The following is a 144,179-nucleotide window of genomic DNA, read 5'->3' on the forward strand; positions in this document are numbered from 1 at the left end:
CGAATGGTACTGGCCGAATTCGGTCAGATGTACCATTCGATCAATAGCATTCGATCAAATTGGGTAGTACTGAAAAAAACACAGGTACTGTGAAATCTGCTCTAGAAAAACACATTTTGTAAATGTTTCGCTCATGTGTGGTATTTGCAGGATAGTCGTCCAAAAAGGGTGACACAAGCAAAAGGAAAGGGCCCCAGAAAAAGAAGGGGAAACATGTAATGCAGGACTCATCTGCGTCTGACACATCCACAGACAGTAGCGAGGATGAAGAAACAGAGCACCTGTAGGCTTGGATAAAGAAGAAGGGGAAAAAAGGGGGGACACAATTGGCAACGCGGCCAGGGAGGAAAAGCAGAAGAACTCAAAGAACAGCAAAGAGGGTGTGAGGAATAGGGCATCCAGGAAGGGAACACAGCACTAGGAGAAACACAAGCAGCCAATAAGCAGATGGGGGCGCAGGGCGAGATTGGCAAAGCAGGTAAACCCTAACAAATAGCAGTTTGTGAAGCAGAGGAGCTGGCAGCGTAGCATGCCATCCATGGCAGAAGGTGGGGGGGATGGGCGGCACAAGGACCGCCCGCAATTTGCTGGGGATTTAAGAAAGGGGCAAATAGCTGAGGGAAAGATTGTAAATTCAGGAATCAGTGTGGGAGATGTAGCGGGGACTATAGCAGTGCCAAATGCACCAAGACAGCCACATTCAGCTCAAAGCAGAGCAAAGGCAAGAGAGCATGAGGGCGGGGTCACAATGGGAGGGTCACCAAAAGGTTGGAAAAGATGGGGAAGTGGCTAAAGGCCTTCCCAGACAAAGAAACAGCCACATTTTTAAGAGAAGGGTTTTCAGAGAGTTTCAACATCCCTTTTAGTGGTCTGGGTTCACAAAATATATCACAGAACCTGAAACCAGCAAAAGAAAATCCTCAGCTGTTGCAAGAGAAAATACAGAAGGAGATAGAGTTGGGCAGAATGGAAGGGCCATTTGACAAAACACAGTTTCAAGAATTCATCTGTTCACCCCTGGGTTTGGTACCTAGAAAAGAAAAAGGGGATTTTAGATTAATACACCACTTATCATACGCGATGGGGAGATCAGTCAACAATGGCATCTCACCTCCGGAAGCAGCAGTGTCATACACAGACTTCCAGGTGGCAGTAGGATTAGTGAGGGGAGCGGGAGAAGGGGCATGGTTGGCAAAAGCAGATATACAATCAGTCTTCCGGGTCCTGCCGGTGCACAAGGCATCACACTGACTAGACTTGTTTAGGTGAATAGCCGAACTACTTGCAATTATCATGTTTACTCATAAGTGTATTTATTGTGGGTCCAATTGCTATTGTAATATATGTAATATATGTCTGTTAAATCTACTACCTCTGTCTGCTTTTATGTACCTTCACCCCACCCAAGAATCTGTAACATGAGGCTGTAATTTCACCTGTAACCTGTAAGAAATGCGCCCAGATGCCTCTGGGCAGGGTGCGCAATATAAATAAACAAAATACAAATACAAATACACCCATGCCTATGTTTTCAGTTAGAGGGACGCTACTGCTTGACAAATGCCTGCACATGGGATGAGAAATTTCATGTTCTTACTTTGGGAAACTAAGCTTTTTTATTCAATGGGCACACATCAGATTGATGCCGGAAGCACGGGTAATGCATTACCTGGATGATTTTTTATTTGTGGGCCACAGCATTCAGACAATTGCAAAAAAAAGGAAAAAAAAGAACAATTCACAGAGCTCACAAAAGAATGGGGCATCCCGCTAGCTGAGGAAAAAACTGTAGGACCGGAACAGGCAATACAGCTCTTAGGTATAGAAATCGATTCCAAAGAAGGTGTTTGCCGGATCCTGAGGGACACAATAACAGAGTTAGTCACCACCATCAAGGGTCTAGAAGGTAAAGATAAGGCAACAGTGAGGGAACTTCAGTTCCTAGCAGGGAAGTTGAATTTCGTAGGGAGGGTAATACCACAAGGAAGGGTATTTCAAAAGAGCATAGAACTCTGGACAAGGGAGGGGGGCAGACAGAGGCACCACAGGTTCAGGCTGGGTGCAGGGATCAAGAAGGACCCAACAAGATGGGAGGAGTTTCTAAGAACTTTCAATTGTACGGTTATCTGGCGTACACCTATCAACCAAGAGGATGAAAGAATATTATACACGGATGCAGCAGGAGCGAGCGGTTTTGGTACAGAGCTAGCGGTTTTGGTGCAATACTGGGGATTAAATGGTGCGCAGAGAAATTACCAGAGAGTTGGCAGAGCATGGGGTGCACCAGGAACATTACACTGCTGGATCTTTTACGTACATGGGTAGAAGTATGTGCCTGACGCAAGGAGCTGCAGAGTAAAGAGGTGGTGGTGTGGTCCGATAACATGGCAGTTGTTCAGGTGATGAACAAAGGGAGCGCATCATGCCCATTGGTGTTGGAAATACTAAGAGCCATAACTTTGAAAGCATTAAAATATTACATGGTGTTACGAGCCCGGCATATCACCGGCAAAGTGAATGATGTCGTTGACGCCCTGTCTCATTCACAGTGGGGGCTTTCAGGCATCTAAGACGAGATGCGGAGCAATGAAGGACGGCCACACCAGAGGAGGCAACCAGCAAAAAAAGGAGACCACAGCCCAAATTATGGCATTTCGAAAAGAGGAACCGCAGGAGCTGGCAAAGGAAAGCCAGAGAGAGGTCCCGGAAAAATTAAGAGGGAACATGGCAAGAACGCATTGGCACAAAAGACGGGTAAGCAATATGAAAAGCACCTGCAAATAGTGAAAGAGATTGTGGGGAAAAGAAACAAGGTACACATAACAGCCAGCGATATTGGCAATTTTTTGGAATGGGCATTTGCTCAGGGGAAGAGAAAATGTTGGGCAGCAGCACACTTAGCAACAGTGGCATAAGAAATGGGCCATTGATAAAATATGCAATAAAAGGATGGGCCATGCTCAAAGGGAACAGGTCAGAAATAAGGAGGCCACTGAACTTTGGTAAGTTGATTTGTTTATTGGAAGCGCTCAAGGGAACACACACCAATAGCTATGAGACAGCGTTGTTCAGGGCAGAATTTGCCTTGGCCTACTTTGAGGCTTTTAGAATAGGAGAGCAGGAAGCACGGAACAATCGTGCAAAGAGACCACTCCCTTTGTGCATGTCCTTGATGTAGGGGCCATACTTTATGGACCCACTTCCCTTTCATGCCTGCTCCTCCAAACTGGGTCAGCAGGCGGGGTGGCGGGCAGAGGGGTTCGGCCCCTCCCCTTATCATTCTTTGGGGCCGCGCCACGTGTTTCCATTGTTCTGCTCTTCCCAACTTCCCTAAAATGTTCCTGTGTTGTTTGCGAATGATGCAAAATGTCGGTGACAGAATTCGTTCATATTGTCCAGTACGATTAGTAGGCTCTGTCCATCCCCTTATCTAGTTTAGTCAAATTTAACTTTCCTCCCGTCGTTTTGATTTACTATTCCAGCAGCATGTGATTAGGTCACGTGACCAATGAAGACCCTTTAAGAACTTGGTGACATTCAAGCATTGATTAGACTTTCTTTCTACTCGTGCCTGTCTGGATTTCTGTGGGGAGTTGTGGGAAATCATCTGCCGCTCTTTGTGATGGATCTTATGGCAGGCAATGCTCCTTTTTGGTTTGGCCAGTAACGGGCATCTCCCCTCAGTTCACAAAAGACACTATGCAGTATTGCTCTTGGGTCGGTGACACGCTTAGTTACACACCATGACGGCACAGCTCATGATGTGGTGCAGAGTGCAGAGCGGCACGGGCATGGTGCACACATGGAGGAATGAGCTGGGGACAGACGGAGCAAGTCTCATCTCCCCACAGCTCCGGGATATATTACATTCCATGGGTCGGCGAATGAAGAGATAAAAATAAAGAACCAATTATATAACTCCAGAAAGCGTCTTCCAGTCATTTAAAAAGCCCACAAACAACTTTACAATGGCAACGAGAATGGAATGGAGAAAAACAGTGCAACCTTCCTCCAGAGCCGACACCCGAGTAGAAACTAAGAGGGAGAAGAAACGGAAACCAAGCTGTTAGAGCCAGGCTCGGCTTGGGGGAGCGGTGGCGCAGCAATAAAGAGGCCGACACGGAGCTCTGCATAAATGTGTCCTCTTTATTCAACACATAACTCAAACTTCCCTTTCCCTGCCCCTCCCCATGTCACTTCCCCTTCTCCCTCACTTCCCTTCTTCCTCCCGGGCCCCGTTGCCTTGGAGACGTCAACTTGACATCTCCCCCCTTTTTAAACAGTTACCAGATCGTTCGCAACAGGCGGCGGTCTGATAGGCCTCTAGTCCATTTCCTCAATCCATTGGCGAGGTCTGTTCCGGGCCCTCTGCGGGCGTGCCTGACTCCGCCCTGGCGATGATCCACTCTCAAAATTTTCTTTCCCTACGTCCGGCTCTGATTCATCAGAGTTCCTCTGATCTCCTTGGTAGGGATCATCTGATTCGTAATCCAAGTGTGCCTGTACTCTCCCACTCAGACGCCTGGCTCCCGTCTGTGGAAGTTCTATGAAATGGGACGAGTTCCTCGCGACAGATCCCTCCGACCCTTGGGCGGAGACCATGGATCCATTCTTCTGAGTGACAAGTAGGGGTTCTTCGCAAAATGCTGACGTGTGCTTGTGTGTCAGTGGTTGCCGGACCACCACCACATCTCCTACCCCTATTTGAGATGTCTGTGCCCGCCTGCGGGTGTCTGCATACTCCTTCATTCGGGCTTTGGCTGCTTTGTCCCGCTCCCGCACCTCCGGGTCCAGAGCAGGAGCCAGGCTGATCACTTCGGCCCGTGGAATGCGCGTTTGTGTGTTCCTTCCGAACATCAGTTCAGCCAGGGTCTTCCCAGTGGTCCTATGGGGTGTCCCCCGATAGTCTCTCATTAGTTGGTTTCATACCTGTTCGTATGGCTGTCCCGTTAGCCGGGCGATCTGTAGGGCTCGCTTAAGGTTTGCCATAAATCGCTCAATCATCCCATTGGCTTGGGGCCACAGGGGAGTGATCTTCCTGTGATGGAATCCGAGGTATTCTGCGAATTGGGCAAACTGATGCCCACAAAACGGGGGTCCATTGTACATCTTAAGCACCTTAGGTACTCCATAGGCCAAGAACATGTGGTCCAGAGCGGGGATGACATGATGGGCTGCGGTCGATGATATTAGCCGAACATCACGATACCGTGAGTATTCGTCCATCACGGCCAAGAAGTATTTGCCTCCTTCGATAGGTCCAAAGAAGTCAGCCGCGACTGCCTCCCAAATTCTCTGCGGGAGCTCTGACATGACCAGTGGTTCTGGGTGACGATTGGGTGTGATGAGGCAGCATGTAGGGCACGCTTTCAGCGCTGCCTCTACCAAGATGTTCATGTGGGGAAAGCATACCTTTTGGCGGAGCATGCATTTGCTGGATACCATGCCCCTATGGGTCTCGTGGGCTAGCTCGATGACTTTTGCTCTCATGGCTTCAGGGATTACCAGCTTGCAGTCTTTGAGGAGCAGGTGATCTTCCGACACTGCAAGCTTGTCTCTCACTTGTAACAGCCATTCCACCTCCTCTCGCACCTTGCCTCTCGCAGCACTCCCCCTCTCCTTTGCCCTTCACTACAGTCCAGACTCCAGTCCTTCGCTAATGATACGACATGCCAGGTCACTTTCGGTCTCTCTGGCGAGCGCCTCCATGTTGACTCCCTCTGGTGTGGACTGGTGGATGAGACATCTCAGGTACCTGTCGGCCACTGACGGTTCGGGTATACTCTCCTCCCGTGGTCTCCAATACAGGAAATCTGCCGGGTTTTCGCCTTTTCCCGGCCTGTGTATGATATCGAATGCATAGTCCTGTAATCTCAAACCCCATCGGGCGACTTGCAGAGGCATCTTGGCTTGGGGATTACCGTACAGGAATAGTAGGGCCTGGTGGTCTGTGACAACCTGAAACAGCTTTCCATACAGAAACAGGTGGAAATGCTTGCACGCCCATATGACGGCGAGCCCTTCCTTCTCTGCTTGAGAGTACGCCTGTTTGGTGGTGGACAGGAGGCGGCTGGCCTAGGGCACTATGTGTTTCTGAGAGGGGTCCTTTGGGTCGAGTTGCACCAGGATGGCTCCCAAACCCACTGGACTGGCGTCAACCCTTAGCTCGGTCTTCCTGCTGGGGTCGTAGTACGACATGTTTTCCGCTTTCGCGACCCTCTCTCTTATTAGTTGGAATGCCTTTTGACACTCGCTGGTCCACTCGAATTTCACATCCTGGTGAGTTAGCTGCCTCAGTGGCTCGCTGACCGACGCGAAGTCCCGGATGTATCGATTGCAATAACTGGGCAGGCCCAGAAAGGATCGAAGTTCTGACACATTGGTTGGGGCGGAGGTGTCATTTAGCACCGCTACCTTATCCGGGTCAGGAGTCATTCCTGACTCTGAGAAGATGTGCCTGAAGAACTTTAGTGTGCTTTTGCGGAATTCACACTTGTCTCTGTTCAAAGTGAGATTGGCATCGTGCAGGGCCTTGCATACTTTCATCAGGGTCTCATCTTGCATGTTCACGTCTGTTCCGAATACCAGTATGTCGTCCGAATAGTTGAGGCAGTTTGGGATGTGCTTAATGATGTTTTGGACCTCTGCCTGGAATGTTTCTGCTGCCGATGACACCCCAAAACTCAGTATTTTGTACCTGAAGAGGCCGACGTGAGTGACAAAGGTTGTTATGTTCCTGCTCTCGGGGTGTAGTACTAGCTGGTGGTACCCCTTTTGCAGGTCGAGTTTGGAAAAGACCTTCGCCCCGTTCAGTAGGTGAATCATGTCCGTGATGCGGGGCACGGGGTATCTCTCCCTTCGGATGGCTTGATTCGGGCGTCGCATATCTACGCACAGTCGTATGGCCTCAGATCCCTTTTTGGGGCAGGGACAATTGGGGATATCCACGTGGTAGGCCCTGTGGCCCTTTCAATAATATCTTGTTCCAGTAGTTTCTGGAGCTCATCCTTGACTTTCTTGTGAATGTTGACCGTGATCCTGCGGTATGGTTGTGCTACTAGGCATATGGAGTTGGCCACATGGAGCTTGATTTGCCTATTTTTGAGTTTGCCAATTCCTTTGAATATTTTGGGGTATAGATTGTTTATCATTTCGACCGGGTCTATGTATTTGTGGAACATTATGTTGTATAGAATATGTATCAAGCCCATGTCGGAGCCCGCCTTAAAGCTTAGGACGCAGCCTCTGTCTGTCTCTGTAGCCAGAACGTGTATCGGTATCCTCATTTCATGTCCTTTATAGCGACAGAGCCCGCTAAATTGTCCCAGACATTTTAGGGGTGTCTTGGCCCCGTAAGCATATATATCAACGGTTGCTGGATGTAGCTTGGGTTTCTGAGGGAGGTTGGTGTAGATTTTCTCACTTACCACATTGACCGTGGCTCCAGTGTCTATGAGAAACTCTGTTGGTCTCTCTTGCAGTTTGATGATAAGTGTCGGGCTGTGCGCTGTCGCCATGGGGTTGCCCAGAGCGTATACGTATGCCTTTCTCTTCTGGTCACTCCCTGATGAGCTGGGGTCAGAGTCTGTGGGGGATTGTTCCACCAGGTAGCGTACGTGGTGTCTTTATCTGGGCTCGGGTCTTGCGTGCATTACGAACCTTCTTCTTTCTCTCCTCTTCTGCCGGTCCTCTCCAGAGTTTCTGTCTCTCTGGTCACCTGTGGGTTGATTCTGGGTTGTTGGGGTACTTGGGTACTGGGATGTTATTTGACGGCCCCTGTACCGCACTCTCAGGCGAGAAGGGTTGTCTTTGGGTCGGTCTCTCTCTCTCGGGCCCGAACTGCCTACACACGGCTTTAAAGTGTCCTTCTTCACCACAAGAGGTGCAGTGTTGTCCGACTGCGGGGCATGTTCCTTCGTGCGGGTACTCGAACCCACGTTTGTAACAGAAAAGCTCTTCCGTTTTCTTCTCTAGTTGCAGTCTGTTTAGGTTTTCTCCTGCGTTGGTGTTGCCAAAGCTCTCCACTTGGGAGTCAATGGCCCTTTCAACTCTTGCTAGTGCTAGAATTTCCTCCAGCGTGCAGGATTTTTGAAGTAGCTTCCTGTGGAATGCTTGAGATTCGCATCCTGAGATGATCTGTGACCTCAGGGCTTCGGTGTTTGAGTAGTTTGCGAAGTCGCAGTGCTTTAGCTTTGTGCGTAATCGCATCACATATGCGTCCATGGTTTCCCCTTTTGCCTGTTTAGTGCTGTGAAATAAGTGTCTTTTATAATCTACATTGGTATGCTGTGCAAAGTATGCTGCTAGCGCGTCTTTGAGGTCCTGGATCGAGTCTATGGAGTCCGGGGGCATTTCGTCGATTATGTCACATGTGGCTGATCCAACTGGCAATTTTAGGAGGCTTACTTGCCTGGCCTCAGCGACTGGCTCTGTGGCTCCATATACAGGTCAATGTCCCCGATCCACCTGGGACCCATGTTGCTAGTGTCGGTTACGTCGAATGCTCCCGGCATCCGGGCTGCCATTGTGTCTGGTAGTTGATATGGTACGTGATCTGATGTTGGTGCCACTGGTGCAAGTGGCCCATTTCCTTGAGCTTGTGCTCCTTGACCATCATCTTGGCCCAACATTTTGCTTGGTGGGGTGGTCGCTTACTGGATGTGTATGTTACTGATTGCTCCCTCTTCTTGATGGCCGCCGCTTGAGCACGAGCACGATCCGTTGGTTTGTTGAATGCCTGTATGAGGGTCCTCTGTGCTTTCTCCCCCCTTGCAGGGAGTGGCTCCACCTCTCACCAACGTTGGATGGCCGCCAGACGTGGCACGAGCACCATCAGATTGTCCACAGCCCCTTCTGGGGCTTTCACAGCAGGGTGTGCTGAATCCCTTCGTCTTGGGCACGTGTGTGTGTGTGTCCAGTGACAAGGGTTTCTCCTTGCTTGCAGTGCGCACGTGCCGTGCAGCTCTCTCTCACTGTGTGGGCCTGGAACCGCAAGGTGCTCTCCCTTTCGTGGGAACACGTGCGCCGTATGATAATACGCCGGGCTCTGTGAGGGAGGGGGGCTCGCTCCTTCGTGAAGGGCACATGTTATTGTGCCTAAGGTCGCTGCTGCGGGCTGGGGTTCCGTGGCTCTTCCTCGCGGGTGATCACCACCGTGACCCGGGCTGCGTGCTATGAGATGCCCCAGTTGGGCGGGCCCACTTTTCTGAGCGCTCCACTCCTCCTTCGCATGGTCACTCTTGGCGGACTGCATCGCTCTCCTACGAGAGTTGCTCCGCCTGCTCTGCCGCACTCGTCGCCATTGTTAGAGCCGGGCTCGGCTTGGAGGAGCAGTGGCGCAGCAATAAAGAGGCCGACACGGAGCTCTGAATAAACGTGTCCTCTTTATTCAACATATAACTCGAACTTCCCTTTCCCCTCCCCACGTCACTTCCCCTTCTCTCTCACTTCCCTTCTTCCTCCCGCCCCCCCCCCTTGCCTTGGAGATGTCAACATGACACAAGCTAGTCCTCGACTGGAAAACATGCAAAGAGTCACGGCACCACCAGCGTTTCTTCAAACTCCAGATGAGCCACTATTTCCATGGACCAAATGGAAGTCCCAGTTTCACACGTATCTAGAGACAATAGAGAGGATTGAATGTGCCCCTGACTGTAAATCTGCACTCCTAAGAAACGCATCGGGCACCAGAGGCCAAAGATGCTTGCACAAGCCGAAGTAGCAAAAAAAACAGATGGTTCAGTACATGAAGATGCTTATCAAGATCTGCTGGCTAAGTTATTATCCAGGGAAGGGAACATTCCAAGTATAGTCCTTAAGTGTCGGAAATGTTACATGAGACTGCAATTGACATCAGAGTCAATAGATGACATTGTCACTGCACTTAAAGACCTCAGGAGTATGTTTTCATTTGGGAACATGGACGATCAACTCATTAGGGATCAGCTCATAGAGCACTGTCGAGACGTGAAGGCCCAAGAAGCATGATAGATTAGTAGGGAGCCTACTGTAGAGCAAGCAATCACCATTGCCAAGACAGATGAATGATCACTTCGCTCCATTAAACCAGTTAGCAAAAGTGACAGTCAAAGAAGAGGCCTGTACATTTAGGAGAAGACCATATAAGCACTGTTGAAATGCCCTGCAGCAAGAAGATGAAATTAAAGGATTTGAGAATGTTTCATGTGTGCGAACCCCAACCACATAGCCAGTGACAGGTTATGCCGAGCCACAGGAAAGGAATGTGCAGAGTCCACAAAATAGGCTATTTTGCCACAATATGAAATGCAAGGTGAAGGCTCACAGTAGCAGCTGTGTAGGATGTCTCGGACGATGATGAACCCAATGACCAATGTGGACAATTGGTTCTATGAGTTGGTGGAAAGGTGAATACGCAAGAAACCATTCTGCGATACAAGAATAGACAAAGCCACCACCAATGTGCTAGCTGATTCCGGCTTTGACTATACAGTCGTACCCAAAGAAACCTACTTCAAACTATTTCTTCGACACAGAGGATGCCTCTACACACATAAACGCAGGAGCCTTTGCATGTCACAAAGTCGAATTAATAGTATATAGGATACATGAGCACAGTCTCCTTTAATGAACGCACTGCCATGATCAAAGTATTTATATCTGAAAGTGGTCCAGCTGTGCTTGTTTGGTATAACCAGAGACTCCTGGAAGTCAGATTAGATCCATGTTCTCCTGAGCAAGTGTTCATGGTCCAATGCTGATCCGGTGCAAGCTTATTCAACACTCAGCAATACATATTTTGGGAAGAACTCACTCAGAACACTAAAACAGTATGTAGACAGGTTTGTCTTAAGCACTGCAGCCGTGCCCATGAAACATAAATTAAGACCGGTTCCTTTGACAGAACACAAGGAATTCAAGCAATTACTTGACAATCTTCTCAAGCAGGGCCTCATAGAACCGGTAGAGGCCACAGAATGGCTAAGTCCAACTGTGCTCGTGAAGAGGCAAGGAAGCTTAAAAATGCAAATGTGTGTCGATCTTCGCAGCTTAAACATAAACATTGCATCAGACTCACACCCCTTGACGAACATTTCAGAAGCTGAATATCTACGGTACACAATTTCAGCTGAAGGAATCCACGCCAAAGTATTGTTAGTGGGGGCTATCATGAAAGCTCCCAAATGGACCACGAAGGAGCAGCTACGCTCGTTCATGGGTTTGTCGAAGTGCTATATGTAATTTCCGGAAGCGCTCTTTGCCAAGATTGGACCACTCAAATCCATAACAAAAAAAATGCACCTTATGAGTGGATGCATGTGTGCCAAAATGCCTTTGACATGATAAAAGCAAGTGTCCTCAGTGCTTTCACATTGGGTCTATTTGTACCAGCAAACAAACAATCATTACAACTGATGTCAGCGCCTATGGTCTAGAGCCCCCATGATGAAACAGAGAAACAGAGAAAGGTGGGCATTCAGTGCTAGCCTTCTAATCCAGACCACTTACAGATTCCAAACAAAATGACTCTGTCATTGAGATGGAGACTTCTTGCATGAGCATGGGCAAAGGAGTATTTCAAGAACTATATATTGGGAAGGTCATTCATGCTCTGCATGAACTACAAACCCCTCATCCATCTATTGGCGCCCGGAGGGACACCCAAAGATACAATGAGGCAAAGCCTTAGCGATTCATATACACCGTTGAATAGGTTCCAGGCTGGCAAATTTCACAAGTTGACTGCCCGTCCAGGCTTCTCATTCCCCACAAGCCTGGTGACGAATGGGACGAGAGTGACTGCATCGTAGGATCGGTTGAAGATGTAGAAGAGCACAATATGCACAGTATCTCAATGAGTCACTGTCTCCAGCCTACCAAAGAGATAGTACTCTTCAGCCATTTTCAGAGTTCACAAACTCAGGATGGCTATCTGAAAAGAATCTTCCACTTCACTTACAGCCTTGTAGCAAAATACAAACAGAAATTACTGAAGAGTAAGGACTAATATATGCAGAATGGACAAACTGTTTACACTGGCAACTCTCACTAACACCTTATTGTCCTTGGCTTACGAAGGACATTTAGGCTGTACATTGTCCAAATGTAGGTTGAGAGAATGATATTGGTGGCCAGGTATGGACAGTGAAATGGAGAGGTACCTTGCCTCTTGCTCAGTGTGCCAAGAAGGTGAAAAGCACCTCACAACTCGTGCTCCGGTCATGGAATCTGTTGAATGGACAGGAGGATCCTGGCAAAATATAGGCATAGACTTCATTGGCCCACTGGATCAAATGCCTACAGAACAGAAGTATGCATTGTTATTGGTCGAATTCACTTCCAAATGGATCGAGTTCATTTTCATGCAAGAGTTAACGACTGCGATAACCATACAAGCTATTACAAAAATGTTCAGGAGACAAGGATGTCCGGAAGAATTGATCTCAGACAAAATACTTCAATTTATCTTGGGTGCACTGGTGAACTTCTTGAAACCAAACACCATAAAACACATCCCTCTAACCCTTTGTCACCCAAGGAGAAATAGAGAAGTAGAAAGAGCAAATGGTATAATCAAAGAAGCAATCAGCAGGCTCAAGATTGTGGTACCAACAGCAACAATGCAGTTCAGAGAATAATATCAGCTCACATAGGAGCAACAAATTCAACCTCTCAGGTCACCCATTTCCAATTAATGAGGACAAAAAGAAAACACAAAACTCAACACAGCTTTGACACTTCCTGAGAAAAACATTCAAACAATAAACATGTAAAACATTATTGATTATGTGACAAACACTCACCAATGCCAAAGGGAAACCTTCAATAGACGAAGTGCAGCAGCATCAAGAGAAAGCAACTTTGTTGACATAGTAAAAAAAAAAGGATGTCTGAGAAGGACACAAACACGTCTTCAAAATGCAGTAGACACTTAAATGTCACTAGTGTGCATGGTGGCACCATAACGATTGAAGGTGTCAAGAAATGGAACATGACCAGGGTAGCGATATATCTGGAAGCAAAGGAGTTGAACCTGAAAATAGGAACTCACAACCAAGAATTTACAGCAATTCTCAACCTGAATGTAGTGGGGGATCATACCATGCACCTGATAGGGAGACAGGTGTAGGCGGGCAGACAATATACCTATTATATACCTCTATTGAATACGTGTCCTGCCTCATACCTGTTTCCAAACCCCCCTTACTTGGGTGCAAGATCACGCTGGTGAGCCCCGCTGTGACATGGGGAAGGGAGGAAAAGTCAAACATTAGGGCAGGATTTTACCCCAAAAAGACACTAGGTAAATAACACACAAAAGTAGGAACTTATCTTTTTTTAAACGAGGCCCAGTAACCTATAGTCACCATTGATTTTAAATCCTTACGCAATTGGTTTTCCTCTAAGTTATTGCTTTATTGTAAGAATGGAAGCCTAATGTTTGGGAAACAAGAACTAGTGATTGGGATTTAGGGAATACATCACTAATCAGGTTTTTCATAAAATGTCAATAATTGTCCACAGTACACATTTCTATAGGAGAGGTGACTTTGCTTCTACTGAAACAAGTTGGCATAGCTGCATAGTCATAAGTCATATGCATAGTCATAAGTGTGATATTAATAGCGTGATATTAATAGCAGACCAACATATTCTATTGCCAGCTTGATATGCAATCATGCTGCCCATCATCACCAGGCTGACAATCATCAATAGACATATATGTCTAAAAACTGTACCTTCAATGAAAATAAAGAACTCACATGTTTAAAGCCTCAGCAATACTGTGTGAGAATCTTCAATGAACAAGGGTCCAAATACCTACCGTGCAAGGTAACCAGGACATTCAATTTGAAATGTCCCTTTAAGAGGCATTGGGTTTGCCTTTTCCAACCTGTGACCTTGCAGAAACAAACAGAGTCTAAGAGAAATATAAAAGGAGTTTAGCACAGGAGTGTTCAATATCTAGAACCCAGTTGTTTCACCTTATGCCCATAATAGAGCTCTGTAGCTTTGACCTTGACTTATCAATAAAACAAACCAAAAATAAGGCATGGTAGCTGTCAAAGTTTTCTAAAACGTTCATGTTAGAAAATAAACAAACAAACTTAAACAAAAAAATTATCTAAAATTGACTTTGCATTCCCAGTGGCCAATGTGTATTTGGCCAGGGTATCATTCAACATTTTTCCAATAAGTTTTATCAAACCCCAAGCTGACAGAATGTCAGTTCACACAATGCCCTGCATATTAGTCTTGATCTTAGGAAAGGCACAAGGCGAAACAGAAAGGGAGTTTAAAAGGACACCAATCTCACCAACGTTATTAAAACAGGCCCGATTAAAGCCTAATTATGTGATAACATTATATTTGTAACCCAGATTAAACCAGTGTTTTAGGACTCTGGTTACAACAGCTAATATATAAGTTAATCAAACTGATATAGGTGGACTATAAACATTAATGATCAGCCAGTGTTCTTTATAGAGACAGAGCTTCCAATACAGCTTACTACATTGAATTTCATTTCCCTTCTAGTGGATTTCCTCAGCAATCAATGGCAGTCATTTGTTAACCAAAAAAAGAAGCCCACACTAGGGTCGGTCTTTCAAACCACTAAAATCGTTTGAAAATACATAAAAAAAGATTCTTAATGATGATTGAAACCTGACCTCGTGAAGTGCAATTAGGTGATGAGTGCATAAAAACTTCATTAACTTGTTGTTGAGAAAACTATTAAACCCATGAGTCTTCCAAGTCAAGAGTTTGAAACCTTTTACATTGCTATCAAAAACTTGACTTGGATCCAGCTCGTAAAGCTGTGGGCAACCATGACCATTGCTAATCCCGGAATGGAATATTTAGAACACATTTATCAGGTCGAACCGTTCTAGTGTATTGGCCTTGTGCGCCTAATGTTTTACTGTTCGTTTTTCCCAACCAGAATAATACATCGAGCCAGGGTTAGACGGCAGATTCTGAGGCAGATGCAGCTGTTTAATGGAGAAATACCACCATTAAAAAATATTCCCCACAAATAGTAAATGGGCATTGAGTATAACTAGTATAACTATAGGTAATCATTTCTTCAAAACCTCCAATAGAGTGATCATTTGAAGGTTGATACGCTCAATTCACAGGCTGAGGCACTAGAAATACGGTAATTGACAAAATAGAAACCTCAGCCGGTCTAAATCAACATCAATCTCCGGTAAACCTTGGGGGAGAGAACTTTCCTTTGAGAATGCAACACTTTTTACAGGTGCCTTTTCAGACTTGGTACCATGACCTACTGCTTTAACAAAGTCAGAGTTAGACACCATGCATTGACGGATGTCATTCGCTTCATTGAGGTGGATCTTGTTTCTTTTCCCGTTGTCTCTAGTTGTAGTAAAATGTTCCACCAAAGCATGTCAAGAGGTGTATTTAGGAACAAGAGTGAAAGAGGCCATTTCACTAATAATGTATCCTTTACGCTTTCTCTTCAGGTGACCTGATTGTTAAGACATATGGTGGTGTGATTTCATAGAAATTGGTCATAGTCTGAACCTTGCTCTTTTCTTTCAAGATTGAGCCACCACTTGCGTTAACATAAAAGGTTCAACGTCGGGGAAATATATGATTTCAACAAGATAGCTTGCAAAAGGGCCAGAGAGTACTAGATTTATGGCATTTAGAGGACAAACATTATTTGGTTCTGCTGAAATTATGCTGAAATTATGCTCTCTAGATCAAAATGTGAGCTCGAATACAAGTGGAACAGTGAATTCGGTGTTTGAGAGGGGCGCCTTTTTTTACATTTTACATCCAGGTATATTGTAGTCAGCGCATAAATTACAAATGTATTAGTGCAAACATCCGCTAGTAAGACATTGTAACTTTAATTAAAGTATGCAGAACGAAGTGCAAAGCGGCAAAAGAAGGAGGAGCTGGCTTCAAAAAAGTGAATGGTCACAATCCTCGAGCACTATTAGACACATTCATGCCAGAGTTATTGGAATCGTCAAGTACGTTGACGACTAATCGAGTAGAAAACGTTGCGCTCTCAGGAAAATTAGACATTGCCTCCTGCCATGAACTCAGACAAGAATTGATAAATGGAGAACTAAGCATTTTCTTTGGAATATCCTGTACAGCGGCTAGACGTGGTGATAAGGAAAGCGAATGCTTTTTAGACCCAGGAGATTTGACAAGTGAGGTCTGTCTGGGGAAGTATGCAGCAATCTTCTCTAGATTTGGGGTTGTTGCTTTGGGTAGAGGAGGGGCATCTTGGATAGAATCAGTTAGCTGTGAAGTTAAAATTATCGAGGATGAATCTCCAAATATTATTACGTTGACTTGTGGAGTCGAGTCCCTGATTATTGTACTGTGCACGTTGTATCCTACTGTATTCATAGTGGTTTGGCCAAGACAGAGACCCTGCGAATATACCAGTCTAATTGGCCAAGCAATAATTCCCTAACAGTTCTGCTGCTCCAGTCTTGGTTCAGTGGTTTGCCAACAATGCCAAGACTGCCAGATTACAGACAATTAGCTCGACATTTTATGCTGAACCCCAGGCGTTCTGACGTTCCGACATTCCGACATCACTTATTTCGACATATCTTCTTAATGTTTTCTCAGGCTCTGTGCTACAGTCAAATAGTTTTCTTAGTTTTGAGTATTTATGTATGCATGTATGCATATATAAGCAGTTATAGAGAGCACTTCTATGCCACAAAAGAGAGCTCATGGCGATTGAGGTTGTTGCAGAGATAGCAGTTGAAATGTAGAAAGTGCCTTTATAATGCTGACAGGAACATTTCAAGGTTTCTCCTGAAAATCAAGTGTTTTTTAATAGAGCTCAGGGGGACAGGGAGGGGGCTTCAAATCTGTGCCACCTGAACACCCAATGTTCTGTCACCTGGTCTTCAAGCAAGATCAGAAAAATAATTATTGGCGGGGACAGTAGCACCAAATCTAGTCTAATCTAAACCCGACTGCCATGCCTCTTGAAAGTCTTGTGAGCAATACAGAGCACCTTAAATAGGATTATTTTATCTAACAGGAGCCAGTGTTGACTCATCAGAGCCAGAGAGATATGGGCGCTTCTATTGATGCCTTTCACCAGCCTAACTACAGCTTGCCTGATGTAGGTTTTAAGGTGCCCCAATAAAATAGCATGTCATTGGTCCAGCATGGAAGAAACAAAGGCACTGAACAAAGTAACACAGTGGGGGAAAAGGAAAAAGAAAGAGGACTATCCTCAACAGCCATAGCAGGAAGAAGAAGGTCTGAGTTTCTGTTATAATCTAGGAAGAAATAGCAAATTGAAAATGAAGAACTCGAGATTTCTAGCTGGTGTGGAAAGTTTAGGAAGAGGGCCAAGAGACTCATGCCTGGCAGCATCTTTCAAACTTTCTTTTACTCTTTCTCTCTCATCCAAATCTCCCTTCGCACTGCTCTCTAGTCACCACCACCACTTTATTAGGTTTGCCCCCTCAAAGGTCTGGGAGGGTGCATAGAGTAAGGGTGCTCTGTGCTATGACTAAGAGCAAGCTCTTTAAGGCTATGCCCTTGTAATACACCATGACACACAAGCAATAAGCGGGAGACGCCAGTACATGCAGAGATCCCATTACTATAAGACGTTTGGCGCTTCTTACCCGAATCAACAGCTACATCAAATTATAATTTAATTATTCTTTTATAACGCGCTTAATACCAGAGATTGGTTTCTAAGTGTGGGATCAGGATTCAAACCTGTGTAGCGCTGCATTGTCTTGCATCCAAGACGAACGCATTGCCCCTGAGCCCCTCACCAATACATCATCTGATAAGCACGATCTGCACCATGCTTAAGCCCCAGTTCCACCAGTGACTTAACAACTGGAGATGAGAAGTGGGATGTCAAATTCGCAGCTCACCCACACGATAATCAACCTGCATCAGTCTGTGACCAGCGATGCGAGCTGTCACGCGTCTTTCTCCTGCTGCCACACCTGCACCACAGGTGGGTGTAGTCTTGCTGTGCTGCCAATCTGCACACTATTGCTCATTCTGGATTAGTGTCGGCTCCACCGGGCCATGGTTTGTCAAGCGCTTCTGCTTATTCAAAATATCATGAATATAAGGAAAGGTAACATTTATTGTACACCATATATGTAAGGCCTACCAGACAAAGCATACTGTTTTGGCCACAAGCAAACTCAGATTTATGCCAGCTCGAGACATTCACATACATCTATTGGACCACAGACAAATACCAAAATGCTGACTCATTTAAAGATACACATGCATCATGGCTGATGATGCAGGTGCCATCCAGCGACCCACATCAACAGCTCTCCGACATGCCACTTTATCACCCCGCTTAGAATTTGATGTCCTGGAAACACCATGAAGCCAAGGACTCAGATGAGCACACAGGGTTGAGTGTCTTGACATGGACTTTTGAGCCACCAGAGAAGATGATTATGTTGCCAAAAATTTCACTCTCCTCTACATGGCTGATCCAGCTTTCACTGCATTTTTAAGATGCTTGAACCTGCTGATGACTCATATCAGGATGCCAAAGTCATCCGCGAGAACTAGCTCACTGCGATGGTTAACCATGACTACGAGAGGTTCTTGCTTAGAGATGCCACACAGATGGAAGATGAGACTTTGGAGGCATTTCATGCACGTCTACGTGAATTAGCATTTACTTGCAATCTACTCAACAAAGAAGGTGAGGTGCGATCTCAAGTATTGCCAGGCTTTTTTGAGTTAAGACTGATAAAACAAATTCTACAGGTACCTCGTATACTAGAGTTGGGAACATCACATGAACTTGATGAGGCCAGAACCACCAGAACGAACTCCACCTTACAAACAGTGAACATTGAAGATGATTGTGTCATTTTGGGAACACGCACCAGACCTCAGACAACTACTAAGAAAATTGAAAAACCTCCTAATGTCGATGGATTTGGCACATGCTCTGGCAACACTCTCCCTTAGCTGAGGCAAATGTAATGTAGGTGGTCGCTGTGGCTGCTTCAATCACTTTGTGGACGCTTGACACCAAATACACTGCTTGATGTGTTGATTTACACATCAAAGCAGTGTTTTTGGTGTCAAGGGTCGCTACCTGTACAGAAACCACCACTGATACAATCCACCTATAGGAGCTCTGAGCCTGGGGAAAACGTGAGTATAGACTTCTTCTCCACAAGCACGGGCCATCATTTCCTTGTAGTTATCGACCAATGGTCAAGAAACCCTGAAGTTGAGTTTGTCCTGAACACTTCTGCCTGAGAAGTCATACCATTCGTGGAGGAAATGTTTTAAACAAATGGGCCTCGATACGTGATCCAGTCTGATAATGGCTCATCCTTCCAATGGTGCAAGCTTCACCAATTTCTGGAGGACCTGGGCATTTCTCACTATAAGATCACCCCGTTGTGGTCTGGCAGCAATGGTGTTGTCGATAGATTTGTGCACACCCCACTCACAATAGAGAAAGTTTTCGCTTGAGAAAGCAACAAGAGTCAATTACCTTTGCAGGTGGCCTAATCACACAAACGAAAGCATGTGCCAGAAAGCTGACATTGAAATACGATCCCACTCAGTGGGGAGTAGTTCGCTTCAATGGGTCCAGGGAGACTTTAACCAACGGACAGGGTTGGACTAGCAGCATCGGCCCATCGGCCACTGGCCGATGACCTTTGGGACCTGGGGGCCAGTTTTGACCTGAGGTGGGCCGGTTTTTTATTTATTAAGTGTTTGTTTATTTTGTCAGGCGGCGCTGCGCTCTGTGCGCATGGTGCATCATGTCCCGTGCCGTGCCTCGCCTCGGGGGCCGGGCCGAAAAGTAAACAAATACAACAATTTAAATTGAAAATGAAACTGACACGCTGACGCTGTCAGCCTGTCACGCATGCCTCGCCCTCGCACTCTCTGGGGACAGGGGGCCTGGGGCCGCCAACCCAGCCAGGGGGAAGCCTCCCTCAGCCAGTGGCTCAGCCTGGAGCTGCCGCCGGTCCTCCTGACCTGGAGGGTGGAGCGAGCATATGCATCAAAGCAAGGTAACAACACACACGTTGTTGTTACCTTGCTTTGATGATGATTTGCAATGCATGATGCATGAGTCCTCCTGACCCTGGGGCTGGGCTGGGAGCTGGGCCTGGGGCCTGGGTTCGGCCCCCGGCACTTCGGCACAGCAGGCAGCCAGGCAGTGACAGACACATACATTAACATTTCACACTCACATACATCAGTTGCTTCACTTCAGCTTTGCAGGAAGTAGCAACAAATTAGTTGCACTTCTTGCAAAGTCTAAACAGCAACTTGTGCCTGGGGCCTGGCGGCCGCCGCAGAACAAGGCGGGGGCCAATGAAAATTCTTCTGCAGAGCGGCAGCGCCCGAGTCGACAGACTCTGTGCCGCCAGGTCCAACGACATCGTCACACCTCGTGACGTGATGATTGAGGATATTTGCAGGGCCTCTCTGACCCTGGGCATGATTTTGGCAGCCACACCAGTGCACCACACCACGGCGCATAGCACAGCGGGCACATACGAGAGACGACTCTAGAGACAGAGAAAGTCTGAGCCAGCTGAGCACGTCTGCAGTCGCTCACCAGTGACCAGTCCAGTGGTGGACCACCACCACAACTCGCGGTAGGGAGCCAGCCCATGTCTAGTGCCCACTAGTGCCCTGCCCACAGCCACTGAGACCAGTAGGGCTGCAGCCGGGCAGGCGAGTCGGAGGAAGCCGGCCACCAGGGCCACCAGGCCAGTCCACAGCCTGCCAGCGATTCGAACTGTGCACTGCAGAATCAGGTAAGGACAGGACTTCAAGTTCATATCTTCGTTTTACATCGGTTAGGTTAGGTAGGTTCTTGCGCGCTGGCCTTCATTCGATTCTGCCCCAAATTCCTCTCAGTGCCTGCCTTCTACCTCATGCCATGCGGCTCTAGTCCTCTCCCAGTTCTATTCCAATTCTGCTCTCTTGAGCCTAGATTTGCCCATGCCGCTTTCTGTACAGTACTAGTCTCGTACTCCCCCAAAACTGCCCCTTCATGCCCGTGGCTTCGTTGGTCCAGCATGCACACAGGCTGCGCGGCTGCAAGTTGTGCCCAAAGAAAATTACACACGAATCACAAACTAGGTAGTCTCGGGAGGTCTGCCAACAAGGGAGGGCGTGCAGCAGCATGCACTCGATGCCTTCAATGGAATGGTTTGAAACATGCAAATGTGCACATTGCTGGAAATGGCCAAAATGTACTATGGGACCCCCCCCCCCCTTCACAGCGATGCAGTGGGGCTGAGGGCGAAGCCCAACACTAGGGTGAGCAGCACCTGATCTCTGCAAGCAGATGGGGCCGGCCTCTCAGGGATCTCGATGTTTACCCAGTTCTCGGATTTAGGGGGTCCGAGTGGGTTCATTGGCGCAGGTTGGTAGTGGTACCAGAGCTGGCATGAATGGGCTGCATTCCCTGCATGGCACTCCGAGTGCAGTGCCACTCCTAGGAGCTGTGATGTGCTGCGGCACGACTGTCAAGTAAGGTAATGGTTCGTGGGGGCGGGCTCGTGTTTGGTGACAGTTTCATGTGCACATTTCCAACTCTTGGATAGCTGCTTAGGGGCCCGGGGGGCAATGTGCTCGCCTTGAAAGCAAGACGAGTCCCACATGGAGCAACACAGGTTCGATTCGATCCCCCGGGTCCGCGGTTTAACTTTACCCTTCATGTCATAGCCTGCGGGGGCGGCGGCGGGCCTGAAAGAAGCAGGTTGGGTCCTCGCCTCGGGTCCATGTCGACCACAGCACAGGGCTGCCTTGATACTATAGGCACAGGGTGGGCGGGGCTGTGTGTGTGTGTTTTATTGCCTTAACATAGGACTTCGTTCGTATGCGTTTTACATTGCGGTTACGGTTCTGCCCCAATATATCGCGCGCTGTCCCCTTCATTCTATTCTGCCCCAGTGCCTATGCGGCTCTCCCTCGGTTCTATTCCTCCAATTCTGCTCTTAGTTAGAGGGAGCCTAGATAATATTTGCCCATGCATGGCGCTTTCTGTACTCTCCAAACTGCCCCTTCGTGGCTTCGTGTCCCCTTCATTCTATTCTGCCCCAGTGCCCGGTTCTACCTCATGCGGCTCTCCCTCAGCTCTATTCCTCCAATTCTGCTCTTAGTTAGGGGGAGCCTAGATTATATTTGCCCATGCATGCCGCTTTCTGTACTCCCCAAACTGCCCCTTCGTGGCTTCTTCCCAACACAGGCTGCTGCAAGTTGTGCCCAAAGAAAATCACACACAAACTAGGTCTTGGGAGGATAGCTTAGGGGGGCAACGTGCTCGCCTTGAAAGCAAGATGACATGGAACAACACGGGTTTGATCCCCAGGTCCACGGTTTACGGTCCCTTCAGCGCATCTCTAAAAGGCACACAGATCTGTAAGTTAACAAAGTGTTCCTGCCCAATTAGAAAGATCCAGAAACCATATGGTCTGCCATAAGAGAAGATGGATGGCCTTCCAAAATCCAAACTGCACTAACAGCCTTGTGCTGCATGACCGACCAACTAGAAACGTTACTTTTATACTGCACACAACTGACTATATATGTTTCGAGTGCTGCAGTGCATTATTCCCCACTGGGCACACAACTGACGTTTATCCAGATCTGATCCCATGTACAGCAATGTCATCACGTGTGGACCAATGGCAATATAGATGAAATATAAGCAGCCCCCAGAAACATAGTGTCAGGTTGTTGTGAGTGTGATGTTTTGTGAATCTAGCTGTGCCAGAAACCTGAGGCTGCACTATAGGTTACCTCCGTTGCCAGACTTCTCAATTTTTGCATATATGCCGCTCACCTACTATTTTTGAATACTTTAGCATTGCCTCACTGCTATGCAAAGGCTACATAACATTCACCCTGGCTGGCCGACTCCTCCGTTGCCAATCTTCGCTTTGAGTCCCTCTCACATTTCACCACAACCTCAATGTACAAAACTGTCAGCACATCTTCCTGTTGCATTACCCCATCCCAACTCCACATCAAACATTGGGTAGTGTTGGTAAGTGTAGAGCTGAACCAGCAGATTTACTAGGAAACGGAGTGGCAGACCCACTTAAACTACTGAAAGGATCCCCTAAAACGCACATACCTTTTTTGATATCGTGTCTGATGAAGTTAAGTAACATGGGTGAACATAGTTATTCAAGAATGACCCCGGTATGCCCTAATGGGGACGATTAGACATTTAATCCCTAACAAGGAAGAGCACCTAGTCAAGGATTAAATGGTGAATTCCACACGGTACCTTGGGGAAATTGAATTGTCCAACCAAACAGTGAATCAAGTGTCATAGCCTGCGGGGGCGGGCCTGAAAGAAGCAGATCTTCGGGCCCACACAGCACAGGGGCTGCCTTGATAGGAGGCACCAGGGAGCCTGCGGTTTTATATTTTATTATCCTGCTGTGTGTGTGTTTTATTGCCTTACATCCCCCAACCTATCCATAACCTCTCCCTAAACCTGAATCCGGCTTCCCTACCCTCCTCCTATCCAACCATCGTCACCCTAACCCTCATTCCCTGCTGGGGTTGCAGTGCCCTGTATAAGCATTGACTTGCAGCAGGTCCCAAAACCACACTGGGGGTGGTTGGTTCATGCCACTCCTGCGCCTCAGAGCTGTGGACGGACCCTGTCACAGAACTGTATGCAAAGTAATGTTATTTTATGAGTTGTGTTGTAATGTAACAGACACATGAACCCTCCATACATAGCATTTTCTGTAAAGCCGTGAATTGACGCGATTCACGGATGATGATGGTTTGAGGGCCACTTTTTTTAAGGCACGGGTGGGCCACTTTTTTGAGGCGAGGGGTGGGCCACTTTTTTGAGGCGAGGGATGGGCCACTTTATTTTTGGTGTCCGGGCCTATTTCTTGTCCCAGTCCGACCCTGCCAACGGAAGACAACAGCTGACCCAAAATGTGAGGTTTTCAGGAAGATCTATACTGCCAAAGATAATTCCTGTCCTGTGAATAATGAATCCAGGCTCACTCCTGCTGCATGTCCCGATGAACATCGCCTTGAGATCCCCACAAGTAGTTATGATAGTCTGGTCCATGATCATAATGGAGAAGCTGAATTTAATTTCCGTACCAGTTCTGAAATCACCACTGATACATCAGTCTTCCAACGGCAAGAGAAAGAGCTACCAAGACCAGGCCAAAGCATCTTGAAGATTACATTGCGTACCAGTGAAAGTCCAGACGTCATGTCGTCAGTACGATATTGAGTTTATAGTAATACAAACCGTCTTCCTTAAATATGTTGTTTGTTAGTGTTCATAGTTTGTGTGAGATGCTATAATTAAGAGCAAGCCTTTTAGGGCTTGACCCTTTTAAACAAGTCATGACGTCCAAGCAATAAAAGAGGGACGCCGGATGCATGCGTTCAGGCCATGCGGGGACCCCATAACTATAAGACGTGTGCCGCCTCTTTCTCGAATCAACGGCTATGCCATCTGACATGCGCACCATCTGAATTACGTGATCGGCACCACGCCTAAACTGGGGCTCTGCCGGTGACTTAACACTCTGCTCACCATGTAGGAGTGTTCTGATTTTACTCAGGATTCAATCAAAATAACTCAGTTCCTATAACAGTGAAAATACTAACATTAAAAGTAATAGAAACTCCCAATAACTTCCCAAAACAGTGCAAAAATCACATTTACATATCTTCTAGCAAGTAATCACAAATGATTGTTACGATTGGAGTAGACTCTGTGGATATGGGGAGCCTTCACACCCTGTGGAAAAAATAAAAAAGCAGAAAAACATTGACTATTTCTTTACTTTTACTTTTGTTTCATTGAACTGAACATTTGTTCTGTTACCCTTAGAATTCTCTTATTTTCGATTCTGTATTTATTATAGTTTCATTTAAAAAAAAAAATCTGATGCTTTGCAGAAGAGGACCGTGCACTCCTTTTGCATTGAGCCCCAATGGGAATGAGGAGGTCGGATGCACCGGCACCATTTCTGAATGGTGCGGTGCACCTGACATGCTCTGCTCACAGGCACCCGCGAGCAGAACTCATAGTTTGTCGGTCCGGTAACAACGGTGCCGGTAGCTACCGGCACCGTTGTTACCGGACCGGCAAACTTGTAATGAGGCCCAAGCTCTTGATCCTATTTGCATCACTCAGCAAACGTGTGCACTGCATTGTACTTTGAGTTACCATTTAATAAGCAATTAGAAGTGATGGAATTGCACTGGAGTGCCATGTGATCTTGGGCAAAATTATTCTGCAAAAGTATGTTCACCAGCAGTGACTTCCTTGAAAAATTGACACATCATATACGTAGTGAAGGGGGAACACAATTATCTGGACTTCCAATTAACCCAATTGTAAACATGTGTATGTCAGTGCATGATTTATTTTCAGAAATGGGAATTATTTTTTCATCGCAGATCCACCCGTAAGCCCGAATTTAAAGCACTTAAATCGTTTGCTGTTTTTATCAGAGCTATGGCAGCACGGCTACACATTTCTGGGATGTGAAATCTGCAAACCGTCAGAGGTCAAAGCCCTGTCACTGGCAGACGAATACTGCAGTAAAGACATTGTATGGAGATGAAAGGCTCGCTTTGCATGTAAAAGGACCCTCATGTGGAGAATGAGTCTCGCGAGAGCTGCTCTGGCCGTGTTCTCGCAAGACTTCGCATGGACACAGGCGAGGGGTGGCGCGAGAGCAAAGAGAGGGACACAGAGCTTAGAGAGAGAGCAGTCACACCGCAGCGTTCCTCCTGCAACAGGGGTAAACCCACCAAGACTCTGGATGCTGATCACATCCGCAAGATAATAAGAGACTAAAGCATCACAGGCGGATTCAACTGCCCTCCAGGCATAGCAGTAATCCGCCTGCTGAGTAAAGGAGTATTTCTAATTTATGTGTTGAATCATCTTTATCAGGTCACAACATAATTGCGACGAGCACAGGATCTGACCAGCAGCCACGGGAAAATCCAAAGAAGAAACATGCAAGGAGCAACACCGCCCCCACCGTTCCTGCAGACTCCATTTAGGACAGTGATTCTTTGGCCATATGTGGACGCCTTGGGAGGGGTGGACGGGCAGAGAATATTTGTCGGATTTGAGACTGAACCGATTGAGGATGAAGAAGATGACGTATGCAAGGAAACCCTGTGGAAGATAGTTAAGAGATTCTCCAAAGGGACACAACGGTACTGCATGTGATTCTACACCAGGAAGCAGGAGAAACCAGAACCGGTAGATGACTATGTCACAAGACTGTGAGAAATGGCAGCGCTATGTGAGTTTGGGAACAACACCGAAAACATGATATGCGACGTGCAGGAAGTTCACACTAACAGGTGCAAGACAAGTGCATGCTAGAAAAAGAACTACAGTCTGTTAAAGCCATTCAGATCACCATAGCGGTATAGGAGACCACACTCAGATGCAAGGAAATGGCAGGAAGTTTGCAAAGGTGCACGTTCACTAGTATAGAGGGAAGAGAGAAAGGCCAGGAATGATGCCAGAGACGAGAGACAAACAGAGACAACTGATGAATGCCACAGGTGTGCAAGCACCAGACATCTTGCGAATTGACAAGTCAGGCACAGTCAGAGGCAAAGAATGCACAAACTGTAGCAAAATAGAACATTTTGCCTTGTTGTGTCGCTGGTGGAGAAGGAATGTGATGTCTGTAGAAGCAAGAGAAGAAACGATAGAAGATGAATCTTCAGACAATGATAGACTCACAATCACTATGGTGAACAGTTGAAAAGCTAGGAGAGAGACGCCCCACTGTCTGATCAAGGTAGAATGGAATGAAACCAGTCTAATGGCACATTCAGGGTCAGACCTGACCATACTGCCCATTCGCACCTACCCAAAAATGGCAGGAAAAAAACAAAGTTGAATTATGCAAGACGAAGTACCGACCAAAGGTATTTGGAGGGGGCAGGGGCTACAGTACATCTGTTTTGATATATAAAAGGGAACGTAGAATCAAATGGTAGACAGACAAGAAGAAGAGTGTATTTATCCGAGGAGGGACCAGCAGTGCTGGGGTGGGATGACCAGGGCAAAGCTGAACATCAAGTTGGATCCCAGTACAGAAGACCAAGTTCTCTCCAAAAGAGCAGGAGGAGCATCACTGTCCAGAGAGGAGTTGATGAGATTATTCTTAGAAGAACTGTGAAGCATAAAGAACTATGTACATAAGATTCAGTTGAGGGATGGAGCAGTGCCAGTCAAGCACAAGTTCAGACTTGTTGCAGCCACAGTGAGAGCTGCGTTGCTAAATCAGCTCCAGAAGATGGTAAAAGAGGGCACGATTGAGACAGTGGAATCGTCGGAATAGTTAAGCCCAGTCATTCTGATAAAAAAGCAGCAGTCCACCGATATCAGAATCTTTATACAGTCTCAACTTGGAAATAATAACAGATAGCTATCCATTGCCAAGCATTAACATACTGATTCTGATGATGAAGGAAGCTAAGTATTTCTAGAAGTTGGACATGCGTGACGCTTATCATCGGATTAGTCTACACAAAGAATCGCAATCTCTCATGGCATTTATCACACTGTTCGGCACGTATTTCTGTACCACAATGCCAATCGGCATGTCCTCTACTGCTACAGTGTTCCAGAGGATGATGGACTTGTTGCTGCTCAACATAGGTAATGTTCCATACTTCCAGGACAATATTCTCATTCATGCTGTGGATGAGGAAACTCATGATGTCGTACAAAGAAATGTACTGAGCAAATTGAAGGATGCTGGAGTTTTACGATACGCGAAGAGCATGATCAAGTCTAAAGAGGTGAAATAACTGGGTTTTGAGGGAAGGCATTATCCCCAAGAAAAATGTACTTCATGCAATAGTAAAGGCACCTGACCCAGCCTATAAGGACGAATTGAGATTGTTCCTAGGTCTCGCAGAGTATTATGCAAAATATGTGCCACAATTCTCGGAAATGACACGCCCATGACAGAACTGCTGAAGTAGGGGATTGAATACATGTAAAACAGAGCAGAAAAGAGCATTTGAAGAAGTGAAGAAAATCATAGTAGAAGCCCCATGCCTGAGACCGTTCAACCCAATGTGGAAGATCTACATTACCACGGATGCCAGTGCCTATGGGTTAGGAGCAACACTTAGAAGAGAGGTGAGGAGGAGCATGTGGTGGCATTGGCTTTGAAACCATTGTCCAAGGCAGAGAAGAACGACTCAACAGTAGAGAAAAAGATGCTAGTATGTCCATGAATGGTGGAGTACTTCAGAACCTATGTCTAGGGAACCAGGTTTCATCTGGTCACGGACCACAAGCCTTTTGTGAATATGCTAAATCCCGGGGAATGAAGACATCCACTCCAAGACTGGCACGCATAGCAGCAAATCTCCAAGAGTACATATACAAAATAATGCACATTTCTGGATAGAAGAATTTGCAGGCTGACTGCATGTCAGGCCTCCATGTACAAAATGATTAAGTTAACACATTTTTGCAAGATGAGTGCCTAGTAGCATCAGTTGGACAGTTGGAGACTTGAGGAGCAAGGAATTCATGGAAATGAGTGAGAGACAGAGCAATCAGCAAAGATGAACCTGTGCCGAAGATAATGAAAAGGGGAATGCCGGAAGGCCTATGACCATACCAGAAAGTAGCGGAGGAGATACATGAAGACAATGGTCTATTGTTCTGAGGTGACCAAATAATACCCACCCATGGCCATGAGGAAAATCATACTGCGCAGAGCCCACTCAGGGCACTTGGGAAGCCACATGATGAGATGCTGGGTAAGGGTATTATACTGGTGGCCCTGTAGAGACCAGGACATAAGGAACATGATGGAAAGATGCCACGAGTGCCAAAGCAGTGACAAAAGATTGAAAGTGATGCAGGTACTTCTCGTCCCTACAGAGATCCCAAAGGTAGTATTGCAGAAATTTGGGTTGGACTTCATAGGTTCCCTGGAAGCAATGACATCCTTAACACAGGTTCATAATTGGGATTGTGGATTATTTGTCAAAGTGGATAGAGATGGCATTTGTGCTTGACCACATCACAGCAACAGTGATTGATGTCTTCAAGTCACTGTTCCAAAAGGAAGGACTGCCAAAAGAGATAGTGACCGACAATGGAGTTCAGCTGACATCCACTGAGATGGGGAAGTACATGAGGGACAATACATAAGGCATATGAAAGTGGCCCTGCATCATCCCCAAGCCAATGGGCTTGTGGAAAGAACCAATAGATGTGTAAAAAGGGCCATCCAGCTGGACGGGCATTGGGTATGGATCCACATAAAATGGTGAAGGAAGCAGTGACTGCTCACAGATTCACTCCCAATGGAACTGCTATGGTGTCATGTTAGAAAGCAAAAGATCTGCATCCACGTTACTGCCCCAGTTGCTGTCCAGAGTGAGGGAAGATGACACAAATAACTTGGAAGAGCTGGTGTGGAGGATCAGGAAAAGTAAGGACCACATGAAAGAGTGGCATGACAATCACAGGACATTGCAAAGGACTGAGGTAGAAGAGGGAGATCTGGTGAAGATCCAAATACCCAACAAGGACCAAGTGACAGGGTCCTGCTACAGTCGTACCCATGTAGGGCATGAGGAAAGACAGACATCATCTGTGCCCCCAAGATGGGAAGCCGTGGAATTTAGAGTGAGTAGCAGTGTTTGGAAAGGGGACTGCAGTGCAAATCAGTTCACTACCGCGCATGCAGGAAATCAAAGGAAGAAGGTCACCCAGAGGAAGTGGAGAGAGCACCGAAAGGAGCTGGTAGGGAACTGACGGCTATCCAAAGGAACGGGATGCTGAATTGAATGGTTTCAGTGAAGTGCAGGTGGAACCAGGTGACATGGCACTCACAAAAGTCAGTGATGTAAGTGCACAACAACTACCAACTGCAGTGGCTGGGAAAGAAGAAAACCAGTCAAGTATCAGGATTTTGTGATGGAGTAGGACTCCCTGCTTCTCAAGAAAAAGATGTATGTGGCGAGTGAGTCTCGGAAGAGAGGCTATAGAAGTAATCTGCATGCTGAATAAAGGTGACTCTCTAACATATGTGCTGAATCCTCTTTATCAGGCCACAACACCTCACTGTAGTAAGAGAGGACGTTTTTCTCAGCCTGCCGTGTCTGTGGGTTTTTCTCAAACGTTTGCGGCCTCAAGGGTTTGCTATTTTTGTGCAGATCAGTTGACAGCTCTGCTGGCTCCAACGACGGAAGAGGTTTGGGTGCTCAGCAAAGCCTGCACGAGACCAGCTCCCACCTTCTAACCCTGGTTTCCTTTCCACGAATCGGCCTCTTTCATCGAGTTTGCTGTGATCTATCCAGACAGCGTCAATGGAAATGGCTGCGTCACACGTTAGCATTACGTGTATAGAGACCTTTCACCCTTTGCTGTTTCCTACGTGGGCGGTGGGGCCAGTGTGAGAAACAGAAGTCGCGCGTCTGCAGTCCTTTTACTTTGATCTTTTCTTCCAAAGGAAACCGTTCGAAGCGTTCAAAGAACCAAATTATTAATTTCCCCCTCGTTCTACTTCCTCATTTTCCCTTTATGTCTGCCGCTCCCTTTCCGTCTTTCTTTTGCCCTTTGCCTATGTGATCCCTTCCGGCTCACCTGTTTATTTCCTGTCTTCAATTTTCTCTTTACTTCCGTAACAGTAATGAATAATACCATTTAAAGAAACGTTCATAACTACAAACAACATGCACATAAATACTTAGGGGCGGGGGGGGGGAATATTTTACCATGATCACCCAGCCTTTTTCTGTCTGTCTTTGGTTCATAATTCTTTTCCCTCCATATTTCTCGAAATCCTTTTTTCCACTGTTGCCTCTCAGGTCTGTGTTGAGGGCCGTAGGTGGATCAGAGGGTACTCAGTGAGCAAAGGGCACCTGTTATAATGATTGCCAATGCAGGCTGTAGTGCCATTATAACATGCTGGCAAAACGTAATTGTAATGGATCACTATGAGCCGGTGTTCTTTTCAACAAAAAGTAGTCTTTATTGATTTCTTAAGATAAGGTAAAAGAAAATTGTTAAATAGGGATTTCCCTTTTCAAGTCCAAAAGTTTGTTGTTAGCAGGCTTGCTTAAAGAATAGGGCAAAAAGCGTAGGCTAGTGTTCGTACGCCCAACGGAACATCTCGACTTCTTCCTCGCGGTCTGCAAGCCTCTGAAACACAAAGGAAACAAATCTCTCAGTTCGTCCTCATTTCCTTCCTTAAATAGGGGCTTGAACCCCTTTAACCCATCAGGAAGCATTCCTGATCTAAAGCTTGAAAAAGCCCCTCCAACCCACCGCCCTTCTTCCGAGCACCTAGGTCGCCATAATGGAGCCCGCACTCGTGCCTCGTGTAGAACGCTGTTTTCTAGTGGTGTTGTTCTTTTCAGTTTTAAATGCAACAGTAAATTGTGCGCTGTTTCAAAAGTTGGACATTACTGATGCTTTTTGGTTTGTTCTGTTTTACACCAGAATGGTTTCTAACCCGCTCGTAAGGTTTTCTGGTACTTGTGAAATAAGAGCGGGTTGACCGCGGAATTCTCCGGCTGATTGCCCCGTACAGAATGTTTAAAGGTGTCTTTTCTCTTCTCGTTGCTGCACACAGACACGTTTTATGAGCTGGATTTTCTTTGCCGTCTGTCTCCACCCGACAGATGTCGGAGGTTTCACTACGTGTATGCATTCCTTTCGCCAGTTCTGATAAGGTAACATTGTCCGTATCGTGACCCCACCAAGTTTCCTTCAGGTTCTTCGGAGCCCGGGTTGTTAGTCAGATTGTCACAGTAATAATTAAGCAATATGACCCGAACGGCGGGGGCATTAACGACTCATGTAATGCCCCGGGGCCCATAGTTATAGGCCCTGAGTCAGTAATGCCCCCCCCGCAAGGGTCACATTGCTTTTAGTACCCCGGCCCTAGTACCCTGGCCCGCAAGATCTGCGTGACCGGGACAGAAAAAAAAATAAATGACTAAGAAAATGGCCACCGGGAAAGGGAAAACAGAGTCTGTTTTCCCCTTAGGTGGCGGCCACTGTGAGTGGACAACCTGGGAGGAGGAAGGGAAAAAAAAATGTTCCTCCGTCCCCAGCGGGGGGACGATGAAAGCCTCCAGCCGTGTGGAGGCTCGTAGTGGGGATGGCCCCGCTTCAAGTCTCCACACGGTTGGAGGCTGCCATCGTCCCATGCCGGGGACAAAGCAGGCTGAAGGTAAGTGGGGTGTGAGGGCGGGAGGGAGGGCTTGAGGGAGAAGAAAAAAAACGTACCTGGGTCCCCGGCAGGGGACGATGGAAGCCTCCAGCTGTGAATCTGCCAGTCTGCCATTGTCCCCCACCAGTGACAAAGCAGGCTAAAGGTAATGGGGTGCCAACGGGGGAGGAGAAACATAAAAACAAAAAAATAAATAACTTACCCGAGCCCCCAGCAGGGAGCCAATGCAACTTCTCAGCAGTGGAGGCTCGGAGCGGGGATGGCCCCGCTTTGAGCATCCGCATTGGCTGAGGGGCTGCCACGCCCCCCGCTGGGTACAATGGCTATGGAATACCGGCCGAGGGATTCCCGGACGGGTAATGCCTCGGCGAGGTCCAATCAGAATGGTTCTCTCATTCTGATTGCGCCCTCGCCGGGTACTAATAACAGTGAACTCAGGATGAGGAAACAGTCCACAGGAAACACACAGGCCCATTCCTTTTCAGAATAGAGAGACTGTGATGTCAGCAATGTGCCTTAATACGAGACGGTACAAGAGAACTTCCAAAAGTCATCGCAAAGTCACCATTCAAACCGCGGCCTCTGTGCTCCCCGCATGTGCAGCTTACACTGTCAGCTTGTAAGGGCAGTTGAAACGCTGACAGGTTGCCAGGGAAAATGTGTTGTATCCGAAGAGTATGTCTGCTCCTGCCCCATTGTTTGCAAGTGTCCACTAATGTTTCACATGATATACATAATGGTGATTATAATCTTTGGAATCAGTTGCAGCAGAGGCAAGAATGTTGTGGAGGGGTTGGTCATCCCCACCCCTTTCCACTTTGCCCATTCACCCCCTTGCCTCCTGCCAGCCCTGATTTGTCATTATTGGATTAAATGTTTTTATTTCTAACATTAGCAGAAGATAGTACATATGCATGTAAAAACAGTACAATCAAAACAAATGTATCATGGAACTTTTAAACTTAATATAACAACTATATTTGTACAGCCATATTGTGGCAATGCACAATTAAAAATATATAAATAAATAAATATATAAATAAATACAAATAACATAAAAATTAAACATTTCAATCCCAAAACGTATTGTAACAATGTCCCACCAAATATCCATCCAACAAGGTACATATGTAAAACAGTAATGCAATCAAATTATACTGATGATGTACATTGGGGCATCATGTAAACTGTACATAGTTCATGCAGCATGAGTGTCATTTAACCATAGGTGTCTAAGAACAGACCCCAAATATCATTGAATTTGTCATTATTATAATATTATTTTTCAATGGCATGCACACAAGTGTGCTTGTATTTGAATTTATTTTAATTTTTATAACGCTATACGCCAAAAGTTATAAAACGGTACAAATCAATGTGAAAAAGGTGAAAGGGATTAAGAAGAAATAAGAAAATCCTTCAAACGCGAACAAAACTGAGTAAGATGAATGAGAGAGAATAGAGAGAGGAAGAGCGTTCCAGTGAAAAGGCGCCAGCAGGGAAAAAGAGCAGAAACGAGGAGAGGCACAGGGAGGACGAAGGACATTAAGAAGGAACTAAGAGTCAGAACGTAAAGAACGAGCTGGTGAATAAAAAGATACAAGCACCAAGAGATAAGGTGGAAACAAGTTCTGAAGAGATCTGAAGGCTAAGCAGAGAAGTTAAAACACAGAGGGGAGTGAAAAGGAAGCCAGTGTAGAGAGGCGAGAGCAGGAAACAGAGAGCCACGAGGGGAAAGTGAAAAAAATAGATGAATAGGAGAGTTATAAACTGAACGTAGTTGAGATAGATAAGAAATAGGTAGACCAAGCAGAAGGAAGGAGCAATGGAAGAGACGAGAAAATATTAGCCAAGATACAAAGAAGCTGAGTGGCATGGAAAGAGCGAAAGGGCCTGGCTTTGTGAATATTAAAAAGGTGAAAATGACAGTATTGAGCAAGAAAGGAAACATGAGAGGAGACATTAAAGGTCACGCCGCGATTGTGCGCAGATAAGGAAATAGAGAAGGAGTTAGGTGAAAAAGACAGAGAATGGGTAGGGAGAGAAGAGCAGATATTAGTAGCACGACAGAATAGAACATCAGTCGTAGAGGGATTCAGGAGAAGGTAAAGGTTGGTCATCCAAGACTGGATAGCGAGCAGGCAGGAAGAGATGGTGTCTTGAATAACAGGGATGAAAGCAAAAAAAGATAAGAATAGTTGTGTCCTCTGCATAAAAAAGATGTGAAAAACCAAATGAAGAGATTATAGAAGCAAGGGGGGATAGTGCATAGAGAGAACAAAAAGGGGCCTAAGACTGAGCCTTGAGGTACACTGTGATGAAGAGGAAAGGCAGGTGAGGAATCACTGGCTCAAGAAACAGAGTTGGTGGGTTTGGAAAGATTGAATGGAAGCATTGAAGAACATTATTTTTTTATCAGAGTTAAGAGAAAGAAGTAGAAGAGAGTGGTTGACTGTGTCGAATGCAGCCGATAGATCTAAAAGTATCAGTAGAGAGGGAGATTGATTATAGTGACCTGAGAGAAGAGAGTTTGTAACAGAAAAAAGAGCATTCTTAGTGGAGAGGCAGGAACCGAAAACCAGATTGATAAAGCGGAAGAAGAGAGTTAGAGTTAATATGTGAGGAAACCTGAGAGTAAACAATGTGCTCCAAGAGCTTAGAAAGATACAGAGGGAGAGAAATAGGGCAGAAATTAGAAGGAAGAGAAGGGTCGAGTGAAGGTTTTTTGTAATTTGAAGAATTGTAGCATGCTTGAAAATTGAAGAAAAGTCCAAAAATTGGAGAAAGGTATTAGCGAGGGAAGTTAGATATGGAAGAAGATGAGGGTAAACTTTAGAAATGAAGAGAGAGCGGAGAGGATTAGTTTGAGCAGAAGTGGGATGAGCCTTAGAAAAGATGACAGCTGTTTCAGTGTAAGTAATAGGAAGGAAAGAGGTGAATGAGAGAGACGAAGGGAGAGATGAAGTAGAAACTGGTGGAGTCGACGGGAGGCAGAGATAGAAGAGCAGAGCAGATCAACTTTAGCAGAAAAATAAGTTGCCTTGATTTCTAGATAGAGGGGGTGACTCATAAGGGATACCATCTTTATCTGTCCCTGGTCTGGATCATCGTCTTTTAACGCTTGGTGTAGATAATCACCAACGTCATCTTTTTACATTTGCAGCACTGCAGGCTCTGGCTCGTGTGTAATTAATTAAGAGAGAAAGCAGAGTGGCTACTAACGTCCTGAGGAAGACCGATTATATTGCTTCAGATGTGTTTTCTTTCCGTCGAAACTGTGTTGCAGGTGAGTTTTTGATATCATTTGAGAATGGGGATCTTTAGAGTATCAGGTTTTCAAGCTCCCTCAACCACCTCATAGTTTACTTTGTTGTCCACTATGGATGATTGGATATTACACCATAGAGAGAAGTGATTGGCCGTTATTGGCCATAGATTTATTACACGATTTGTACTGTTTGACATTAGGCCTAAACAATAGGACCTGTTAGTATTCTAAATAGGGGTAGGTCTTTGCACTATTTCTGTGCAGTATTTTGCAGATTATACAAGGTTTATATTTAGACAATTATCTTGTATATGAATGGATACATTGGTATATGCTGCTCTCTGCTTTGTTACAATGTATCACAGTTTTTGCACAATGATTAGTTGAGGTCATTTTCTGTGTTTTTATGCATTGTATATTGTGTTCTGTATATAATCATGGATTCTATATGTGTGTGTACGTCATTAACATGTTGGTTTTGATAATATATTAAATAATTGTGATAATGTAAGGTAATGTGTATGATTATTAGCCTCTTTGTTGCCTAAAGACAATATTTGTAGAATGTGGTGTGAGTAGGTGACATATTGAAACCAAATAATATATTATATCTTGCTTATCATCCGTGAGACACCACCTGTGTGTTCTCCTTGTATTTTTTTTACCCCAGGTGTCTGCGGTTTGTGGGGACCTCCCATCCATTGATTTTTGATTTATAAATAAGTCTCATCATGTTCCTCTGAAATACTTTGGTTTCCCTGTGTTCCTCACAGGAATGCACTCCATATTATCCGATCTGTTAATTAGTGCCAATGGGAATTCAATCAGTAAAATATGCGTCTGGTAAGTATTTCTGGAACCAGACATTGGGCCTTATTATAAGTGTTGTGGTAAGGCAACAATGGTGCCAGTAGTGCTACCGGTGCCGTTGTTACCTCGCTGTAACATTACGAGTTCTGCTTGCGGGGGCCTCTCTGCATGCCTGGTCAGAACAGACGAGCAGAGCGGCACCTGCGAGCAATACTGGATGGTAGCAACGGCCCCGTTATTACCGGGACCATTGTTACCATCCTTCCCATTCCCATTGAGCCCTATGGGAATTACCGGGCCCGCAAAGGTCGGAATGGCCCGGTAATTCCCAGTTTTCGGGACCCGGACCCAAGTTTGGGGGTAGCCATGCCGGTAAAAACGGCATGGCTACCTCTAAACTCGTAATGAGGCTCATTGACTAACTGTGTGGCCTTGTCTGTCAGCTACACTTAACATGATATTATGAGCGTGGATGTCGTTATATCCTTAATTAGTCTAGCCTTTAACTGTCTTCTGGCTTGGCCCACATATATTTTGCTGCAGGGGTATCCTATTGTGTAAATAACATGGTCAGTTGCAGTCCTTTAATGCAAGCGTGTCGCCTGCTCAGGAGAGCAGGCTTACTTCATTTCCCCACCTATAGTGCCATCCTCGCATTCACACGGAATGCTGCCTCGAGCACTTGAAGATGGCCGACATGGGGGAGACTAGCTACAGCCATGATCAACTGGCCCTGCAACAGCCCTGTACCATCAGGGGCACCCATTAGCTGGAGCACCCACTACCTCCAGTCCAGACACTGGAGCCGGAAAGCGGAGGAGGAGCCGGCATTAGCCAAAGGCACTAGCATAAGGCTACTGCCTGTCTTGGCCTGTCCTGGCCGACTCTGGTCGCTGGCGCCCGGACACCTGCTCGCCACACTTAACAAGGTACTGCTACCTGATGACCCTCAAGACTATACCTCAGACACTAAGGTATCATAAACTGGAATCCTCCTCCAAACCTCCCCCAACTTACTTTATCCTTGCTCTGTCTTATCCAAACTTGCCCATGCTTATCTTCATTCTGTCTCCATGCATATCTATCTCTGATTACTACGTTATGCAAGCTCCTCATGATTGTGACTTAATGTTCACTGAATGTACGTTTAATCCATGTATATGTTACCTTGCTCTCCTACCCACCATCCCCACGATCGCCCGTTTGTCTCGTGTCCCCCCTCCCTCCCTCATGGTTGCCCGTTTGTTTTGTGTCCCCCATTTGTCCCCCATGGTTGCCCGTTTGTCTCATGCCCCCCCGTCCCCCATGGTCGCCCGTTTGTCTGATGTCCCCCCCTCCCTCTTGGTCGCCCGTTGGTCTTGTGTCCTCCACCCCCCCATGATCGCCTTACTGATATGCCTCATCCTCTGTCTCACCCTGCACACCTAACAAAGCCGCCCTCCTGACCTCCACACCTGAATGCCACCGAATGTAACAGGTAATATGCATTATGTTTTGCAATATGGGCAAGGGATCATGCTTGTGTGCCACTGATTTTGACTCTGTAACTCATGCTGCCTCCCTGCAATGTGGGGCTAGGCAGCAAGTTCTGTACCACCGATTCTGACTTTTGCATCTTTATGCTGCCTCCTTGCAACAATGGGTAAGGCATAACATTTGTAATATCTATCCATTTGCTTTACTGAATTAAGTAAGCCGTCCTGACACCAGGCTCATACAAATGGGTATTCCTTCAAACACTTATGTAACATGTCTTTCAAGCACTGTAAACCTGTAACTTGTCTTCATGCACTTATGTAACAAAGCAAACCATTCTTAACAGCGCCACGATGCCTGAGTGCAGTTGTGCGCTATATAAATGGAAATAAATAAATAAGCGCCTTGCTGTCTGCTGGTGATTTCCTGCATACACTGGAATTATGCTGCTACCACATGTGCCTGCTAAACAGAGGTTTGTTCCTTTGCCTTTCTGCTGAATGCTTATCTGTTCTGAACTGATTAGGCATTAATGGCCTCATTACAAGTTTGGTGGTATGTCAGTGGTAAATCTGCTGAAATACCACCAAATGGATTTACCGTTACCACCAGTTGGTGCCGCAGATTTACCGCAGGATTACAAGTGGTGGTAGGCGATGTATGTCACGATTATTTTGAGTCCATAGGATGTCATGGGGATTTCCACTGATTTTGATGTCCTCCTCCAACTTACCATCAAAGTTATGATGTAGTGGTGCCGTAATTCACTGCATTACCACCATTTTTGCCGCAAGACGTACTCCTAATGAGGCCCATTCTCATCAATGTTTGTGACAAAATATTCATTCTTTTCTTTTCGGAAAGTTCTTTGCATTCTATGTCTGAATGAAACAGTGTTGCAGAGTTCTTCAAGACTGCTAGTGCATGATAAGTACTTGGGTCGTAGGTTAATACACAGTTTATTCGATTGCTCTTGGTTAACTGTTGATGCCGGTAATTGCTGCCTTGCTATTTTTTTTTTGACTTGAGCTAATAATGGTCAAGTGTTTACATTATCAATCGACGATACATCTACTCACGATTCATTTTACTCTCATGAAAAGAGAGCAGGGCAGTGCCTGGATGGGATTTTAGGACACACTGAGTCCGCGTGCATTACCGGATTTGCATCTGTCGATTTCCGGTGAAATCCAAACGTCATTTGTTCTGAACTGATGGTTACTTCTGTGTGCAAATAATGAACTTTCTTCGAGACAATCGTGTACATAGAATCAGGGTCGGACTGGGACAAGAAATAGGCCCAGACACCCAAAAAAAGTGGGCCACCCCTCACCTCAAAAAAGTGACCCATAACCTCCGCCTCAAAAAAAGTGGCCCACAAACCATCATCTGTGCATCGCGTCAATTCACGACTTTGCAGAAAATGCTACTTATGGAGGGTTCATGTGTCTGTTACATTACAACACAACTCATAAAATAACATAACTTTGCATACAATTCTGTGACAGGGTCCACAGCTTAGAGGCGAAGGAGTGGCATGAACCTACCACCCCCACCGCAGTTTTGGGACCTGTTGCAAGTCGATGCTTATACAAGGCTCCGAACCACAGCAGGAAAGGAGTGTTAGGGTGACAATGGTTGAATAGGAAGGGGGGGAGTAGGGAAACCGGAATGAGGTTTAGGGAGAGGTTATAGCATTGTTCCTAAGTATACTATGAAAAATATGGTTATGATTTCACTAATGTGATATACATTTCATACAAGAATGGATCACCATATGCATCATTAATATCTGTGTGTATAGATCTATATTATCAAATTACTGTGAATGCAAGCAGGTCCAAGGCCAAATGCTATGTTATTGTAGAGCACGCTTAAGCTCTTTTTTTTATAGAACAAATATGCATACAGTATCACCCAACCTTTGTTGGTACTCATTTATCGACCTCAGAAGGATGAAAGGCTGAGATGGCCTTGCTGGGATTCGAACCTGCAGATCACACACACATTGCAGCAGTGAGCGCTCAACCCACTGAGCATTCATATCGGCTGAAGTAAAATGAGCAATTATTCTGTAGTGGATACCATTAAACTGGTAACTGAGATTTAACAGCAGACCAGTAAAGTTCATCTGCAGGTCTGCTGCAAATGTGGACACATGTCAAGCCTGCGTGCATCTACTTTTCAGGCTTCAGAATCAAAAGTTGGGAAAATAGGGAAAGCAGCACACTCACAGGGCGTCCCATAATCTGAGCACTCGTTACCTCATACATGCAAACAAACATCCTGAACATCATGCTGGGGAGATGGGAAAGATATACACTTTACAACAAAGCATTCATTGTGGCACAATGAAGTCAATGTTTGACCATAGAACATCAAGTGGCCTGGCCTGGCCACTTGATGTGCTATGGTTAAATATTTCAACATTGTACACAAGCTTTTAGACACAAGGATTTTGACAAGTGAACGACCGAGGGCCATCCCCCGGTATCTGACACTCTCACGTGTGGCCTCTATCGTGCTCTGACCCACTGCAGACATGTGACAGCAGGGATCCAGAGTGGTGCCACTGACTCTCAGGTGCCTGGCCCTAGAGTGACGGAATGGCAGTGCTGGCCTGTTCATGGTGCACAGGGGTGCAGCATGCTAGTGGCAGCACTGCCGCATTTGGCCAGAGCGACTCCTGCTCTTGCGGTGGTCAATGGAGGGGCTTCTTTTTAACATTCTGATGTTTACATTTTCCAAATGGGGAGCAGATGGCTCCCAGTGTGTGCATCAGGCACGAGCAGGCAGTTTGGCTTTTGAGCACTGCTTGAGAGGCCCTCATCTTGAAAGTGTCCAAGGCATGTTTTTGTACAAGTGACTGCCTGATAACTTCTCTGCAAAGCAGCTGACATCTCACAAACAATGTGCACCTGTGGTTTCTGGAGTGTGTACACGCAGGCGGCCATGTCTGCGATCGCTGATTATCCGGAGGTTTGTGCATGTGAGGAGGAGTCATTTTAAGTTAGTGTGCATATGTCAGCACCATGACTAAAGTATTCTGCATTGTGCACATGTCAGAGGCCACGTGTAAGAGGTTATTCACTGTGTACACGTGTGAGGTCTGAGGACACCTGGATGGAATGTGTGATGATTGTAACAGACAGTGGCAGAAAAAAAACATGCTATAACTGCAACTTGCAAAAAGCAAAATACATAGTCCAAAATGAATGCTTACCTCAGCTCTCGGCCAGGCTCCTACAATCTCTCCATCTCCGCTGCCAGGCTGCCCAGTCCCTGCTAAAGCTGCACTTGCTGCAGTGTTAAGGTGAAAGCTATGTCTGCTCCAGAAGACAAATCAGCGCCGGGCTGTCACTACCGTGGCGAGCTGCTTTCTTCCAGCCACAGACGGCCCTGATGCCAACCTAGGTGGGGGTGTGCGTGGGGGGCATTCTGACAGATCACCATCGCCATTCCGGCAGTTCTTCCATCTCGTGTCACATGGCCTATTGACCAGAGAACTGGCGAAAGCTCTTGGGACTGGGGAGCCTCTGCTCGCTAATGCCTGCCCTCTTCCTTTCAAGTGAGAAACTCTGAACATAAATCACTGCCTCTCCTGCCGACTCCCCCATTGCTGTCCCTTTCTCTACATGCCACGTCACATGTCTTCATTGCTCTTACAAATTGTCCCGGTGCCGGCGGCCCCCAGGCACAACAACAAGTTGCTTTGAACTTTACAAAGAAGCCACAAATTTGTTGCTTCCTGCAAAGTTGAAAGCAACTTAATGTGCACGCTGGGACCACTGTGCCGTGGTCCCAGCGAGGCAAAGCCCAGCCATGCAGGCAGCCTCCAGGCTCCTGCTGCAGCCGTTGTGTTGCTGTGGGTGCTTTTTGCTTTTGCTTTCTTTTTCTCACACCGGCCCAGCATGGGCAGAAACCGACGCTCACACTGGCCAGCGTGGGCAGAAACCGGACCCCAGGAAGGGGCTGGACAATTTTGCATCGGCCACTGGCCGAATATCTGATGGGCCAATCTGACGCTGCGCAGGGTCGGATTGAGACAAGAAATAGACCCGGTAACCCAAAAAAAAGGGGCCCACCCCTCACCACAAAAAAGTGGCCCACCCCTCGCCTCACGATGATTGACCTCTGATGACATCACCAGAAGTGATGTAATTTGACCCCCACCCCAAAGTGACATCCCGGGAAGCAATGAAACACAACCTTTCATCCCTTGACAAAACAGGAAGTGGCATCAAACACCATTGTTCCTAAGTACACTAAATTGCTGTGAATCCAAGCAGATGTCCAAAGCCAAATGATAATATGTTATTGTAAAGCACTTATGCTTAAGCTCTTTTTAATAGAACAAAAATGCGTACAATATCACGCAACATGTGTTGGTACTCATTTATCGACTTAAGAAGGATGAAAGGCTTTTTGAAGAAAAAAAACAATTTGGAAAAAAAAATATATTTTTTTTTCAATTTTATTTTTCTCCAAACTGGCCCAGGCATGGCCATAAACCGGCCCCCACTCCCCAGGGACAATTTCGGCCCGGCCACAGTCCAAAAGGCCGAGGGGTCTATCTGACCCTGGCCAGATGGGACAAAACAGGTGAGCCTGAGCTGCATGGGGCAGAACTGGGGCAGTTAGTCATGGGTCAGAACTAAGGCAGCCTGAGAAACATGGGGCAGAACTGGCCATGTGAGACCCACCTATAGAAATAATGGGGATAGTAAGAGTGATGTGAGTGCAAACCAGGGGACAATCGAACCTTGCATCCCAATTACTGGAATATTACACATTCTCAACAGCATCACTGGTAAATCCTCCAACAGCATCACTGGTAAATCCTATCACGTTTTAATCTAATTTTACCTAAGAATTGACCTGTAAAATTCCCCTATTGGAACATGTTTTAGTTTTGGCTATTAGTGATGCTTAAGCTACACCTGCCCCTCGAAATCCCATTTTTACCTTCAAAGCAAATTGAAACCCATCTCCCACACAACCACCAGACAACCAAACCAGCATCTTCTATACATCTCCCTCTGCAAACTAACATACTCTTCTCCATAGCTGGCTATTTCTATTAGGGCGTGCTTCAGGGATGAACAAGCCTCTGAAATCATGAGCAGAACATCATCGGCGTATAGGGCGATTTTATGTTGCGATGGGCCAACCCGTGGGCCTTTGATCTGATTGTTTAGCCTAATTCTTTGGGCGAAGGGCTCCAGAGTGAGTGCGAAAAGCAGAGGCAACAGTGGGCAGCCTTGTCTAGTTCCACAGGACAAGGGGATTGGGTCTGAGGTGGATCCATTAATCCTCAGGAGTGTCTTTGGTCCCTTGTAGTTGGCCAATACCATCGTCTGGAATGCTGTCCCAAAGCCAAAGGCCCCAAGGGTGTGTCTCATGAATGACCAGTCCACCCTGGCAAATGCCCTGGTGGCGTCTAGGGCCATTAAGACTAATTTCGGAGAGTTTCATGCAGCGAGGTCCACTAGATTTAAGGTTCTCCGGATATTATCTCCCGCTGTTCGGTGTAGGATGAAGCCGGCCTGGTCCGGCTGGTTAATCTCCGGTAGGATGCGACCCAGGCAATTTGCCAGAATTTTAGAATATAGGTTTGCGTCTATATTCAGTAGTGCCGGTCTGTATGAGGTCAGGTCTCTCGGATCTTTCCCGGTTTGGGCAGGAGGACAATGGTTGATTCCTGCATTGAGGGGGTCACCGACCCCATTTCCCTGAAGGAGTTGAAGAGTGTTACCAAGGGGGGAACAAACTGGGGTTTAAATAATTTATAGAACCTGGCCGAGAACCCATCCGGGCCCAGAGCTTGAATTTTCAGTGACTTGATAGCATCCTCGATCTCTTCCCCCGAGATCGGCGCCTCCAGCCTCTCTCTCGTCGTGTCAGAGAGTTGGGGCAGCGCCACGCTTTGCAGATATTCCATTTGTTTCTTCTGATCTCGTGGGGTACCTGTCATGACCTTGGTCCAGTTGTCCACCGCCAATTGCTGTTTTTTGCGTTCTGAGTTTTGAATGACTCCTTGGGAGTCGTGCAGCCCAGAGACCGTATTAGTTCATTTTAGTTTGGCCAGTTTGGATACCAGGATTTTGTTTGCCTTGTTGTTCTTCGCGTAATATGATTGTTTAGCCTTAGCCATAAGTAGTGCGGTTTGCTCCGCATAATGAGCTTCTAGTTTCTTCCTGGCTGTGCATATGGCTCGTTGTGTCCTGGGCGACCAGCCTTTTTTCTTGTGGGCTTCCTCTGCTGCTCCCAGTTCTTCCTCTAGGGCTATCCGGATTTGCCGCCTGGACCGGTGATAGGCTGCTCCTTGTTTAATCAGAGCACCTCTGATCACTGCTTTCATGGCGTCCCATTTATTTGCCACTGAGGTCTCTGAGGTTGGATTCTCTTCGAAAAAGTTCTTGATCGCAGTTGCGATCTTGTCCCTTGTTGACATGTCATTGAGGATTGGGTCATATAGTGACCATCTGCGTGGGGCGTTGAGTCTGAGGTTTTGTGCCCGGATCTCCAGGCTTACTGGGGCGTGGTCGAATAAGGCTCTTGTGCCGATGGATACCTCCTCGACGAAGGCCAGAGTCTGAGGGGAAGCCAGGAAGAGGTTGATGCTCAAGAAAGTTCGGTGGACGTAAGAGTAAAAGGATCAGTCTTTTTCAGTGGGGTGAAGGACCCGCCATGTGTCCACCACATCCAGGGATCTGAACAGACGTAGGAGGCTCAGTGCCTGGGTGAAGTTGCTCGGAGTCGGGGTTTGCGATTTGTCCCTCGTAGGGTCTGGTACTCCGTTAAAGTCCCCTCCGATTATTGTTTGGCCTTCTGCAAAGCTTGAGAGGGAGGAGCCTAATGAGTCATAGAGGTTTGGTTGTCCAGTGTTGGGGGCATACACCGAAACGAAGGTGTACAAGTCTCCTAGCAGGAGGCATTTGACTGCTATGAATCAACCTTCCGGGCATGTTTTTGTTTCCAGGACCTCAGGGTTTAGGTACTTCCTAAAGAGGATTGCAGTGCCTCCTTTTTTAGTTCCTCCTGAGGCAAAAAACTGGAGTGGGTACAGCCGGGAGCGGAGCCGCCCCACGTCTGCTAGTAGCAGGTGGGTCTCCTGGAGCATAGCTACCGCCGCCTCTTCATCCTGGAGTTTTAACAGGATTGCTTTTCGTTTGGTGGGAGAGTCAAGCCCATTAACGTTTAGGGAGAGGAGTCTTAGGGTTTGGTGATCCGAGGTCAGGTCCCTCTCTGTCATTTGGCCCGAGGGGGGGGGTTGAAAGAGGGTGGGTCAGCCACCATTGTTGGTGTGCGCTAAGAGTATGTCATCCTGCACTTGGAGTTTTAACACGTGCCCCCAATGGGAGGCTGTAACTTTAACCAGTGGGTGGGCTGACATTGTGTGTGTGGACGCACCCTTGGCCAACTGGGCCAACTAGGAAATCGATGTGCTGATGCTTCATTTTCTTGGTAAAAAACCATTGATTTGTTTATTTTAAAAATGTATTTTAAGCTCTTTTGGTTACAGAAATCTCTGAATAGTGCAAACAGTTTTTTTTCAATATTTGGCCTCTTTTATCTGTTAGTAGTCTCTTAAGTAGATCCTGCCATTCAGCTATAGCTATTTTCACTAGAAGGCCATGCCACAAGGTGCAGCAACATTTGGTATTCCATGCACTCACAATTGTTTGATTAACTGAAATTAACAAAGTATGTATAGCTCGTTTTTTCCATAGAGGAGCAGTTTAACAGAGGGATACCCTCTCCAAAAAGCCAGAACATCAGTGATTCTGTCAGCAAACATGGGTTTATTCATTGCAATTGCGCTCCCACTTTTCCCCATACTTGCTTCACCTTGGGACGAAACAGAATCATGCCCCAAGGATCCCGTATCTTGACTAAGTCACCATCATTTGAGAGGGGTTGGGGATTCTCTAACACCCATTCCCTGTAGTTTGGAGGAAGTATGACATGTTCTTTGGAGGAGTCTGTATTACAATTCTCTAAGCATTGAAATGTCTGTACTAACATTCTATCCGTTGTATGTGAATGTGCAAATCTTGTGACCACGTGGTTGCAAAAGATGTCGCTTGAGTGGTTGTCTGGGATTAGCAATAGCTATGTTGACTTTATCCGTTGACAGCCCGTATTTGGATCTCCCAGGGATTTCGCCCAGCATGATTGCTTGCGATCCATGGCAGCAGGATGTACACTCCGTTTAATATGCCGTTGAAGTCCTCAATAGAAGAACCAATTGCAAGATATCTTTGCTACACGGAACCCCAAATTTTATTATACTTGAGCCCGCATATATATTCCCTAGGAACATCCTGCTTTCATTTACATGGTTTGGAATATATCCTTGGTTTACCTCTAAGGTGCTATCAAACCAATATTTCTCCAAAAGGTCATGTAATGGTTGATTGAACGGCACACCGAGTCTTCCATCCGTTCTCACCAGGCCCTCAAAGTATTCTCAATTGTTGGTGATTTTTTAGACATCTTGGAATCCTTTCAATGGCAGATAAAAGATTTGTGGGGCTCCCAGGGTTAAGCCAATTTCTATCTTTTTCCATTCTGGGTTATCTTCCAGATTCATCCATATTTTAACCATGATTAGCTGGGCCTCCTTCAGGTAGGCCTTCCATTATGGGAAGGATAGACCCCCATTTTTTTGGTTGCTTTCAAATTTGAAAGTTTGAGTCTGCCTGTCATTTCCTCCATATAAATCTCAAAAGGCAGGCATACAATTTTTAATACACGCCACCAGAATGCAGACTGGCAACATATCTAATGTAAAAATGAATTTGAGTACTGCATTTTGTTTTGTAGATTTAATTCCACCCATTACAGAGAACGCTAACCCATCCATTTTTAATACGTTGAATGCTAGCTACAAAATTTCATGTATAAATCTGCATTAAATTGAGCTGTAACCACACACCTTAATATTTAAATTTGGTGGTCTGAATGGTGACCAGGCTTTCCCATTGTTATATCTTCCCCCAACCATAACGCCAATGGGATTAATTCAGATTTGGCAGCAGTGATTTTATAGCCAGTCGAGGTGCCAAACTACTCTAAAGTGTCTAACAGAACTCCAATTCTATGATTGGGTTGTCAGATGGACAGTAAAACATTATCTGCATTTAGTGAGATTCTGTGTTCACTAGAGACCGATTCTAATCCCGATTTATAGTGTATCGTATTTGATATGTTTGGCAGGGGTTCAAAAGTCAGACAAATCTGGGAAATGTGTCCCTTTTCCCCAAGGGGGAACCACCAACTTTGAGGCTTGGGAGGTGAGCCTGCTCCACAAGACCCTCACTAGGGGAGTGGACAGGCCGGCTTTCACTGGGAGTGCGAACACTGCGGGGAAGCCCAAACTGCGGGGAAGCCCAAAGCCAAACCATTTAGCACCTAGTGAGGCCGTAAATAAGCTGAATAAAAACGAAAGTGTCCAGAGTCAAAAGGAAATTGGACAAAAACACTGAAGGCCAAGAGAGCCACATGGAAAATGGAAAAGTTCCACCAGGAGAAAGGGAAGCAAATCCTGCTGGAGTTAGACAAGGGAACGACAGAAGTTAGAGCAGCTGTGAACAGCATTTAGAAGGGCTTCAGTTTCCAGACAGTCACGCAAACTGACATTAATGTTGACAGCCACAGAAATGGATAAACACCCACGTTAACCCGTAGTCTGAAGGCCCGAGTGAATGAGTGGGGTCTTCAAATTAAACAGTTTTGAAGTCGAGCACCCCATTTGATAAAACCCTGCAAACCATTGTTGAACTGAGTATTTTTTCTTTTGAACATTTGGACCTGGAACTGAGTGACCTATCTTTTGAACATTTGGAACTGAGCGATCTTTCTTTCGAACATTTGAAAACATAGACGTGGATTTGACCTTTTTGATTTCTTTGTTTGAAAGCTGTGTCCTAGGATGAACATTCACTTTTTGTAACATATCTACAGGAGAGGGGATCAGCCAGTAGACACTGACGATCTTCATTGTGAAAAACACTTTCCCTCATTTTATTTCTTTTTTTGCTCATATAGTGGTAGGGCCAGTTAGCTGGACAGGTTAGGACAGAGGACAGAGGACTGGTATTTGTTTTACTTGACTTCCTGAGGAGCACCTTAGTTTACGCTGGTAGAAAGGGAACTCCCTTTTAGCAATAGGTTTAATGTGTCATTTTTCTTTTCTTTTGAATAAAGTAGATTTGAATAATGTCAGCTGACTCGAGTCTTACTGCTGGTTCGCCACAATAGATAATGCCAATAGATAATGCCAAGGGCGAGGGGGACAGAGGGCTCCCACGATCTTGTGCCTGAAAATAATCAAAATGAGTGGGAGGTTACACCTTTAGTGGTAATCGTGGCCTGTTGCTTTATAATAGAATTTTAACCCATTCAAGAAAGTTTCCCTCAATGCCCATTTCCCTGACTGTTTCAAATAGAAAATGCCAGTCCACCCTATCGAATGCCTTTTCGGCAGTCCACCCTTTCAAATGCCTTTTCGACATCAAGAGATAGGATTGTACACTCCTCATCTTGTTTGGTCTTTATTATATGTAACATTGTCATCCGAATGTGTCCCTTGTATAAACCCTGTCTGATCTCTATGCACTAGTTTGGGCAGTAAGGTTTGTAATCTTGCCACTCGGCATTCAACAAAGAATTTTGCATTGCTGGTTATTACGGAAATCGGCCTGTACAAAGCACAAAGGGATGGATCCTTGTCTTGCTTGGGGAATAGGATTATACAAACCTTAGAAAATGGTGGGGGGGAGCTCTTTTTTGGTTAGCACGTTGTTAAAAAGTAAAATTAGTTTTGAGGTAATAATCTGATTTTTGTACAGATATGTGGGAAGGCCTTCCAGGCCGCTTGCTTTCCTGTTAGCTAGGGATGCTATGGCCTTAGAGAAATCCATATCCATGGCTTCAAACTCTTCTTGTGACACCTTAGTTAAATTAACTATTTGCAAGAAAGACTGTCACCCATTATGTGCTATTGTGTCTCATCGGCTGTACCGATTGTGGTAACATTCTGCACATTGGTTGTCAATATCTAAGTCTTCTGTTGCAAACATACCATCATGTGTTTTAATGTGGTGTCACATATTACTCTGTCTGTATTCTCGCAGCGTAAAGGCCATTGGGCTGGTAGGTCTTTCAAGTCAGAATAGTTTCCCTTTTGAAAATATGCCATTGTTATTTCTGAGTAGTCTGCAGCGAGTTAATGGCTTAAATTCAGCTGGAAATGCACTACTGCTTTGATCAAAGTGTCTTAAACAAGTGTGCCTTCAACCACTTTATATATTTTCCTTGCACTGAAGTCCTGTTAAAAATAAGCATTGACAAAGCCAACAATTGTGCCTTGAGTATAGTTATGTTATAGTAGCCAGGTGGCACTATCAAATCCTTAGATAGTCACACCATTTTCCAGCTTTTGCCATCTTATGGCCAGCTAGTACTGTTATGGCAGTGCCTGGCAAATGCCTATCCCATGCCTACACATGAACCAAAACTGTTGGCTTTGCAAATGCTTGTTTTTAGGTGTGTGTGGGGGAGCGAGCAGAGGGACCACACTTGCACGTGCCAACTCGGGGACAATTGTGCACGCTGTAAAAATCCCCCCCCCACCCCCTCAGTCAGAGAATTTATTTTGAGATGTCTGTTCTGCAGACGGCTTTACCTCACCTCCAGCCCCCTACACGAGTCACCCGCCTCCCCACTCAAAGATGCAGCTTTGCAACGATGAGAACCGCCCCTGGGTCTGCAAATGCGTTAGTGTCGGAATAAGGACAAGAACCAGCCCTTTAATCGAGTAACCCTGACGTTTGGAAAGAATGCAAAGTGTCAAAAGCAGAAGGAAATCCGGACTCGATGCGGACTTGTCTGGGACTGTGTCAAGTTGAGATATGAAAGCCGCACACGCCGACAGCGTGGCAAAGTGTCAAGCGAATGCTGCTTGGCTGTCGCCCAAAGCATATCTACACAAATGTACATCTCCGGCGTGTTTGAGGCCACAGAATGCCCAACAGGTATAGCTCTCATTTCCTGTGGTGAGGCTGCAAACACTGAGAGCCACCACCAATGAACACACACACACACACATGCAAAGACACAAAGCTAAGCACGGCAATTATTTTGTGTAAGAAAAAGTGATGCCATGCAGATTTCAGTAGGTGGCTTAACATTATTCATTCATCCTGAGTCCATATGTTCTTTAGTCCTCAGCCAATCAGGGTGCAGGATGTTCAATGTCCCAAAAAGCCACCTTGTAGATTGATTGGGTGGTTGGCATTCTCCCATGCTACAGCTCTTACCTGCTGCTGTGCAAAGGTTGAAGTCGTGTTGCAAGTTGCTGCAAAGACTCTGTGGTTGAACAGGCGGGAGGTGGGGCGAGCTGAATAGGCGGTGAAATGCAGACATTGGAGTGTCATTAGTTTGGGCTATTAGGGGTTGATTAGCCTAAATAATTGCATTAGAGTACAGATAGGGAGAAATGGCATATGATGAGGGACACACATCCTGTAGGCGTTGTTTGGCTATTTTTCCCACCCATTGACTGCCCATGGCCAAGCTCATCCCTATGGCCAATGCCACCCAGTTGCTGCCCCTCCCCATCCAAATCATCTCCTCCTGGGAACTCTTTGAGGTGGCTTTAATCAAACCTTATCATAAAACTAATCCCTATGGCCACTGCTACCCACAACAAGCTGAAACTATTGCATTAGAGTACACTTAAGGAGAAATGGCAAATGAGGAGGGACACACAGCCTGTAGGTGTTGTTTGGATATGTTACCACCCATTGACTGCCCATGGCCATGCTAGTCCCTATGGCCATTCCCACCCAGTTCCTGCCCATCCCTACCCAAAACACCTCCCTACGGGAACTCTTAAGCTCGCTTGAATCAAGCCTTACCATCAAACTTTACACTGAAAGTGCCTGCCAGTGTTCCTTCAAAGCAGTCTTCTGAGAGTTAATGACTTAATAGAGCAGTAAACCCACAACTGGTGTGATACAAATGTCTTAACCAGGTCTGCCTTGAGCCACTCGATTTATAATCACTCTGCATGTCCTTCACTGAAGTCCTGTTAAAAACAAGCATTGGCAAAGCCAACAGTTTTGGCTTGTGTACATTAGGCATTTGCCAGGCACTGCTATTAGATACCCAGGTACTCACACGATTTTGTACCTACTGCCATCAATGGCCAGTTAATACCACCATGGCAGTGCTTTGAAAGTGCCTTTGCCATGCCTACCCAAAAGCCCAGTAGGTACGAATTCCATTTGCAATTAAGGGTAAAAGGTCCAATCTGTGCAATTTTCAACTTTTGCGTCATTTAGTTGAAAACTAAAGTGAAAAACACAGTCAAATTGCAGTAAAAATGGCATTAAAAGTGTACAGACACGTTTGCCTACATTTTTAGCAAACTGCAGGACTCAGATAATTACTTGCACTGACTTTCCACACACCCTTCTTGACTGACTGGGGTCATGGTTGTGGCGTGGAGTACAATTCATGCGTCAAATGTACTCAATGCCATATTTTCATTCATTTGTATGGCAGAAAGGGGGTACAGATCATAATTCATGATTCTACCTCCCCATTCCTCTCTGCCATTGGGCCTGGCCCCCGAATGGGAGAGTAGGACCCCTCTCTCTAGATGGCACCAAAGGGGACAGATGGACATGTCCAGAAGCCCCGGGTACCATGTTCTTCCGGGCCCCGTCTGGGGCCATCAAGATCATGGTGGACCTGAACCTAGGCAGTCGCCTGACTGCCAGAGGGATGGCAGGAATTAGAGGGACTGTATAGAAGTGATGCACATTCCACTCAACCTTCAATGCATTCCCTATGTCACCCAGACAAAGAAATTCCTTGGAGCAGAACCATTTGCACCTCCTCTTAAGATTAGTGGTGAAGAGGTCGACCTGAGGAGTCCACCAACGGGTGATGATCCCATCCAGAACTTTCTGGAAGACCTTGCAATCATGGGAAGGTGATGTCTGACTGCTCAATGCTTCTGCAACCACGTTCTTCATTCTCATAAAATGAGCTGTGGACAAGGACATGTTGTTCTGCAGAGCACAGAACCACAGGTGCATCGCTTCCCTTCCCTTCCCTTCCCCGAGATGGGTACCCTAAATCACACATCTTTTTGAGGTAGTGCATGGCCACCATATTGTCTATTGTAATCTGGGCACATGTACCAAGCTACTGCATCTGAATACACATCCAAAGATACTAAGGAGATTCTGTCACCTGAATAAAATCAAGAAGAACCAAACAGAATAAGGTTGTCTCTGTAGAGATTATTGGTCATGGAGGATAACCTGATGTTCCTGATATTGAACCGGAGAAATGTGTTGCAACTCTTACATCACAAGAACGTGGCTTCGTTCTCTTCCAACGTGTGATGGCTTCTCTGTGTATTTGAATCCCGGCTCGAAGGGCATAAAGGGGAGACCCTATTCAGGCTTGATAAAAAATGGACAAGGCCTTTCAGTGTCTGAATTAAGAAATCCAAATATGTTCATCCAAATGTTGATACTGAAGCTTAATGACCATATACTTAGTGATTTCAATGATGTGGTTTTGTTTAATTTATATTGGAATCTGGCCATGATAGACGCAACCTCCTTTATTAATTCTGCTCGAGATTTAATGGATGAATGCTCCATTGGATTGTGTGATCCTTATTTTATTACCTGTGCGGATTTAAACATCAGATGCTTGTACTCATTTGGTAATCCGCTGTCTCTCCTTAAGAATACCTCTCCTTCCGCCCAAGAAATAACTGTTTTATGGTCGTGTGAACTGAACGAGAGAGAATTCCATCTGCTGAATGGACAGACTAAAGGAGAAATACCAGGAACATCAACTTGGGGACGTGGAAACAAAAGACTATTTTGGACTATTTCTTCGTCTCTCAGAATCTCTTGCATTGAGTAGGGTCTCTTGTAATTCTTTCAATGGACATTAGTGATCATTCTTTGTTCAAAATTACATGGAAGAGCTGGACGAGATGTCCAGAAACAGATAATCTGACAACCTTCTGTGTTAATCAAGGGAGAAACAGACTAAGAATAAATTCTGATGATGTACATTCAACTTTTGCTAAATATATTGGGATCTTGGATGGGGCAAGCCCAGCTTGGAATATGCCCCCATACTTCTCCACTATGAAGATGGGGTGGGGAGATATAGAAAGCCTGACTTTGTTCCCAAGTACTGTTACAATAAGATCTTGGTTGAACAAAGGAAAGTACTGCTACTCAACCTTAACAATTTAAGGCGAAATCTGACAAGATCATCAAACGCCTTAATTAAAAAAATGGATCAAAAACAGGAATTGGCTAATCTCTTTTAGAACGATAAGATACCAACAGGAGGCAGAACAGATGCTGAGGGCAATTTGCAAAAAAAGGGTGATAATCCTGGGACTTGATGATAAAGTATTCCAGTCCTCGCTCTTGGTTAGCGGGGTGTCGCAAACCTGTTGGGTTGATCATTTAAAAACCCTGTTTACACCAACTTGGTTGTCGAAGACGAGGATAGCCAGACCATAGGTGATTTGTCTCTGGAGTTCACTAAAGATGAATTTGTGGCCCTAATAAGGAAACTGAACCCTTCACGTGCCCCTGGACCTGGTGGGTTTACTAATCACATGCTCAAGGAGGCACCCGAATTATTTATTTATTTTGATACTTATATAGCACGCTAAACCTGAAGGCATCAGTGTGCAATTTTCTTACAGAGAAAAAGTTAGATTTGTTGCAGAGGTTACGTATAAACAAGGCAAAATATATACCGTTCAAATGCGTTATTATTATATATACAATATTTACATAGTTACATGTGGGAGGACAAGGATGGCTATGGATTGATGAGTTCAACAGACGTGGGTAGAGGCGCAATTACCCAGGTCTTGAGTGAAGAGGTGCGTTTTGAGTTGTCTACGGAATAATCAAAAGGATTCTTGTGCTTTTAGATGGACCCGCAGGGTGTTCCATTGTTTGCTGGCAATCTTAGGGAAGCTACTGCCTCCTGCTTTTTGGAGCTTGAATCTAGGGGTTGCGAGGAGGTATAGGTAGGGAGTTTTTGTAGGTCTTTTGCGGTTTGGTATTGTGATTTTGTCTGAAAGGTAGGCGTGGGCTACCCGGTGGAGACATTTGTGCATCAAAGTTAGTGTTTTAAACGTGATTCTGTCTTTTATCGGTAGCCAGTGGAGTTTTTGTCTTGTTGAGGGGATATGCGCTGATCTGGGGATGTTGAGTGCAGCTCTGAGGGTGTTATTTGTAGGACCTGGAGTTTATGGATGTTGAGTATCTTTGTGCCAGCATATAATGCGTTGCAGTAATCTAGTCGGGACAGGACTAAGGCGAGAGAAATTGTCTGCATGCGTTTATGAGTTTGCAGGTGTAGGTTGAGGCTGAGGTGGTAGCATTTACTTGTTTAGTGAGGGTCAGTGACGAGTCCAAGTAAAAGCCTAGTGTTTTAACCTTGTTGGAGACTTTGATAGTGTTACCATCAATGTTAAAGGATTTAAAGTCATCATTTAGTTTGGCAAGTCTGAGTTGGGATCCTATGAGGAGCAACTCAGTCTTGTCATCGTTCAAGCACAGCCTGTGATGTGCCATCCAAACTTGAATGGTGAGCTAAATGCCGTTGAGAGTGGCAGAGTCAGAGTCGTGGTCCCGCGTGATTGGTATGAGGATCTGGGTGTCATCTACGTAGTTGGTTTCGGTGATACCCAGGTCGTCAAGTCTGTCAAAGAGTGGCTTCGTAAAGATGTTGTACAGAGTTGGGGAGACATATTAACCTTGGGGTACTCCACACGAGACAAAGGTAGGTGGTGATTCTGCTTTAGGGGAAAATACATCGTTCTGTCTGTAAGGAATGATTTGATCCATTGGGTAACGTTAGAGGAGAAGTGTGCTGATGAGGCCAAGTGTTTGCATAGGATATTGTGGTCCACAAGATCGAATGCGGCCAAGAGGTCCAGAAGAAGAAGATCTAGCTTCTCTTTATCTTTCAGGTCATCCATTTTGATTTTTAAATCCAGGGTTTCTGTTTCCCTCCCATGTTTCGGGCGGAATCCAGTCTGGCATAACCCAAGGATGTTGTTGGCTTCAAGGTATTTCTGTATTTGTATGTACCTACTCTGTCCAATATTTTCAGTAGAAATGGTACTGTCGTTATTGGGTGGTAGTTTGTGGAAATGTTTCGGTCAAGGAAGTTTTTATTAATAGTGGTAATACCCAGGCATTCTTGAGGTCAGTGGGGATGCAGTTGTTTTTAAATGAGGCATTCATGAGATTGGTGATGAAGGGCGTGAGTTGGGGTGCACAGCCTTTAATGACTGTCGGTGAGCATAGGTCACCTTGGCACCTTGATGGTTTTAGACTAGAGATGATTTTGAGGACTTCTCAGTTAGTGACCTGAATAAATTCAAATTGAGGCACTTCATTGTTGTAGCGGTCTTTTTACGATCACTAGAAGGATTGGGAAGTTTAACTAGACTGTTTCTGAGTGATTTTATCTTGGAGCGCATTCTGGATGTTCAGGCACCAGCTTGCATCCTTGTTGCAGCTTTCCACTGGGGAAATCAGGGTTTCTAATTCCCTGAGGATTATGAACAGTTCTCTCTTTTGTTCTGCAAAAATGACATTGCATTGACGTTGCATTGCAAACATACCCCTTGCGCAGTTCCATGAATCAAAGATTGAGTCGGCAGTACAAAGTCACTTTGAACCATGCCAAATATTCCATGCAACGGTATCTGCAGGATATTTGCACGTGGCACTTGCCGGTGCTCACAATGTGCAGGTAAGTGGGAGGTAGCCCGCAAAATCTACCCTCAATTAACAGTTCCAGTGGCCGCCTCACGTCTTATTCTGTGCATTCTTTCTCATCAGAAAGAGTCTTTCCTTATTTTTAAATGAAAAATGAAAACAGCAGTCGGAAATCCGGGCCAATGGTAGGTTTTGCTGTGCGCAATGGTGAAAAGTGAAAGTAGCACAGGTCATGTTTGTGCTATGGGATCAACACTCTAGTGCCTGGCGCCTCTTTCCTTAATAAGTGCAAACCAGCTGATGTGCAGAGCTGTAGCTGTTCAGCTCTATACAGTTACCCAAAGCCCACAAGCTGCACAACCAACCTAAGTGTGGTGCTAACGGTAAAAACATCAAGCCATCCCAGGCCATACATCTAGCTACAATTCTAAAAATAGAGGGGGATTATATAATACTACATGTTTTTACCACCATTCTTACGATACCCTTAGGAATGTACAAGAGCCCAATGCAAAACAAGACAGAACATAATGCAAAACAAGGCAGGATATAATGCAAATCAAGGCATGATATAATGCAAAACAAGGCTATAATGCAAAACCAAAGAAGTCAACATTTTCTGCGGTGAGGCGGAAAAAACAAATGAGCAGAAATGCAAAGTGGCACCAACACACACAATAACCTCTTGTACTCACAGCACAAATATGCAGTGAATTACGTTTTGTCAGAACTCATTCACCTTAAGGATGTTTGTGTTCCAGGAATAGACGCCTGGGGCGTTTTAAATCGAATATTTCTCTTGGTAGAAGGAAAGTGTTCATGTACACCCCTCATTCCGAAAGGGGATTCGGAATAAGGGAAATGTTTACAAATCATACAAGAGCTCATTTTGCAACTGGATGTAATTATGTGTCAACACATGGCAGGCAGCGTTTCATTGTAATTGTAAACCCGACTTACCATGCTTACGTGACAGGCAGCGTGCACAATGGACCCCTATGGAGTGCATCTGCTTTATGCTGGCTCATACACCCGGCGGTCTCCATAGAGATCCCCAGCATTTGTGCCGGCATTAAAATGCATTGCGGCGCAAAAACTAGGGCATTTGGATTGCGGAGTGGAAGGGAGGCGTCAGAAATGCAAGTTGTGTTCCTCCCCTCCCTGCTGCCATACAAATTAATTAAAATGGGGCATGACATGAATGGAATGGATTACACAGATATTTCATATCTAATTTTTTTTTATTTCCCTGCTCTTCACTTCATTTTAGGGGTACCGTCTACTTTAACCATTTAAATGTCACATTACCCGGTCACTATGACTACTAAAGCACCTTGCCTGGATTACAGTAGTCAATTGTACCGCAACCCTTCTGCCGTACTCATTTAGTGGCTCCAGTTCGCCCAGGGTGTTGTGGCACACTTTCTTGCTGGAGAACATTGGTTCTACCACATTGTCCTATACGCTACCCTTCACTGGCTCCAGCGTGCCAGTACATACAATTTAGGGCATTAGGTGGGACCCGTTGTGCCTTCTATGACTCCAATCTACCTTTCTTTCTGGTCAGACCCCACTACTGCATGCCTACGCACCCTCTTTGCCCTGCTTCTCTTATGCTGATGTAAATTCCTTCCTTTGAATAGAAGAAGCTGGGTGGGCCTTTCTGTTCTGTCCTGACCCCTGGAGCTCGTCATAGACATCGACCACCAGACTTTCAGAAAACAGCTCAAGATCTGGCTCTGCTCTGTCTAGCCACAATTCTACGCTCCGCTACTGTAAGCTTCATAATACACAGTAAGTGGTATAGATGAGTACTTAGCTGGTACTGACTGACATCAGGCATCCCCCTGGGCTCTAACCTGGGGCCTAGAGTAGGTTGCGATATGGGTGAACCTGTTTTCTTTCCAACGTAATTGGCTAACTGGTTGGTGGGTCTGTTTGAGATATCAATGCCTGGCTTTTATTAAAGTTATCACTTTCAATAAGAAGTTCCATGTTAAGTAACAATGGTGTCAGATCTTGTACAAAAGGCATCAGAATTCCAGCCTACACCACACCTGAGATCTGCTTCAAAACACATGCTAATAGTTGAGGGTGTGTCAAATGCGGCCCTTAGTGTTTTTCTGGTGCACCAAACTCTTTTGAAAATCGAGCCCTTTCTTGCTAGCCAAATTCCTACTCATTTAACTTCACTAATCATATTAAGCCTTTTTGTCCATATTTGCCTCACATGTTATGTTATGTTATATGTCACTTGTATAGCGCACACTGCCAATGAAGCGCTGTGAGGTTGAACCCCCTTCAGAAGACCATAGTCAGAGATGTAAGAGGTGATGAAAGGATTTCTAAAATTGATATGTGCATTTTGAGCTAGCACAAAGATGGGTAGGGGTTGCTAATTCCCTAGCAGCAACCCATGGTTATCAGGTGAGAGATTGGGGGCAGTGATAAGGGAGAAAGCGAATAGCGGTGGAAAACCAGTAGCAAAATACAGAAGGCACACCCATACCCTGGACCCTGAGGGTGGAAAAGCAAGTATGGGTGTGGAGAACAGAAGCAAAATACAGTTGGGAAACCCACACCCTTCACCTTGAGGGAAGAGCAGCAAGTAAGGCTGTGGAAAAGCAGTAGCAAAATGCATTTGGGAAAGCCACACCCTGGGCCCTGAGAGAGGGAAAGCAAGTATGGAAATGGAGAACAGTAGTAAAATACAGTTGGGACACCCACACCATGGACCATAAGGGAGTAAAAGCCAGTATGGCTGTGGAAAAACAGCAGAAAAATACAGTTGGGACACCCACACACCGGACCCTGAGGGAGGAAAAGCAAGTACAGCATTGGAGAACAGTAGCAAAATACAGTTGGGACACCCACACCATGGACCATAAGGGAGTAAAAGCCAGTATGGCTGTGGAAAAACAGCAGCAAAATACAGTTGGGACACCCACACACCGGACCCTGAGGGAGGAAAAGCAAGTACAGCATTGGAGAACAGTAGCAAAATACAGTTGGGACACCAACACCGTGGACCCTGAGGGAGGAAAAAATAAGTATGGCATTGGTAAACAGTATCAGAATGCAGTTGGGACACCCACACACCCGACCATGAGGGAAGAAAAGCAAGTACAGCATTGGAAAATAGTAGCTGAATACAGTTGGGAAGTACTGTGGGAAGAAAATTCGACGTGGTGGAATAACACAACCGCAAGATTAAAAAATGCAGCAGTACAGCAATAACAATGCAGTCTCCTACCTGGTTGTAACTGCAGACTGTGAAGGTGTGACCTGGCAGGGCTGAGTCTCTAGGGCAAACAGGGATGAAAGGTGCCCAAGGAAGGTGCTCTTTGCCTGAGCCCTTAGCCGGCTGCCCGGTCAAGGTTGCCCGCGGGCTTCTGTTTATGGCTTTGCTTTCCGGGTCCAGGACCAACTCACTAGCCAATCCAAGGTGGGCAGGGCGGGTGGGGTTGGAGCAGGTTTACCAGTGAGAGGGAGAAGGGAAAGCACGGATAGTGCTTTAAAAGTTTGAATTCCTTTTTTGTAGAATGAGAACGCAAAAATAGCAGCGTGAAGGGCAGCAGAGGAGTTGGGGGTTCTGCGGTGGCAGAACCTTACCTCTTTCCTCTCGAGTGCAGTGTCTCTGCCATGGGGCAGCCGAGTCCCTGCATAATTTGAATCAGAGTGGGCTCCAGCACACAGCCCTGCCATACTCCTCTCCCCGATGGAAAGAGTGCCGGTAGTTTGCCATTTGGGCAATATCTTGCCTTAACTGTGAGGTCCAAATGCAAGCTTTCCAGAACATTCAATAATGTCATGGGAATTCCTATGTTCTTCATTACGGATTGGGACCTATCCACACAGTCAAAGGCTGGTGATAGGTGCATGAATGCTTTCAAGACAATCCGTGGCCTTCTGACAACTTACTGGATAACAGGAGATTCAAAGAGTGTTCATTTGTGCCCATCCATTTCCTAAACCCATATCGCACAATGATGGACTTACAACGTGCAATAAGCACAGCTGTTAAAATTGGCACCCAAAACCCAGAGTCCAACTTAAAAGCACCAGCTGGGAAAAAGAAGTTGTGATTTATTGCTTTTAAAAACACTGCCCCAACTCCCTCATGGGTCATAGCTACTTCTCCGGCAGTAATTGGGTTCCATTTTAGCTCACTAATGGTTGTGGTTTGGTATTGCTATTCTGCATGCCACATTATACCAAGGAGGAGCTGACTTGTCTTCTACAGCTGGATCGATTTTGCTTGACAGCAGGAGAACTAGGCTAGCTATACATTTGACAAGATTCTACAATTTCAATAGGATCCCGTAAGAGCAACAAGGCGGCGCCGTTTGATTGATTCAGGCTCTTGAACAGAGACCATTTGGGATGGAAGCAGATAGCTGACAATTCTAACGCTTGCCTATTCATCACTACTGGTCTTGGGGTATGAGCTGTTTTTCCCAGAGTGCATTTGGGGTTTGAGTCTACTCCAAAGTCAAGCAGCACAACTAAAGGATTATGATCACTTTCAGGGCGGCCTACCACGCTCATATCTTTCACCAAATACCAATTCTCTAATCGCAGTTTGAAGCAGTCCATAGTGCTGCTTTTCTAGGAGCCAACCTTCTTTCTTAGCCTCCCTGGGACACATCGGGGTTTTTGCCCCCCATTATGTATCCTTAACTACCTCTCATCTAGTAGAAATGCATCCCTCCCCCACCATCTCTACTGGGGTCAGACAAAGTGTGCTGTACATTAAAACAAAGCCATGAAAACCACTCTGTTCACTTGATCAACACCACAGTCCCTTCGGGAGTACTCGCCGCATCCCCTGAAAACCCGCAAATTTACGGCAACTATCTGACTGTATTAATGTATTATCAATGCATAATATATATAAAGTAAAATTTGTAATATGTACCTCGCTGCAACTAAGCTCCCTGCAAGTAACAGCGCCACGATGCCCTTGGGCTGTTTGTGCGCTATAAAAATGTAAAAATAAATAAATAATACATAAATAAATTCAAGTGGCATCCTCTTCCTCATCAAAGGGGCCCTTGTCACTGTGTGAGGCCCATCTTCAGGCTAACATCCCCCTCCAATCAGTATTCTTTCATCCCCGCTATTCTCTAAAAGGTCATCAATCGACAGCCTAACATTATCAAGTGATTTACCATAATTTGGACCCTTCATTGCATTGTAACGGTTAACTAAAATAATGGTAAAACAGCATTTGAATGACAATGTTACTATTTGAATTACATCTGTATCTAAAAGTTCTTTGTAAAGAATATCCACCCCCTTATTTCAACCCCTTGTGGATCTTTTTGCATTCGTGCATGCACACAAAAACCGTCCATCTGTGGTGAAATTATGACCCATGTTTCTTGGAGAAGGACAACATCAGAAGTTCTTACAAACATTAGGAAGTCTTATTCATCCATTTTTTAAGAGCACTGCTGGTTCCAATTGCCAACGAGGAGAACTGCTCGACTTAAGGTAAGGGCCATCCACTTCAGAGTCCATATTGATGTTGAAGTGAGTCTTCTTTAGTTCCTCAAACCTGTTTGGACACTGTACTGCTATAGGGGACCCAATAGACTGTTGCTCATGTAGCATCCTTCAGGGAAGTACGATGTGAGCAGGTGTCATCACCCAGAACTTATCTGTGGGTAAAAATAGGTCAATTGGGTGGGGGGGGACACAACCAGTGCAGCACGGTCTTCAGGCCCACTGTTTTGCTTGGCGACAGTAAAGAGCTTGGACTAAACCCCTGGTCCTTGGAAAATGCTCTGGAGATCTCATCTCTATAGGTTTGCTCACCTATTGGAGAAGCACTTTTAAACCCACCTGATTCAGGGCAGGTAAAGAATTGGAAGAGATAACCTGTACTCACCCGATACCACAGATAAAACCCACAGGTCCTTCACGAGGTTGATACAAACTGCCACAAAATGCCTCCCACCAGAGATGGGTGGACCCAGACAAGCAAGTCATTTTTGCTTCTCAGTGTGTGAGGGTGTGGTTGGTGCTGGATGGAAAATAAAAACCCTGGGTCATTGTGCGTGGTCTCTTTCTGCGTATGCTAGGAATCTATCCAGGTGTCATTCTCCTTTGAAGGATCCCTCGGCAGCCATCTGCGGTCCTAGATCTAAGGTCTTGTCGACCTATACTGGAAGGTCTTCTGAGGATGCTTTGTCAAGATCACCAAAGATGTGGATGCAACAGTACACTTCATTGTGAGCTCCTGATCAATTTATACATGGACAAGCACGCCCTCCTGCCCCACGAAGGGTAGTTCCAGCATCTTGTCCTGAACGTCCTGTGCAAGCTTAGACAAGCACACCCACACAATTCTTAGCATGTCTGCACAAATACAAATACCATGTGGTGCCATGCTAACGCTCCCAGAATGTCCTCAGCTGTGGACGTTGCATCTGTCAAACCCACCCTCTTCTATGTTGGCCAATTGCCCTAAAATATATAGGCAACCTCCTTCCAAAGGGCTTGACTGGCTGCTGCCAGTAAGACATCGGCATTAGGAAGCCTTCGATGCGGGGAAGTGTTTGCATACATCCTTTTCCCCAAGGACATCCAGAAGCTCTTCTTCCTTCCCCAGAGGGAGGTGACCATGGAAGACGTAGCTGAAGGACCCTTTGTGGAATACGAACACCTTCACAACCACAGGATGCCATGGAGGCAGATGAACATAGCAACTTAACAGGAGGGACACAGTTCCATGCTCCTTGACTTGAAAGCTACTTCAGTATTTCTGATTGGCGGCTGAGGACAACTTGACTTACCCTATCCTAAAAGGTCGTAGGGGAATAATAGATACTTTGCTGTCACTAGATTGATGGTTTCGAATGCCATCTGTGTGGGTGGGCAATCCTGAGTCGTTTTGATTTTGCTATGCAAAATTATGGTCGTTTTCTCTCTCAGAAAGAGGACACTGATAAACAGGCCTCACTTTCAAAATGCTCTGTGCAGTTGCAAAGTTCAGACGCCTATTTTGCTGGACTTTGTCTACTGACACACAAACAACTGCAATTTGATTTGGCATCATGCCAACTGCAGAGTGACATATGCCATGTGTTGCCTTTGAAAGTACTGGCACCCATGTTCAAAATACCTTTATCTGCTCACCCTCATTTGACAGTTGGAAGAGCTTTGGCTAAATACAAATATAAAGCTATATCTGGTTTGATATAGTGGCAGATGAGGCCATACAGTGAAACTTAACAAAACCCAGTCTGATGTCATTTCTTATTTATACTTGGTTTACATTGAGCCTGCAGCTGCTGGACCATTTGTGTATTAAGTCTGGCAGGGAGGTTTCACCCACAGCATTTGGTGGTCCTTGCGCAGGATGCTCTTTGTTCTCTGCTGGGAGGCTTTGACACCTCTCCCATACGAACGGATCATACCCCCGCTAGCGGTAGGTTGAGAGCTGAGAGCTTCAAAGGGGCCTATGCAGCACAATGGGAAAGTAATACCGGTGAGATTTGATCTGGGGCAGACAGCGGGATAAGGGGCATGACAGTGTCGCTGGGAGAGGACATCTACACTGTGGAAGGGTCCCACCATCTTGGACTGGCCAAGCCCCCATTTCTTTACTGAGACCCTCTAACTTCCTGCAGACGAGATACTCTGGGAACTGATGACATCACAAGGAATAACACTCGTAACACAACATGGGTTGTGCTGCCCTTGTCCTGGTGCTGGCATATCCAGTTGTGGTATTCTCAGCTGATGGTTACCATGCTCATGCAGCGGTATATCTGAGTGTCGAGAGTTGAGTGTAATGTGCCCCGCACTTATCAAATTATCATAGCTTGTTTCTTATTCCTAGATAAAACTGTGAAAAAGCTACACCAAGCTCCTAACTTAACTTAAAAAGGTTCCCCCTGTAATTTTTGTCATATGCAACACGAAGTGCAAAAAGAAGGAGCAAAAGCAGACAGAATCGTCCTTACAATCCAGTTCTGAGACAGGCCACCACACTGATAGAACTCAGCAGGTACCGAAAAGCCTATGTTAATGTTAATGTTAAAGGACATTTGTAGCGCGCACTATCACCACCGGAGTGATCCCCTGGCGCTCTGGCGGCTCTGAAAGAGGGGAAAAGGGAGAGTGAGTTAGTGGGAGTAGGCTGGAAAAGTGCAAGAGAGCAGTGATGTGCTGTTGGTGGCCTCAGCCCGGAGGGTCCGTTGGCTGGGCCTGTGGTGTTTGCGGCCGGTAGTCGTTGTGTACTGTTGTGTGAGTCTATGTGTGTTTTTTGTTTTGTTGTTGCAGTGTAGTGAAGTTCGTGCGGTTTGTTGTGCTGTAGGTTTGTGGTTGTGACTGGTTTGGAGTTTGAGAGGTGTATTCAGAGGGGGAAATTGTTAGTGGATTGGTTAGTTGGCATTTCTATCTCAAAGTGAGGTGCTGGGTTTGGGTAATCTCCCCAGATGGGGTGTGGGAGCATTTCTGCGCCTCTGCCCTGATCTGGGCTTGCCCGGTACTCACAGTCCCATTCACATCAGGCCTCCACTTCCATCAACTTCCTTCATAACCTTACCTGCCTTCCTTTTCCACTCATACGGCCTATGAGTGACAAGCAACAGGCAAGAGTTCATCACAAGAGAAGCAGATAACCTGTTCTTATCTTTGGACATGTTTCTGGTCCACCAGGCATTTTCCATGGAAGATGATAACAAAAGTAAACGGTTGGACAAAACTCTATCCAGATCCCCGCAAGCAGGAACGGGAGACGATATTGGGACAACTAAAAGAAATCCCGGGAAGCAAGTATTTGAGCAAAGCCACAAGCCTCAGAGGTATGTACCTAGAAGCCAAAGAGCCTTTGCAATGACTAAGAAGCACTAATGGCAATGGAATGAACTGAGAAAAGGATGGGGCAACTAGACTCTGCAAAATGTGCTTGTAATGCTTTGTGTTGAAGTGTCAGTGGTGTGACCAACCAACGAAAAGGCTTTTAGAATATAGTCTGATCCATTCAGGCCTAACGAAGCGCCTGATCTAATGGCCCACATGTCAGGAGACTTCTTTCCTAAGCTTACACAGACAGTTGCAGAACTCTTCTAAAGGGCCCTGCAGATAAGACCTCATCAGACTTGATCCGTCATCGCCCGTGCATCTTTCAAGCCTTCATTGAGCCCAACATTCCTGTAAACTGTTGTATTACTTCCCTCTTTTCCTGTTTAGGCTTCCCTCTTTGACCATAGTAGTATATGGTACTGTCTGTTCAATTCTTATGACTTGTGTAATGTGTTTTATAGTCATGTTTCATATGCCAAGGCCTCGGCGGAATGCGCAATAAGCTTGGAACTTGACAATTCCCAGGCAGTTTCCATTTCATCCAGCAGTCAGCTTCAGAGGACACCACAAGGCAGAGAAGAATTACAGTTGCAGCAGCCTACTTAACCTCTTTTTGTAGCAAGTGCCGGCTGGAGTCTCTGGCTAGAAAGCTGTGGTCTGAACAGGAGACTGGCGAGGCCTTCACAAGAGATCCCTGAAGAAAGAAAACATCTCTTGAGAGTTAGCCCCTCACATGGAGAAGGCACCCAAGGTGTTTATTTAATTTATCTTCATATGGCAGCTCTCGTCTCTGAAAATCTAAAGTGATGGTGTTTCGGGGGTTCTGGCGAAATAAGCTGGCACTGTGGCCTACCGCACTGAAATTTGGGGGCCCGGATGAAGCATGTAACAAGATTGACTAGAGTAAAAGGGTTTTTTCGGAAAAGGTTGTTACTACCCCCACAAAGATTTCCTAATGTCATACTAGAAGCTGAAGGAGGAACTTCGTTAAGCAATGAACTAATTGACTTTACATCGCAGGAATCATTTTCTATATCTGTTCCTCCAAAGTATAAAATTGCTGAGTCTGGATTTGGAAAAACTGTTGGAATCAAGTTGTTCAACTGAAGCAGCAGGGTTCGTACGTTTGTCTATCCTTAAGAAGAAACAGAGACAGAATCGCATAAGAGCCATGGAGATGGCCCAATAAAGGTTTGCGTACCTTCCATGGTCTGGTATCGACAGCGCAGGATTCTTTCCACAGCCTTATCTACGAACGTTAACTAAGTCACAACAAAGATTTGTGTTCACATTTATTTATTTGTTTATTTATTTATTGTGCATTTGGAAGGTGCTTATACATCAAGTACATTGTGTTTCAAAGCGCCCACAGGGCAATGGGGAGGGAATCCGAGCAGGCAAACCCTTCCTTTCCAACAATAGCTGCATCACCCTGGCTCGAGCACTCATTCTGTTGAAGCTGGATTAGTGTAATGCCCTATACATCGGGGCTGACAAGGGAACCAGCAAGAGAATCCAGCTCCTCCAGAATAATGCTCTTAGAGCAGCACTTGGAATTTCGAGGAGAGAGTGCATCTCAGAAACTAGAAAAACCCATAACTGGCTCTCAACTCTCGTAAAAATCCAGTTAAAAGTTGCGTCTCTCACATATAAATGTCTGAACAACGCTGCACCTCGCTATCTAACAGAGAGACTCACCATAATAACTCCCACAAGACCTACCAGATTATCCAGCACAAACTGCCTCTCAGTTCCAAGATTCAAACTGGCCAGAGTCGGGGGACGTAGTTTTCAGGTAAAGCAACTCAACTTTGGAACTCTTTACCCACTCCTTTGCGAGAGAATCAGCCCTACCTCAAATTCCGTCAGAACCTTACAAGGTGGCTCAAAGAGTCTGACAAGTAATGCCTTGCCCTGACCATACCCATGACCGATCCTGAACAACATGTATGAATATAGTTTGTATGCATATAATCAGCTTGCTATGTACAGCTTGCTATGTAACTAAAATGTATTCTGTAAGTTATTTTCATGATGTGTAACTAGGCTTAAGTAATTCTATGCAATGTGTAAATAAGCTGTAAGTAATGTTATGCAATGCGCCCTGATACCCAAGGGTCTGGAGCGCAATACAAGCAAGCAATAAAACCAAACAAACAAACAAACATGGGAATGAAAGGCAAATAAAACAATGAGAGAGAGGCAGTTCTACTAGGCCTTGTGAGCATTCAGAACGTGCAAGTGCAGAGAGAGAGAAGGGAGGAAGGGGGTAAGTGTAAGGAGTAACATGGAGGGAAGTGCTAAGGAGTAAGTTGCAGGCAGCTGTTAAGTACCTGGCAGAGATCACTTGACAAGAGTGGTCAACTGCCAGTATATAAGTGCAGGCCTGTGGTGGCATAGGTCAGTGGGCGCCCGAGGCAAGTGCTGGGAGTGGGCAGAGGCTGAAGGCGATTTGGGGTGGGAGGCCAGGAAACAGGTGGACACATAAGGGCCCTGGACACCAATCTTAGCAACTGTGGGGGTTTAACAAAGGAAGGATGGGGGAAAGAGGTGGTGAAAAGGAAAGTCTTGATGCGCTTCTGGAATTTGAGAAGATCTGGCTCAAGATGAAGAGGATGGGGGAGTCTGTTCCAAAGGAGGGAGCCAGCTGAGGAAAGAGATCGGCCACAAGCTCGCTGTTTAGCAAATCGCTTGACATGCAGAGAGTTGGTGCTGGAGGAGAGATCTGGAGGGAGAGTATTTAGTGACAGCCAGTTGTAGATAACGAAGTCCTTGGCCCCAGACAGCCTTATGGATGATGCAGAGAGATTTGAATTAGAGCCTTGCAACAACCAGGAGCCAGGGGAACGTTTTTAGGGCCAGAGAGAGGCAGTCGTTGGGTTTGAGGCCAATTCTTGATTAGTTGGAGGGCATGTAGAGAGGCAGAGAGTAGATTAAGGTAGAGGCTATTGCAGTAGTCAAGCCTACAGAGTACTAGAGCTCTAGTGGCATTGAACTTCTGGGGGAAAGTCAGGAAAGGAAGGATTCCTTTGAGGAGGTGGAGTTGAATGTGGGCCTTATTGGCAGGGTTCTGGATGTGAGGGAGGAAGGAAAGAGAGGAGTCGAAGATGACGAGGAAGGAGAAGGAGGAGAACCCAATCGAAGGTGGCCAGAGTGAGGGGAAGAAAGAGAGAGCAGGAGTCCCATGGGAAGGAACTCAGTCTTGCTGCATTCAGGCAGAGATCATTGGAGGCACACCAGTACTGGATGGCACATAGGCAGTCAGGAATGATGGAGGAAGTAAGGAGAGGATCAGAGGGAAGTTTGAAGAAGTTTGAAGCATTGGTGAGGTGCAATAAATGGCCTTTGTCTAGTAACTTAAAGATGTGGAAACTGTCGGCAGACCCCATGTGTGTCATCTGCCCCGGTGACCTGGAAGATCTTCACCATTTCTTATTGTTCTGTCCAGGATGTAGGCAATTAAGGGCATTGTGTCTGGATAGCCTACTGATCAGTGAGGGCCTGCTGGTAGATCTAGGCGCTTCAAATGTTCTTCCTTATTTCCTTGGTGATTGAGATGCGAAAGTGGAAAGGTCTCTGGGGAGTGTTCATTATGCTGCAGGGACAATTAGACCTGCTTGTACCAATAAGAGCTAGCCTAGATTATTCGGTGGGGTGAAGGTATGGCATTGTTACGAGGGTTCTTGTTTACATCAACATTGGCTTTTATTCATTGCGTTAATTATTACTGTTGTTCAAAGTTTTGTGGTTTTTAGTATGCAGTTTTTAACATGTCGTTATTAAAGATGATAATGTATTTTATATCATGTTTTACTCAAGTTTCTTGTATTTTCTTTTTTGTATCACAAAAGACTCTTGGAGCCGAAAGGGCTGAATAAAAATGTCAAATTTCAATTCCACTTTTCTGAAAGCACACTATCTCCTTCCTCAATGTCTTTTACTGTCTCCTGAGATAAATGTGAGATCAACCCCCTTCCTCCTTCTTCCAAGTTTCCATTAGAGATGCAGTAAGTCAGTGGCCCAGAGTCTTGCACAGAAATCTTGAAGGACAGTCAGTGGCGCATGAACAGCTAAAGGTATTTTCCCTCCTTTCCTATTACATATATCTCGTTGAGTCCGGTCCTCAGGAGATAAATCCATTTCCTGTTTTCAGTATAGCCACATAAAGTACAATTGAATACGGTGTATCTAAACGAGAGTTATGCACATACTTATGGTTATTCGGAAAACCTGGCCGTAAGGCCTGCCTTCCCCGACATTTGTAGCATGCTACTGCTACCTTGCCATAAAGCCTGCTTGCATTGACTTTAGCACCATGCTACTGTTCCCTTGCTTTCCTGGTCAGATCCTGCCCGTCCAACTTGCCTCAATTTGGATCCAGCCACTGTGGGGTGACTCGATTATCATTCTAATGCTAAGCTTCTATTGTACTGTTCTGCTTGTATCCCTGGCCTGGCCCAGCACGTCTAACATGCCTATTTTGGACCTAGCTAAGGCGGTATGTCTCTTTTGAGCTTTCTAGTGCTTTTTACCATTGTACCATCCACTTAGTATACTACTGTGACAGCAACTAGCACCTAGATGCCTCTGGGCTTTGTGCGATGCGATAAATGTTCAAATAAATAAATAAATATAGATGCTCTTGTGGCTCGAGTTTAGTGACCCTTAAACTTTTGTTTTTGTCTCCAGGGATGGGACTTGTTTTCTTTAGTTATTTATTTAAAAGGGGTTGTGTGATGTGCAACATGCAGAAAACCAGCCTCTTCAGAGCACTTGGAAGTAAGTGGGAAGAATGGGGCTGGGTAAGGGGGGGAGACGGAGGAGGAATGGGCTGGGGAAAGGGGAGGAGAAGGAGGAGGAAGGAAGATGGTAAGGATCACAATACTCAAGTGAGCTGTGATGGTTCAGCAATGCGAGGCGGACAACTTTTTGATGATTATTCAAAACGTGCCATTTTACTATGGTATAAATGATATTAAATGCCTCACTATCCCTACTCTGATGAGGATTTCCCTGCCTAACAAAACTAAATGGAAACACTCTAACACAGGATGTCTGGCCTTCACACTTAAACAGTAAATACACAAAGAAAATATATGGCAATTCAAATGATATCAACAATGATATTTATAGTTTCTTGATAACCTCTGAATAACCTGGGAGAGTTCCCGTCCCCGGATTCAAAGTGAATTCAGCTCCAATGTTCAACATAAAGAAACATCGAAATCATGTAGGTAATTTAGTCTCAGATCATTTCTTAATATTTCAATGTCAAGGTAAAGTTTTGTGAACCAAAGTTCCAACAATAGCAAAGCTGTTCTCCTTGGTAAAATAAGGACTTTCCACTTCCCCAAAATAGCACCAATGTTATTCCCAGCCACAATGCTTTTTTGCCACTTCCAGTTATCCAAGAAGACCTGCCACAGTTCAAAAGAAATACAACTTCTATAAATGTTAGTGAAACACAGTTGTTGGTTAACAGTTATTATGTCTCTATTTACAAGATTAGGATTCACAGTAGGCATCTTTGTCAGGATGACTTCACAGTGCTACTGCTTCTACTTCAGCAACTTCATATCTACTAAAGTTTACCATGAGGACATTCTTCTTTGTCTCATAGTATTCCACTTCAGTTTGTGCTACTGAAGTCTTCCGTCGAATGACAACCAGATATACCACCACAGCTTCGGTACTTACTGATACCACTACAGGTTTTGGTTCTGAAAAGACTCACTTTAAGGTACTTCAACACCTTCAAATAGGTAAGGCACTCTTCCTCTGAATAGGTCTCTTCTAAAGGGGCAGCCTCTTTGCCTCTCTTGTCTGTCTGCCACAACAACAATTTAAGTTTGCCTTTATGACCAACTTTGCTTTTTCTCTTACAGTCTTTCTTTGCCTTCACCTCTCTGTCAACTGTTAGCCAAAATAATTACCCAGAAGCCTTGGTGCCACTCTCTTGGCTTCAAGTAATGCTTGCACACTTGTATCTTAGGCATGGTTGAACTTCTATTGCGCTTACAGTACTGGTTAGATTGTTTTCTGACTTTGCGAAAGGTTGCTTTCAGTCTTTAAAGGGAAATACTCTTGACTTGGGCAATGCTTGCTCTCTCTCCAACTGCAGATACAAGGGGCCTCATTCTAAGTATGCCGGTCTGGAAACAACTGTGCTGGTAAGTTTAACGGCACTGTTGTTTCCGGACCGGCATGCTACAGGTATGCCTGCCGGAGCCGCTCTGCTCAACAGGTCTGACCCTGCAGGGTGCAGCGGCCACGGTAGGCAGACCGTCACAGAAGCACTGGCACCGTTAGCAATGGTGCCGGTCCTTCCGTGGTCCCCACTCCCATAGAGGCCTACCGGACTCTATGGGAATGGGGAACAACTTTTTACTGGCGCCCGACTTCCTGGGCTGCCGGGGTTGTAATCCGGTGGAAACCGGTGGAAACCCGACGGTAGCACCGGCAGCGTTACCGCCAGACTTGGAATCAGGCCCGATGTTCAAACACAACTTCTTTTTATAAGCAACTGTTGTTCACGTGAGTAAGGATTCAAAGTTCACACTTCCCTTGAATTGTTAATGTTGCAGGTTTTTATACCATGAACGATACCACTTGCGTGGTCTCCAGGCACTCAGGCGGATTGGGAGATGCAAGGAAGGAGGGTGACCCCCTCCGAGAAACCACCTGCGTGCACCACTCCCCCCATCCCCGGAATTGGTTTAAGTGAATCATACCCACCCTGAAAAATCTATCCAAGTGCATCACACCTCCCACCCCGGAAGTTCAAAGCAGTTGCGTCTCAACTCCCCTTGCACCTGTGAAATCCATCCAAGTGCATCTCATTTTTACCCCCAAAGCCACCTAAGCACAAATCGGATTTTCCAGCCCTGACATCCATCTAAGTGCACCAAAATGCACACTGCTGAAATCTGTGTGCAACATTTCCTACCCATGAAATTCATCTAACTGTGTCACATGCGGCAGTCGTGATCTTTGTCTCCCTCCTAGTTGCCCTTTCTGGATTTGCTTTGATTGTCACTTCAGTGGTCCTAATTCCTAAGCTTCTCCAGCATTTGTTATCTTGCTTTTTGTTGGAACAAGCCCTATTCCTAGCTAGGCAATGTGTTGACTGGTCTACGGGGAATCCACAGGGAACAGTTAGTCTTTTTCTTTCATACTCTACGGGCATTCTCTGTTATGTATTGGGGAGGGACTGGTGCATTACTTTTGTTCACTCGTTCGTCCTCAGTGGGGGTACGCCTAGGCTGAGAGTTTCCCTTCCCTGATTTCCCTTCCGCCGGTTTCGCTTGAGCCTCCTTCTCTGACCTAATCATATAGGGACTAACAGCTTCTCCTGTTTCTTAGTAGTCCCGCTTACTGGCGGGGAGGGGGCGTCTCTGTTTAGCGTTTCTCTTCCCAGTCCTATCCCTCAATCCTGTATTTTTTCTGGCTCCTTTTCTGTTTTCAGTGCTTGGCCGTTACAAGGTGTGCATGCTCTCTTCAGTCGATGTCATTGTGTTCGGAGCTGAAGAGCCAGGTTTTAAGGTGTTTTCTGAATTTTCATATTTTGTATTTCCCTGGCAAGGGAGTTCCAAAGTTTCACGGCTAAGCAGGCGAATGCTGATCCATCCAGCTCTTTCTTTATGTACTGTTTGGGTTCTAGGCAGAGGTTGTTGCATGATCTCAAGGTTCTTATTGGTTTGTAGATGGAGAGTTTCTTTTGAATTAATTCTGCTCCCTGGCTGTTTATTGCTCTGTGAATTATGCACATTGTTTTGAAAGTGATTTTATTTTAAACGGGAGCCAGTGTAACATCTTAAGTGCTGGTGTGATGTGGTCTCTTCTGTTGAGCTTAAGGAGAAGTCTGGCTGCCATGTTTGCTCTTAGTTGCAGTTTCCTTAGTAGGTAGTCTAGCATTCCAATGTATATGCTGTTAGCATAATCTATCCTGGGCTTGATGAGGGATATGATGGACAGTGTTTTGTGTGTGAATGAAAGGAATGGTAGAATTTAGTCTATCGTTTGTAGGTGGAAGAAGCACTTCTGCATTATCGCATTAACTTGGGGTTCTAATGTTAACACTTTGTCCATGATGATTCCAAGGTTTTTTACAGATGCAGCTGGTGTTGGTAGATTACCCAGTTCTATGTGCCATGGGATCCGCTGATTGTTTCCTCTGTCTTCAGATGTAAACACGATTTAGGTTTTGTCTGGGTTAATTTTGAGTTTGTTGATGTTCATCCATTGCTAGAGCTCCTTGATACACTCTATTAGTGGTTCGTTCTCTTCTTGTATGTCACTGTATTTGATGATGATTTGTATGTCATCTGAGTAGTTGTAGCATGTTAGTCCGTGTTTTTTGATGACGTTGATTAGCGGTGTCATGTAAATGTTGAAGGGTAGCGGCGATAGTGATGAGCCTTGGGGTGCTCCGCAGGTGGTGTCCAGGGGTGCAGATTTAAAAGATTTGAACCAAACTGTTTCTGTTCTTTCCAAAGGGAAAGATTTGATCCAGATTTCTCCCAGTCTTTTTATTAGGATGTTGTGGTTGACTTTGTCAAAGGCAGCTGAGAGATCCAGTTACATCAGTGCTGATTTGGTGTTGGAGTCTGCGTTCATCTTTAGATTGTCCCTTATTGAGACTAGTGCTGTCTCTGTTCCTCTGAAGGGTCTGAAACCTACTTGTGTCTGGACCAGTAGATGGTTATTGTCAACGTGCTCCAGTAGTTGTTCATAGATGTAGGTTTCAAATAGTTTTGCCGGGTATGGGATATTTAAGATTGCTCTGTAGTTTGAGAGGTCTTCCATATCGGCCGTTTTGTCCTTGAGCAGAGTTTTGATGTAGGCCGTTTTGAATGCTCTTAGTACTTTCCCTGTTGTAAGTGATTGATTGAAGAGGTTTAGGTTGTATTCCGATGGTGTGTCCTGTGCGAGGATGGATTTATAGACATCTGGGGGCAGGGGTCCATTAGGGAACCTGCCTTGTTACTCTTTTTAACCAGAATTAGTAGTTTTTCTCTTGACATCTGTTGGAAACAGAAAAAATGTAGTTTTGTGGTCCATGGGTTGGTGGTGGCTGGTGCACAGTTGGGTCAATGGGTTTGCTTTGTATGACTCGGTGTATGTTGGTGATTTTGTTCTTGAAGTGATCTGCGAGATCGTCGCATAGTTTTTGGGAGGGTACTGGTGAGTTGTTACATCCGGGTGGGTTTCTCATTTCATTTATGCTGTTGAATAACTCTCTTTGCATGCTGGTGGCTTTTCTGATCCGGTTGTCGTAGTGCTTCCTTTTTGCTTTGAACATTTCAGATTTGTATGATTGAATTTGTGTCAGTATTTTACTCATTTACCCTGGTTGTAGTTTTTCCTCCAATCATGTTCTAGTTCACGGTTAGTTCATTTCATTGCTTTTAGGTGGGGGGTGAACCATTTAGCCACTGCTTTATTTCTTGAGGGGATGAGGCGTTTTTCCAGGCAAATGGCACTTATTGTTTCTCCAATCCATTTCTAGAGCAGGTTTGCTTTTCCATCTATGTCTGTTGCATCCAATGATATGGCCATTGGATTTTCGGTTTCCAGTTGTTCTTCAAGGTTACTGTTCTTGATGGTTTTCCAGTTTCTTTTTCAGATTGGGGGGTATTTTAGCAGATATTCAGATGAGGTTGATGGTATTTGGATCACAAATTGGATGATGAGGTGGTCACTCCATAGTATTTTTTATGGGCAGTGCTGTTGTGATCAGGTTTATTTTGGCGAAGATTGCGTCCAGAGTGTCTCCTGCTGTGTGTGCCACTCCTTTCACCATCTGTTGAAGGTTCATGGTCTCGAGCTGCTAGGTTAAGGTTTTCTGCGAGTTGGGGTTCTCTTCCTCGAACCATATGTTGAAATCCCTGAGAATGATCAGATGATCATGTCTGATGGCTAGATTGGTGACTGCTTCTATGAAAGTGTCTGTGAAGGCGGCATCATAGGTTGGCACATTTAAACATGTTTTTGGGGTGTGTTGCTTAATTCGAATTTGGGTGCTTCTGTTTCCCCTGCACCATCTGCGTTCAGTGTTGCTGCATTTATAAACATTTTGGGGGTGTGTTGCTTAATTCAAATTTGGGTGCTTCTCTTTCCCCTGCACCATCTGCGTTCAGTGTTGCTGCATTTATAAACATTTTAGGGGGTGTGTTGCTTAATTCGAATTTGGGTGCTTCTGTTTCCCCTGCACCATCTGCGTTCAGTGTTGCTGCATTTATAAACATTTTGGGGGTGTGTTGCTTAATTCGAATTTGGGTGCTTCTGTTTCCCCTGCACCATCTGCGTTCAGTGTTGCTGCATTTATAAACGTTTTTGTGGTGTGTTGCTTAATTCGAATTTGGGTGATTCTGTTTCCCTTGCACCATCTGCAATCAGTGTTGCTGCATTTAAAAACGTTTTTGGAGTGTTACTTAATTCACATTTAGTTTGCTTCTATTACCCTTGCACCTTGCTGTTACTTTACTACCTTTAAAAATAGTGTTTGCTGTGAGTACATCCTGCATTAATGTCCTACACCTCCTACCTTGTCCTATGTGCCCCCCACCCACTGTCCCCCACTCCTATGAGATGTGTTGTCCTTTCATGCTATCGTGAGCAGCACATGGTGGATTTAGCCTCTAAATCTAATAGTGACTTATTTATTGACTATATCCACTCTGGAGCAAGCTCCTAATTGCATCGGGCAGTTTGTGGGAATTCCCTTGGTTTGGGATTACCTCAAACTCAAAATGAATGCTGTAAAGACTCTGTCAATTATGGGTGCTTGGTATAAAATCCCTAGGCCCCTTCATTTCTGTCGGCTATGTGGTGATAATCAGCTTGAGTTTGCTGAACAGTTGTGAATCCCTTATTTTGACTGGGTGGCTTCTATTGACAGCAGCAAGGCTTTATGGGCATTGATTATGGGGGAGAATTGCGAGCCTTTTTTATGACCTTTTGGAGGAAAGTTGTGTGTATTCTGGAGGATTGCAACTTGAACTGAATAACTGAAGGGTGTGGGTGGGATGCTACATGGGTGCAATTTGGATTTGGAGTGGGTGTGTTGCTGTTGTGATTTAACTGTATTGATTATGTAGTTTTCCTTTTGTGGTTTTAATCTTTTCTTTCCTGCCTTACTAAGATTGTGTTGAAAAGTTGTCATTGTACAGCTCTGCAATGCTGTTTTAGTGTGATTTTCTCACAGCCTCTTGGCTGTTGGCAATGCTAGTTATACACATTCCCCCATTGTAATCCCTGATAAAAGAACATAAGTTCTTGCCACTTCTACTTTGTTTCTATAATTGTTCGGTATTCAGAATTACAAGGTTTCTGCTTTCCTTCATTAATTATTTGGTATTTAAAATGATTAGGTTTCAACAACTTTCTTATACAGAGTGCCCTGGGGTTAGCGTTTGCCTCAGGCTAACTCACTGACTTTCTTCGGCAGCTCCTTCTCGCAGTCAGTTGTTGAGGCGGACCTCCAGCATCCTGCCCACTCCCTCTCCTACTTCTGTGTACCTTTGGTGAGTTGCATGTCTCCCTCCTGGAGCTCTGACAGTTCTGATGAGCTGCTGCAGCTTCTCTCTCACTAACACGCCGCGTGCTGAGTTTGGAACATGTCTCCTCCTCAGCTGTGCTTCTTCTTGACACGCCGCTTCCCGCTGTGCGTACTCTGCACTTCTGCTCGCCTTCATGATGGCTTCCACTGGTGTTCTACTTTTCATGGCTTCTCCTGCACCTCGGACAGCCTCAGCCTCCACAGCTACACCTTCTGCACAGCCTGCAACATCTCCTTCACCTCCGTCCACTCACCTCAGCTGTGCCTCATTGTGGGTTTCAAATGTCCCACTCAGGTGCATTGGTCCGCAACATCTAGAACGCACCTCTTGAAAAGCAGCATTCTGAACCTTCACTGCCTCCGAGCCCTTCTCCCTTGTCCCAGTACCATAAGCATTATGGGTACTAAAGTTCTTAAGGCACTGTATAACATTAGGTTGTTCTATTTTACAAGAAGCTATTAATATAGGGGAATCATAAGATAATGAGGTCACCAATTCCCTCTGGCATGAGCCCCCTCCCATGTGATCCTCCCACATGATACCACCCCAGGGTCAGGATCAAGTAGCGACTGCCTTCCCCTGGCCACATGAGAGAAGGCCCATACTGGGTCCTAGTAATGATCTCACTAGATTCATCACACTATCTAGAGCTCTTAATAGACAAAGAGTGTCTACTCAACAGCCTCTTTAGTGACAAGACCAGCCTGAAGGTGCTGTCCTAGAATAGCTGCGGCAACTCGAATTTATTTGCCAACCGAATGCTAAATAGAATACTAAACGGTTACTCAATAATCCTCTTGCAGGAGAGATGGTTAAAGAAATGCCCAGCATTTTATGGCTACTCCATGATATTCCAGGCAGCAGAAAAGGGAGAGACGGTGCGACCCTCGGGCGGTCTTTTTTATTCTTATTAACAGAGCCATAGGTATTGTAACTGACCAACAATTTCAGGTGGGAAAGCGCATCCTAGCTGAACAGGTTTGTATAGAGGTCAATCGAGTGAAATATGTTTATATTGGCATCAGCTATTACGCAGCATCAAACTGACTCTTAAGGGGTTGTTCATGTGTATCTCGGAACGGCTATCAGATACTGAGGGTGGACTAATACTCTTAGCGGGTGACTTAAACTCTACCTGTGTTGACAATGAGCTAATAACAGAGAAACCGGAGGGCATTCATTGAACCAAGGAAAGAAGGAATGGGGATGTGGCAAACCTGTGGTGAAGCTCTCGGGTTACAACGGTTGAACAGAACAAATTTAGGGGATATACAGAGTCAACACACATGGTAAAGAGGGGCCAAGCGGTTCACCTTGGGCTACATGTTTGCAGGTGAGAATGTATTTTGCAGTTGTAAACAGTTCCAAGTGGTGGCTTGTGAATGGCGTGATCATGAGATGTTGACAGCTAAATATGATCTCCCCAGGATCTGGAGAAAAGATTTGGCTGTGGCCAGGCTGACGATAAGACAGGATAGCAACCGTGTGGTGTGGAACCAGGAAAAGTTGCCCAATTTAATAAGGAAGTTGTTGAAGTTATGGTGACAACTTCTATAGCGTGGAAGCAGGAAACATTTAATTTGAACAACTTTGAGCATTTTATTGAAGAGCAACTGAATGTAATTAGGCTTCTATCTTGACGCTACCCTCTCACTCAAGAAACAAGTTAACTCACTTGCATCTTCAACAGCCTACACCTGCAAGCTCATCCGAGCATGTAGACCGTTCCTCTCTACCTCGAGCTGTATCACCTTGGCCAATGCCCTCGTACATGTCTAGATTAGACTATTGTAATGCCCTGTACTCAGGTGCCAACAAATATGTCACTGATAAAATTCAAAGAATGCAAAATAATGCCCTAGGAGCAGCTCTGAATATCCCCATCAAAGAACACCTCTCCAATGCTAGAAGAGAGGTTCATTGGTTAAAAATATCTGACAGGATCCTCTTGAAAACAGTCTCTCTTACCTCCAAATGCCTGAACAATTTAGCACCACCCTACCTTACCAAAAGGATAAACAGTAAATCTACTACCCATACAACGAGAGCGGCCAATGCCCACACTCTAGAGATGCCTAGATTTAGACGAGTCACAGCTGGTGGATCTAGCTTCCCAGTTATAGTGGCACAAACTTGGAATGCACTGGTGCCTGACCTCAGAAAGGAACAACCGTATCCCAAATTTAGACTTAATGTACTTAAATGGCTACAAACTAATGACTGATAGCTTGCCCCATCTGCACCTTGCACTACCACTGTTTTTTTCATCTCTAACCATGCCTCATTGTCTGTATTTTGTCGTATTTATATACAAAAACCACTCCACTGCAACCGGACTGGCAGTAACTCTCGTTTATCTGTTTGTATATGTATATGCATTCTTTGTACACATTCTATAAACTAAGCTTAAGTTATCTTATCCTTTTGCGCCCAGCTACCCAAGGGATTGGCGCGCAATACTAAATAAACAATCAAAACGAAAGTCTAGGTCACTCACGGGTAGGCACAGCCATCAATATTATCAGAAAGTTATGCAGGAAAAACGCATTCTTAGGGCAAAAATTGGGGTGATAAATAGTAAATACAGGGATACGGGGCGATAAGCTCATAGGGATGCAAAAGGTAAAAAAAGTAAAACTATCATATCGCAAATGGTTTCGCCACTATCAAGTCCAGGTGCTGCAGAATGATGCAGAGATCATGTAAAGGTGATACTGCATCCTTCTGGTGAATACTCAATTAATAGGGAAGGAGCCAAGCAGATATGCAACTGAAACCAGTAAGTGAACAACATTGGGACAATCATTTTGAGACGGTATTTGGTCAGGAGAAGGGGTGATGATAGTTCTAATTCAATAGTAGGTAGCGAAATAGAGAAATGGATTCTTGACTAAGATCAAGAGTGTATTTTCAACATTATTCGGGGTATTAGTAGATCCCGGGCTCCAGACCCAAATAGGCTGTCTAATGTTGTTATTAAGGATGACCCTGTCACATGGTCATTGATATTGACGATGTACAAGCGGTTGAGTCCCAGATCCTGCCTACCTCCTGGCTAACGGCCTTTGCAATACCAGTATTTAAAAAGGGAAACAGCAGTGACCCCAAAAACAATCAGCCGATTTCAATACTTGACGCCAATAGCAAGGTCTTTGTACGACATCTTGTGGCGTGGTCATGCGAGGCATCAAAAGTGGCATATTGGATTCAGAAAAATTTGAATGGTTATGATATGATATGACATGGCATTTATAACGCGCCTATGCACAAGTGCTTCAAGTTGTGGTATACTTCAAGGTTGTATACTTACAACTGCCCAAAAGCTTGCTCGTAGTACAAAAAAGTCAACTCTCTGTACGTGGAAAAAAAAGACTTAATGGCATCATTTGACAAAGTCAATAGACATCATCTGTGGCATAAGTTAGCCAGATGGGTTATCCGAGGGGGGCTGCTGTGACTAATTATTGCCTTGCATTCTCAATCTAACATCACCGTGAGAATGAATCACCCAGGAACCCTTACACAAAAATACCAATGTATACAGGGCATTCTTGCCCTCTGCTTTTTTAACCTATGCGTGCCTAATACCTGTCTGATGTGGGAGAGTGGGAAAGTCGCTTGATAAATTGGCATTTGATTCACCTAAATTTAATAATCTAAAGCTAAAATGGCTCGCCCACGCTAATGATTTCTTGATGTTTGATATGACGCCCATAGGATTACAAAAACAAATTGATGCTTTTGGGAAATACACGTATGAGAAATATGTCCTGGAATACAGCCTTTCGATAAATACAAATAAAACTAAGGTAATATATTGTACTATGAAAAGAAAGACAAAGGGATATTTATGATAAGAGTTTTAAAATAACATATGAAAACCCAAAGTTGCCCTTGGGTAGCCGTGTGTTCACGTGTCGCTAAATCTTAGCTGTACTTTTCTGTATCTGGTACCATGATTATTTTAGCTATTCATGGTTGCATTTCTGCATATAATGTCCATGTTCCATAAATATATTTTCATAAAAAATAAATTATTCGGGAGAAGCAGACATTCCTTTAAACAGGTTTGTAAGGGTCAATTAAGCCAATGCATTTCAGACAAATATGTCCGTCTTCAGGGCTTGAGCCCTTACATTTCAACATCAAAATTACCCATATTAAACAAAATAAAAGAACAAACATAGACAAATTGTTAGTAACATCGTTTCCTTAATCACATGTCCTTAGACAGAATTATTTCACTAAAACGTCAATACCTTTGTGTACTTCTTCTAATGAAACAACTGTTGAAAAAAATCTAAACATATACAGAAGATTCAGTTATAATCACCAATTCTCAAAAGTGCTCGAAATGCAATCATATTTAAAATACAATCTTTGTTCTATAGATCACCTGCACCTCTCCTATGTTGGCGTATGGCCAAAGGATTACATTCTCTTCTCCTATTTGGAAAAAGTAGAGAAAATGTCTACTGGAAGTGTCAATGTTCGCAAGGCAACCATGTTTCCTGATTTATTTGGACATACCATTTCAATCATCAAAGCACTCCCGACCAGCATTCAGGAGCGGCAGAATGGCGGCGGCCATTACTGCTTCCTGCTTACCTGTCTGTTTGTTTTTCTGCAGTCTGCGCTATGTCATCTACGCAACAATGTCACTGCGTGTGACTTCAGAAGCATGGTGATGTCACATGCTGCATAGTAAATAATGGCATTACCAAAAATGTTATACTGTTACAGTTTCACACATCCACTTATAGTGTGTTCAATTAAATTCAATAAACACAGCTCTTGGCCCTCATGACTTGGGGCCTTGTGCCCGTGTTATACCAGCATCATTATCTTTCCATACGAGTTGTGTGGAACAGTAATCACATAGGATGTAGAACAGATCTACGGCATACACATTGATGGCTGATTCATTTCTATGTGTTCATAACTAGTATTAACTCTTAAGAACCATGATATTACATTTTGTGCTCCAAACATGTTATTTAGACACTACTCCTACTTATTTTTCACATTTCCACTATTCCATTCTTTAACCCAGCATCAGGTTAATACAATTAGGTGCTTCCAATTCTCAGATTTAGCACTTCAGCCTCATCAGGCTTATATATTTCCACACATTCACATTTGAATAAACATGAGCAGTGATTCCCAATTCTTGTATCTCTACCTTGCATGAATTGAATCTCAACTTTATACATAGAAGTAGATATGAACTAGTGATAGTATTTGACTTTTGGGTTATGCACATTTTGGATAATGTATATTTAATTTCCAGAGCATTGAGGACTGTGTAGTGCATGTAGGTGGTATCCACAGATCATTTGCACAAGCGGTATTAAACACTCATTCTATTTGGGTACCTGATTACAATCAACATCTTAGCTCTGTCATTTTTCACAAATAGCATTGGTAATTCACTTCTTTGTTAATCCCATTCGGGGTCATAGAGTCTAATCGTTCTATCCAAAAAGTCTCTCTTTGGTCCGATCTTCATAATAAGTCTTCATGCTTTCCTCTCCTTGTCACAACATCGATCACTTGCAAGCGAATCTGGGAGATATCATGCTTTTTCTACATCGAGTGTCTTGCCACTGCCGAATTCATGTTGTGTGTTCAAATACATGATCTATGCTATTCCATCTGACTTTGCACTGTCTTGATGATTAGCCAACATAGAACATGCCACAGGGGCATCTTATTGTGTAAACCACATTTTAAGTGCCACAAGTGGCAAAATGCAATATCTTTATTTTTTCTCCCGATCTTGGGTGATGCATCAGATAAGAGTTTGGACAATGCAGGTAGGTAAACGTTCCTGTTCTTTTAATTTGGGATGGTTTGTTAGATATTCTAGTATTCACCAATCAGTCTTTGACATTAGCACTGCGTTGATGAGCAAAAACTGTAAATTCACAAAACAGGTGTTTGACTCTTGCAGCACACGTTAATGTCCTCCAATTTTTCTGTATCACAGGTTTACTTGCTCTATTTTGTATTGGTCCTGGATTGGAGAGAAATACCAATCCAGGAGCTTGTTTGGTTTTTGGTTGTTTTAAAAGAATATCAGACTTCTGGATGTCAGCAAGTTGGTCTCTTGCTGCACTTACATCCTCATGTTTGTAACCTCAGGATAAATATTTATTTTCCATAATCGAAATCTGATTGTCGAGGTCTTCTGGCCTGCTTACTATCCTCTTAACACGTAACATCTGACTGTAAAATAGGTTTCTGATCAAACTGGATTGATGGAAACTGAGGCGATGCAATAAGTTGTTTCTGTCAGTTTCTTTGCAAAAATATTTAGTGTGATACCTATTTTCAGTTACTGTTATCGCTACATCTAAAAAATGGATTCTATTGTCCGATGTTTCACTTGTGAATTGTACTCTGTCATTCATGGTGTTAAGGTACCTGAGAAATCCATCTAGGTTTTCTTTTGTTCCTCCCCATATTCCAAAAATATTGTAACGCTCACCTGGCTCCCACGGAGGCGCTGGTCTGGTCTGGGTTGCTGTGGCCTCTTCAAGCGTGATGCGCAGAATTCGGACCACCGATTGAACAGGACCCCCAAATCTTGCTTGTCTGGCCCGTAGGAATATCCTTCTGCAGATGAGAAAGGGGATTAACTGTCTGCTGAATAGTGTGCTTGCTCCCCCCTTACACCCTATGCTCTCCTCTGACTTCCTCCAAAACCCCCCGGTTTAAGCTCACCTTATGGTGTGGAAGGATGAACTCTCCATCCTGCTTCTGGTGCAGGGGTGCGCGTTCGTCCAGTTACTTCACTGGTTTTCAGAATGGCGCTGGCAAATCCACTTGACTTTTCTGAGCGATACACCGTAAGTATGAAGATGCAAAAGTTCAAGTGTGAGCCTCCTTTTATGTTGTTTCTCCTAACATGTGATCTGTCCTTTATTTCAGGTGCAGAACCAAGGCGATGCGTTGAGGGGTTAAATTGCCGGTGGTAAAATCAGGTGAGTTAGTGATGAGGGCGACCCCTCTAAATGTCTTTATAATTCCAGAGTAATGTCTTTTGTCCTTTCCCCATAGGGGCCGGGGCGCGGTACCTGCCAAAGATGCAGTGCCGACCCGAGATGTGGAATGGTTCACCAAGAAAAGCCGGTAAGTAATATGGCTGAAAATTCGGCTTTCCTCTTGTGTTCCCTTGCTCACCTTTAGTCTCTTCTTCTCTCCCCTAGGTGCAGAGATGTGGCGACTGGTGCTGAGAGCCGCGATGGAGCCAGGCGGCGTCTCAGGAACAGGTGAGTGAAGCGCGGCACTGCAGCGAGCAACGCAGATCTTTTAAATGGAAGTCCTCCTTCAGGAATGCTGGCGTGAAGATTCCGGATGCAGGTAAGAAGGTTGAATAAGTTCTTGGTTTTCACCTTTCTCTTCTCTTCTTTCCTTACAGGTGTTCCAGGTTTGAGGCGGGCGTGGCTGGAGTCCAGGTGCAGGAGCTGACACGCTGAGCGTTCAGCTGCTGGGATGCAGAACAACGCGAAGCACGTGTGGCTGTCTGGGCGTGGCTTAAATAGCCTTGGAAGAAGTTCCAGGTGCGTATCCTTCCACAGCCCCACCCAAGTAACAAAATAGTTCCCTCAGAAAAATAGTCCCTCCTAAGCCTCATTTGGCTTGGTTCTTCATGCAGCATGGTCTGCATCAGGTGAGTGTGCAGCATGGTCTGCTTCAGGTAAGTGCACCAAACACTTCCCCTTATGAGCCTGGCGCCTATGGCGTCAGGACTGATGTCCAACATGAGCCTGGCGCCAACGGCGCCAGGACAGAGTCCAAAGAGCCCCTATATAGGGCCGCTGGGCTTCTACCCGGGGGCGTGATGCCTGCTCCGGGGGTGCTGGGCCTGGCCTGGTACTCCGGGGGCAGGCATCATGACAGCACTCCCCCCAAGGCCCCTCCCAAGGTCGTTCCCTCAGGAGGTTTCGGTTTGTTCGGGAAATTCCGATGGAACCTTTTTACTAGCCGAGGTGCATGTACGTGGTCGCTGGGTTCCCAAGATCTTTCCTGAGGCCCGTACCCCTTCCAATCAATTAGATAGAAAAGTTTTGATTTTGAGATCTTAGAGTCCAAAATGTTCTTCACCTCGAATTCAGGCTCCCCATCTATCTGGATTGGTTCTGGTGGCTTTATTAATCTGGTTCCTGGTTGCACTGGTTTCAAAAGCGACAAATGAAAAACGGGGTGAATCCGCATGTTAGCTGGTAGATCTAGCTTGACTGCCACTGGGTTAATTATAGCTTTGATCGAGTAAGGGCCTGAATACTTTGGATTAAAAGTCCGAGGTCCCTTGAGCGATAAGTGTTTGGTAGCCAACCATACTTGATCCCCTATTTGGTATGGAGGCACCTCCTTTCGATGCAGATCCACATTCTTTTTGTATTTCCCTTTCGCATGTTGTAAGTGTGCAGTAGCATCCTTGAAGGCTTGAGTAATCGTAGAATGCAAATGGTCCACTGCGGGCATTTCGAGGCTCAAAGGTGAGTCCAGGTCTGAAGTACGAGGGTGATGTCCATATAGGGTATAAAAGGTGCTCTGACCAGTTCCAGAGTGTATCGAGTTATTGTATGCATATTCAGCCACCCATAAAATATCCTTCCAATTACCCTCCGATTGGTGCAACATACATCGTAGATATTGTTCAAGGGTTTGGTTCATTCTCTCAGTCTGACCATCGGTCTGTGGGTGGTGGCTGGTTGAAAGTCTTACGTCGATTTGTGCCAGTTGACAACATTTTTTCCAAAAATGAGAAATAAACTGGCTTCCCCGATCGGAGATTAGTATGGACGGGAATCCATGCAGGCGGATGATATTTTCGAGGAATTCCTTGGCAAGAACAAAAGCTGAAGGTAAACCTTTCAACGGAATAAAATGGGCCATCTTGGAAAATAAATCCAAAACAACCAGAATAGTATTGTATCCATTACAAGAGGGCAGGTCCGTGATAAAATCTAGTGACAAGGTGTGCCAAGGTGCTGGTGGAATGTCTAAGGGCTGAAGAAGACCGGCGGATTTTGATTTTTGACCTTTGTTTTGGGCGCAAACTCCACAGGACATCACGAAAAATTTAATATCCTTTCGCCAGGACGGCCACCAGAATTGTCGTTTAATTTTTTCCTCTGTTTTGGCAATGCTGTGTACCTTTGGTGAGTTGCATGTCTCCCTCCTGGAGCTCTGACAGTTCTGATGAGCTGCTGCAACTTCTCTCTCACTAACACGCCGTGTGCTGAGTTTGGAACATGTCTCCTCCTCAGCTGTGCTTCTTCTTGACACGCCGCTTCCCGCTGTGTGTACTCTGCACTTCTGCTCGCCTTCATGATGGCTTCCACTGGTGTTCTACTTTTCATGGCTTCTCCTGCACCTCGGACAGCCTCAGCTTCCACAGCTACACCTTCTGCACAGCCTGCAACATCTCCTTCACCTCCGTCCACTCACATCAGCTGTGCCTCATTGTGGGTTTCAAATGTCCCACTCAGGTGCATTGGTCCGCAACATCTAGAACGCACCTCTTGAAAAGCAGCATTCTGAACCTTCACTGCCTCCGAGCCCTTCTCCCTTGTCCCAGTACCATAAGCATTATGGGTACTAAAGTTCTTAAGGCACTGTATAACATTAGGTTGTTCTATTTTACAAGAAGCTATTAATATAGGGGAATCATAAGATAATGAGGTCACCAATTCCCTCTGGCATGAGCCTCCTCCCATGTGATCCTCCCACATGATACCACCCCCAGGGTCAGGATCAAGTAGCGACTGCCTTCCCCTGGCCACATGAGAGAAGGCCCATACTGGGTCCTAGTGATGATCTCACTAGATTCATCACACTATCTAGATCTCTTAATAGACAAAGAGTATCTACTCAACAGCCTCTTTAGTGACAAGACCAGCCTGAAGGTGCTGTCCTAGAATAGCTGCGGCAACTCGAATTTATTTGCCAACCGAATGCTAAATAGAATACTAAACGGTTACTCAATAATCCTCTTGCAGGAGAGATGGTTAAAGAAATGCCCAGCATTTTATGGCTACTCCATGATATTCCAGGCAGCAGAAAAGGGAGAGACGGTGCAACCCTCGGGCGGTCTTTTTTATTCTTATTAACACAGCCATAGGTATTGTAACTGACCAACAATTTCAGGTGGGAAAGCGCATCCTAGCTGAACAGGTTTGTATAGCGGTCAATCGAGTGAAATATGTTTATATTGGCATCAGCTATTACGCAGCATCAAACTGACTCTTAAGGGGTTGTTCATGTGTATCTCGGAACGGCTATCAGATACTGAGGGTGGACTAATACTCTTAGCGGGTGACTTAAACTCTACCTGTGTTGACAATGAGCTAATAACAGAGAAACCGGAGGGCATTCATTCAACCAAGGAAAGAAGGAATGGGGATGTGGCAAACCTGCGGTGAAGCTCTCGGGTTACAACGGTTGAACAGAACAATTTTAGGGGATATACAGAGTCAACACACATGGTAAAGAGGGGCCAAGCGGTTCACCTTGGCCTACATGTTTGCAGGTGAGAATGTATTTTGCAGTTGTAAACAGTTCCAAGTGGTGGCTTGTGAATGGCGTGATCATGAGATGTTGACAGCTAAATATGATCTCCCCAGGATCTGGAGAAAAGATTTGGCTGTGGCCAGGCTGACGATAAGACAGGATAGCAACTGTGTGGTGGTGTGGAACCAGGAAAAGTTGCCCAATTTAATAAGGAAGTTGTTGAAGTTATGGTGACAACTTCTATAGCGTGGAAGCAGAAAACATTTAATTTGAACAACTTTGAGCATTTTATTGAAGAGCAACTGAATGTAATTAGGCTTCTATCTTGACGCTACCCTCTCACTCAAGAAACAAGTTAACTCACTTGCATCTTCAACAGCCTACACCTGCAAGCTCATCCGAGCATGTAGACCGTTCCTCTCTACCTCGAGCTGTATCACCTTGGCCAATGCCCTCGTAAATGTCTAGATTAGACTATTGTAATGCCCTGTACTCAGTCGCCAACAAATATGTCACTGATAAAATTCAAAGAATGCAAAATAATGCCCTAGGAGCAGCTCTGAATATCCCCATCAAAGAACACCTCTCCAATGCTAGAAGAGAGATTCATTGGTTAAAAATATCTGACAGGATCCTCTTGAAAACAGTCTCTCTTACCTCCAAATGCCTGAACAATTTAGCACCACCCTACCTTGCCAAAAGGATAAACAGGAAATCTACTACCCGTACAACGAGAGCGGCCAATGCCCACACTCTAGAGATGCCTAGATTTAGACGAGTCACAGCTGGTGGATCTAGCTTCCCAGTTATAGTGGCACAAACTTGGAATGCACTGGTGCCTGACCTCAGAAAGGAACAACCGTATCCCAAATTTAGACTTAATGTACTTAAATGGCTACAAACTAATGACTGATAGCTTGCCCCATCTGCACCTTGCACTACCACTGTTTTTTTCATCTCTAACCATGCCTCATTGTCTGTATTTTGTCATATTTACATACAAAACCACTCCACTGCAACCGGACTGGCAGTAACTCTCTTTTATCTGTTTGTATATGTATATGCATTCTTTGTACACATTCTGTAAACTAAGCTTAAGTTATCTTATCCTTTTGCGCCCAGCTACCCAAGGGATTGGCGCGCAATACTAAATAAACAAACAAAACAAACGAAAGTCTAGGTCACTCACGGGTAGGCATAGCCATCAATATTATCAGAAAGTTATGCAGGAAAAACGCATTCTTAGGGCGAAAATTGGGGTGATAAATAGTAAATACAGGGATACGGGCTATAAGCTCATAGGGATGCAAAAGGTAAAAAAAGTAAAACTATCATATCGCAAATGGTTTCGTCACTATCAAGTCCAGGTGCTGCAGAATGATGCAGAGATTATGTAAAAGTGATACTGCATCTTTCTGGTGAATAGTCAATTAATTGGGAAGGAGCCAATCAGATATGGAACTGAATCCAGTAAGTGAACAACATTGGGACAATCATTTTGAGAAGGTATTTGGTCAGGAGAAGGGGTGATGATAGTTCTAATTCAATAGTAGGTAGCGAAATAGAGAAATGGATTCTTGACTAAGATCAAGAGTGTATTTTCAACATTATTCGGGGTATTAGTAGATCCCGGGCTCCAGACCCAAATAGGCTGTCTAATGTTGTTATTAAGGATGACCCTGTCACATGGTCATTGATATTGACGATGTACAAGTGGTTGAGTCCCAGATCCTGCCTACCTCCTGGCTAACGGCCTTTGCAATACCAGTATTTAAAAAGGGAAACAGCAGTGACCCCAAAAACAATCAGCCGGTTTCAATACTTGACGCCAATAGCAAGGTCTTTGTACGACATCTTGTGGCGTGGTCATGCGAGGCATCAAAAGTGGCATATTGGATTCAGAAAAATTTGAATGGTTATGATATGATATGACATGGCATTTATAACGCGCCTATGCACAAGTGCTTCAAGTTGTGGTATACTTCAAGGTTGTATACTTACAACTGCCCAAAAGCTTGCTTGTAGTACAAAAAAGTCAACTCTCTGTACGTGGAAAAAAAAGACTTAATGGCATCATTTGACAAAGTCAATAGACATCATCTGTGGCATAAGTTAGCCAGATGGGTTATCCGAGGGGGGCTGCTGTGACTAATTATTGCCTTGCATTCTCAATCTAACATCACCGTGAGAATGAATTACCCAAGAACCCTTACACAAAAATACCAACGTATACAGGGCATTCTTGCCCTCTGCTTTTTTAACCTATGCGTGCCTAATACCTGTCTGATGTGGGAGAGTGGGAAAGTCGCTTGATAAATTGGCATTTGATTCACCTAAATTTAATAATCTAAAGCTAAAATGGCTCGCCTACGCTAATGATTTCTTGATGTTTGATATGACGCCCATAGGATTACAAAAACAAATTGATGCTTTTGGGAAATACACGTATGAGAAATATGTCCTGGAATACAGCCTTTCGATAAATACAAATAAAACTAAGGTAATATATTGTATTATGAAAAGAAAGACAAAGGGATATTTATGATAAGAGTTTTAAAATAACATATGAAAACCCAAAGTTGCCCTTGGGTAGCCGTGTGTTCACGTGTCGCTAAATCTTAGCTGTACTTTTCTGTATCTGGTACCATGATTATTTTAGCTATTCATGGTTGCATTTCTGCATATAATGTCCATGTTCCATAAATATATTTTCATAAAAAATAAATTATTCGGGAGAAGCAGACATTCATTTAAACAGGTTTGTAAGGGTCAATTAAGCCAATGCATTTCAGACAAATATGTCCGTCTTCAGGGCTTGAGCCCTTACATTTCAACATCAAAATTACCCATATTAAACAAAATAAAAGAACAAACATAGACAAATTGTTAGTAACATCGTTTCCTTAATCACATGTCCTTAGACAGAATTATTTCACTAAAACGTCAATACCTTTGTGTACTTCTTCTAATGAAACAACTGTTGAAAAAAATCTAAACATATACAGAAGATTCAGTTAAAATCACCAATTCTCAAAAGTGCTCGAAATGCAATCATATTTAAAATACAATCTTTGTTCTATAGATCACCTGCACCTCTCCTATGTTGGCGTATGGCCAAAGGATTACATTCTCTTCTCCTATTTGGAAAAAGTGGAGAAAATGTCTACTGGAAGTGTCAATGTTCGCAAGGCAACCATGTTTCCTGATTTATTTGGACATACCATTTCAATCATCAAAGCACTCCTGAACAGCATTCAGGAGCGGCAGAATGGTGGCGGCCATTACTGCTTCCTGCTTACCTGTCTGTTTGTTTTTCTGCAGTCTGCGCTATGTCATCTACGCAACAATGTCACTGCGTGTGACTTCAGAAGCATGGTGATGTCACATGCTGCATAGTAAATAATGGCATTACCAAAAATTTTATACTGTTACAGTTTCACATATCCACTTATAGTGTGTTCAATTAAATTTAATAAACACAGCTCTCGGCCCTCATGACTTGGGGCCTTGTGCCCGTGTTATACCAGCATCATTATCTTTCCATACGAGTTGTGTGGAACAGTAATCACATAGGATGTAGAACAGATCTACGGCATACACATTGATGGCTGATTCATTTCTATGTGTTCATAACTAGTATTAACTCTTAAGAACCATGATATTACATTTTGTGCTCCAAACATGTTATTTAGACACTACTCCTACTTATTGTTCACATTTCCACTATTCCATTCTTTAACCCAGCAACAGGTTAATACAATTAGGTGCTTCCAATTCTCAGATTTAGCACTTCAGCCTCATCAGGCTTATATATTTCCACACATTCACATTTGAATAAACATGAGCAGTGATTCCCAATTCTTGTATCTCGACCTTGTATGAATTGAATCTCAACTTTATACATAGAAGTAGATATGAACTAGTGATAGTATTTGACTTTTGGGTTATGCACATTTTGGATAATGTATATTTAATTTCCAGAGCATTGAGGACTGTGTAGTGCATGTAGGTGGTATCCACAGATCATTTGCACAAGCGGTATTAAACACTCATTCTATTTGGGTACCTGATTACAATCAACATCTTAGCTCTGTCATTTTTCACAAATAGCATTGGTAATTCACTTCTTTGTTAATCCCATTCGGGGTCATAGAGTCTAATCGTTCTATCCAAAAAGTCTCTCTTTGGTCCGATCTTCATGATAAGTCTTCATGCTTTCCTCTCCTTGTCACAACATCGATCACTTGCAAGCGAATCTGGGAGATATCATGCTTTTTCTACATCCAGTGTCTTGCCACTGCCGAATTCATGTTGTGTGTTCAAATACATGATCTATGCTATTCCATCTGACTTTGCACTGTCTTGATGATTAGCCAACATAGAACATGCCACAGGGGCATCTTATTGTGTAAACCACATTTTAAGTGCCACAAGTGGCAAAATGCAATATCTTTATTTTTTCTCCCGATCTTGGGTGATGCATCAGATAAGAGTTTGTACAATGCAGGTAGGTAAACGTTCCTGTTCTTTTAATTTGGGATGGTTTGTTAGATATTCTAGTATTCACCAATCAGTCTTTGACATTAGCACTCCGTTGATGAGCAAAAACTGTAAATTCACAAAACAGGTGTTTGACTCGTGCAGCACACGTTAATGTCCTCCAATTTTTCTGTATCACAGGTTTACTTGCTCTATTTTGTATTGGGTATTTGGAGAGAAATACCAATCCAGGAGCTTGTTTGGTTTTTGGTTGTTTTAAAAGAATATCAGACTTCTGGATGTCAGCAAGTTGGTCTCTTGCTGCACTTACATCCTCAGGTTTGTAACCTCAGGATAAACATTTATTTTCCATAATCGAAATCTGATTGTCGAAGTCTTCTGGCCTGCTTACTATCCTCTTAACACGTAACATCTGACTGTAAAATAGGTTTCTGATCAAACTGGATTGATGGAAACTGAGGCGATGCAATAAGTTGTTTCTGTCAGTTTCTTTGCAAAAATATTTAGTGTGATACCTATTTTCAGTTACTGTTATCGCTACATGTAAAAAATGGATTCTATTGTCCGATGTTTCACTTGTGAATTGTACTCTGTCATTCATGGTGTTAAGGTACCTGAGAAATCCATCTAGGTTTTCTTTTGTTCCTCCCCATATTCCAAAAATATTGTAACGCTCACCTGGCTCCCACGGAGGCGCTGGTCTGGTCTGGGTTGCTGTGGCCTCTTCAAGCGTGATGCGCAGAATTCGGACCACCGATTGAACAGGACCCCCAAATCCTGCTTGTGTGGCCCGTAGGAATATCCTTCTGCAGATGAGAAAGGGGATTAACTGTCTGCTGAATAGTGTGCTTGCTCCCCCCTTTCCCCCTACGTTCTCCTCTGACTTCCTCCAAAACCCCCGGTTTAAGCTCACCTTATGGTTTGGAAGGATGAACTCTCCATCCTGCTTCTGGTGCAGGGGCGCGCGTTCGTCCAGTTACTTCACTGGTTTTCAGAATGGCGCTGGCAAATCCACTTGACTTTTCTGAGCGATACACCGTAAGTATGAAGATGCAAAAGTTCAAGTGTGAGCCTCCTTTTATGTTGTTTCTCCTAACCTGTGATCTGTCCTTTATTTCAGGTGCAGAACCAAGGCGATGCGTTGAGGGGTTAAATTGCCGGTGGTAAAATCAGGTGAGTTAGTGATGAGGGCGACCCCTCTAAATGTCTTTATAATTCCCCAGTAATGTCTTTTGTCCTTTCCCCATAGGGGCCGGGGTGCGGTACCTGCCAAAGATGCGGCGCCGACCCGAGATGTGGAATGGTTCACCAAGAAAAGCCGGTAAGTAATATGGCTGAAAATTCGGCTTTCCTCTTGTGTTCCCTTGCTCACCTTTTGTCTCTTCTTCTCTCCCCTAGGTGCAGAGATGTGGCGACTGGTGCTGAGAGCCGCGATGGAGCCGGGCGGCGTCTCAGGAACAGGTGAGTGAAGCGCGGCGCTGCAGCGAGCAACGCGGTGCTTTTAAATGGAAGTCCTCCTTCAGGAATGCTGGTGTGAAGATTCCGGATGCAGGTAAGAAGGTTGAATAAGTTCTTGGTTTTCACCTTTCTCTTCTCTTCTTTCCTTACAGGTGTTCCAGGTTCGAGGCGGGCGTGGCTGGAGTCCAGGTGCAGGAGCTGACACGGTGAGCGTTCAGCTGCTGGGATGGAGAACAACGCGAAGCACGTGTGGGGCGTGGCTTAAATAGCCTTGGAAGAAGTTCCAGGTGAGTATTCTTCCACAGCCCCACCCAAGTAACAAAATAGTTCCCTCAGAAAAATAGTCCCTCCTAAGCCTCATTTGGCTTGGTTCTTCATGCAGCATGGTCTGCATGCAGCATGGTCTGCATCAGGTGAGTGTGCAGCATGGTCTGCTTCAGGTAAGTGCACCAAACACTTCCCCTTATGAGCCTGGCGCCTATGGCACCAGGACTGATGTCCAACATGAGCCTGGCACCAACGGCGTCAGGACAGAGTCCAAAGAGCCCCTATAAAGGGCCGCTGGGCTTCTACCCGGGGGCGTGATGCCTGCTCCCGGGGGTGCTGGGCCTGGCCTGGTACTCTGGGGGTAGGCATCATGACAGCACTCCCCCCCAAGGCCCCTCCCAAGGTCGTTCCCTCAGGAGGTTTCGGTTTGTTCGGGAAATTCCGATGGAACCTTTTTACTAGCCGAGGTGCATGTACGTGGTCGCTGGGTTCCCAAGATCTTTCCTGAGGCCCGTACCCCTTCCAATCAATTAGATAGAAAAGTTTTGATTTTGAGATCTTAGAGTCCAAAATGTTCTTCACCTCGAATTCAGGCTCCCCATCTATCTGGATTGGTTCTGGTGGCTTTATTAATCTGGTTCCTGGTTGCACTGGTTTCAAAAGCGACACATGAAAAACGGGGTGAATCCGCATGTTAGCTGGTAGATCTAGCTTGACTGCCACTGGGTTAATTATAGCTTTGATCGAGTAAGGGCCTAAATACTTTGGATTAAAAGTCCGAGGTCCCTTGAGCGATAAGTGTTTGGTAGCCAACCATACTTGATCCCCTATTTGGTATGGAGGCGCCTCCTTTCGATGCAGATCCGCATTCTTTTTGTATTTCCCTTTCGCATGTTGTAAGTGTGCAGTAGCATCCTTGAAGGCTTGAGTAATCGTAGAATGCAAATGGTCCACTGCGGGCATTTCGAGGCTCAAAGGTGAGTCCAGGTCTGAAGTACGAGGGTGATGTCCATATAGGGTATAAAAGGGGCTCTGACCAGTTCCAGATTGTATCGAGTTATTGTATGCATATTCAGCCACCCATAAAATATCCTTCCAATTACCCTCCGATTGGTGCAACATACATCGTAGATATTGTTCAAGGGTCTGGTTCGTTCTCTCCCTCTGACCATCGGTCTGTGGGTGGTGGCTGGTTGAAAGTCTTACGTCGATTTGTGCCAGTTGGCAACATTTTTTCCAAAAATGAGAAATAAACTGGCTTCCCCGATCGGAGATTAGTATGGACGGGAATCCATGCAGACGGATGATATTTTCGAGGAATTCCTTGGCAAGAACAAAAGCTGAAGGTAAACCTTTCAACGGAATAAAATGGGCCATCTTGGAAAATAAATCCACCACAACCAGAATAGTATTGTATCCATTACAAGAGGGCAGGTCCGTGATAAAATCTAGTGACAAGGTGTGCCAAGGTGCTGGTGGAATGTCTAAGGGCTGAAGAAGACCGGCGGGTTTTGATTTTTGACCTTTGTTTTGGGCGCAAACTCCGCAGGACATCACGAAAAATTTAATATCCTTTCGCCAGGACGGCCACCAGAATTGTCGTTTAATTTTTTCCTCTGTTTTGGCAATGCCAGGATGTCCTTCCATCAGAGTATCATGATGACGGGAAATAACCAGTTCTTGCAATTTCTTTTCTGGCAAAAATAAACGTCTTCGGAAGTAAGGTAAGCCATCGTTGATTGAAAAGTCAGACCCCCTTTTGATCCAATCCTGCAAGGCTGAAGAGTCCAGGAATAGTTTTACCCGTGCTTGAATGTCTTCAAGGGTTTGTAAAGTGGTTATCCCCAAGATTCTTTGTTCGGGAATTATCGGCACAGGTTCTGAGTTTGTGTCCATTTCTCCCATTCGAATTCGAGATAGCGCGTCCGCTTTGCCATTCTTACAGCCGGGACGGTAAGTGATTACAAAATCGAACTCAGCAAAGAATAAAGCCCATCGGAGCTGTCGTGAAGACTGAGCCTTGGCAGTTTTTAAATATAGAAATTTCGGTGATCAGTGATCACAGTGATGGTATGCCTGGCGCCAAGAAGATAATGCCGCCAAGCCTTAAAGGCGGACTTAATGGCTAATAATTCCTTATCGGTGATTGCATAATTTATCTCCGGCGGCGAGAACTTTCTGGACCAAAATGCTACGGGGTGCCGTTGGTTGGTTTCGGGGTCTCTCTGGGACAGGACAGCTCCCATGGCTAAGCTGGATGCGTCGGTTTCGACTATATATGGGAGATCAGGACGCGGGTGTTTCAAAATAGGTGCGGGCGTAAATTTAGCTTTTAATTCCTGAAAGGCCTGTTCAGCTTCCTCGGTCCATTCAAAACGTTTATTCTTCCGCAAGAGCGCAGTGATGGGTTGCACCACCCGTGAAAATTCCGGGATAAACCTGCGATAAAAATTGGCAAAACCAAGCATGCTTTGGACACCTTTCACCAAACTAGGTGATGGCCATTTGAGGATGGCATCCACTTTCCGTGAGTCCATTCGGACCCCATTAGGTGTCAGGATGAATCCATGAAACTCAACCTCGGTGGTATGGAAAACGCATTTCTCCAGCTTTGCAAACAGTTTGTGCTGGCGCAATTTCTCAAGGACGGCCCTGACATGTTTTCTGTGATCTGATTCCGAAGAGGAGTACACCAGAATGTCATCGATATACACGACAACACAGACATCGATGAGTTCCCGAAGGAAATCGTTCATGAAGAATTGGAAGGCAGCAGGCACGTTGCACAACCCAAAAGGCATCACCTGGTATTCGAATAGTCCATATTTTGTACGGAAGGCCGTTTTCCATTCGTCGCCTTCTTTTACTCGTACCAGATGATAAGCCCCCCGAAGATCTAACTTAGTGTATATGCAAGCGTCCTTCACCTGGTCAAGGAGTTCAGAGATCAAAGGCAGAGGGTAACGATTTTTAACAGTTATCTGGTTCAATGCGCGGTAATCGATACAAGTTCTAAGGTCCCCTTCTTTTTTTGGCACGAAGAACAAAGCCGAGGATGCCGGAGACTTTGACGGGCGAATGAAACCATTGGCTAGGTATTGATCTAAATATTGTCTCTAATGCAGATTCTCCGGCTCAGTAAGGGCATAAATCCTGCTACAAGGGGGTTGAGCACCGGGCACCAGATCGATTTGGTAATCGTACGATCTGTGAGGAGGTAACGTGTTGGCCTGTTCCTTTTGGAAGACGTCCTGAAAGTCTTGGTATTCCGGAGGTCGTTGCATGGAGACAGAGGTTACTGATGCTAGACTGATCTTCAGATTTTCTGGGTAGCAGGTTCGTGCACACTCCGGAAAGATTATTCTCTTCGCTCGCCAATCAATTCGAGGATTATGTGTCTCTAACAAAAGGATTCCGAGAATAACCTGAAACTGTGGAGCCTTGATTACATCAAACACAACTGCCTCCCGATGGCCGTCCGGACCTACAAGTGTCACCTCAGCTGTGGAATGTGTTACCGGTCCCGAGGCAATTTCGGTTCCATCAACTGTGGTGATGACATCTTTGCTGGTTTTAGGACGCACAGGGAGGTTAATCCTGGAGACCAATTCACGATCCACGTAGTTTCCTATAGCCCCACTATCGATGTATGCCTTTATTGCTGCAACCGCTTAGGCTGTTCCGGATCTACGAGGACCATTGGCACAATGAGATGCGAGGTCTGAGAGTTCATTTTCAAGCTCGGCAAGAGGACCCCTACGCTTGTCGGATGGGGTCTTTTCCCGATACAGAGGTTTCATGGATTTTTTCAGCGGCTCCTACCACCTTCCTGGACGGCCTTGCCGGGCAATCTTGTAGAAAGTGTCCAGAGGATCCACAATAAAGACATAAGTGCATCTGCCGTCTTCTTCCACGTTCCTTTTGAGTTAAAGGTCCTTTAACTCCTCCGATTTGCATTGGCTCAGAGGCTTCAGCCCCCTTTGAGGTTAACGTGGGTCTTGACTAACACCCGGGTCTCAAACTTGGACCGATCTGCTTTTCTGTTTTGCAGTCTGTGATCCAATTGGACCACTAAGTCTATATATTCTGAGAATTCTTGGGGCGGATTTACAACTTGGGCCAGGACATCTTTAAGTTCTCCGCGTAGACCTCGATAAAATAACGTGATTCTTTCATCCTCTGGCCACCCAGTTTCCACAATTAGTCTATTAAAGGTTGCAATGTAGGAAAGGAGGTCTTGATTGCCCTGTCGCAGAGATAGAAGTTCGTCATCTAGAGCCTGCCCCTGGGAGTGACGAGCAAATAACCTTTCCATGCTTGCTTGAAATCCTTGAAAATCACGAAGAATTGGGTCATCTTGAGTTACCAGTGGAACTGACCAATCGGCAGCACTGCCACTGAGATATGACAATACAAAGGCTACCTTGGTCTGGTCATTAGGGAAGGCCCCAGGTCTGCACAGGAAATGCAAACGACACTGATTCATGAATACGGCAAATCGTTTGGGTCCCCAGCAAAGCGTTCGGGTGGGGCCAGTGGCATGTTTCCTGGTAGATTAATCTGCACCGGGTTACTGGAAATCACAGAAGTGGGGTTCCCTCTGGAACCGGGTAAAGGAGTTTGTCCAGCTTGACCTTGCAAAAGCTGTCTAGCCAGGTCATCAGTCCTTTCCTTTGATACAATCACTTCCCTCCTGAGAGCATTAGTCTCTTGACGAGCGGCGTGTACTTCGGCCCATAATTCCCCCAGTAGTTGGGCCAACTGGTCAGTCTCAGAAGTTTCCATAGCGCCTGGGTGGGAATTTGTAGGAAGGCTTCGCGTTCTGTAACGCTCAACTGGCTCCCACGGAGGCGCTGGTCTGGTCTGGGTTGCTGTGGCCTCTTCAAGCGTGATGCGCAGAATTCGGACCACCGATTGAACAGGACCCCCAAATCTTGCTTGTCTGGCCCGTAGGAATATCCTTCTGCAGATGAGAAAGGGGATTAACTGTCTGCTGAATAGTGTGCTTGCTCCCCCCTTCGTTCTCCTCTGACTTCCTCCAATACCCCCCCGGTTTAAGCTCACCTTATGGTTTGGAAGGATGAACTCTCCATCCTGCTTCTGGTGCAGGGGGGCGCGTTCGTCCAGTTACTTCACTGGTTTTCAGAATGGCGCTGGCAAATCCACTTGACTTTTCTGAGCGATACACCGTAAGTATGAAGATGCAAAAGTTCAAGTGTGAGCCTCCTTTTATGTTGTTTCTCCTAACCTGTGATCTGTCCTTTATTTCAGGTGCAGAACCAAGGCGATGCGTTGAGGGGTTAAATTGCCGGTGGTAAAATCAGGTGAGTTAGTGATGAGGGCGACCCCTCTAAATGTCTTTATAATTCCCCAGTAATGTCTTTTGTCCTTTCCCCAAAGGGGCCGGGGTGCGGTACCTGCCAAAGATGCGGCGCCGACCCGAGATGTGGAATGGTTCACCAAGAAAAGCCGGTAAGTAATATGGCTGAAAATTCGGCTTTCCTCTTGTGTTCCCTTGCTCACCTTTTGTCTCTTCTTCTCTCCCCTAGGTGCAGAGATGTTTGCGACTGGTGCTGAGAGCCGCGATGGAGCCGGGGGGCGTCTCGGGAACAGGTGAGTGAAGCGCGGCGCTGCAGCGAGCAACGCGGTGCTTTTAAATGGAAGTCCTCCTTCAGGAATGCTGGCGTGAAGATTCCGGATGCAGGTAAGAAGGTTGAATAAGTTCTTGGTTTTCACCTTTCTCTTCTCTTCTTTCCTTACAGGTGTTCCAGGTTCGAGGTGGGCGTGGCTGGAGTCCAGGTGCAGGAGTTGACACGGTGAGCGTTCAGCTGCTGGGATGCAGAACAACGCGAAGCACGTGTGGCTGTCCATGCGTAGCTTAAATAGCCTTGGAAGAAGTTCCAGGTGAGTATTCTTCCACAGCCCCACCCAAGTAACAAAATAGTTCCCTCAGAAAAATAGTCCCTCCTAAGCCTCTTTTGGCTTGGTTCTTCATGCAGCATGGTCTGCATCAGGTGAGTGTGCAGCATGGTCTGCTTCAGGTAAGTGCACCAAACACTTCCCCTTATGAGCCTGGCGCCTATGGCGCCAGGACTGATGTCCAACATGAGCCTAGCGCCAACGGCGCCAGGACAGAGTCCAAAGAGCCCCTATAAAGGGCCTCTGGGCTTCTACCCGGGGGCGTGATGCCTGCTCCCGGGGGTGCTGGTCCTGGCCTGGTACTCCGGGGGTAGGCATCATGACAAATATCATCAATATAACATGCCCAAAATATTTGGTGGTTATGCCAGACCGGATGGTCTAGTGCATGGTCCCTTTCGAATGTATGCATAAAGCAATTTGCATACATTGCTGCCATCATTGCTCCTGTTGAGGTGCCAGAAATGTGAAGATAGCATTGATCCTTATATTGAAAATATTAATTATCTGCAATAAACTGTAACACAATCATGTTCAATTATTTGGATGCTCCTAGGTGTCCTTCATTAAGGAGAAACCACTCTCTATCGATTCCATACCTAAGTTATGTTGAATTGATATATAAAGGCTTTTCACATCTATTGTAAACATGATGTTATCAGGTGAGTAAATAATTTTTCTGAACTCTTGCAGAAAGTGTGTTATGTCACGGTTATATGTGTTTGTTTTTTGAATGAGGGTTTGTAAGAAATAGTCAATGTATTTCCCCAGTGGTTGCAGTATGCCTTCCAAGGCGGCCACCATTGGCCTGTCCGGTGGATTTGTTGGATCTTTATGAATTTTGGGGAGTGTGTAAAAGCTGAACATGAACCTCTTTGTGTGATGGTTAATCCACCCTAGTTCTTCTGCTTTGTTCAAAATCTCTATCAGAGTTTTCATTATTGATACAGTTGGATAGCTGTTTGCATATTGTTCCATAGTTCAGTTGTCTCCGACATTCTTTGTCATAATCATTGGTGTTCATTATCAATAGGGCCCAAACCTTGTCTGCTGGGAGGATAGTAAGACCATTATCCTTTATGGGGTCACGCGGTCTGCAGAAAATAAAATAGACAGGTAAGCAGGAAGCAGTAATGTCTGCTGCCATGCTGCCATTCTGCAGCTCCTGAACGCCGGTCTGGTGTGCTTTGATGATTGACATGGTATGTCCTAATCAATCAGGAAGCATGGATACCTTGAGAACATAGATACTATAAAAACTTATAGCAGACTTTTTCTCAACTTTTCCAAATAGGAGAAGAGCACATAAACCTTTGGCTACATGCCAACATAGGAGAGGTGCTGGTGATATATATAAAAAATATTGTATTTTTAATATGATTGCATTTTGAGCACTTTTGAGGATTGGGGAGTATAACTGAATCTTCTGATTAAATTTTCATTTTTTCAACAGTTGTTTCATTTGAAGAAGTACACAAAGGTATGGGAGTTTTAGCAAAATACTTCTGTCTAAGGACATGCGATTAAGGAAACAATGTTACTTACAATTTGTTTATGATTGTTCTCTTCTATTTTTCTTTTTTCTTTTGTTTATTATGGGTAATTTTGATGCTGAAATGTAAGGGCTCAAGCCCTGAAGACGGGCATATGTGTCCAAAATGCATTGGCTTAATTGACCCTTACAAACCTTTGTACATGAATGTCTACTTCTCCCAAATCAATTGTTTTTTTTTAGAATAAAATTATGGAACATGAACATTATATGCTGAAATGCAACCATGAATAGCTCAAATAATTATGGTAGCAAATACAGAAAAGTGCGGCTAAGATTTAGCGAAATGTGAGTACATGGCTACCCAAGGGCAACTTTGGGTTTTCATATGCAATTTTGACTCTGGTGCCTAAAGCTGTTTCCAGTGTGTTCCGATTACTAGATACATTCTTAATGACTGTTAGTGAATGGTAATATAATAATGTAAGAAAATCAGGCAGCGTCCACCTATCCTTCACTTATACTATTTGTCAAGAGTTTTCAAATTGCTAAAATCCCTTCCTGGTACAGCGATTAGAGATGAAATAGGTATCACATCTCTAAAAAGTAGAGGCATATGTTATTTCCTAAATTTATTCAGAAACGTTTTGACAGCTACTCTGAATACTCTTTATGGAGATTTGAACGAAATTATGAACAGTCAACAGACCATGGAAATGGTTTGCTCCATGAAGTCCTTTTGTACTATGTCTGATGGGCTGTTGAATGATATTGGATCAAATAGAGAGGAGCTTATTAATAGACCCGGTAGTACAAAAAGGTGGTTGGAAAATTGGGACTGGATTCAGACAGAGGAACAAATGCATTGTTATTAGTCCATGGCTCCCTTTGCAGGAGACAATAAGAAGCTTGGAGTTCTTGCACCGTTTCGATCTATCTACCCTAGCCGTTTGGTTCGGTGTGAATTTCTTAGATTCAGATGGAATCTGAATCCAACTAAAGAAATTGTGCTGAAATACAAAAAGATAGGAATTGAGGACAGTTCTTGCAGATTTTGTGATGCTGCAAATATGATGAAAATGTTAAGACATTTGGTCCTGGAATGTCCCCAACATCAGTTGAATAGACTGAGATACTTTAAACACTTATTTCATTCATGGTGTTTCATTGATTTGGATATCTTTTGGAAAAGATATTTAAGGGGCAATATAATCTCGGATATGCTGGCAGTTGTGGGATTTTTGAGATCACTGAAATTGATAGTGGAACTAATGTGAAAGTTTAAGTGTTTTAAAACTTGCTAATGAGATTTCTTTTGTAAATTTTGATCAGGATTACATATACTTTGTTTTTAGTATTATGAAAAAATGTACTTTCTTTTTTCCTTTTTTCTGTCTTCCTTTTTCTTCTTTTCTTCTTTTTATACTTTACTCTTCAACTTTCTTTTTTTATCTTGTAGAATGTTATGATGAAAATGTGTAATTTGTGTTTTAAGAAAATGTGATATTGTAATATTCTGTGTTTTTTTATATTATGTTATCGGTTAATTTTAACCAAATAACCGTAAAAAAAAGGACCTATGCTTTTGATTTACACACTCCTTTTGACATAACTGAGAAAAAAAAGAAATAGCATTCTGCTCATTTTTCAGGGAGTGGTTAACATGGCAAATTCACATTTCGGAAATACAACCGCTCCTGAATATTGTTAAACCAGCTCACATCAAAAGCGACAAGTACAAAATCAGGGAAGAGGTTGAAGGGGATCTTGCTCTGGGCATGGAACCCAAAACGTGTCCTCAATTACCCTGAGCCTTTAGGGATGGAAGTTGGAGCTGGGGATACAGGATTTCAACCTGGCTCCCTCAATGATTTACCTCGCCACAAACCTTGGAGAATCATCCCAAAGTGAAGCTAAAGGCAAGAGCCGGTATATGCAATAAAGTCCCTTTGCTTGCTCTTGGGATATCAAGTGACCAAGGGAGGTGGGTGCCCCCCCAAGCTTGCAGGTGGTGGATATGGGGCGGTATTGGGAGGATCTCTTGATCACCCCTACATAGTACTCATTTCAGGACAGAGGACAGTCACATTGCTACCACATGCACATCTGTCCCTTTAAGAGAATTAAGAAACAGCAAACACAGCAGTGCCTGCCAGCTCAAGTCTCCTTTTGTGGTTGCAGACACCCCTTATCAATCTACAGAGGGAAAGAGAGGGACCTAAATTAGGGATGAAAACTCAACATTCCATCCCCCAATCCATCCATCCATCCATCCTCCAGGCACCCATCCAACTTTCCCTCCCACAAGCCATGCAATCTCTCCAGTTAAGAATAGAGAGGGTAAGGGAGTCCACCCTGAGCACCAAGTTTGGGCATGACCACCAGAGAAAGAACCAGTCAAATGCCCCAAATAAGAACTAGAAACGTGTGAGAGGAGGGGGTATATCAGCTATCTCCTGCATCAGCTGCCCGGAGAAATACACTTGAGTTACCATAACCAAGAGACATACTGGAAGGCAAGGACAGGATATAGCAGGCAGGGAGAGGACCACCCAAGGGGATGGACAAGACAATCTGAAATCCCCCATCACGACTGTAAACCATCTCCAGGGGCAGAGCGCAACAACCAGCCCCCATCCCAGATAGTACATCAGAGTCTCCTTTCACTAGAGAGAAGCTGGAATGCTGGGCCAAAGCCTTATTAAAACCCATAAACTCAGTGTGGCAGTCAGGGTGTTCTGCAATGAAAATGAATTGTCTAAGTGAACAGAAGGAATCCAACTACAAAAACATAAATAAATAAAATAACTCAGCGAATTAACTGAACCAAAATCGGAAAAGGACCAATAGGGGAAAACCGTGCAAAGGGTTAATAGAAATTTTCTCAGAATTCATTGCAAAACTCATTTAAAGTGCATATATTCATAATCATTCCTCAATGTGCAATAGTGCTCATGACATTTTAAAAGTGCTTTTGCATGCAATATTGGTATATCCATAAATTCTGACAGCAAGTTCAATATAACAAAACAATATTTCAGTAATGTGCAACAATGTTTTCAATCAATAAAAAATCCAAAATAATTTCAAACATAATAAAATCAATGTTGACAGTTACTATTTGCACGAGTCTCCACTTTATGGCGATTATTAATACACGTCAGCATAGACATGATTGTGGTGTTCAGCTCCCGTTCCAAGGGCTGGAACGGGGGAACGGCCTGACAGCTCAAGTTAGCAGCCCAAGTGAGCGACTCTGGAGTGATATTGAATTGTGCATGCACCTGTCAACAATGGGCTTAAATAAACAGGAAAAATGAAACCAGACTGCTGGTGCTGTTTACCAATTTAGGTTGAAACTGCAATGAGATGGCCGCAGTCCCTCTTTCCTGTTTTAGCCTGTCTGGCGAGGCGTGTGGCTTTTCAAACGAGGAACAAGTGTTTTGTTGGGTTCCTGGTGTTAAAAGCAACAGCAAGAACGTTTATAAAAAATAACTTGCAATTGAACTTGTGTTGCCCTTTCTCTTATGAGGCCTACCTCGTGCTTTAAATGAGATGTGAAATGGGGGTTTGGGGTAGAAGAGGGGCTTTCCTCTGGAAAGGAGGTGTGGCTAAAGTATGCAGGGTGTGGTCTAAAAGAAGGCCAGGTGGCTGGGACAGGAGCTGTCTGTAACAAACAATTCATCACGAGGCCCTGCGAACATGTATTTGTGTCATTATTGGCTCAGGTGGTCTTGTCTGCATTCTGTAAATAGAGCTCTCTGGTTCCCTTTCTAAATACATTGCTGTCTGTAAATAAATCCGTTTCTCACACAATTTAATCAGTGCCCTTTTCTTGCATGCTCATTTATGGTTGAAGCTCCCTTTGCTGGCAGCCTGTCCCGTGATAATCAGTAGTTATTAACCCCCTGGCTCCATTGCAGAGGCGTTGCTAGGGGGGTTTATGGGGGCTATAGCCCCTGGTCTTTTGGTTGTAGCCCTGGATATAGAAACTCATGGGTTACAACTAAAAAGCTAGCTAGCCCTGAGTCCTGACAGTCCCGACATTAGCATAGCCCCGGATCTTGTCCAGACCTAGCAACACCCCTGCTCCATTGTTTTAACTAGGATTTTGCAACTGTAGGAAACCACAATAAAAGTATGCACATACTGCCTGCCTAGGGAGGCGCCAGTAACCCCAAAGTAGACTGTGCCCCTTTCATTGTGCTTCTGCTGGCCAAAGACTGACCTCTTTATAAGGCGTTATCTCTGACCTGTGTAACCTGCTTTGAGCTCTTTGATGTGGGGCAAGGATTATGCATGGGGAATAAAGAAGTTCAAGGCGGGGCTCATGTTTTACACCATGCATGATAAATACAGGGAAATCCACCATTGGAGTTTGCATCAGGGAGCAAATCCATTATAATCTATGTGCCACACACATGCCTCAGGAAGGGGGGCTTAAGAGGGTGCCCAAACATTATTTTTAAAAGGGTCCCACTGAGCCCCAATGCATCTTCTGTAGGCCCTGAAGTCAGGCATGAGAAAGGGAAGCTACTTTGCATAACATCCAATAGCATTTCTGTAACACAAGAATTAGCACACTTTTTATGTGACACGTCTGTGACAGTGATTCAAGCCTGCAACACTTCTGAGCACATAATGTCCTGTGGCCTGCCTGCCAATTTCATTTATGATAACATCCTAAGAGTAAAATGACTGCAAACCATGAGTCGTATGTATGCCTTTAGACAGCTTCACCTTTTGGGTGTCAGATGCTGGCTGGCCTACTTCCCTGCGTAGTTGCATGGAGGATGATGGAGCTATGGCTAAGAGGAAGCTTTTGGAGACTGCCAGGGCTCAGCTCCTGCTAGCCCCGTGCCACTTAAAGCCCTGGGACTACTAAAGACAAGAGGACCTTGGGAATTCATGTCCTTGTGGCTGTACACAAAGCAGCACTAACGGCAATGACGGTGCATCACATTTCTTCTTAATGGCTGAAGTGACAATGCTGCCTCCAACCACCCCAAGCCCTTGTCATGCTTCTTCCACACCTGCTCATGAATGCAAACCCCTTCTTCCAGACAGCAGGTCTGACTTGAGGGCAGCTCCCACATCCATGTTCGAGGTTTATGTCGTGGCAACACCTGTAATCACTTGTCAGGTCGTAAACTAATAAAAGACCCTGGGTGACCACTGGAAAGTAAGCAGACTAGCTGTCCCCTTTAAAAACAAATGAAAACAGTGCCCATCGGATCTCATGGGGTCAGTGGTGGGGTGTGATTATTTGGGGATGGGGGCGTTATTTAGCTGTGGGTAGAAGTGCCAACTCCTAAACCCACAGTTCAAGTCCTATTGCAATGCATTATGGGCTTCTGTCAGATATAGATAACACGTTTTGTAGTCTTGAGGTATGAACTATTTTAATTTAATATTTGCTATGTGTACAGCTCACAGGTACCAAACACGGCAGAGAGGTTTCTGCTGTTAGTTTTCTTTGGTGTGTATGATATAGCCACCTAGAGAATAACCTATGGCCATGCACGTTATATACAGCAACCGATATGTACCCTGAACAGGATATAATAATAATATATATTTCTTATATAGCGCTGCACACCCATAGGTCTCAGAGCGCTGAAATAACAAAATACGTCATTATCCCACAGAGTGCTACTCAATTTATTGACCTTGGAAGGACGGAAGGCTGAGTTGACCCTGCTAGGATTTGAGCCTGCCACAGCAGGCTGCACACAGATATCAGGGGCGAGCGCTTAGCTTACTGTGCTATCTGACCAGCTATATCTGCGTTAGCCAACTCATACGCATAATATTTATCACATTTTTATAGTGCTCTTTGAAGTAGTCCGCCTGCTTCTAATTGGTGAGATAACAGTTCCAATTGTCACCCAATTCAAAAATACTTAATTTGTCGACTATAGAAGGATGAAAGGCTGAGCTTCCTCTGCTGGGTTTCAACCTTGTGGCTGCAGGCTGCACGCGGATCTCATGCAAGGGCTTATATATTGCTGAGCTTCTTAACAGGATTATAGGTCTGAATCTCACTAGTGCCCCTGTGGCAGTACGTGGTGCCCCGGGGACATATTGTGTTCTATTTGAAAATATTTGTAAAATTGAAGTGAGAAGAATAGATGCCAAGGCGGGAGATCTGCCGGCCCTTTCCCCATAAAGAATCCAGGAGGTGATCTTTTACTAGTCCAACCCCAATCCTAGAAAATAGGAGAACTTTTCGATTTTGCAGCAGGGGGCAGAGGGGGTACATAGAGTAATTTAGGGAGACTTTTAAGAGAACACTAAGGTCTAGTCCAAGTTGCATACACACAGGGCCTACTTTGAATTTCTCCTCTACACACTGTGCCATACAAACATTTCGTATTGTTCTTTTATAAGGATCTCATCAGAAACTTACAAGATCTTGCCCAAATCCTACTTCATGCCTTTAAGATGCAATAAGAATTCAATAAGTATTTTAGTGTCATCAGTTCTTATAAAGTTCTTATTATGGTTCCCAAAATCCCACTAGTTTCTCACAAGCTCTTGTAAGTTACTCATAAGAATCTTGTAATGCATGTTTGTATGGGTTGGTTTGTAGACCTGATCACGTTCTCAGCTCAATCAAACGCCTTCTGGTGAATGTACATTTGCTGATCAGGATTGATGGGTCCAGCTGGGGATAGGTATGCAGCGATGTTATCAGATAGAAAACAACAAATGGATTTTTAAGCGAACCCAAAACATCTAAAGAAAATAACAATTTTTGTAAAACTATACATATGGGAATGGGAATTGTACTTTTTGGGGTGCGGGAAAAGTATTTTGAAAAAGGGGGGCTGAGGGGACACCCCCCAAAACAACAGAAAGAAAATGCCTTCTTTTTTTAAGATGTTTTTTCTGTGAAAGGAACAAGGGACAACAGCAAACCACAAAGCAGTTTGGAGTAGATCTGGACGATTCCAGCAATTGTAACGCAAACCATCAGAAAGGACCTTGATGCAAACCAGGGGTGTTGCTAGGTCTGGAAAAGACCCGGGGCTACACTGATGTTGGAACTGTTGGAACTGTTGGGACTGGGGGCTAGCTAGTCTTTTGGCTGTAGCTCCTGATATTCTATCCAGGACTACAACCAAAAGATCAGGGGCTATAGCCCCCTCAGCCCCCCTCACCCCCCTCTAGCAACGCCCCTGATGCAAACCTTTGAACTGGGCGATTTGGGGGATGTGGGGTAAAGGTGTACAGTATTGTTTGCTCCAAACCAGTTATTGATTTTTACTGAATTGGTAAAACCCTTGGGCATAGACCAGAGGGGACATTAAGGGTGGTACAACAAAGGAGTGTCGTGTAAGTAACTTAGGGCCTGATTCATGGAATTTTTAGCGTGGTGCAAAGTTACTTTGTTCTGGTGCAAAATGTCTTTGCATTGCTAACAAACACTTTGCACTGCTCTGTGAATCAGGGTGTTTGGTGGCAGTGCAAAGTCACTTTGCACCATGCAAAACCAGGCCCTTAGGGTTTGGGGATTCATCACTTTATATAAGGAGTTGGACAGAGAGGATGTGGGCTCTTTGTTGGAGACAGGATTCAGACCAGCATATAGGTGCACCTTTTGAATACAGCACATCTGTTCTAGCAATACGGTCTTCATGGGTGGTTTACTGATTGGTGAAATAAATAATTTGGCCACACATTAAGTTACTGTAAAAGATATTAGAAAACTGGGAGAGTGGGAGAGAGAGAGAGAGAGAGAGAGAGAGAGAAAGAGAAAGAGAGAGAGACGGACGGACTTGGCACTCATTAGTTTTGTGCCAAGGTGTAGACGCCCGCAATATACTCAGGCCTTCACCCTTATATAAACAAATTAAAAAAAAAACACTTGTCTGGTAACAGGTGGTTGCTGTACTGCAAACACAAAACTTATTAAACTTTTAGCAGTCCTCTCTTATTTGACTTGAAGATCTAAAAATACAAAGGGGCAAAGGTTTTTGGAACAGGACTTTAGACCATTTTGTGACTTCCTGCACACAGAACTCTACTCTCATTGTAGCAGAAGTGCTATCTCACTAGCCAAGCTTACCCTCGCCCCAAATATTCAGCAGCAGAGAGGGGTTTGGTCAACTAAAGGAGAAGGTTAGGAATACAAAAGTAGCCCTTTACACTCAGACACCGAGGCAGAACAAACAAGGGAGGAAAAAAGATTAAACATGTAGGCACTCAGCTCGCTGAGCTATCCTGGGAAGTGCCTAGGTTTCAACTGTCTGTTGAGCCATCATTCTCCGGGAAAGGTCTGGGTTAAAGCAGTTCAGTATGTGGTAATTGTGCAGCGTTTAGAAACTGTCTGGCAGTTTGCACAGTGCTCAAACAGTCACGAGGGTGCAGTGCAGGGAGAGGAAGTAGCGTCGAAAAACATCCGGGCCCTGGATGGTGTTATAAGGAAGTGGCAGTTGTGCGATTTGCAACTTTTCTGTCCACGCAAAAGCTTATTTCTTCAGTCCAAAGCATTCTGATTAAAAGAAACGTTGGTTCAACTTAAACTTTCAAAAGTTCAAGCAGGACGCGCTATTACTTAGAAAACCCTCACTTTACGTACACGAACTAGAAAACATGTATTCTTTCACAGCCCTCAACGTGAGCTGTTTTATTGTGTTCCCCCCTGAAATCGTACAAATTGCTTCTTCGCCACCCCTTCCTCTGTCCTTGCTCCACCAGCTAAGGGAGAGAGACTGTATCATCTGATGGCCGACAATGGGCGCTCTCCGAATCGAACACCCATTCCCCCACCTGTAAATAAAACCCCCCCGCCCCCCCGCAGGCAAAGAGCTAGGTGTGCGATTATTCCACTTTCATATTTTTCCAGATTAACTTGTCTTTTTCATCAGGGGTTTTAATGGCACAAACACATAACATGTTTGTATTCCTTAATGTCAGCGGGGGCTGTCGGGTCCAAACCCCTGGCCAGGGAAGGGGGCCTGGTGGTGTGCGTGTGTGCTGCGCGCAAAAACAAACACACAACCACTTGGTTTCGTTGCGCGCTTGTTCTTCTTCTTGCTGATAGATTTTTATCCATCAGCGGTGATTTTTGGATACCGAGGCTTGAGCCTCATTACTCCATCTTCTCGGGTTGAGTATGTAGTTGTGGGTTTGTTTTCTTCTTGGTCTGTGTGGTCTTGTCACAGTAGAGCTGGTTTCACAGGGTCTTCGCAGTGATGGGCCGCGGTTAGCGGTCGAAGGGGTTTGCAGTGGTGGCAGTGAGTCTTCTGATCAGAGGGTTCGGGTTCGGGTTCTGATCCAGTCCTTGGCAGAAGTTCTTACTCAGCTTCGCTAGATGTTCGTCCAACATCTCGATGTCCAGGTCTCTGTGAAGGTCTGCTATCCTTGTGAAGATTGGAGCTCCAGAAGATATCCGCAGGGCCTTGTTCTGGACTATCTGAAGACTCTTCCGGTGTCGCTCATGGCAGGTCATCCATGCTGGGGTGGCATACGTCAGCGTTGGTCTGATGATCACCTTGTAGACGTTGATCTTTGTCCGGAGGGGCATGGACTTGCTCTTCAGGAGAGGGTAGGAAACAGGAAACTGCTTTATTGGCACGCAACGCACACACACATTAACTTGGGTCACATGACCCTCATCTGGTCTGCGTGTGCACGCCACCTGCCATCGTCGGGTGCACGCAACGCTATATCTCTCCACAAAATAATCAAGTCCTACCCCATCTCCTCAATCCATCTTCTTGGCCACTGAACAGTGCGACACAGTCTTGTGTCATTTCGGGGGACAGGTCTTCCTCCTGCTCTTCTCTGCTGCCACTCAGCTCTTCTCTCTCCGACTTCTCCTCATCTCCTGTGTACACTGACTCGTCTGTGGCATGGATATCTTTGTCACTCTCGTATTCATTTATTTCTGGGGAGCTATTGTGTGTCTTCTTGAAGAAGGACGCTTTACGTGTCACTCGTTTGTCTGCTCTTTCAGCGATGACCATGGATCCATTCATGCTGGTAATTACTAACGGCACCGGATTGAACGGCGGTGTATGTTGGCTGGGGAGGCCGCACAGAAAGGAAGACGCACACCAGCATAGTACAACACGTCTTCTTTATTTCCCAAGTAAATTCCAACTGCCAAACACTCCCTTTGGCACCTCCCTCCATACACGTCACTTAACCCATCTCCTTCTCATCATTTGCTGCCATTATCATGGTCCCTTTTATGGATGTCACTTGAAGATGCAGTGGTGCAAATTGCGAGTCTGTTTTCCTGCTCATATTTTGTTGGACCCACACTTCATCTCCTAAGTGGAATTATTTTGGTCGGGCTCATCTCCTTTCATCTGTTTCACGTTTTGTCTTTTCCTTCTGCTCGGTATCTCTCTTGATGATATCTCGATCTCCTTCCGGCTGACTCAATGGATTTCTGATGACTCTGGTGCAGACCTGGTATTTCATCATTAATTCCGCAGGAGTCCTGTTATTGACTTCATGGGGCTTATTTCGGTAGTCTCTTAACAGTCGACAAAGTGCTTGGTGTGGATCTGTCCCCTCAATGCAGGCCCTTTGTAGTGTCTTCTTAAAGGAGGCCATGAACCTTTCTGCCATCCCATTGGCCTGAGGCCAGCGGGGCATGATCTTTTGATGACTGAACCCCATGTACCTCGCAAACACTCCAAATTCATGGCCAAAGAAGGGTGGACCATTATCTGACTTGATGATGTCCGGGATCCCCCATTCACTTATGACTTCATCAAAGATGGCTGCTACGTGGGCGAACACTGTAGACTTCACCTTCTTTACAATGGGGAACCTGGAGTGCTCGTCAATAAAAAGTTGCAGGTACTCGCCAGGTCCATAGAAGTCCACTGCAACTCTTTCCCAAGGGTGTTCTGGGATCTGAGTTATCTTGAGCAGAATTGGGGGTTCTGATCTGGCGGTGCATTGGCAGGCTACACAGGTCTTCACCCACCGGTCAACCATGGCATCCAAGAATGGGAACCAGACATGACATCTAAATTGTCTTTTGGTGTTGACGGCTCCCTGATGGCCCTCATGGGAGGTCTTGATGACTTCCACTCGGAGGATATCCGGGATGACCAGTCGGCACTCTCTCAAGAGTATCGTCTTGTCCTGAACGGCCAGGTCCGTGTGTATCCTGGTAAGCCTTTCGAGTTCATCTCTACAGGTGCCTGGGTGTCTGAGTACCGCCCGACGGAAGTCTTTCCACCTGTTGTTTTCTGTGAGGCTTATTGCTAAAGCCATGGATGGGTCTGCTGCTGAGGCTGCCGCTATGGCTTCGATTGAGACGGCCAGGGGAAGTGCATTGGATATGACATAACTGATGTAGTCAGTGTCTCCTAGTCTGGGGGCTGGTCTACCAGCTGGGGGTCTTGACAGGTACTATCAGGATTGGCTTGTGGATTTGAAACTGGATATCTGTGCGCTAGTAATCACCCATTACATTTAGTTGAATACACTAAATGTAGTTTGGTTGTATAGATAGAATGTGTGCAAGTGCAATCACTCAGATCCCACCAACCAATCCACCATGGTTGGTATAAATAAGATATGATTATGGGGTATGGGATGGCGATGCGCTCTGCACCATTAAAGTAATAGTAGTTATTACAAGTGGAACAGTTTGATTAGTAGGTTTTAATTCAATCATGAACAGCCGACACGTGTTTCGACACGCTGGTCGTTTTCAAGGCTGAGTGATTTTAACAGAAAGTCATTTTAAATTGAAATAACATAGTAAAATACAAGCAAATTATTAATCAAATCATGATGTCCATCAAATTGTAAGCAAACATGAGGCAACATAAATATAAAACACATGAAAGTTCCAATATCACATTCATGTGTGCAAACCAAATAATGTACAAAGTCAATAAGTCATGAAAATTAAAAAAAAAAACATTGCATTACCACGTTTCAGGTTGAGAGAGGGGGACAAGTGATGCATTGTTGGTTGAAGTATCAGAAAACAAGATCAAATAAGCATACAGTTAGTGATTGATACACGTAATGTGATTAGTCTGAACACATCAACATCATTAATCTAATCACATAAAGGATTCATGTTTCATTGCAAGAAAGTGATGTGGATACCCAATTCAACCTGAAGCACAGAAATCAACCCACATGCGGCCCGAGCCCTAATTACCTGAAGAAAAATCTGAAAGGTATTCTCTAAACCACAACAAATGGAACGGCAGAAAGCTGCAAAATGCTGCATGCAGTGAGTAAATTGGTTCAAGGTAATACATTATTGAGTAAGTAGTGATGCACTAATTATCCAAAGGTAGCAGGTACAATAAGATAGTGTCCATCAAGATAAAATTCCATAGGGTGTCAAGTAACAGGTAATAAATAGATAGATAGTAATCTTACCAAAAGCAATTAAGGTTACGGAATCTGGAGAGTCCTATAATAAATGGGTATAATACCAAGACGTAAGCTGGAGAACGCAATAATGAGCAAAAGTAACCTTGTGAAGGTTCCAAAATTACGTACCTAATGCTTGGTAGTATATGGTACACAGCAAGACACAAAAATAATATCGTGGAGATAAATGGCAGATTCAGATTGAAGCCGTAATGGCTGGTTGAAATATATAGCCTGGAAGAAGGTAATTGAGACAAAATATCAGACCCAAGGTTCAATTCTAAAGTGAAAACATAATAACAAGGAAATCAGTAATGCCCAATGTAATTCTAAATTGATACTCACTCGGTTAATCGAGCACCGCAAACAGTGGCCGGGTTAATCCCTGAGTTGAAGAGCAAGGAGCGCGAACAATAGGTAAGTAGTTCCGTATATGTCACAGAAGTGACGTAGACAGCGTGAGGACGTGTTCCATCACACGTATGACGTCAGAAGTAAACAACTGCAGTAATAACTTTGCAATGGCGCTAATGAAGAGTATATGTATGTATGAAACTATAAGGAACTAAAATTTAGGAAATGTGGTCATTGGCTGATGTAAACAGCATGAAGACGCATTCCGTTGGCGTAAAACATCAGAGGTAAACAATTACAGTAATGACTTCACAATGGCACTAATGAAGAATACATAATAAATGGATATAGAAAATCATTTGGCAGATGTCATTGGCACAGCAAAAACATAAAGCCAAACTAAGTATGGAAATATAAAAAGAAGCCGAAAAGTGAAACAAGCAAAAAGGAAAGAAGTTAATATGGTGTGTATGGGTATGTACAGCAGGTGTTAGAGCTGGATCACAAGGGGGTAATACATCGGTGCAGGTTGAAGAGGTCCATAGTAAGGTATTAAATGGTTGATTTATAGAAACACATTAATCTCATGGTCAGAATTGAGACCTCTGATTGTACAGTGTAAAAAGCAAATAGGTTTGGCTTCCATTTGCCTCAGTTTAAGTTGAAGGTTGCCTCCTCTTTTGCCCCTGTGCACTTTCATGAGTCCAATGAAACGCAAATCAGCTATATTATCTAACTGATGTTCTAGTTGCCAGTGTGTAGCTAGAGAGATTTGGGTTCACACATTTTGAGACTGGCTAGATGTTCTCTACGTAGAGCTTGCCACATACACATATTATGGCATAGACTACGAAGGTGCTCTTACAGTTGATGAAATCACGTATAACAACTTCAAAGCCAATTTTGTAAGAAAATACCTTACATTTGGCGTGAGCCCATGCACATTGATTGCAGTTTCCACATTTGTGGAAACCCACTAGTTGTTCTAACCAAACAGATCTGGGCAATCTATTATCAAAAAATGATGGGCTTACCTTAGATTTAATTGTTGGTGCTCTTGTGAACGTGAATTTAGGTTTTGGTGTCATATACGGTTCTAAGTCATGATCAAGTCTCAAAATGTGCCAATGTTTCTGGACCAATCTGTATAGTAGTGAGGAATCATTGATGAATTGGGTAACAAGTGAAATATATTGTGGGAGCTCCTTGGCCTTAGTGACATCCACCAATAGGTCAGATTGAGTAACATTAGCAAACTTGGCGTGTGTTTTATCGATGACTGAGCCTTTGTAACCCCGATTTAGAAAACGCTGATTAAGGATGTTGCATTCCTTGTCATAGTCTATAGGGTGACTGCAATTACGTCTGGCCCTGTGAAATTCACCCATTGGTATATTATCAATGGTCGAACGTTGATGATTGCTATGTGCTGAGAGGATAGAGTTGACCTCAGTCGGTTTCCTATAGGTGGTGGTTATTGCCTTCACTAAAAATATGTAAATCCAAGAAATTAATTTTGTTCGGATCACAATTACCAGTTAAGTGGATGCCAAACGTATTGGTATTGGCATAGGTTAGAAATTTAGAGAAGGAATCCTGTGTACCTTTCCAAATCCAAAAATGTCATTGATAAAGCACCGCCAAATAATAATATTGGAGGTAAACTGTTGTTGATTGAGTACATGTGTTTCTTCATAGTAAGGCATGAAGAGCTTTGCTAGGGAGGGTGTGAATTTGGCTTCCATAGCAACCCCCTTCAATTGGAGAAAGTACTGATCATTGAAAATACAACATTGTTGGCTAGTACAAACTTCAAAAATGCCTTCAGCATAAGAACATGATCAATGTATGATGCAGAAGTATTACGAAAAACATAATCAATAGTCTGTAATGTAGGATTATGATCAATATTGTTATAGAGTGCAACAACATCAATAGTGACTAACAGATGATCTGCTTCCCATGTTATTGATTTTCAAGCCTTGGAGTATATGAGTACTATCTCTGATGTATGAACTCATTTTGACCACAAATGCTTTTAGTGCTTTGTCCAGATACTTAGATAAGCCTTCAGTATCCCAATTAATTCCACTCATAATAGGTCTGACCTCTGGCAGTGTGTCCGGGCTTATGGATTTTGGGTAGGAAATACAACATAGGTAGCGTGGGTTCAGTAATTAACAAAAATCTCTTCTCATCATCAGTTAAGTACCCTTTGGTGTGCCAAATATTAATTAGCTTAGTGTCGTCCACTACTACATGTTTGGTTGGGTTAGACTTTAAGATCTTGTAACAGTCTGGGGTATTCAGGTGTGTTAAACACATTGGGCCTCATTAGGACCCAGGCGGTAAGGGGTTTACGGCGGCGTAAACAGCGCCGACCCTTACCGCCTGATTCCGAGGTCCCTTAGCGCCATGGAGGTTTTAACACCTGCTTTTAGCAGGTGTTAAAATCCATGGCGCTAAGGGACCTTGTTGTTAATTACGCCACCGTAATTTACGGTGGCGTAATTAACGCCTTCCCCACTCCCATTATGCCCTATGGGGCAAAAATGGGAATGGGGAAGGGTAAATGGATTAATGGGGACTTACCGCCCCACTCACCTCGGAATGGGGCGGTAAGTCCGCCAACCACCATGGCGTAAACATAGTTTACGCCATGGTGGTAAAGGTACGACCCAGGCAGTAATTTACCGCCTGGGTCGTAATGAGGCCCATTGTAATATAGTCCTCTGAGTTGAGAATCACAATATTACCCCCCCTTGTCTGTCTCTTTAATAACAATATCGTTATCCTCAGCAAGATTTTGAAGGGCTTTGGCTTGATGGATAGTAAGATTAGAACTTCTGTTGGGTTTAGTGTGCTTATCTAAGTATGCATGGATATCTCTAGTTAGTGCTTGGTGAAAAAAAGGAGTAAATTGGGGTGTAAATTTGGATTTTCCCCTGAGTTCTTTCAATTCCAAGTGTAATGTGTTAATATCCAAATCTTTAAATACACTAGATGAATCAGTACTGACCTCTTGGTTAAATGAAACTAAGGTCTCAATTGTATTCAGGTCCCCAATAGTGAAAGTGCTAGGGGGGTCCAGTTTTGGCTTGGGAGTGTAAAATTGAACCTGGGTAGCAAAACATTTTTTGAGTTTGAGTTTCCTTAAAAATGTAAATACATCATTCTGAAAACTGACAAAAATAGTATCAGTGCTTAATAAGAAAAACAATCCTTTATTGAGAGCGGAATTTTCATCTGGAGGAAGTGCCCGTTTGGAAAGTTTAATGACCAGATCAGAGTCAATTACTGTCCCAAACGCTTCTTTGAGCAAGTCAAGATCCTGGGTCGGGTGCTGTCTTTGCGGAGCTTCCGCTTCTGCTGCCGCTTGCCCCCCCTCCTGCCCCTAGTGTGGTTGGCGGAGTTGGAGTATATACAGTGGGAGTTTTGTTGAAGCGTACCTGTTTGGTATTGGCAAATCTTACATTGCCTTTTTTGTACCTTCTGATTTTGCCTAAAAAATGATTTCCTTTTTGATTGGGAGTCTCTTTAGCTTGAATCTCATTATCTTCTGGTTCACCTGGTTCTGTCTCTGAGGCAGGATCAGAACTAGACAGGAGTGGTATTGGCTGAGATCGATTTAGTGTTGGTATTAATGTTATTGTATTTTAGTTGAAATGTATACACTCTATCCTGTCTATAGTCTTTGTCATCTCGAAAAAACTTTCTAAATTTGCGCATTTTGATTTCATTTTGATATTCGATTAGAATCTCTTGCATCTTTTCAAAGTTTTTCGGTTTAGTTTCCTCTGAATTAGGCATGAAGCTAATTTCATCTTTAATGTTTTGAATTTGCACGAGTACCCTTTTATGTTCTCGAGTAGCATGCAAAATTAATAGCTCAAGCATGTGTTTGGAGCTTTGATTGAGATTATTGATCCATTGCTCCGCTAGATCTGCATCCTCCTCTTGGTCAAAATTATGAAATGTAAAATCCGTAGACCTCTAGGGATAATGTTATTTTCTAGGTAATTAATGAGGGATTCTTGTTCCCAGTATTTATTTCTTTTTTTCCTAGAGAGTCGTTCTAACTTGATGAATTTGTGTTTGAGAGTTGCTGGTACTGAGTAGTTACTCTTGAAGGCATTAGCCGCACTGCCCCTGGGGGCAAATAATGCTGCTCTAGCTTCGTCTCTTTTAGACATTTAATCAGTCATGATGACACAGTGAAATTCAGCTGGCTCAGATAAAGTCGAAACAAGAACTATCAGGATTAGCTTGTGGATTCGAAACTGGATATCTGTGCGCTAGTAATCACCCATTAAATTTATTTGAATACACTAAATGTAGTTTGGTTGTATAGATAGAATGTGTGCAATCAGCAATCACTCAGATCCCACCAACCAATCCACCATGGTTGGTATAAATAAGATATTATTACGGGATGTGGGATGGCGATGCGCTCTGCACCATTAAAGTAATAGTAGTTATTACAAGTGGAAGGTAGTCTGCCGGGTTGTCATCGCCACCTGGCCTGTGGATGATTTCAAAATTGTACTCTTGCAGTCTAATGCCCCACCTTTCAATCCTCTGGGGCATTTCCGTCCTGGGGTTCCCGAACAGGGACAGCAGAGCCTGGTGATCAATAATAAGAGTAAACATTTTCCCATTCACAAAGTTGTGGAAATGTTCACAGGCCCAGACAGCTGGCAGGCTCTCTTTCTCGGCCTGCGAGTAAGCCATCTCTGGTGGAGGAAGTGCCCTTCTAGCATACGCCACTATGTGTCTCAGGTTAGCATCTGCACCACTGGTTTGTGCAACAATGGCACCGAGCCCCACTGGGCTCGCGTCTACCACGATTTCTGTATGCCAGTCCGGGTTAAAGTAGGCAAGTCTCCGACAGTGCTTGATCGTATCAAAAGCTGATTGGCATTCCTCGGACCACCTAAACGGGACTTCTTTTTATAGCAAGTGGCGTAGCGGCTCTGTGATGGTGCCGAAAATAAAATGAGGGACGTATCTGGCACAGTATCCTGCCATTCCTAAAAATGATCTCACGTCCGCTGCCTGCACCGGTTCTTGTAGGGTGAAAATGGTGTAGACCTTATCCGGGTCGGGTGTCATGCCCTCAGCCGAGAAGATGTCACCAAAAAATTTGAGTTTGGATTTACTGAAATGGCATTTGTCCAGATTAAGGGTCAGTCCTGCTTCTTGAATGGCGGCACAGGCGGCTCTGAGGGCTCGATCATGTTCCTTGCGTGACTTCCCGAACACGAGGATGTCATCACTGTTGTTTAGTGTCTTTTTCACAGGCCTGATGACCTGCCTGATGGCTTTGTGGAAGATTTCAGCCACCGATGAGATACAAAAGTTTAGTCGAAATGGAAATGGGTGGCGAAGGTAGTGATCACTCTCAAGTCCGGTTGAAGTACCATCTGGTGGTAGCCCTGCACTATCATGTCCTCAATTCTTGGTCCTGGATGCCGTTTTCTTTGGATGGCGGTGTTGGCCATCCTCATGTCGACACATAGTCTTAGGCAGCTCCCTTTCTTGGGTACTATTACGAGTGGTGAGACCCACTGTGTTGGGCCTGTAGCCGGTTCAATGATGTCATCCCTCAGGAGTTGGTTAAGTTCATTGGATACGGCAGTCTGGAGGTGGAATCCCACTCTGCGCAGATGTTGAGGGACCGGGCGGACTGACAAGTCAATGTGCAGCTTGACGGGAGGACCCTTCATCTTGCCCAGGCCCTGTCATAGAAGTTGGAATTCGGTCATGATGGTGTCTTTTGTGATGGCAGGAGTCGGTGATTGGTTGTGTCCTATGCTATAGATATGTTCCTGTATCTGGCATGGGGGCTGTGGAGCGAATGGGGTCACTGTCTTGCACGTGGAAGTCAATTAAGCCTAGGCATGAGGCGATCTTGTAGCTCAACAGACACCTTCCTTTTGTTGGGCTCCGGATCACGTGGATCAGCGTTGTCATCATTTGGTTTCCGTGAATAAGATGTCATTCAAAGGATCCTATACTGTGGAGTGGGACATCACCACCCCATTGAAAACTTCTGGAGGGTGTACATGTTAGCATTGGTCTGTATTGCAGCTGTTGAAATTCTCCCTCCCCCATGATGTTTACGGTGGCCCCTGAATCGATGAGGAAACAAAACTGTTTCCTGCAAATGTCCACTGGAATCCTGGGTGCTTCTTCTGCCTCTCTGTTGTCCATGATGACATTTACAAACTCATCTTGTGAGTATAGGTCATAGTGCTCACTCTCGTAACTCTGTCCATGAGGTGGCATTTTGTGGTGGCTTTGACGTGCGGGCGGTGGCCCATCATATTCATCATGGATTTGTGGGACTAGGTCTTGCGCCTACGTATCTTGAGGTTCATCTTCTGGGTATATTTCTTCAACAACTCACGTATCTTCTTGGCCCTTGTTGGTATGGGCACATTTGGTATGCTTGATTTTGTCGTGCCCTCTGATATGGCCTGGACTGCAACGTTGAGGGCGTTTGATGCGTAGGGAATGGTCTGCCTTCTCTGCAGACTGACTGGAAGTGTCCTTCCCTTCCACAGTTCCTGCATTTCTGGGAGAGTGCGGGGCACGTACTTGCGTGTAGTTCGGTCCCATACTCCTGTCTCCTCCTCGTGTGGTATTTGTGTGAATTGCTGCTACCACATCTGCTTTGTCCTGTTTAGACAAAGTATTGCTGGTCATTTGTGTGGCTTGCCTTTCAACTCTCTGAGGATCCTGGCCATCTAGCTGACTTCCTGGATGGTGAGTTTTTTTTTTGAGAAGTTGCGTTTTGAGCATTGGTGAGAGACATCCCTCTATGACACGCAGATGCATGGCTTCTTCAAGGTAATATGCATGGAACTGGCAATGCGCTCCCTTGATCTGTAGCCTTGTGATGAATTTGTCCACAGTTTCATCTATTCATTGGGTACATTGATTAAATACGTACCTCTCACAGTCTCTGTTGGGCTCTATGACCAGTCTTTTGTTGAGGGCAGTGATAAGTGATGCAAAATCAGTCTGTTCTGCTGCCGGGATGGTTTTATTAATGTATTTACCTCCATGCCAGCTGTGTTGAGGAACATACTGCACAGTCTGGGGGATGGCTCTTCACCTGCCACTCTGATAAAGTTGTTAAAATCCTCAAGCCATTCCACCCACCCGGGCCCTTTGCTTGCGGGGTCATGGAAAATGGCGGGGGCATTTGCCATGCTGTGGCTGTAGATCTCGTGACAGGTGCTGGGGGGGAGTGGAGCCTGCGCCCCTCAGTCAGGCGATGCACTCATGGTGGTGGTAACTTATGGATCGTGGCCACAAGCTCTCTTGGCCTAATGCAGTGCTTTGATTGTCATACAGGTGCGTGGGTTTATCCTGCGCTGTGTCTCACCCTTCGATAGCTGGCCTGTGATCGCCACGTCTGGTAGCCTTTACCAGCGCACACTCTGTTCACAGATGGGCAGCCCTTCCTCACGTGCATGCTGAGGCAACGTTAGGAGGGGATGTGTCTATTGGGGGAGGGGCAGCACCCACCTGCTGTGGTTAATGAGCTTGTGCAGATTGAATTATGAATGGCGTGTATTGCAGATCTTGGTGGGTAACGTGACTTTGCTGCAGGCCGCTTGGGCTGGTTTACTTAGGAGTGGCGTGTGTTTCTTACTGCTGTTTGGGCCGGATGGAATGCAATGTCCAGGGCTAAAGCTTCCCATATGTACGCGGCCGTGGCGAGCACTGTGATGGGGCCCAGGATCGGGTGTGACCACTGCACTGTAGGATGCGTTCACCCAATGTGGGGCACACGGCAGGATTGCCAATGCTGTCGGAGGCAGACTTGTGAGGGGAGTGCAGCGGGATCGCTGGCTTTAGCAGGCAGGGATGTGGCAGGATTGCCAGTGTCGCACGAAGGAGGACCGCTATTTCGGGCACTGCGGGATCGCTGGCTCACATGGGCAGGCGTTCGGCAGGATTGCTGGTGCGTGGCAAAGGAGGACCGTTGGTGCACGGGAGTTCTCCTCGTCGCTAATTGTTGGCTGGTGTTACGCTCACCTGGTATCCACAGGGACGCCACCCAGCCGAGTTACTCACTGGTATACTTCTCAGCTTTACCCTGATGTGGTCTGCGGGGAAGGTTCTGCCTGAAAATACCAGAGGACTGTTTTCAAGACTGACCGACTGGGGTAAGTATTCCCCCTCCACCCCTGTATGATTTCAGTCCCTCTGGCGCCCTCTCCTCACCTTGTGGTAGAATTAGGCATGCTCTCCGTCCTGCCTTCTTTGCAGGGGTACGCTGTCTTTCATGGGCGATTGAGGTCCAGTTACTTCACTGACGCCGGCCCGTTTGATATTGTTCAGGAGGGTCTTATTGCTGTTCTTTAGTTTTGTTGCTATCCTGCATGCCTTTCTTTGTTTAAAATGTCTCTTTTTTCTCCCTTAGGTATGCAGAGCTTCAGCGCGGTGAACTGGCTTAGTTTAGCCCCGCTGGTAAATGATGGGGCATTAAGAGCGCTATGATGCGGTAAGTAAGCGCTATGTGCAGCGCTGCGAACTCTTGCCTTTGCTAACCTGTGTTTTCCTTCCTTGTAGGTCGCAGTGTTTTTCAGCGCGAGTGGAATGTCCGGAGTGGTGCCAGCCGAGAGGCGACCAGCCAGGTAAGCCTTTTTTTTAAATTTTTTATTGGCCCAATATCTATGCTGATATTTATTATTTAAAAAAAAAAATGTAAACTCTGTTTATTAAGTTTAAACAACAAGACAAACGTGAATCATAGGCATACCTCAGGTCAAGGCAGTATGGCAGTATCACAAACAAGAAGAGCCCTGCTGGGCCAAGAACCGTTTGTAGGACAAGGTCGGTAACCAATGTTAACAGCAGTACAGATCTACTTTCATTAATGGATTTCAGTGAGCATCAAGCCATTTACCCCATATTTTTTCGAATTTGCGGGGGCAGCCCCGTGCATTATAGATCCGGCGTTCCGAGGCAGCGCATCTGTCCAGCTCATTACTCCAGCGGTTCAGAGACAGTGGGTCGGCAGAGCCCCATTTTGCCATGATTAGTCTTTTGCCTGCCCCAATGCTATTGCGAGAAACATTTTTTCATATTTTGAGAGGTCAACTTCACCCCCGATGCCTAAGAGTACCATTTTGGGATCCCTAGGGATTGGTGTTGCCAGGGTAGCTGAGATCATGTTAATACAGCTCTCCCAGAAGACCTGTATCACCCGGCAGTCCTATATCATATGGTAGAAGGTGGCAGGTTCCATTTTGCATCTAAGGCACGTCTCGTCTTCCAATCCCCCCATCTGGCCATGGCCGTGCGTGAATGGTATGAGCGGTGAAGGATTCTCAATTGTATTAGCCTGAGTTTAGATTCTATGCCAATTTCTCTGGGGGACATTAATGCCTCAACCCAGTCTTCTGGTTCCAGGTGACCTATATCCCTTTCCCACTTCTCTTTGAGCCCTTCGAGCTGATGAGCCCTGAAGGAGTTAAGGGCTTGATAGAGAGTGGAAGTGACCTTAGAGGCAATGCATTACGGGAGGATATTGGTCTCAATGGGAGTACAGGGGGGGTATGTTTGTCGTATCAGGGAATTGGGTGCAGATGACGTGGGTCAGCTGCGCATGTCGAAACCGGTCCATGGGTGCAAGGTCAAATTGCTCTTGCATGGCATCGAAGTCCAGGTGACCCCCTTGTATCATGTGTGCTAATGTGTGTATCCCTTTCGCGCACCAGTGACCGAATGAGCCCATTTTCACTATTTCCGGGAGGAGCGCGTTGTGCCATAGGGGTTGGGATAGTGTTGGCTTTCCTTTCCAGCCGATTAGTTTGTGCGCCTCCCGCCAGGCCTGGCAAATATGGTGTGTCATTCCAGGTAACATCGGGGGTTGGTTGTGGGTGGCATACAGGATCTGCAGTGGGGTTAATGGGGTCATGATCTCTATTTCAATACAGATGTGGGGAAGTGTGGGGTCTGCGTGTATCCAGTCGTTTACTACACCGATCTGTGCTGCAAGGTAATAGGTGCGTACGCAGGGTAAACTGATGCCTCCCTCCCAAACTGATCGCTGAAGCGTATCAAGGGCGATTCGGGGTTGTTTCCCACCCCACAGCAGCGTTCAAAGGTGTCTGTCTATGAGTGCGAAGGTTTCACGGGGAATGACAAGTGGGGTGTTTTGGAGTACGTACAGCAGTCTGGGGAGGGTCATCATCTTAAAGAGCGCAGCTCTGCCCATTTGTGATAGGGGGAGTGATTGCCAGTGGGAGGTATTTCTATTGAACCAGTCAATTACTGGATGTAGGTTCAGTTGGAGGAACCCTCCAAGTGTCGGATCGAGCCTTATACCCAGGTATTTAAATTCCCTAATGGAGACATGATATGGGCAGGTCTCAGGGATCGCAGACTTGCCACCCTGAATCGGGAAGTAAATGGTTTTGGCTTCATTCACCTTCAGGCCCGCAAAGTTTTGTTACTCCTTGAGAATGAGGGAGACAGTCGGGCAGGAAGTGCTCGGGTTACTAAGGTATATGAGGAGGTCATCCGCGTAGAGCGACAGTCGGTCCTCCCCCCCCGGCCAGGCGAATCCTGTCTAGTTGGTGTTAGCCCTAAGCTCAATTGCGAGTGGCTCGATGGCCAGGAGGAAAAGAAGCGGGGAGAGCGGGCACCCCTGCCTCGTACCTCGGCCCAAGGGAAATGATTCAGAGGACCTGCCGTTCACCCTTACCATGGCCTCCGGGAATGCATAGAGAAGTTTGACCCATGATATAAACGTTTTCCCCAGGTTCATCCGAGCCATGATCGCCCACAAAGCATCCCACCCCACAGAGTCAAATGCCTTTTCAAAGTCCACTGCCAGGAGGGCAAGTGGGGCTGGTGTCTCCTTAGCTCTACTCAGCGCCAGTTGAACTTGACGTAGGTTCATGCGAGTGGATTTATTGGGCATGAATCCACATTGGTCTGGGTGGACGAGGGTTTCTATCACCTGCAGTAGTCTGTTGGCGAGTGTTCTGGCGAGGACCTTGGCTTCACCGTTGATCAGGGATATGGGACGATAGGAGGCACATTTGTCCGGGGGTTTTCCGGGCTTACGTATGACGATTATGCATGCCTTCCTGAGGTCCGGGGGGAGTGCCTCTAGCTCTTTGCTGCGTAGGAACATACGGTGCATATGGGTGGGTAGTGTACCACCGAGGCATTTCCATGTTTCTGTAGGGAATCCATTGGGGCCTGGGGTTTTCCCGGGTTGGAGCTGTGCAAGCGCCTCTTGCACCTCGGTTACAGTGATTTCAGCGTTCAGGAGATCTGTTTGGCGCTGTGAGAGTTTCAGGGTCTCAATCCGGTCAAGGTAGCATGAGGGTTCGGAAGGCGGGCTCGCGGCAGGTGGGGTGTAGAGCTTCTTATAGTAGGCGGCAAATGCCTCAACAATGTCGGAGTCTTCCATGAGCAGTGTTTTGTCTGGTGACTTAATGGCCCGTACGTATCCCCTGCTCCGTTCGGGCCTCTCGAACCAGGCCAGGGTCTTATTAGCTTTGTCGCCCGGTTCATAAATTTGGCTCCGGACTAGTTGATGGGCTGTTCGTGCATTGTCTTGAGCCAGGTTGCTAAGGGCGTCTTGTGCCGTGAGCAGAGCCTCCTTTGCCTCTTGGGTGCTGTGTTCTAGAGTTTGCCGTTCGTACTCCAGGACTCGTGCTTCTGCTTCCTTGATTCTTTGGACTTGTTGTTGATGGGCTGAAACCGCCGAGATAGCTTCCCCACGGAGGACAGTCTTGTACGCCTCCCAGAGCGAGATTGGGCAGTCCACTGAGCCTTCGTTCTTTTCAAAATATTCCGTCGTCTTCTTTTCCAGTTCCTCAGCAATTTCAGGGAGACATAGGTGATATGTGTTCAAGCGCCAGTTACGATCCAGACCCCGGCAGGAGTTCTTCATAGTTAGAAGGAGAGTGGTCCGAAATACACCTTGCGAGGAATAAAGCGTCTAGGAGCCTGTGATTTATGCTGCGGGGGATGAAGGCATAATCAATCCTGGAGAACGACTTGTGAACGCCAGAAAAAAAGGAGAAACCAGCCTCATCGTTATGGAGTGAGCGCCATGTGTCCGTCATTCCCTGAGCTTCAGCGAACATGGCGAGTGGTGTGGAGGCTGGGCGGGTTCCAGATCTCCTGTGAGATCTATCGAGTGCAGTGTCCATCACTTCATTGAAGTCCCCACCAATCACCCACACATCGGCCTCTTCCTCCAGAAGCAGGTTCCGTAGTTCGGAGAGCAGTTCTTTCGTATGCGTGGGGGGCATAGATGGCAGCGAGGCCCCATTTCTCGCCCCAGATGACGGCGAGTATCATTACGTAGCGGCCCCGGGGGTCGGTTTTGACCTTCCTAACCTGCAGGGGGACTCGCTTGTGGACGAGTATCATCGTGTCCCTGGCACCTGTCGTGAATCCGGCATGGTAGGTGTGTGAGTAGTTGGATCTTTTGAAAAAGTTGGTGCGTGTGCCTATCAAATGTGTTTCATTTAGAAGAGCGATATCTGGCGAGTATCGGTTGAGGTACTGGATCACCAATCTTCGCTTTATGCTGGAGCCGAGGCCGTTAACATTCAAGGACAGCACTGTTACCTTGTTGGAGTTCATTCTATCTGCGTGGATCTCTTCATCGGGGCATCTGGGAGGATCAGTGGCGGTCGCGCCTTTTCGGGAGGTATATAGTGATGTATTTTTGGGGGAGACGTCCGAGGGTCGTCTCGTAGTGGTGTACCTGCTGCCTGGATGATAATTGTGTCAGCGGTCCTGCCCATAGACAGTGCTTGATTTCCCTGCTGGCGTTTATCTGGATCATGCCTTCTCGTCTCGTGATTCTGTTTCTTAACATTCCTTAAACTCTCCCCACCATGTACTTCCCCCCCAACTGGGAGCACCTGTCGCCCAAACATTAAACTTATAACTTGATAAACTTCTTCAGCGGGGTCACCCGGACTGCGATCGGAGCCGCGCAGCCTGTATGGCGGCGGCCACTAGTGTTGTATTGTAGCTCAAGATCTATGTTGCCCCGACCTCATCCGTTCTCTGTGATGTTTTTAGCAAGGCGTTGTGGCGACTCGGCTTCCGGGTGTACCGGAGTTGAGGGTGGCGAGCGCTGTTCGGACCTGGGCTTCCGTGTGGACGATCTGGAGGGTGAGCGTCGGGCTGCAGGCCCGTTGAGGATCTGTGTTTCGAGCCAATCCCATGCCTCTTTGGGATTATGAAATAAGTGGGTTGTGCCCTCATGATGGACCTTAAGCAACGCTGGGAAGAAGAGGGCATATTTGATAGACAGGGATTGAGGTTTCTTCTTGACGGAGTCAAACGACTGGCGGGCCTTTTGGACCTCCTTAGTATAATCCGGGTAGAACCCCACTCTGTATCTGTTGTACGTGATTGGGCCAGAGGCCCGCACCATCTGTAGAATAGTGTCACGGTCCCGATGGTTGAGGAGGCGGGCGATTATTGTTCTGGGCGAGGCTCCTGGGGAGGGCCGGCCGGTGGGTACTCTATGTGCTCTTTCAATGGAAAAGAATTTCGACAGTTTTTTTGGTGCGAATATATGAGTCAGCCAGTCTTCTAGAAAGAGCTCAACACTAGGGCCCTCCTCTTTTTCCGGAATTCCAAGGATCCTGAGGTTATTACGACGTGCCCTGCCCTTTGCGTCTTCGGCACGGTATTCAAGTTGGTTGACTTTCTGGGCAAGTGTAGCAAGTTGCTGCTCCAAGTGACGGACGTTGTCTTCTGTGTCCGATACTCTTTGTTCCGCTTCGCCGACTCTGGAGGATAAGTTGCGGAGATCTTGGCGCAGAAGGGATACTTCTGTGGAGACTCCACCAATTTTGAGTTCCAGCGATGTTCTCGAGCCCCCAATGGCCTTCATTAGGTCGCTCAGGGAGAGCTGGGGGTCCTGGGTCCCTTCCTTGAGTTCCGTTTCCGTCAGGGTTCGTGTCTCAAGGCGGGGCAGGGGGCCTCCACTGTGTAAAGGTCCATTTTGCTTTGCAGGGTTTGCCGCTTGGCCTTGTCTTTGCCCATAGCGGAGTCGGTGGTTCGCGTGAGGCGTTAAGCCTGGGTGGATCATGCTGATGCCCACCAGGAGGCTATCTTGGAGTCCGGGTTAGAGTGGGCTTGCCGTAGGTCTATCTGTCACAGTTCTGTTCCTGCTCAGGGGCACCAGCGGGGTTATCTCAGCAACTGGGGGGCAGTCTTTGTTGCGGTTGGTCCGCCGTGTCGGTTGGGGGGGTTTGTGGGTCTTCTGCAGGGCCTCTGCAGGTACGCCTCCACAAGGGCCGTGCACGCAGCCTTGACTGTGTTCTTTCCCTAAGTGGTGTGTAGAGGGTAACACCCTCTGGCGTTGGTCAACAGCAACCCGCAGTGCGCACAACCATATAAAATCGTGCCTCTCCTGTGTGTGTTGGTTGTGGAGTGGCAGCGAGTCCGCTCACCATTCATGGTCTCAAGGATCCCAGGTCTGGGCGGCCCAGCGAGGTTTTGGGGTTTTTATTTCCAGATGCGTAAGTTCGCCCCACATATTTACTTCCTCCCTGTGGAGTATTTGTACAGTACTTTGCTTCCTACACACAGGGTTATGGTCAGTTCAACTGGGACCTCCGTCCCTTCAGCAGTGTGTATCACTGATGCTGCCCCGCTGCCCGATGCCCGGGCCCCTGTCCGATCATGCAGCGTGTGGGGGGAGAAGGCTGCAGGCGCTGTCTCAGGTTCAGGGGGCTTATGTTGTTAAGGGAAGAGAGCGCACACACCCCCTGTTGTCCAGCTCCTCCCCAGGCAGATTTTTTATATTGAAGGGGAGCGAGAAAAGGGGTGCGCCGCCTCCCCAATGTGGGTCAGTGTCCATTTGTTTGCAGGGTTGACGGGGGAGGTCGCACGTACCTTATAGATGCCGTTTGGAGGAGCGCGGCGTTGTGCTGCCTCCAGTTGTCCCTTTTTCCCTCGCCGCGTCACACCCCCAGGTGCTGGAGTCTCGCTGATGGGGGGGGCGCGGAGGGGGTCCGTGTCCTGGCTCACTCCATGGTGCCGGGTCGGACAGCACTGAGTGGGCACCCCGTGTTGTTGTTGTCCAGTCGTTCGGTGTGCGGCGAGTGTCTGGCGGCCGTGTGGAGGAGGCAGACCTCTGCCAGGGGACCGGGTTGCGGCAGCCACAGGTACGGGACGTCTGTTGCGGCTGTGCCCACGATTCGGGTCCTCGTCTGGCCACCGTGCCTGGGTACCAGCAGGGGGGAGGGGGGATGCCTCTCAGCAGTGGTCGTTGGGATGGTGCCACCGTCTGTGGTTCCAGGATCGCCCACTCCCTGGAGGTCTGGAGGGCCACGGCAGCCCGAGGGGGAGGGGCGGAGCAGCCGCTCACGTTCGCCCAGCAATGGCGGCGGGTTTCACGCTGGCGGACTCCGGTACGTTGCTCGTGTTCCCGGGTCCGATTGTGCCCCAGCTTGCAGGAGTTGCTGCCTGAGTGGGTCTGCTGCCTCAATGCTGTCCGAGGTCGGGCGTGTTGTCGGGCAAACAGGAGTTTTACAGGATATTTAGCGGTGCAATTAGCTCCTCATGCGTGGCTCGCGCATGCGCAGTCCAGGTAAGCCTTTTGAGCAGTTCGTAATTTGTAAATGTCTCTACTGCTTTCTTTAATGTTGCCTCTATCTTCCTCTTTCAGGTCGTTCTGTCCAGGAGGCGTGCAGATTCGAGGAAGCTGTTCTCAGTAGCTGCGTGTGTTTAAAGATGAAGACTGCAGGTAAGATGCTGCTGCTAATGATGTTCCTTTTGTCTCCTTGCAGGTTCTGCTTCTCCGAGGTTCGAGGGAATAGCTGGACACGGTGAGCGTCACGTTGCAAGCTGCAAAGTAACGCAAAGCGTGTTCTCTTGCTCGGGTGTGGTTTAAATAGCCCCAACAAAATAGTCCAGGTAAGTAGTCCCTAGGCTACCACACCCAAAACACTAGACCGCATAGCTTGGTCCTTAGGAACCAAGCTATGTGGATGCCTCCTTGTTGGCTGACAATACAATAAAGTGGTTCCCAAGCACATTGTTTTTCATGGTGTATGAGCCTGGCGCCATAGGCCCCAGGACTGGCCCCATGAGGGCTTTTGAAGAGGATGCCAGGCTCTAGAGGCCCGAGTCCTGACTCTACCTGGCCAATGGGTTTTCCAGAGGGGGTTTTGGACGAGGGTCGTGACAGCACTCCCCCCTAAGGCCCCTCCCATGGTGTTCCTTCTATTTGGCCCAGGTTTGGTTGGGAAGTTCCGATGGAATTTCCTGATTAGACGTGGTGCGTGGATATTCTCACTGGGCTCCCATGATCTATCTTGTGGTCCAAATCCTTTGCAATCGACGAGATAATATAGCTCGGTCCTAGAGTATTTAGAATCCAAGATATCTTTGACTTCGAATTCTGGTTCTCCGTCAACAAGTGTGGGCTTAGGTGGTGTTCCAAACCGTGTGCTGGCTTGAATTGGTTTCAGGAGAAACACATGGAATACTGGTGGATGTGTAGATTAGGTGGTAAATCCAGTTTCATGGCTGCTTGGTTGATAATTGCCTTAATGGTATAGGGTCCTAAGAATCTGGGATGAAAGGTCCAGGTTCCCTTGATGGGTACGGATTTAGCGGCTAACCAAACTTTGTCTTCTACTTGATAATCAGGGGCCTTTTTCCGGTGTTGGTCGGCGAATCTCTTTTGTTTTTCTTTGGCATGAATAAGGTGTTCCTTTGCCCTTTTGAAAGCCTGAGTAATGGTTGTGTGTAGAGTCTTTACCGCTGGCATTTCCAAGCTGGCTGGAAGGTCTGGTTCAGAGGTACGTGGATGTCTGCCATAAAGGGTATAGAAGGGTGTTTGTCCCGTGCTTGAATGCAAAGAATTGTTATATGCATATTCGGCTATCCATAGTATGTCTTTCCAATTCCTTTGTTCGTGGTGCAGCATGCACCGTAAATATTGCTCGAGTGTCTGATTGGTTCTCTCGGTTTGGCCGTCCGTTTGGGGATGGTGACTGGTAAATAGCCGAACGTCGATCTGCGCCATTGCACAACATTTTTTCCCAAAGTTTGAAACCAACTGGCTGCCTCGATCAGAGACCAGAACCGAATGGAAGCCATGTAGCTTAACCACGCCCTCCAGGAACACTTTTGCTAAAGTGGCTGCGTCTGGAGGCCTTTGAGAGGAATAAAATGGGCCATCTTCGAGAATAATGTTATGTTATGTTATGTTATTTTGCATTTATATAGCGCCTTATATACCATTGGTATGGTATGAAGGTGCTGGTAGGTTGAACGCCCTTGGGAACCGAAGTTCAGGTCAGTAGAGAGAGTAGAGAGAGTCAAGGTGCCTGTGAGCACCGGGTATGTGTGCAGCTGGTGCGGTGTTCATGTAATAGCTGCTTTTTAGCGGTAGGTGTGGTGGTTGAGAGATCAATAGTATGTGTTTGTTCTGGCAGGATTTATCCAGACCGAATGTGGCTGCGTCAGGCCTGAGGAGAAGGCCTGGCTGGGGGTGTGTGTAACCAGCAGTGTTTACTTAGAATGATGTGGAGTGAGCGGCGGATGTTGGTATGAGAACAGTTATACCGAATGGTGTCATAGTATCTCTGTGTTCTAGTTGAGTGGTGGTGTAGAGAAGAGAGTAAGCGTGGTGGTGAGATATGATGGGTTATATGCTCTTTCAAACGTTCCCTGCATTCCAAACCATACTATGTACGTCACGCATCATGCATTCATCTGTTTTTCTCACTCACCCGCTCTACGCACTTGTCCGTTTTACGTCCTCACACGCACTATGCATTCATAGTATGATGGGTTATATGCTCTTTCAAACGTTCCCTGCATTCCAAACCATACTATGTACGTCACGCCTCATGCATTCATCTGTTTTGCTCACTCACCCGCTCTACGCACTAGTCCGTTTTATGTCCTCACAGGCACTATGCATTCACCCCCTCTGCTCACTCACCCCCTCTGCTCACTCACCCCCTCTACGCACTCACCCCCTCTACGCACTCACCCCCTCTACGCACTCATCCCCTCTACGCACTCATCCCCTCCACGCCCTAATATCCTCCACACACTCATCCCCTCCACACACTCATCCCCTCCACGCACTCATCCCCTGCACGCACTCATCCCTTCCACGTACTCATCCCTTCCGCGCAGTCATCCCTTCCACATATTCATCCCTTCCACGCAGTCATCCCTTCCACGTAGTCATCATCTAACCAATCAGGGCGGGTGGGCGGGTCGGGAGGCGGGAGGGAGGAAAGGCACCATGAAATGGGTAATGCGAGGGTTGGGAGGGGAATCAGGCTACGTGGGTGCGGGGAGGGTGTTCAAAATACAGAAGAGGTACACAAAAGGCCCACAGAGCGGCACAAAGGATTCACACTCACCAGTTCACGCGCACGGGTCAAAAGCGCCTCGGCAGCAACTGCGGGTCGCTAGACCCAGGGAACACGATCCAAGTAACCAATCAGGGCGGGTGGGCAGGTCGGGAGGTGGGAGGGAGGAAAGGCACCAGGAAATGGGTAATGCGAGGGTTGGGAGGGGAATCAGGCTACTTGGGTGCGGGGAGGGGGTTCAAAATACAGAAAAGTTACACAAAAGGCCCTCAGAGCGGCACAAAGGATTCACACTCACCAGTTCAGGCGCACGGGTCAATAAGTCCACAACTAGAAGGATGGTGTTGAACCCTTGGCTTGGAGGTAGATCAGTGATGAAGTCAAGAGAAAGAGTGTGCCATGGAAATGGAGGAATGTCCAATGATTATAGAGACCAGATGGTTTTTGTTTCTGTGATTTATTTTGTGTGCAGACACAGCAGGACTGAATTTACTGAATGATGTCCTTACGCCAGGTAGGCCACCAAAAGTTCTTTTTCACCTTAGCTAGGGTTTTGGCAATCCCAGGATGCCCTTCGATCAGTGAATTGTGATAGTTTGAAATAATATGCTGTTGTAATTCCTTCTTGGGTACATATAGGCGATCCCTAAAAAAGGGTAGATGGTCTTTGATGGTATATTGTTCTCCTTGAGTTTGCCATGCGAGGTAGGCATCAGGATTCATTGTCCGTTGGATTTCTTTTCGTAATTCTGCTTATGTTAAGGCTGTTGTGATACCCAAGAGTTTGTCTTCAGGTATAATAGGTACTGGGTCTGGAGTTGAATATACTATTTCATCTATGCCCATGAAAGATAAGGCATCCGCCTTTCCGTTTCTGACTCCTGGTTGAAATGTGATTACGTAATCATATTCGGTGAAGAAAAGGGCCCACCGTAAATTGGCGCGAGGACTGGGCCTTGGCTGTTTTGAGATATTGCAGGTTTCGGTGGTCTGTGATGACTGTAATGGTGTGTCTGGCCCCCAGAAGGTAGTGCCTCCAGGCTTTAAAGGCGGATTTGATAGCCAGGAGTTCCTTGTCTGTGATGGCATAATTAATCTCTGGAGGTGAGAACTTTTTCGACCAGAAGGCCACAGGATGTAGCTGGCTGGTTTCCGGGTCTCTCTGTGAAAGGACAGCCCCCATTGCGAGACTGGACAAATCAGTTTCAATGACATAAGGGAGGTCAGGACGAGGATGTTGCAGGATTGGAGCGGAGATAAACCTTTGTTTAAGTTCCTGAAAGGTTTCTTCTGCTTCTTCGGTCCAAACAAACTTTTTCTTGGTTTTTCTTAATAGTACTGTGATTGGCTGCACAACCTGAGAGAAGTCTGGGATGAACCGGCGGTAGAAGTTCGCAAAGCCCAGCATGCTTTGTACCCCTTTCAGAGACGTCAGTGAAGGCCATTTCAGAATGGCATCTACCTTGTGCACGTCCATTCTGATGCCTCCTGGAGTAAGGAAAAAACCAAGAAATTCTACTTCGGTGACGTGAAAAAAACATTTTTCAAGCTTTGCAAACAAGCGATGTTGACAGAGCTTGGTGAGGACTGAACGAACGTGCCTGACATGATCTTGTTCCGAGGCTGAGTATACTAAGATGTCGTCTATGTACACTAAGGCGCACACATCAATTAACTCCCTTAAGACATCATTTATAAAATACTGGAATGCCGCAAGAGCGTTGCATAACCTGAAGGGCATGACTTGATATTCAAACAAGCCGTACTTAGTACGGAAGGTGGTTTTCCATTCATCTCCTTTTCTGACTTGGACCAGATGGTACACTCCTCGAAGGTCCAATTTGGTATAAATCTGGGCATCTTTAACTTGATCTAGCATCTCAGGGATAAGTGGCAAGGGGTAGCGATTCTTCACTGTCATCTGATTCAATGCGCGGTAGTCAATACAGGTTCTCAAGTCTCCTTCCTTTTTCGGTACGAAGAACAAAGGACTGGCTGCGGCGGACTTCGAAGGACGGATAAATCCGTTTGCAAGGTACTGGTCTAAATAGGATTTCAAATGAAGGTTTTCTGGTTCTGTGAGAGCGTAGATGCTGCCACAAGGGATTTGTGCACCAGGAACAAGGTCGATTTGACAGTCCTAGGGCCTGTGCGGCGGCAATGTATTGGCTTGGTCCTTTCGGAAAACATCCTGGAAATCATGGTATTCACTTGGCAAGGTATTAGTTGCTCCCAGGGTTGATGGGGATACAGACGTCGGGTTTCTCCTCTTGGTAATAGCAGGCAGGGGAGCAGTCACCGGGGAAGGTTAATTCCCACCAGTATAACAAAGGGTTGTGAGCAACCAACCATGGAGGCCTGAGTCCTGACTCCACCTGGTCAATGGGTTTGCCAGAGGGGGTTTTGGGCAAGGGTCGTGACAGCTGGTGAGGCCACACAGAAAGGAGGACGCACACCAGCATAGCACAAGACGTCTTCTTTATTTCCCAAGTAAATTCCAACTGCCAAACACTCCCTTTGTCACCTCCATCCATACACGTCACTTAACCCACATGAAACACTCTCCAGGTACTGTCTTAAAGAGACAGTGTCGGGCAACAGTGTACCTTTGTGCTGTGCCGCCTGTCGTACGATGTCTCCTACTTACAGCTCTCCTTTTTTTTGCTCTCCTTCTCTGATCAGCATATTCCTTCATCTTTTATTTGCTTCTTGGTCTTTCCTGCGCAGCTCACAGCCCTCCTTTGGAATTCGGCACAAATGACCGAATCCAATTTACCTATCCCAGCAAAAGACCTAATATACATACCACAAGAATTTCGAACTACCGAAAGTTCAAACTTTTTGGGGTATGTTTATTTGGTTTTTTTGTGGGGTAGGTAAAATAAATAAAAACAAAGGCTGCAGGGGCTGTGAGGGTGTCCCCTGCAACACCCCGCTCACTATGCTATAAAGTATAGTGAGCTGGGGTTGAGGGGGACACCCACGCAGCTGACCCGACTGGGAAAAAAAGACTTCTGGGGTGTCCCTGGCAACACCCCGCTCACTACACTCTACAGTATAGTGAGCGTGGGTTGCGGGAACACCACTGCAGCTGACACGCTCAAAAGAAAAGAAACAATCATGGAAGTGAAAGGGAACCAGCGTTGCAGGTATACAACGTGTCACGATGAAAGGCAAGTTGGGTGGTGGAGGTTTGTTGGGGGTGTGGGCAGGGGTTAGCGTTGAAATTGATTTGGGGTTGGTTTACCATGGATGTCCACATGAGAAATGTACGAACATTTATGTATAATGTACATTTCTCATGTGGTCATTTCTGTCGCAGACATTTCAGCCGCGGTAAAACAACCCTAAATCCTCCTTGGTAGGTTCTGCCACCCACGTCTCATGAGGAAGCCTCGAACGTATGGGGTGGCCAAACATTAATTCTGCTGGGCATGATCCGGTGGAGTCCTGTGGTGTTTTTCGGTAATCACCCAAGAGCTGACACAGACCCTGTTCCACAGGCATGTGGGTGATGTTGGATATTCTGACTGTTCTTTGCCATGAAACGTTCTACAGTTCTATTCACCTAGGGCCACAATGGGGTAACCTGGAAACCCATGTACTTTGCAAAGTTTTGACAGTCTTTGATGATGAACGGGGGCCCTTTGTCAGATTTTACTACCTTGGGAACGCCGTAGGCTGAGACTATTGGATCGAACCAGGAATTACTGCTGTTGCTGCCATGGATGTTATTTGTTCTGCCTCAGGATATCTTGAGTGTTCATCGGGGACCACTACAATATATTCTCCTGACCTCAGTGGGCCCAAAAACTCAACTTCTACTTCCTCCCATACTCCTTCGGAAAGCAGCGTCATTTGTAAGGGCTCAGGAAAAGACGGTGGTTGCACTTTCTGTCTGAGAATGCGGTTAGTGGACACAATTCCTCTGTGACTCTCAGGCGTTGCGGTAATCAGCAGGAAAAAAAAGACTGCTGGGGTGTCCCCAATAACACCCCGCTCACTACACTCTACAGTATAGTGAGCGGGGGATATGGGTCCACCCCTTCTGGTGAAGGGTGGTGAATGGGCACTGGTAGTACTATCCTGTCTCCTTTGAGGAGCAATGCCAAATGTGATATAGACAGCTCCTCTTTTGCCTGGCCAACACTTTGAAGAGTGTGGCATCTATAGGAGTGCAGCTAACCAACAAACCTCCCTCCCCATGGCACTGACCAGAAGCTTCCGCCAATTCACAAAGGAAAAGATCACACAGTACCTTCTAGTACTGGCCTTTCAGTCCCCCTTCTCCAGTGACACAGAGATTCTTGCCAAAATATTCAAATATGTTATCACTCAGGCAGTTGAAGCCATTGCCCCACTCACCCTGAGAAAAGCCAAGTGGTCCAAGCACTCAAATGCCTGGTTTTCCCAAGAACTTCTCGAGCTGTGGGCTAAGAAAAGGACAGCGCTCTCTCACTGGAAAGCAAACTCAAAGGACTCTTCTAAGTTAGTTTTCAAGACTATGGGCCTCATCACGACTTCAGCGGTAACCCTTAAATCCGGCGGTAGCGCTATTACCGCCGGATTTAAGGGTCCGCTGAATCAGGGCTTTGGCAGATTTCGCCCCAGCTCTGAGCTGGGGGGAAATCCGCTGAAAATTCGCGCTATTACCACCGGCGGGAAATCCGCCGGTGGTATTAGCGAGAAGATTCCCCATTGAGCCCAATGGGGAATGGGGCATTCCCGAATGGGCTCAGTGGGGAATGGGGACTTACATTACCGCCGAACTCGTGATCCGGCGCTATTAGCACCGGGGAGTTCGGCGGTAGGGCTAATACCGCCTGCGCTAATAGCATTACCGTTACCGCCCAAGTCGTGATGAGGCCCTATCTCTAAAGAATACAAAAATGCCATTATCAAAGCTAAAGCATCCTTGTTTAATTCAAGGATAGCACATTCTAAATCAGGGACCAACAACATTTTTGCCATCTACAGGTAGCTGGAATCCCCTACAACCTCCCGCCAACACTCCACAAAGATAAAGACTGGTGTAACTATCCAAACTGCTATGTTGGACAAACTCAACACGCTCCAGAATAAAATCCTAGCTCATCAACAGGCCCTTATCCACCAAATATCGCAACTACAAAATAGCAGTGCCAGTGATTCCCCCCTCTTCACATTCAAAGAAATGAACCAACAAGAAGTTATCACCCTCCTGAGATCTATTAAACCGTCCTTCTGTAAAGGGGACGCATGCCCGGCTCAACTTATTAAAGATTGTGCCCTTCACCTGGCCCCATGCCTTAGAGCATTCATTAATGCCTCCTTCCAGTCAGGCCACATCCCTACTGTTCTCAAGGATGCATGGGCACGTCCTCTCCTCAAAAAGCCAACACTAGACCCATCTGTCCCAAGGAACTATAGACCCATTACAACAGTCCCATTCCTCTTAAAAATTCTTGACAAGGCAGCTTATCTGCTAATCCAAACATTTATCGAGGCAAACAACCTGCTCAGCCTCCAGCAGTCGGGATTCCGTCCAGGGTACGGTACCGAAACTGCACTCCTAGACTTAAAAAATCAAATGGACGATTTCAGAGATGCAGTCAAACCCACCCTTCTTTTTCTCCTTGATTTGTCAGCAGCTTTTGATTTGGTGGATCATAATACCCTTTTGTCACCATCCCTCCACCACTGTCAATTTCTCCCCTAAGGCCATTGCTTGGATCACCTCGTTTATCCAGGAAAGGGTTATGAATGTCTTCTCTGACTCAGCCTGTGACCTCCCAAGCTTCATTAAAGGTGGAGTCCCACAGGGCTCCTGCATCTCACCCACCATGTACAACCTGTTAACCAAGCCATTGTTTCACATCCTGGACGCCTTGGGCATCACTTACAACAAAATATGCTGATGATACACAGGTCCTCATCCCCCTTACTGGTCACTATGAAGCCGATATGGCCACCCTTAAGTCAATATATTCCACCATCCAAACCTGGCTGGCAGAAAACTGGTTATGCCTCAACAGTGACAAAACCAAACTTCTGCTAGTTGGATCTCCTGCCACCCTCAGGAAACTGGACAAACAATACAGCTCTTTTACAATTGACAACTTGTCAATCTCTGTATCACAAGCTGTAAAGACCCTTCAGGTATACCTGGACTCTGACCTCTCTATGAACAGGCAGGTCAATGCCATTGCATCTACCTCAGCATACTACTCTAAATTGATTAACGCAGCCAGACCCTTTCTGTCAGAACAGAACTGTCTCACCATTGCAAGAGCAATAATTGAATCTCGGCTGGACTATTGTAATGCCCTCTTTTCAGGGACATCTACTAAAAACCCCACCAAATTCCAGACGGTCCAGAATGCCACTGGTATCTGGATGGCGGTATAGGAAGTCAGCCATGTTCTCTTTCTTACTTTGCTTATGTAGGCTGTCAAACCTATATTCCTGGAGGCAAAGCCCCCACCTCGCGATCCTGGGCCCCATTTGTGATGACAGCTTTCTATATATGGTGAATAGGGCTTGGTGATCTGTGATGAAAGTGAACGGCTTACCATATAAAAATAAATGAAAATGTTTGCAGGCACGTACCACTTCCATTACCTCTATTTCAGCCTATAAGTATCAGTGTTCCGCTTCCGTGAAGCCCTTGTTGGCGTAGGATACTAGGTTTCTTTTTGCATGTTCACTTCCTGAGTGCTCTGCCAGTATGGCCTCTAATCCTATGGGGGTTGTATCCACAGTCACCTCAGTGCGTAGGTTGGGATCAAAGTATGACATAGAGACAGCATATGCGATGTCTATCTTAATTTTGTTGAATGCTTTTTGATGTTCGTCTTCCCACTGGAATGGATGGTCCTTTTTTGTGAGTGATCGCAGTAGGGACCTTGTAGAGGCAAACTCAGGGATTTACCATGTGCAGTAGCTCGCAAGTTCCAAAAAGGACTTTATTTGTGCGGTGTTTGTCAGACGGTGAGCTGCTGTTAGTGCTCGCATCTTTTCCGGGGCGGGTTGGATTCCTTTTTCGGAGAAGATGTGGCCAAAGAATTTGAGTGTTGTCTTGTTGAACTCACACTTCTCCTTGTTGAGCGTTAGATCTGCATTACTGAGGGCTTAGTAGTGTTGTGTCGTGGGCTTCCTGCGACTTGCCAAACATGAGAATGTCATCACTGTAATTTATACAAAGTGGTATATGGCAGATGATTTTTCTGCTTTCTTCTTGAAATATTTCGGCAGGCGACAATGTTCCCAAGCTTAATCGTTGTATAGAAAGAGTCCTAGGTGTGTAGTGAAGGTTGTTATGTATCGGGAGTTTTCGCTCACTTATATCTGATGGTACCCTTTGTTCAAATCTAATCGAGAAGAAATGTTGTCCCATTTAGCAAGTGTTCCATATCTGTGATATGTGCTGATTGATGATGCTCCCTGTGAATTGCTCGGCTGGGTGTGCGCATGTTGATGCACAACCGTATGTGTCCTTCCGGACCTCTTTTTGGCATAGGCCCTACTGGAGAGACCCACAGGGTGGGGCCCGTCACCAGTTCAATTATGTCTACCCTCAATGACGGCCTGGAGTTTCTTCTCCACTTGATGCTGGATGTTGAACGGTACTCCTCAAAAATGCTGCACCACAGATTTCACCGTTGAAACAGTTGATGTGCAACGGTGCAGTTAAATCTGGCGTCCCTTCAGCTTTTCACCTCCTTTGAAGAGGTTCAGGAAGTTATTTTCTACTCTGGCGGCCTGTGAAACATATATGTTTGCCATAATCTGGTTTAGTATGTGAATGAGCCCCATCTGTATTGTTGCTCTGAAGCTTAGTGTGCGCCCACTGGATGCGAGCAAGTGGATGAGAATGCAATCTTGTTTGTCTTTGCGTCTGCAGTATGTCTTGAGGGCCCATCAGTATGGGAGCAGTCTTTTCACACCATAAGCGTATATGTCCACCTTAGCCTTCTTCAATTTAGGAGCTTGGGCTAGCTTGCAATATTCACTTTCTGGCATCACATTTACAGTTGCTTCTGAGTCAAAGAGGAATTTTAACGTGTGCCCTTGTATGGTGATGGGCAACATTGGACTATATTCTGAGACGACTTGGTTTCCTGGTGCATATCAGTATCCTCTTCTTCTTCGTTCCGTGCTTGACTGAGACTCAGACGCACTGTTGACGGTGTGGTTGTGCGCAGGTGGTGTACGCACCTTATCCTTTTTTCAGGGAGGGCAGACAGTGCTTTTTGGTGTCACGGCTTTCTCGTTTGGCTCTCCTCTCAGAGTATCTAAACTTGTCTTCAGGAGGAGGCCTCAGGATGTTTTACGTCTATGCGCCCGTTGGTCTGATTGATACGATCTGGTTGTCCTGGCATTCTGGCACATTTGACTAAAATGGTCTTCCCCTCCACATGCAGAGCATATTTGGCCGATGGCTGGGTAGGCACTTTCATGTGGAAGATCATAGCCACAGCAGAAACACTGTTGCTTTTCCCTCTTGGTGTTATGAATCGTGTCTGGTTGTGTTTCAAGTCTGTTCAAGGCTTCTTCTTTTATGGCGCTCACTGGCGAGATGTGGATTTTGCTGAGGGAGTGGTCTAGTGCTGACATCGTCCTCTCTAGGGTAAGGATCTCTGCTAGGGAGAGATGTCTGTAGTAGCTTTCTTCTGAGTGGCATCAACCCACAGCCTGTGATTACTAGAGATTTGATGGCTTCGTAATTGTTGCATAAGTGAAATTTGCAATGTTTCACTTTGGATCTGAGATGCGTTACAAATTTGTCCATGCTCTCACCTGGAAGTTGCGTTGTAGTGTGGAATACATATCTTTCGTAATCTACGTTCTTGTGGATTGCAAAATGTTCTCCTAGTATGAGTCATAGGTTTGGATAGGTGTAGACAACATCTTCCGGTAATTCAAAGATAATGTCCCGCACTTCTGGGCCTTCTGCAAGGGTGAGTAGCCCTATGATGCGCTTGTCCTCCTGCGGGCTTACAGCGTCCACGTATGCATCAAATTCTTTTATCCACAAAGACCATCTAGGTCCCAAGTTGGTGTTGTCTGTGTATCAAAAGGTAGCAGTGAGGGCATTGGGAAAGTGTCCCTTCCTTGTGAGACTGGCACAGCAGGCTCGTTGCGCTCACGTTGAGCAGTGGCCTCAGAGTGCAGGGTGTTTCCTTTCATGTGGGGTGCAGCAAGACCATCTTCTTTAACCCCTGGCCCACGGTCCTGCCTGTGTGCATGTGGTTTGTGTCTGGGCTCAGCAGTGGCTGCCTTGCAGGTTCCTTGTGGGTGTGCCCTGTGATGCAGTGTTTGTTTGCTGTTTGTTTTCTTTTTTTGTGGGCTGGGGCTTTTACCTCCAGCTCTCGTGGGTGGCCAGCAGTAAACGTGCGTGAGAGAATCAAGCCTGGTGGGGTGGCTCTTCACACTCCGGGCCGGCTGCTTCCCGTGTGAGGCCCTGCCTTCCTTATGCCTGACGTGCCTGGGTTGTGGCGCGGCACTCCGCTTCAACGAGCGGAGCCTGTTGTCCTTGGTGTGCACTGTCAGGTGTCAGCCGACAGCAAGGCTGGTGCAGGTGATCCCGCCTCATCCCCAGTGTCAGGTCCAAGCCCCTAGCCAGGTAAGGGGGCATGGCGGTTTGCGCGTGTCCAGCGCACATAAACAGATGACCGTTTGGTTTTGGGTCAAACAAGAAACCGACGGGCTCCCGCGCACTACGAAGGAGGGCCCCTCGGCGGGGGCCCCCCTTAGTGCCAACTGCCTCACGAGGCACGGCGGCATAAGGAGTCGTGGGGGAAGGGGGGGATGAGCCAGGCACCACTCCACCCTGTAGGGGGGGTGGAGGGGGCGGGTGACGTCATCTCCCCGCGCGCCCATTGGCGCTTAAATACACCTGGAAAGAGTCGCAGGGTCTCGCCTTGCTGGCTCTCTCCTACGTTGCCCTTCCGCCCTCCCTCTTTACAATGTTGTACTGATGTGTGATGTTTTCTCTTGCAGAAAAGCCCAGCGGATGTTACCTGTTGTTCCAGTTAGAAATTACTGGCGGAGACCACAAGGGGAACTGCACAGCCATCAGTTTATCAAGAACGGCGCCCAGGAGTATTAGACTCAGGGGAGGCCCACGTTAAGGGGGAGGGTTAGGGGGCTTGGAAGACCTTTCCCACTCCAAAAGTGGGTGGGGGAAATGGGAAGTTCATCGTTGGAAACTGAAAATTGCAAAGCAACAATGAAGTCAGCAAGGGGGGGTGAATTGAAAGTTTGCACTGTAAACGGTGCTCCGGCAAGTACGTTGGTAACTGAGGGGAACGGGGGGGCCCTGGGAGATTGGGGGATAATACGGGGGGGCTCAAGAGAAGGGGGCCCTTTGTGATTGGCTGCTTAAGGAGATCTAAAAAAAACTGGGGGAGGGAGGAGCTTGGAGTGCGGGGGGTGGGGGCCAGGAGGAGCAGGGGGGTTAGTTGGGGTGGACCCCTCCTTAGCAAAAGGCAGGGGAAGAGGATGGGGATAAGAAGGATGCTGGGCTCTGGGGGATAGGTAGCGCTTGATGGATGGGGTTCTCTAGAACAGGAGGGCTTGATGGGGGCCAGACGGGATGGGACAACTAAGGCGGCAGGGAGAGCTAGGGCTGATCGGGGCTTGGCTGAAGGGGGGAGAGGGGATCCCTGGCAGGATGGGCTGGAGGAAGACCTGTTTGGGGAGAGAAAGTTAACTATGATCAATAAGCCAACCTGGGGAAACGGGAAAAGGGAATACAGGGGAAAGGGAGCAAAAAAGGGGAAAAAAAAAAAAAAAAAACGCATCCTTTAGAAGGAGCCTAAGTGGAAATGGAGAATGGAAAGAAAGTAAAGCACGGAATAAAATTGCACTTAAATAGCGTTGGGGAAAGAAAATGAAAAGAAAATTGCAAATAAAGAAATGGCCAAAGGGTAGAGAGGGACTGCTGAAGAAGGGACTGGGCACCCGCGTCGGGTCCCCCAAGGACCCGAAGGGGTGGGGGGGGAGTTGCTTGCTCTCAGTGCAGAAAATCCTGAGCATTGAACGGAACACCTGTAAGCTAACTCCTGACTTTATGTGTAATAAAGTTTGCTGTGGCAATTGTTTCTCCCACTCATCCTACTGGTCTCTGCCTATCCTTTGGGTGATGGGGGTTGGGCTGCTTTGGGAGGAGGGTAGCTGGGCAGGAGTGAGAGATGGAATGTGGAATGAAAGCTGGGGGGGGGGGCTTGGGGAGCAACAAGGGCTGACACCGTGCCACCCCACTGAGGGTGTCGGCGCTCATATTTATTGGTGTGCGACACGTGCACACATTAAATTATCAGGACGGCGTGCGGTCGCCACCTGGCATGGTCGGGTCACGCAACACTACAGGGGTCACAGGTCTATTGGTTACCCCTGCTCCACTCCTTATCCTGCAAACTTTCTGTCTTGCTTGGAACCCTTTTGTTTCCCAGCTCACTCGATCATGGAGGCTGTTGCTTTCAGAGCACGTTTTTGACGCACCTAATGACTTAGCAGTGAGTCATGAGCAACTGGCTGGTATTAATTTACTAGTCACTCCTGTTGCTCCGATAAACCTGCGTGGCCGACCAGTGGCCTCTATTCTTAGAAAAATGTCATGGGGTGAGGGCGACTGTAACTAAAAGTCATCAGGGAGAGCAAGGAACAGCAGGCAAGAGGGGCCTAAGCAGAGAATGCATGCATAGCAATGCAAAGACTCAGACACTGGCGGTCATTCAACCTTGGTGCTAAGTGCACCAACTTTACCACCATGGTGTAAACTACGGGGAACTACGTTTACACCATGGTGGATGGCGGATTTACCGCCCCATTCCAAGGTGAGTGGGGCGGTAAATCCCCATTTCCCATTTTCCCTTCCCCATTCCCATTTTTGCCCCATAGGGCATAATGGGAGTGGGGAAGGCGCTAATTACGCTGCGGTAAATTACGGCGACGTAATTAGCACCATTGCGGGTTAGCGCCATGGACTTTAACGCCTGCAAAAAGCAGGCGTTAAAGTGGGAATCCGGCGTTAAGGGTTAACGCTGTCGTTAACCCTTAACGCCTGGGTTGTAATGACCTCCACTGACTGAGTTCTGCTTCATTTCCTCTGTGAAAAGTCAATTAAGTCAGGGCTGGTTGTGTACTTTGGCCTCATTACAAGTTTGGCTGTATTTCAGTAGTAAATCTGCCAAAATACTGGAAAACAGAATTACTGTTACAGCCACTTGATGCTGCAGATTTACTGTGGGATTACAAGTGGTGGCAGGGTGCGGTGTAAATCCCCATTTTTGGAGTCCATGGGACTCCATAGTTAATTCGGCAGAATTAATGCTGGTGGTAATTCCGCTGATTTTTGGCCATAAGGTGGCGGATGTACCTACATCTTTTTCTGGAGGTTTATCTGTGACCTTACCACCAAACCTATGGTACGGCGGTGGGGCAAACCAGCGGTAATGGAATTACCACCACGTTACCCCTATTTTTCCTGCACCTCCGTACTCGTAATGAGGCTCAATTTATTTGTAGACTCACTTGACCCTTAGCTGACAACTGTTCCTAAAATATTAGGTTTTATTTTCGATCCCAACTCAATTGTAGGTCTGAGGTGGAGAAAAGGCACATACCATCTTTACCATATCAGTTTATTGAAAAAGGCCAAACCATTCCTTTCATCAGGCACTACCGGGCCTGTCGTGCAGTCAGTGATGGTTGCACACATTGATGAAAGCAATGCCTTGCTAATGGGCGAAGTAACAAATGTAGGGTCGCCCCAACACAAATAGTATTCCACACACCAGCTAAAATAATAGTGGGGAAAATGAAATTTGATCATCTGTCTGCGGGAATGACTCATTTGCGCAACCTACTCATTTGGCAGACAAGTTACCCGTGTAGGACATTGGCACCAATGTGATGAGGCTTGAAATTCCTAGAATGAAGAGGGAAAATCCTACAAACTAGTTTTTTCCTCCTATGCCCCTATACTGTGGAATTCTCTCCAATT

Source organism: Ambystoma mexicanum, chromosome 11 (genome assembly GCF_040938575.1).
Source record: "Ambystoma mexicanum isolate Mex_15411 chromosome 11, UKY_AmexF1_1, whole genome shotgun sequence".
NCBI classification, from domain to species: Eukaryota; Metazoa; Chordata; class Amphibia; order Caudata; family Ambystomatidae; genus Ambystoma; species Ambystoma mexicanum.